General features: G+C 46.9%; 1 protein-coding gene and 1 non-coding gene across 2 annotated transcripts; one reads left to right on the top strand and one right to left on the bottom strand.

Moving 5' to 3' along the window:
- Positions 1-31,346: 31,346 nt before the first annotated feature.
- On the bottom strand, positions 31,347-31,420 carry Trnaa-cgc (transfer RNA alanine (anticodon CGC)). The gene has a single exon. It is a non-coding gene; the product is annotated as a tRNA-Ala (tRNA).
- Positions 31,421-50,381: 18,961 nt separating this feature from the next.
- LOC119382549 (transcription factor LBX2) lies at positions 50,382-114,934 on the top strand. The gene is made up of 2 exons (XM_037650300.2): positions 50,382-50,874; positions 110,510-114,934. Exons 1-2 carry the CDS (start codon positions 50,394-50,396, stop codon positions 110,863-110,865), a joined length of 837 nt encoding a protein of 278 aa, XP_037506228.1. The 5' UTR covers positions 50,382-50,393; the 3' UTR covers positions 110,866-114,934.
- The last annotated feature ends 29,245 nt before the right edge of the window (positions 114,935-144,179 follow it).

Here is a 144,179-nt window from a genome sequence, read left to right as displayed (position 1 = left end):
AGCACTCGAACTGAAACGGTATGTACCACTATCACGTTGCTACGGCCAGCGCTTTGTTAACTCCGAGAGCGCGACCTAATGCCGTTAACTAAGCTTTTCTTAACTGGTTGACGATCGGTGAGCATTTGTTAACGTAGCGAGCATATGTGAGTGCATTGTTTCATCGGGATGAAGGCAAAGTTGTGTGACATTAGGCGCGGGCAGGCTTTGCTTTGTTTGGTGTTGAAAGCAGTGTGCGCATGCGCGGCTGTGATTCGGAGGGGGATTTGAACGCAGTTGTGGCGGTGCCCGCCTGTCGGCGGTGGTGTTGGAAGGGGGCCCCGCTCTCGATGAACCACTATTTTGATTTAAGAATAGTTGGGTTGTGACGGCGCCTGTTACCTCTCAGCGTCAAGCGTGTCTAAGGCGCGTATGCTTCGGCCTGTTGGTAATTCAAGTGCATTTTTTGTCGCACAAGAAAAAAAAAAAAAAGAAACAGGACAGAAAACAACGACGTGGTGTCCGCGTCGTTCTTTTTCGTCCGTGTACGTTTTGTGCGCTAAAACTACCGTGATGCTCGGGTTGATGCGTGTGGGTCATTTTAACGCAGCATGTTGCTTCGTTTTAGGTACGCCGCGCGAAGCTCGCCTAAGTACTAATACATTCCGTTTCGTTAAATTCGTACCGATGTTTTAATTCATCCGTAACATAGGTTTCCTGATAATGCCGGCACCCGTGCACGGGGAGCCGTTCGTTAAACTTGACTTGTGTTCGAATGAATTTTTCATGTCTATGTGTGGCCGAATCGCCTTAAATACCTGAACTGTGCTCGAGCATCAGTGTGCACTCAGACGTGCGCAGGGTTCCTCATCAGGGGGGAGGGAAGTAGGAAGGTTAATCGCTGCCCCCCTCCCCCCGCCTTACTAAAAAGTCAATGTATGGGGGCAGACATTGCGCCCCCCCCCTCTGTCTGAATTGACTAGGGGGGGCGCACCCTCCCCCCTTCGTGCGTACGCCTGAGTGCCCGCGTTCGAGCACAATTTATTTTATTCTGTTTGTTTCCATTATGTCTAGCTTTCATTATTTTGTTGTGGTTATTAAGAGTTATATGCGCCTCGCCTCGCTTTGGCGTTGTAACTTCGCTAAATACTTTTACGTGTACAAACATTAAAAAACGCAATTTGCACGACCAACTCCAATGATATTATTTGGTAAAAGACAAGCCTAATGATTTGTAAGAGATTTTAAATTCTCCAATCATCTTCAAGGCTGCAACTTGCAGCCTTGAAGAGAAGTCCTTGTGCATAGTTTTGTTTTATATGCTTTTTATCGATGTGCAGGAATCCTTCGTACCACTAAAGAATGCTCCTTTTTCTTTAAAAATGCGGATGATATTTGTCAAATAGTACTTTCTCTTTCCCAAACAAGCTAATTGCACGTAGAAAAGTTGTTAATTCTCTCCAGTTCCATATGGAGCATCTTGTGAGCTTCATATTTGGATGGTACTATCGTGAGCAATATGAGCTCGAACATGCGAGCGCGTGGCGAACAGCCTTGAACCTTACGTCGGCTGATTCGCAGCGGCGGCTGTCGGAAACAAAGCGGAAAGGGCGCCGCGCTTCCACTAGCTGTTGACCCTCCCGCTTCGATATTGTTGATGATGCGAAACAGCATCTTAGAGAGTGTCAGAGGCCGCTAGCGGTGATATGAATTCCCATCAACGCGAACAGCCACATCAGACTAGGTAGCTGCTGAGATATCGGCTGTGACGTAGCCTGCCACGATGCGCAGGCCATGCTTGCGCATCGTTATCTCGGTGGTGTCGGCTGAGGATTTTGCCGCGCCTCATTTATTTATTTTGTTATCATTGCTAGCGGTCATTGGCACGCAATCAGCCGACATCTCGCAGCAACGCTAGCGAGGCGGGAGTACCAAGAGTCAGCGGAACAGCGCCCCCCCACTCCCCTCCAGTTTCGGCAACGCCATCCACATATCACCTTATCTCAGTTTTAAGGCTATTTTCCACGTGCTCGCATGTTCGAGCTCATATTACTCACGATAGTACACGGTACAGAAACTGTTATTTACTGAAACAAATAATTGAAGTCTGCGTAGCGCTTTCCAGACAATGATCTTTTTATTTTTTATCATGCAGGGAGAGAGCGTTCCAATAACACCTTGCATTGTGTACGATGGCCCCGATCTTCCCTATGCAAGCAAGCTTTTCCTCCCTGTGGACAAAGAATTGCTCTTCAGTGTATCCAATGCCGAAGAATGAGTAGCTGCACTCATGGCAGCACATTGGCTGTTAAATATCGACTGCCATCGCAAGGTGTTCAACGTTCTCGTCGCTGTTGAATGGCTCCTTCTTGGCCAGTGGGTAATGACTCCGAGGACACAAGTAGTAAAGCTCCTGAACATTTTCAAGAAAGCCTAGAAAATAGGCCTTAGCTTCTGCTTAAAGTATGTCGCCACCTGTGATTAACTCGAGCTTAAGCCATAAAGTTATATTTTCATATGGTAACGAGTAGTTATTTGTTTTACATTATACAGAAACGAATACTATGGCGGGACTAGTATTTCATTTCAATTTCTTGCTCATTTTCTTGTGACATTTTAATACAAGCCATTTTGCCTGCCGATTTCAACATGTTCTCGCAGGTCATTCCACTTTGTGGTTATTGGCTTAGTTTTTATATTCAAAGGATTTCGTGACTTTTTTGGAGTAGTTTTAATAATTGAGATCTTTTGCTATTGAAACTTTAGCTTAACAAAACTGCCAGTACTTGTCAGTGAAATCAGTGCATCGAATATTGTTTTAAAATTTATTTTTGAGCTATATGACAAGCTTTAAGTTTTGTCAATATTTTTTTAAAGAAATAAATACTCGTTTTATTCAATTACCAATGATTCTGTTGTCTTTGCTTGGAAAGGGATAATCTTTAAATTTCTCTGAACATGCCCGTGTAAAATTTGATTCCACTTTTGTTATGTAGGTAATGCTTCTGCAGTGCTGTCGTTGTCATACCGTCCCTATTCCCATGTATTTCCTGCATATTACCGCATTTAGCATGCGCTGCGACGTGCGCGTCATGGCCCGATTGCTCACTTTTTTGTGTTGGAGCCACAATCTATTGCTCTTGAGAAAGTGGGAAATATTTCATAATTCCAGCAATGTGCACAGTTTTCTACTTCACTCATGTACTTTCCCAGAAAAGAGATAATATGGAGGCCTGCTGTGGAAAACGACATTCTGAGTCCTTAAAATGTTGCGTGAGTTGTCACGGAGCATTGATACCCTGCTCGTGTATCAGCTACAGCTGTGTGATGACAGTATTTACCCTACTACAGTGATTCCACTCCTGCGCCAACTGCGCCAAAGTGCGCCAAATTGTATTTACTGCGCCATCCTGATAATATCGACGAAATTTGCGCCAAACTGCGCCAAAGTCTCGGGTTTGGGGGCGTCTATCACCGGCAATCGCACCGCCGGCGCGTCAGAACATGTGCAGCTCGATCTTGGGGCTGCCAATAAAGTCGCAATCATGGACCAAGAATTATTCCGCTGAATAAATGGCGCTCGCGCGTGCATTCCGAGTAAGCCACGATGCCATGCACGGTGCCGACGCAGCTTCTGTTGTGCAAGTCGGCTCGACAGCAAAACGCGCTCTCCGCAGAGGCTCGTGACGTCTAGGCCTATCGGTAACGAGAAAGTGCGACGGCGATTCATTGGCGGACGTCGTCTGTTCCAGAAGCGCTGCTGATATAGCTCGTTTCAAGCGTCGCACGGCACATAAGGAAAGCAATGTTCAGTAATAACTACATGAGTGCCGCTAAAATGTCTGTCACTTCTGTTTCCGGACATCGCGGAATGAAATCTGGGATCGCTCGCAGTTTATATATGGGACAATATTGAATTTTCCTTGCTTCGCGTTTATGGAAGAGCACGCGAGCGGTGGAAACGCGTTGACACTTTTCCTCAGATATACTTTATCCATGGATCTTCATCCAGAACAGCTTTTTCGTAATTCCTTCCGCCAGCACGTCCGAGTTTGTAATCACTCTGCGGTAAATACCCCCTAAAAGGCCCTGCCCTTTCGAGCTCACGTGCTAGGGTTCCAATTCGAATTTTTTGCTTGCTTTTTTGAAAATGCCATCTCATTAGTAAAATCATATCTCCTGGTCGGAGCAGCCGCAAATGCGCAGCTGTCAGTAGCGGGCCCGTCGCTGACGGCCCACAGTGAAGCGGCTACGCCATGTCACACGTCCGCCCCTCGCTTTCGGAGGTCAATAGCTAACGGTTAAAAAAACTCAGTTTCGCTTAAGAGCGAAGCAATGAATGCGATACCAAAAAATTGTATTGTGAAACGAAGTAACATTAGCAGCTAACTCTTTTGGATCCGATCTCGCGTAACTCAACAAAACGCTAGTTTAAGGGAATATGGCACCTCCAGGAACTGAAGCGTTTTCTGGCTCTGAGTTCTCTAAACGCAAAGTAAGCGTTGAGAGCACAGCAACTTTACGAGCCGTCTCCTGATGCCTCGAGATAGCGCGCGCGCGCAAGCGACTGCGCCCTTCAAACGATGCGCCCCTCCCCCCCTTCCGCTCCCCTGGCGTCCCTTCATGCTCCTTACGAAAGACGGGGGGGGGGGGCGTTTCCTCTCTGTTTGATGAGCAATCGACGGCAGGCCCGCACGCGGGAAGATGTTATCTCATGCGCTGTCCGTGCGACGGAGACAGATGGCCGGCTAGTTTAATCTCCGCTTCAGCCGCGTTCGTCGCCAGCGCTCGCGAGCTTTTACCCGCGGCTAGAATGCGCGTGGTGATGTTATTAATTTGGACTTTATACGGAAAATTATGGCAACGGCGACGGCAAAAATCGGCCGAGTGTCCATATAATTGCTATCGCAAGGGTCAATGTACGGGGCAGATTTCGCCCCCCTCCCCCCCTGTGCGCACGCCTATGCTCCTGAGATGATTGTTTTCCATGAGATTTGCAATGAATCGAAATATTTCTAGCCTTCATAAGAGCCCCATAATAATACTGAGGTGCTTGAATGTTAATGCAATATGCTTCTGTATTGCACTCCAGGATGTAAAATTCGCTGCTCCAAAGTGCTCCCAGATGCAAAATTATCTGCTACAAAGTGCTCCAAGATGAAAATATTGCTGCTCCAAAGTGCTCCAAAACGGAAATTTTGCTGCTCCAAAAATTGCTCCAAATCAGAAGTCCTCGGTAGCATCACTGCTACTAAGAAAGTCGACAACAGGCACAATGGTGTGGGCACTGCTGGAATTTTGAAACTTTATCAATCCACTTTCTCATCAAGGGATTGCACATTTCTGAACTATCTCCTTAACAGGAAACGACCAGACCGTACCTTGTGTGTTCCAGTTGATTTCAAACACATACACTGATGTTATGCAGCCCATTTAAGACGATGGCACCTTATTTTATCAACAGCATGAGTGCAGGTATAAGAAGTGGCACCAATATTTCCCTTCTTGGGAAGGGCAACTACAGTGGGAAATTCATTCTGGGGTGTGCCCAAGGGACCAAGTGTCTGTAGTGCCCCAAGGGGACTGACAGAGAAGGTTCGTTTGTGCTTCTCCCTGTAACTGCTATCCTTTCGAGGGCGGTTTCATCTATTACACCCCACTCGCACGGGTGTAGCTTGTTCTAAGACCCATACTGCACTATACGGCTGTGTTACAATGAAGCATGTTAAATTGAATTCCTCATTATGAAGTGGAAATAACGCCCTTGCTTCATATTTTGACACAAACGCCTTGGTCATTTGTGCTCCGTCATTCGTGCTCCTTGTTTGGCGGCATACGCGATGCCGCTCCGCACACTCGAGAAAGGTCATTGAATACCGTAGAATTTGTCTCGAATGTACGAGCTCTCTGTTTATTAAAGCTTGACTTTATTTTGTACTATTGGATAACTGTGTGAAGATCTTGCAATATGTGTCAACACATTTTAGGTAATAACTTTGTATTCAGTCACGATTGCGCTGTATATGTAAGGGCCATATATGCCGTGCTTCATATGCACCATAAAAATTTGGGGGACGCTTAAGCTTCGCCTTTAAGAGTTGAACGCGATAGCAATATCCTGCCTATAGCGCGCACTTCGAACACTACGAGTGTTTAACAGAATGCGCGCAATAAGGTGTGTGCCTTATGTAATGGGAAGCATGCTTTAAACCAGGAGCAATTATGCGCGAGAACCTTTTTCGAAGCTGCGATGCACCCACTACGTGGTCTTAAGGGAATACGCGCAGTAATGCGTGTGCCTTTTGTAATGGGTGGCTGAGTCGTTATGATATTGACGTGGTGTGACGCCCGATGGCAATGTACGCTTGTACCACGCAATATTACTGCCATATTACATCTCGTACTCGGACACCTGTATACAGGACGCGTAGTTTTGGGTAGCATGAAAGTTCTTTTCAGTGCAGCTCCAAGCAGTGGCGTGGCTGTGTGGTAGAACACTTGCTTGCCACGCTGACGGCCTGGGTTCGATTCTCACACGGACCGAACATTTTTATTATTTATTTTATTTGCAGCTTTTTCGATTTTTCGGTCACGTACAAGATGATGATTTTTCGATCACAACCAACGGCCCCGACGCCGACGGCGGAATTTCTGTGATACGAGCTCTTTAACGCTATCGCGTTAAAATCAGTGCTGCTGCCAGCATTTTGCTTCTGTGGCAGGAGCCACTATAATAGGTCATGCGCCCTTGAAAGGACTGGCTAAAGGGTAAGCTTTCTAGCGTTTCAATGGGAGCCAACTGGGAGGGGGGAACCACTCGAATTATGGAAATTTTAAAGACGATAGTCTTTCTTGGGGAACTTAAACGCAGAAATTTTGGTCTGTCTTTCTGTCTGTCTGTCTTTCTGTTTGTCGGCACGTCCCTCGATTCAGCCACTCGGCCAAAGTTGAACCACTTGCCCAAGGGCCAGCCGTCTTGAACTGGTATGGCTGTTCATACTTGTGAACGTTGTCGATCAAAAAGTAAATATCATGCATATCTGAGGTGCAACATCACTAGGTAAGTATTAGGTGGCGTGTTCCTTTAATCGAAAATGCATACATACGTAATTTTAAGGACCCTAGTTTCTTAAGCTGCGCTGAAAATGCATAAGAATGGAAGCTTGAGCGAGTTGGTATGCGTTCATCTTTGTTGAAACAGCGCTCACTAGACGACGACGAAGTAAAAGAAGGCACAGGACAGGCGCTGCCTGTCCTGTGCCTTCTTTACTTCGTCGTCGTCTAGTGAGCGCTGTTTCAACAAAGCTGAAAATGCGACTGCGCTGAAATTTGCCTTCCTCCGTGCCCTTCGCACGAGCTCATTGTTGTGTTTCGGTTTCGGTTCTGTATTGCACTGTACGAATGCCATGGGTTGGTGTTGAAAAAACTAGTTTTGAGAAGGCCAAGAAGGTGAAAAAAATATTTAAAAAATGAAAAAGCAGCGTCGTGGGCGGCCATCAGGCTGCCGGTTGTGGGCGCCGCTCTGGCGTTCCTGTTTTACCCAGGCGACGTGTAAATAAAAGAGTGTGTGGAGAGTACTCGTTGAGTGCGGACGTTTCTCTGCTTCAGCGCTTCGCGCCAAACCGCGTTTTCGGGCTGGCTGGCGTCCCCGCCGGTCGCGTTGGTCACCGCCGGTCTTCGCCTGCTGCTGCGCCGGGACTACCAGCACGCAACACAGCACTCATGTTTCCCGACGTATTGCCAGATGGCGTCCATATCTCACACAGCGCCTCTTCTATCGTCTTTACACGACATTTGCAGCGAAGCACGCAGATACGCGGCCAATTTTTGCCTGGGTGTTTGGGTGTAATTGTGCATAAACACCCTAACGCCCTTTTTCTCGTTTGGGTGTAATGTGCTTTTACACCCTACACCCTTTTTTTCATTTGGGTGTAATATGCTCTTACACCCATTGGGGTGAAAGTTTGAAATTACACCCATTGTATAGGTGTAATCCTGCTTGGTACACCTATTTTTTGGGGTGTAGGGGTGTGAGTTATAGACACCAAGTTACACCCATACGGGTGTAAAGTGGTTTACAGTGTAGACAGAGAATTGGGAGTGGTAGGGTGTGTACTAAGCTATAAATAAAGAAAGAGACCATTCCGGCGCGCACTACCACATTAGCAGTTGAATGACTATGCCACATAGTGTCGAACATTTAATAGTACGCTGTCACTCCGACGGTGGAATAGACTGGATTATTTTGCTGTCGAACTCGCGTTTAGAGCTGTCATATATAATGTTGATCTGGTTATCAGCTGTTGCCGCGGCCAGAGGAGGAACTGAGGGTCTGTTGACGCAAATGCGGATAGTGAGCGAATATTGATGACACGCACGCGATAAGCACAGGCCTGACGCTATCGGGGTAGTTTGTTCCACCTGACCCGAAGCCCCCCGCAAAAGATATCTGCCCCCTACAAGCGATAAAAATCTCGTAAACGACTTGACTATGGCCTAGTAAAAAGATTCAAAAGCGTTCATTCATAAAAGCGTTAGATAGGCTCGTAGGCCAGTGACTAATGCTACTCACGCATTCAGCGAACGCATCTGCTTGAGAAGTACAGAGCATGGAGAAACGCAAGACCAAAAAAAAATTAATAATAAAAGATGACAACAGTGCACCATAAATATCGCTAAGGGACATAATTTTTCGCTAAAGAACCAGCCTGCTAAATTAGCTACATTATATTGTTCCTCTGATTATGAGCAATTAAATATAGCTTATACCTATTCCGGCGAAAGCTGTGCAAAGAAGGTCATATACAGGGTGTTTTATTTTGAGGTAATACAGATTTTTCATTAAAAAACCTGTGACAGTTGGGTTCCTGTCGTCTTCGCACATGAATTCTAAGTTGCAGCGGAATTATTTGCTGCAGGCGAAATGACGTAGACGTGACTAATTAACAAAACAAGTTACTTATGTTTTTAATTATTGTCTGAGGGCAGTTGTTTACACAGTTCGTGGCATAACCACTTATTAGAAATCATAAAAGTTGCATGTTTTGAGATAGTCATCATCGAATTTTAATGGCGATTTCGAAATTGGCCGTTCCCGGCGCGCAGCAAGCGCGGCAACTCTGTCACGTCGGACTGGAACTTCCCGTGACAAGGAAATGACGAAATTTGGATGAAGGCGCACAAGTCATTTCACTTGTACCAGTGGCTTGCCTTACATTTGCGTATGACATTTGGGGCTTATGTTTCTTACGGGCTGTGGGCAGAAAACCGCAACACGTTTCTCTGCACGACACAAAACTCAGGGGCATCTACTGCGGCGCTCCTTTTTGCAGACAGGCGAAAGAGTTGTTTGCACTTGTTTATAGTTTAAGTAGTACATTCCAGTTTAAGAAAGAAGCAGGCAAGCCCCGCACATTGCAAACAAAGAGTAAGCGGTCCACTACGTATTTCTGAATGCTTGACGTTTTTCCTGACCAGATTCTTTTTCGACGAGCCTCGGCTCAAATTTTGTCACTTCCTTGTCAAGGGAAGTGCCGGTCACATGTAACAGAGTGGCCGCGTTTCCCGCGCGCCGGGCGTGATCAGTTTCGATATCGCCACTATAATTCGATAATGACTATATTAATATACGTGCCACTTTTGTCATTTCTAAAAAAAGTGAGTATGCCGTAAATTTTCGCGTTCCACGTCTTTTTCATATAAATGAGTGCCCTCAATACAAAATTAAAAAGTTGATTATCGAGTTCTTTACTAATTAGTCATTTCAGTGTCATTTTCACTGCGGCAAAGTATTTCCTTCACGACGTAGCGTTCGTGTGCCGAAACGACAGAAGCCTGACTGTCGTGGGTTTTTTTACAATGAAATCTGTATTGTCTAAAAAGAAAAAAAAGAAACACCTGTGTACTATCCTGCTGAATCGAATTGTGCACAAACGCCTTTCCCGCTTCCCTCCTCCTCTCCAGTCTCCTTCCTTATGTTGAGTATAGTATGCAGGTGGAATTTTCTGTTATTCAATATCATAGTCCCATCCGATAGCTGCAGTAGCAAGCCAGGCGATAAACCAGGCTAACATCTCCGGGAATATCATTGAAGATTGCTCTCTCTCTTTCTCGGTTGCTTATGTTTCTATCTCTGTTTATTTTTTTAGCGCCAGTTGATTCATTTGTGGGAGACCTAAGCTCCCAAATCAAGCTCGCGTTATCAAGGCATCACCCAAACTGCTAAAGAAACTATTATGCAAGGCGAAATAACGTTACGCAACTGAACGGTCCCTTCGTCACGCAACACTTCCCGCTCCAGTGATATCGCGACTGAGAACAAACTAAATCGCAAACTTGACCTAGTTTTCGGTTCGCTTATTCCTATATAACTAATGCGACGGAGATGGGCTGGCGGTGTTATACCTGCAGCCCCAGTGGAAAATTCATTTTGATCGCTAATAACCTGACGCAAGTGCTTGGAACGGCTGTAGAGGTTAAGTATACATAGCTAAGAAGACCAAAAGAAGAACATTTTAAGAAATAATAAATGGAGATTGATTTCGCGTCGTACTCTTTATTCCTTCCGCCTTGCGCGTCCTCGTCAGCGTTTCCTGATTATTAAAACAGCACTGAAAATAGAGCGAACCGAGTCGCGGCGAAAGTATGGAGCCGGTGCCTTGTTTTCTATATGGCTCTCGAATGAAGAACGCTCTCGGGCAGAAAGAGGGCTCTTTGTTCCGCGGGCGGAGAAATTAGCCGGCGATCATCCAGCGCTCGCATGACATTCTGCCGGGGTAAGGAGTGCACGGGTGTAGGATAGAACGAGAGAAGGGACAAGAAGAACGACAGGAACGGGTCGGGCTATTCTAAGGCACAAAGAAGCCGGAGAACCCTTTGAAGCATTCATAGACAGAGCGTATCAGGGGACACGTGCCCTTATAACGTTATCAAGAAAGACGGTGTATTAGGCTGCGGGCGAAGGGGGAGTACAAGAGTTGCTACAGTTTTTTTTTTTTTTTACTGGCACTTTCTGAAACAAGTGGTATTTAAGTAGCGGCGCTGGAAATTAATGTGTAACGTTTATACACCCTACTCATTTTGTGAGCTAAGCGCTGTTCTTTTAATTAATTACGAATGTGCGTGCGCGTGTGTTTTTTATGTGCTCGCCCTACTTGTCTTGCAGGTTTTAGTTGTACGGACGTTGGAAAGGAGACCTTCAATTACCTCGCTTAATTCAGCGTACTGCTTTTTAACACTTGCCTACTTAGCCAAGCATGCCGCTATACAGGGCGCTAACTATGTGCACCGAAATCCTTATTTGGCGTGTAATCAGACATGTTTCCGTCTATTCAAAAATACGTATCCGTAATAATGCGTAAGGATGCAAGGGATCGAAGAGTTAAGGCTAGTGTAAAAGTCAAGGAAAAAATTTGTTGAGGAATCAGAGTCACGACGTTCGGTTTACTACCCTACACAGTAAAAAGACGATTAATTAAGCAACAAAAAAGAAAGATGAGACGGCACTGACCGTGCTGCTTCATGCGGAGAAACACCTCGTGGCTATCATTAAAGGTGGCCTGTCAAAAACAGGAATTACAGCCATGAGCTTAATTAATTTGAAGCCCATGTGGCTACGGCCCAATTGCCGACGAGAATGGTCTGAAATGCAAGTCTCATAACGTGCTCAAAGAATTAAGGATTTTTCTGCAGGTGTATCACATAACGAAGTTGTGAGAGTCAGTAGCAGTGAAATTTGTTCTCTTGGCTGCAAACAAGGAGACTCATTTGCCACTTCTTTCTCATTTTGTCTTCGCATGCCCAGAAGTTTTGGACATTGCCCCTTCCATCATATAATGAAGTTCACCGCAATACCCCATCTTTAACTCAATGACCAGAATTTTCAAACAGGTATATCTAAGAAGAAAAGGCTTCATTCTAATAACACACGCATTTACGGCACCTATAGTCGTAACTTGCCTTCTGCGTTACAAGAGTGTTTTGGTCCTGACCAAAACGTTATACTTTATCGCAGCATGGAACCTAACGCTGCAAGGAAGTGATTCCCTGCTCTAGCTCCTGCATTTTCTTTGGGGATTTCGTATGCAGCAGGTATGTACCAAAATGACTGCTATATGCATTCCTTAGTGACGTAAGTGTAGTTTGATAATCATTGTAAGAAATCAATTTTTAGGTCTGTGTACTGATGGTATGAAGTCGTCGCCGAACTGTGCGTTATACCTCATTTTCGTTTGACCGCTAACTTGAACAAATATAAACGGATTACCCTTGATCGTCAAAATATGACAGCAGGCCGTAACGAAGCTGACGCATCAAATGTTTATGCGGCTTCTTGCCGAACGTGAATACCTTACTATACGTATACGCTAGTGCGATGGGCGTGACGCCTTCGGGCGCCGCACGAGTTGCCTCACGGTAAGCAACAATGTCCCCGTGCCTTTAATGCTTCATTCTTGGGGCCCGCGGGGGCCGACGCAACTTATACTTGACACAATTCCTCGCCTTTCAAAAGCACCTCCCAGACCGGCCTGCCCGCCAAGGGGAAAAAAAGAGCGCGCCTGTAGAGGCATCCGCGGCGTGTACGCGCTTCAAGAGCACACACACACACGCACGCACACGGTGCCATCCTTACGTCGTCGCCGAACAGTCACCGCTGCAGTACGTGCGTGCGTGTGTTTGTACACTGTCGCAACCGTGAACGTCCTGCCTCGCTATTTACTTAATCGGCCGAGAAGCCACGCTTGCCTGCGGCCTTGATGAGCGGCGCTGCAAGTGCGACGTCATCGCCAGAGGCGTCGTCCTCGCGGGTACTCCGTTTCCCGAAACAAAAGCCGCGGCGCCGAAAAGGCGTCGACAGCGCGTCTTACCTAAAAACGCGCCTCGGCTGGTGTGCAGCCGTTCCTGCGTGATGGGCGAGAACGGAGGCACGTCTCGGTGATTTCGGAGGTTCTTGATGTCGCCCCCATTGGTACAGCACGGAGGGTGATCAGCGTGACGCTCCCCCGGGATGGGGACATCAGCGATTAGGTAATTTACGCTTGGGAAGCATGAAAATCACAAACATCTCAGAATCAGTCACAAAAACAAGGTATTTCAGGTCAGCCCGGATTAGTATAACGGCTCGAAACATGCTGGTTGCCGCGATTTTAGACTTCGGAAAGTGAGGTACGGGATTCTGTGTTTACTGCCGGGTCGAGTTCCGCAGTGCTCTTGCTTATGCTGGCTCAATCACGATTTCACGCGCATACCACGTCTAGCAGCTGCTGATATGTTGCCTGAAAAAGCTATAGGAACGCACTGTAAACACTTTGTCGACTTGAAATGACAGTGCTGTCATTTTCTCCGCAAGTTTTAAAAAAAAATCACAGCATATCCACGGAGTGAATGATGATGAGTGGGCGAAGCTGCGGAGGTTCATCGGTAAACCGTGAATCTTCCGTGAATTCTGCCCAGTACATCATCACCGACGTGAGATCGGGCGCGTTTATACTAAAGGTTCGATGAGTTATGATGACTTGCAGCTCACTTTAATTTTACATGTACGCTGTGAATTTTCATTGTTTAGAAAACCATTGCTTTAGAAAACATCTGGCGTCTTTCGTTAAGCAGCTGGCGTCTTTTCGTTTTGCTTTAGAAACATCTGGCGTTCTTTCGTTTTGCTTTTACAAAACATCTGGCGTCTTTCGTTGGTTTATTTCATCAATCAACGGCGTTTTGAACAAAATTTTTATTGTTTAATCACGCACAGGAGAAATCTCACCAGGCACTACCTTGGAGGTAAAGAATGGCTGCTAATGGGAATGAGAGACAGAAGAAGTCGGCTTTTAGCTAACGCTGCGAATTTTTTATTGTTCAACAACGCACAGGAAAAATCTCCCACCGGCAGGTCAAAGCGTAAGACTGGTTACGCACTACGACTACTACGACTACGACTACGACTACGAGGGACGAACGGGTGCCGCCTTAAGGACCTTCGCCCCTAAAACTGCTGAGCAGCAGTTTTTTTGAAAGCTTGCGGAGGAAGCATCTGCGCAAGTGCTGGGAAGCGAGGAGTTTCCAGTGAGGAGACAATTCGCAACTGATATCCCTTATGTATATTGACCAATCGAGAGCTTATTTCCTCATGACGTCACGTGAACAGACTGCTGGCGTCACGAATGGTGCCGAAAAGGCGGGAAACGCCAGGAGAGAATAACGCACTCGTTCTTTGTATCTTCAGAGGTTATTTAGGGCCCCTTTAAGTTGGCAGGAATGTTTATTGTCCAGTATCGCTTATCCTGCACTGTAAACCACTTTACACCCATATAGGTGTAACTCGGTGTCTATAACTCACACCCCTACACCCCAAAAAATAGGTGTACCAAGCAGGATTACACCTATACAATGGGTGTAATTTCAAACTTTCACCCAATGGGTGTGGTTGGGTGTAAAAGCATATTACACCCAAACGAGAAAAAGGGCGTTGGGATGTTTATGCACAATTACACCCAAACACCCAGGCAAAAATTTCCATAATTCGAGTGCTTCCCCCTCCCAGTTGGCTCCCATTGAAACGCTAGAAAGCTTACCCTTTAGCTAGTCTTTTCAAGGGCGCATGACCTATTGTAGTGGCTCCTGCCACAGAGGGAAAATCCTGGCAGCAGCACTGATTTTATGGTGCATATGAAGCACGGCATATATGGCCCTTACATATACAGTGCAATCGTGACTGAATACAAAGTCATTACTTAAAATGTGTTGACACATATTGCAAGGTGTTCACACAATTATCCAAAAGTACAAAATAAAGTCAGGCTTTAATAAACACAGAGCTCGTACATCCGAGACAAATTCTATGGTATTCAATGACCTTTCTCGAGTGTGCAGAACGGCATCGCGTATGCCGCCAAACAAGGAGCACAAATGACATGGAGCACGAATGACCAAGGCGTTTGTGTCAAAATATGAAGCAAAGGCATTATTTCCACTTCATAAAGAGGAATTCAATTTAACATTGCTTCATTGTAACACAGCCGTTTAGTGCAGTATGGGTCTTAGAACAAGCAACACCCGTGCGAGTGGGTTGTAATATATAAAAACGCCCTCGAAAAGGTAGCAGTTACAGGGAGAAGCACAAATGAACCTTCTTCCCTGTCAGCCCTCTTGGGGCACTACAGACACCTGGTCCCTTTGGGCGCACCCCAGAATGAATTTTCCCGCTGTAGTTGCCCTTCCCAAGAAGGGAAATATTGGTGCTACTTCTTATACCTGCACTTATGCAGTTGATAAAATAAGGTGCCATCATCTTAAATGGGCTGCATAACATCAGTGTATGTGTTTGGAATCAAATGGAACACACAAGGTAAGGTCTGATCGTTCTCCTGTTAAGGAGATAGTTCAGAAATGTGCAATCCCTTGATGAGAAAGTGGATTGATAAAGTTTCAAAATTCCAGCAGTTCCCACACCACTGTGCCTGTTGTCGACTTTCTTAGTAGGGTAAACACTGCCATCACACAGCTGTAGCTGATACACAAGCAGGGTATCAATGCTCCGTGACAACTCACGCAACATTATAAGGACTCAGAATGTCGTTTTCCACAGCAGGCCTCCATATCTCTTTTCTGGGAAAGTACATGAGTGAAGTAGAAAACTGTGCACATTGCTGGAATTATGAAATCTTTCCCACTTTCTCAAAAGCAATGGATTGTGGCTCCAACACAAAAAAGTGAGCAATCGGGCCATGACGCGCACGTTGCAGCGCATGCTGAATGCGGTAATATGCAGGAAATGCATGGGAATAGGGACGTTATGACCACGACAGCACTGCAGAAGCATTACCTACATAACAACAGTAGAATCAAATTTTACACGGGCATGTTCAGAGAAATATAAAGATTATCCCTTTCCAAGCAATGACAACAGAATCATTCGTAATTGAATAAAACGAGCATTTATTTCTTTTAAAAAATATTGACAAAACTTAAAGCTTGTCATATAGCTCAAAAATAAATTTTAAAACAATACTCGATGCACTGATTTCACTGACAAGTACTGGCAGTTTTGTTAAGCTAAAGTTTCAATAGTAAGAGATCTCAATTATTAAAACTACTGCAAAAAAAGTCACAAAGTCCTTTGAATATAAAAACTAAGCCAATAACCACAAAGTGGAATGACCTGCGAGAACATGTTGAAATCGGCAGAGACAAAATGGCTTGTATTAAAATGTCACAAAAAATGAGCAAGAAATTGAAATGAAATACTAGTACCGCCATAGTATTCGTTTCGGTATAATGTAAAACAAATAACTACTCGTTACCATATGAAAATTAACTTTATCGCTTAAGCTCTAATTAATCACAGGTGGCGACATACTTTAAGCAGAAGATAAGGCCTATTTTCTAGGATTTTTTGAAAATGTTCAGGAGCTTTACTACTTGTGTCCTCGGAGTCATTACCTACTGGCCAAGAAGGAGCCATTCAACAGCGACGAGAACGTTGAACGCCTTGTGATGGCAGTCGATATTTAACAGCCAATGTGCTGCCGTGAGTGCAGCTACTCATTCTTCGGCATTGGACACACTGAAGAGCAGTTCTTTGTCCACATGGAGGAAAAGCTTGCTTGCATAGGGAAGATCGGGGCCATCGTACACAATGCAAGGTGTTATTGGAACACTCTCTCCCTGCATGATAAAAAATAAAAAAATCATTGTCTGGAAAGCACTACGCAGACTTCAATTATTTGTTTCAGTAAATAACAGTTTCTGTGCCGTGTACTATCGTAAGTAATATGAGCTCGAATATGCGAGCACGTGGAAAATAGCCTTAAAACTGAGATAGGGTGATACGTGGATGGCGCTGCCGAAACTGGAGGGGAGAGGGGGGGCGCTGTTCCGCTGACTGTTGGTACTCCCGCCTCGCTAGCGTTGCTGCGAGATGTCGGCTGATTGCGTGTCAATGACCGCTAGCAATGATAACAAAATAAATAAATGAGGCGCAGCAAAATCCTCAGCCGACACTACCGAGATACCGATGCGCAAGCATGGCCTGCGCATCGTGGCAGGCTACGTCACAGCCGATATCTCAGCAGCTACCTAGTCTGATGTGGCTGTTCGCGTTGATGGGAATTCATATCACCGCTAGCGGCCACTGACACTTTCTAAGATGCTCTTTCGCATCAACAATATCGAAGCAGGAGGGTCAACAGCTAGTGGAAACGCGGCGCCCTTTCCACTTTGTTTCCGACAGCCGCTGCTGCGAATCAACTGACGTAAGGTTCAAGGCTGTTCGCCACGCGCTCGCTTGTTCGAGCTCATATTGCTCACGATAGTACCATCCAAATATGAAGCTCATGACATGCCCCATATGTAACTGGAGAGAATTAACAGCTTTTCTACGTGCAATTAGCTTGTTTGGGAAATAGAAAGTACTATTTGACAAGTATCATCCGCATTTTTAAAGAAAAAGGAGCATTCTTTCGTGGCATGAAGGATTCCTGCACATCGATAAAAAGCATATGAAACAAAACTATGCACAAGGACTTCTCTTCAAGGCTGTGCAGCCTTGAAGATGATTGGAGAATTTAAAATATCTGTTAAATCGTTAGGCTTGTCTTTTACCAAATAATATCATTGGAGATGGTCGTACAAACTGCGTTTTTTAATGTTTGTACACGTAAAAGTATTTACCGAAGTTACAACGCCAAAGCGCGACGAGGCGCATGTAACTCTTATAACCACAACAAAATAATGAAAGCTAGACATAATGGAAACAAACAGAATAAAATAAATGGTGCTCGGGCACTCAGGCATACGCACGAAGGGGGAGGGGGGTGCCCCCCATGTCAATTCAGACATAGGGGGGGAGGGGGGCGCAAAGTCTGCCCCCATACTTTGACTTTTTAGTAAGGCGGGGGGAGGGGGCGGCGATTAACCTTCCTACTCCCCTACCCCCTGATGGGGAACCCTGCGCACGTCTAAGCTCGAACGCTTGAACTAGCGCCTGCACAGTTCAGGTAGGTAAGGCGATTCGGCCACACATAGACATGAAAAATTCATTCGAACACAAGTCAAGTTTAACGAACGGCTCCCCATGCACGGGTGCCGGCATTATCAGGCAACCTATGTTACGGATGAATTAAAACATCGGTACGAATTTAACGAAACGGAATGTATTAGCACATAGGCGAGCTTCGCGAGGCGTACCTAAAACGAAGCAACATGCTGCGTTAAAATGACCCACACGCATCAACCCGAGCATCACGGTAGTTTTAGCGCACAAAACGAACAAGGACGGAAAAGAACGACGCGGTCACCACGTCGTTGCTTTCTGTCCTTTTTTTTTTGTTTGTTTTTTCTTGTGCGAAAAAAAATGCACTTGGATTACCAACAGGCCGAAGCATACGCGCCTTAGACACGCTTGACGCTTAGAGGTAACAGGCGCCGTCACAACCCAATTATTCTTAAATCAAAATAGTGGTTCATCGAGAGCGGGGCCCCCTTCCAACACCACCGCCGACAGGAGGGCACCGCCATGACCGCCACAACTGCGTTCAAATCCCCCTCCGAATCACAGCCGCGCATGCGCACACTGCTTTCAACACCAAACAAAGCAAAGCTTGCCCGCGCCTAATGTCACACAACTTTGCCTTCATCCCGATGAAACAGTACACTCACATATGCTCGCTACGTTAACAAATGCTCACCGATCGTCAACCAGTTAAGAAAAGCTTAGTTAACGGCATTAGATCGCGCTCTCGGAGTTAACAAAGCGCTGGCCGCAGCAACGTGTTAGTGGTACATACCGTTTCAGTTCGAGTGCTCCACGATATGAAGCTGCAGGTCTCCCTTTGAGTATAGTGCATCTTCGTAATAAGCAGCACTTGCAGAAGGTAAAGGACGAGCACACAGCGCGGGCACACTTCAAACAACCAAAACACCGACTGCAAAACTCGACCGATCGGGAGGCGACGCACAACACACGCAGAAAACGCGGAAAACGGTCGAGTCCGGCGGCGTGTCTGAGCGCGTTGCATAAGTCACGTGGTGATAGAGCTGTTCCGCGCGCTGCGCACGCGCGGCGGCGGCGGCTCCGCCGGCCGAGGAGGTGGCGCCCCGGCCGTTGTTTTGTCGCGTGGGCGCAGCTTTCTTTCTGCGGCAGTGTTATGTTTTGTAATGCTTTACACAGTGTATTCGAATCGCACTAAGCATTGCGACGACACAGTAAGGGCTGCATGACTGCAAGCAGGGCTTAAAGTCCCGCTTCACTGGAGGGGGGCCCTCACAAAGCGGCAATATATATGTATATATATAATCTCAAAGAAAAGATCGCCTAGCAACGATCTTTTCGCCGCTAAACTGATGCTGCTGTGGCCTCAGCCGGCTCTGCTACGCGCAGATCGTGGGTTGTTGGAACGCGGTGGGAGCTGGCATAGCGAAGAATAAACGCAGGATTTCTCGATATATCGGTCAAGATCCACTTTCGCGGTCGTATTATCCAGTTTTGGCAAAAATGTGATGGTATTAAACGCATGAAAATGCATTATTTTCAAGGGATGTTGGCAGGGAATAAAAACGAAAACGTATTAGGCTGAAAACCGTATTATGCAGAATCGTATCAACGAGATTTCACTGTATATATATGCTATAGATTAAGCGTTAGGAGAGGTGTTTGCGATGATCACAGTGCAGTGAAGCCAACTGTCTGTAAACTGAACAAATGTTTTGAATGCTAAACAAATACATATATTATTCCGAATGTATTTTGGGCATTCATTCAACGTGTCAATCCAATCAAGCAATAAATGAAATTATTTTAGAAACGATCGCTCAAAAATAAATCGGGATGTAAAGGCTTAAATATATGTGAGCTCAAAATAAGTAACATCAGTTGACTCACTGCATTCAGAACCTCAGGCACGACAATGCTATATTTTATTTTCACTACCACTTGCCTAATAAAGTAGGCAAAATACATGCGTCTTTGCAATTACAGCAGACTTGTGATGCACAACTAAAAGAATGAAAATTGAGTGGCAAGCTTAGCAGACCAAGGTGAACCATTACTGATTCACGAGCAGGTAGCTTCACACTCAGGTGCCTCGTGAAACAGTATCCTGTGTCAAGACGCTCTGTCGAACAGGGTGGTGACCCGTGGTTTCAGGAGGCGTTGCCCATGGTGTTCAGTGTCTCAGTTAATCGCATTCAGCAGTACAACGATACCTGTTTACACCTATTGGTCAATTCACTGCGTGAATTTACCTATAGGTGTAAAATTCAAAGAACACCCATGGGTGTTTAACAGAACATACACCCATTGTACACCCAAAAACAAAAAAGGGTGTGCGAAGGGTGTGCAATGAAGACATTACACCCTTTCGGATAATATTGACAGAAAAAAAGGGTGTACGATAGGTGTTTTATGGCAAATACACCTATAAGGGTGTGAAACGGTTTGCAGTGTGTTCGCTTCATATTGTGTGTTTGTCTCACCCGAAGCACAAGTTGTTCCAATGAGCCCCTCCACATTGTTCTGTACAGCTGGGGAACGATCGGTGCGGGTGAGGCAACTGATGCCGGTCTACATAAAGCCTAGTTAGCAGATCCAATGAATCCGACTCGGCACCAGAACCAGGGACGCATCTGTATTCCAGCAATGACGACGTTGACTATACGAGTCCTTGAAAAATATTTTTTGCGAGCGATTTTCACGTGTTGTGACGTTGCACATGAGTGTAGAAAGATACGCGGACCAAAAACGTGCTGTTGAGGTAAAGTGCTTAAAAAGCGGCATTTGGCAGCATTCGATTAGTGTTTTTTTTTTTGTATAGGTGTTTTTACGGCTATAAGTGACACTTCCAAATTCGATAGATTTTAATACGCATAAACGCACGTTTTTGTTTGGTTGTGTTTTGATTTTGCCTTTAGAAGGACGTGCAAGCAATCGTGAATTTTTTTTATAAGTGAAGAGCCGCGAAATGCATGTCTATCCTGCTCATACATGTCTTCTAAAAATTGTGTACGTTTTCTTATTGCTATGCAGACTTGCCTTTAGGGCATAGCCGTGTGCCTGAGAGCTTTTAACGCGAATAATATGCATCTTCCGAATGAAATAAGCGCTGAATGTCGAGAACACCTTTACATTACTATGAATGATCTGCCAACAAATTGGGTGGAAAAACCGCCGAAGAAAAGAGTGTGTGTGCTTTTATTTTTGTTTTCTGCCTAGCTTGCTAATGGTGCTTTTACAGTTCTTTTTTTTTTTTTATGCAAGCGTTACATGGGCTTCCGTGGTAACCGTGGCAGACATGAGCGGTGAGAAAGAAATACGTGGCGGGCACGGAAATCCTTCTCCAGGCCATGCGCAGTATCTCACGTGCCGCGACAGTGGTGGGCTCGGCGGGCGGCGGGGCCAGTCACGCCGAGCACGCCGGCAATTCCGGTGGGAGGAACATGCACGAGGTTCCTTCAAGAGGAACAACGCTCGAGGCCTCTGTTATTGCCAACCTCTCCTCGCGATTCCGTTCACTCGAGGACTTCCGGCTGTTCCGCCAGACCCAGAAATTCAGTCGGAACCGTCAAAGGCAACAATTTTCCTTAGAAAAGTAACCACGTAACGTGAAGTAACTGATTTAACGACCCGACGAGTTTCACTTGGGCATTGGAACGCAAGAACACTTGTGTATGCTTAGGTTTAGGTGTGCGCTGAAGGACTCCAGATGGCCAAAATTATTCCGGTGTCCCCGAGATCGGCGTGCCTCATAATGACATTGTTGTTGAACGGCCCTCAACACACAAGAACTTCATTCACTTAGGGACGTTCAAATCAATCACCAATTTTGTCAAATAATAAAGTGTCGCCAACCAACCAAGCAATTTTGTCAATGTTCAATTCGTTAAACCTATTGCTGCTACCTCAGGAGAGACACCACGTATAGCATATGTATACTACGAAGAGTGGAAACATGCGCATGTTGGTATGACATAATAAATGTAATAGCACCGCAACAGACAAGGCCTAGCTAAGAACACACCCACACACAGCGATGTGTGTGTGTTCTTCGCTAGTCCTTGTCTGTTGCGCTGCTATTACATTTATTGTGGCATATGCGTACAACACGCAAGCTGTGCAGCGACGCTATAATATATATATATATATATATATATATATATATATATATATATATATATATATATATATATATATATATATATATATATATATATATATATATAAAATACCTATGAAGAGCTTCTTTCATAGCCTTAACGAATGACCTCATCGAGCAGTTTCTTGCGAGCACGTGGTGTCTGCTGATCGCTTTGCAACACATAACAATTGTAGCGATAAAGACGAGCATCGCATTTTTACAGCAAAATGTAGATAGATGCCGTCACCTCAGTCGTATTAAATGGCAACGTCGTGATACAAAGATTCCTCTTAATCTGGCGCACCTGAGGAGGTGGGGGAAGGTGAGAAAAATGAGAGGAGGGGGAGGGTCAGAACTGACAATTTGTTGGTACAAACTGTGCAGAACATAGAGAGGATTAATAAAGAGCTTGGCGGCACTAGCTGTCCCCCCATTTAAGGATATCCTAACATCCATCGACCTTTTTAGCATTTTCCCATTTTCTTGCTTTGCGAGGGCCTTTCTGTGTTTGCGTAGCTGTGTCAATCACATGGGCAGTAAAGACAGTTTCATAACCAGGCATCATCTCTCTCTCTCTCTTTCATATCACAGTGCTGTCGTAATACTCAACTGCGCATTGACAGCTGCGGCGGTGCATGGCCGTACGTTGAGAGGGCATTTCAAGGAGAATGCATCCTGACGACCTCGGTCATTCATGCGTCGACTCCTTTGGGCGATCTGGTATAGCAAGGGCCACAAAAAAAAGCAAGAATTCGTCAACTATATGCGGATGTAGTACATGCACGAAAACGTGTCGGCGTAAGCCCTCAACAGGCCGGTTACCTTGGACAACAAAGAAAAAGATCTTAAGGAAAAAGGCTGAACAAATCAGTGCAATTTTGAACGCCTCTCCCTGCATCGTTTTCCTCAACGTATAAACTTGCGCACTCAACGCACTTGACATTTATTATTAAAACAAACGAATTGGTACCTCTAGCGGATCCGCGTCAAACCAAGGAACCAACACCTCGCGCAAGGTACATGGTGGCCGAGCTGCCTTACGCAGACCACACTCTTGTTCGCCAAGTTTTCATACAATACATAATTTCGACCTCTTCTCATTTTGATTTAAATCACCAATAGGAGACGTTGCCGCCTTTAGAACGGCACCAGCTGCTCCTCGTCGCTTATAAAGCAAAAAAAAAAATGCAAATGGCACAAAATATGGCACACAGTATCACACCACATGCATAAAACAATACAGACAGTAAATAAAACAAAACGTTTAGTACATGGGTTCATATAAGACAAAAAATACATGTTTTCTTCCATGGTTGATATGTGCCCCAAAGCGGCGCCCGAGAACAAATGGTGGAGTGAGTGAATAAACAAATTTCCTGTTGAAGACCAAGCTGTAGCACCGGATTATTTTCACCATGCGCTTGGCATTTTTGCGTAACTGCTTGTCCTTTGTTTTCTGTTTTTATCACTCTCCCATGCATTATTGGCGCAGCTACCCGATATCGGCGCTTAGCAGAACGCTAGCATATGTGTATTGCCGATGTATACTGCAGCTGGTGGACTTATTATTATTATTATTTTTTTTCATTTTTAGTTCTAAGACAGGTTTTGCAGCCTCACGGTGAACGCTGAAGAGCACGTATTTAGTTCTATACCTTCTCCGTCTCTCGTCACCTCATGTATTCCGCAATGCCTTACCTATAGGGAAACTCATTAAAACTTGCTCATTTAATTCATTCTTTCATTATTTCTGCGTCATTCTTGAAGTCAATAAATTCATTTTTACATCTTACCCCTGACAGATAGCCGCTATTTTGTTAATGAGGACACGGTGTAAGTAGATCACCTCAACGAACTGTTCTGGACCAGTCCTCTTATTAGACTATACGTATAGCGTCGGCGTAAAATAAGCCGCTATACATTCAGCATAGATTAGTGGGGCTCGTACGTTTAACCCTCACAATATTCATCCCTTTCTGACGGCTGATTTATATACGAAGGTGCAGTTCTTTGCAAGGGAGTACTTGCCCAAGTCTCGCCTCGCCCACGGCACTGCATCTGAGGGAAGCTGCGAAGCGTGTACAGCCGTTAACCGCGCAAGTTAGAAAGCTGCGTGCGCCGTACACGCACGCGCACACACAGATAACACGCAAAGAAGAGCCGCCGTCTTCATGAAGGGCAGACTCCTTTGAGGCCGCGCCGTGTAAGCCGAGTCTGATGAGATGGCATCCCCCCCTTCCCACGCGGCCAACGCCGAGGCCCGCGCTTTATGCGGCGGGTTAGGAGAGAGACCAGCGTGGCCGTTTGGTGCGAGGGTGCGCCGCAGATATATGGCCGCGGCAAATGGCTGCCAGATGAACCGCGGCTGGACGCCCGGCTCGAGGAACAATGCCCCTTGACAAATAGCGCTGCAGCCGGCCGTCCGACACGCGCGCACGGCCCCGTGGCGCAGCCGTCGACGGGGCAATTTCTGGGGCCAGGAAGTGCTGAATTTGGTCGAAGCCAGACCCGGGATTCAGGGATCCCCGAGGAGTCCGGCTCGCGGGCGGCCGTCAACCTGTTTACTCTCTGCGCGCGCGTCTCTTCCTTGACCCCCTAATTAAGTGCCGCACCAAAGGAGGTGCAATTTCGGCCGCACGTCTCTCCGACTGGGCCGCCGGCGTGCTTGATTAAAAGAAATGCTGACTCATCTAAAAGAAACGAATGTATGTCTTTCCCGGTAGCCGGATATTGCGCCGCTTTTTCAACGCACCGGGCGCGAAGCACGGTGCGCGAGCCCCGAGCACGAAAGCGGCGGGAACTCCGCGTAACGACCGTCCGGCACATTGCTGCCAGATGACCCGCGGGGGACCCCGGTCAGTCGGCGTCCCATCATTGCCATTGGGATAAATTGTGCCCGACGCGCTGCTCAGCACTCGTTATTGGGCCGTTGCGGTGCGCTTACGCGGAGGCCAATTTCACGGCGGCCATGCCGACCCCAAACTGCCTTGTCTGGTCTGGCGAGGAGACGGTTCTTCTATAGGGCTGAATACTGCTGCGTCGCTTACCTGGTTTCTTTGCAGCTAATCTAAAGACGGGGAATCTTGTGTGCTTGCCATGCGTGGGCGTATGATATGAGCCGACTGATCTGAAGAAATGTGCGCTCAGCGTTTGAGGTAAGTATAATGGCGAGGATCAGGCCTTTCTCTCGAATTAGCAAAATCTGGAAATCTGCTAAGTGTACTTATTGGCCCGTGCAGTATGCGTATTATGTAACACACACACACACACATACACACACACACACACACGCGCGCGCGCGCGCGCGCACGTTGCGTCGCTACACTTAATGTCGCGACACTATTGCATGCACCGCCAAAACGCGCCCAAGTGGCATGCATGAAAGGGACCGTGAAAGATTACAGCCAAACGCACAGATGGTCATACCGGAAACCGGGGAGAGTTCTCAAAGAATGATAATCGTATTAACAATGCTCTCCTTCCATATTCTGCGCATATAGAGCCTTATGTATTTACAGAGCAACGCGAAGAGTATGGAATTTGGTAAGAATTCCGTGTGTGGCTCCATACGGTCAGGGCAACGAGCTATACGAGCTGAAATACTGTACATGCATCCATGTACAGATCAAAATGAACTATACGCTGAATGCACATTTGCTAAGAGCACTAATGGGGCGTGACCTATATCTAAAATGTAATAATAAATGAGTTTATAGCTTGCTTAGGACAAACGAGACTTCCGTGGCTTGCAAACGGGGTGTTGGTTTCCGTAGAAATGTGGCTTACCTCAGTCTGAGCATCGGAGGGGCACACAGATTTTAATTTCGGGCCAAACCCTACCAGAGACACGGTGTTCAGAAAGTAATCGTTCACGAAGACCCCCACTCTGCTACTATATATACAGCGAATCCTCACTTAACTGCCGCGAGCGTTGTGTGCCATGCATGCACGGACCATCTGATAGAGTCGCGCTTTGAGAGCACGCGCGAGGCTTCTGGTGACTTGACCAAGGTTAGAGCGCACAGATGGGCTGCCTGCGAGCCGGGGCCAAATGGCTGCGATGCCTTGGGCGCAGCGCGCGCAGCGGCGGATTAATAACCCTAACTGTGGACAATTAAAGCGACGCGACTCGGCCCCGGCAACAGCTTTGGTTGGCACGCCGCAGAGAAAGGCGCCCAGTCACAGATGAATCTGCATAGCAGAGCCGCTGGTCATTTACAAAGCATATTCCTCGCACCGAGAAGAGGTTATAATTAATCCAACGAGCCGAGGCGGAGGAGATTGCGGTCGTGGAATGCGACAAGCTGCGCGCACTGCCACCGTGGGTTAACTGCGCTGAAGCGATGGCAATTAGGCTGGTCGTACGCGTGTCCGGCGCCGCGAATTGGGTTATATCCGTGCGCTGGCCGGCGCGGGCTCCTCACGCTATTTATGACCGGAGCCGTATACTCTTTCAATTAATACCGCCCCCTCGCGGAGTCCGCGGGATTCCTGCGACGCGCGCGGGGCTACGGCACCGCGAGCGCTCGCTCTCGCAATTTGAAGGAGCGCGAACCTCGCCGCGCTGTGGGATAATTCAAGCCGGCGGTGCAGGCATTGGAGAGTAACGCTAATTGCGTCTCGCGTGCATGGCGACCGCGCCTATCTGGGGTCTGCCTGCGTCAAGATGGCGTGCGGCCGGCATTCCCATACTTTGCCGCCACTTTCAGCAGCACCCGCCCCTCCTCCCAGGTTTTTGCGCAGCGTTATAAGCGCACCGATCATGAGTACGCGGTGCGAGCATATCCTCCCTCTCAAGCGATCCATACGCGCATTCATTCGGACCGCTCTCCTTTGCGATATGGGAGAGCTTTTCAGCGAAGCAAGTAACAGAGTAGAATTATTCAAATGCTCGTCTTTGTAATCAGGTATACTTCCTCCATGGCTAACGTCTTCAGATCATGCACATCGGCAAGTAGTTTAGTAAATGAGCCTGAAAAGTTTCCTTGTTATTGCGGTTGGTTTGCTAACCCGTCCCTGTTTTTATGTTGTTTCTTAAAGTAAACGCCTTATACAGTTTATTAATATCGTGACGTATCTCCATTAGTGTACTCGCAAGATTGTCGAGTTGAAGCTCTCGGAAGACATTATCTTGCGCTCACGCAAGACCGTATAGAAAGAAACCAATCAGATCGCCAGAGACCGCAAAATTGGGCTAGCTATACAGTGAAATTATATGATGTATACAGGGTGTTTCAGCTAAAAAGCACCAAGTATTAAAAAAAAAATAAATATAGGGTCCACGCGTCTCCAATTAGCGCAGTATTGTTCTGAGTCATATAGAGCACGCCAGAATATTTTTTTTCCAATCCGCCAAACTCGGCAATTAACAAAGATTGCTTAATGAACTTTTCAAATAGTAACTCTAGAGAAAAATCTTCAATACAGAAGTTGTAGCGCTTGTTCACAAACATCGAATTTTTCAATCTGAGGTAAAATAACTCCCCTGCTTCATTTTTTCCGGCCTTTCTTTAAAGCGCTTGAATTTTAAAAAATAGCACGTGATTGCCGCCTTAAGCGCGGCGCTTTTAGTGCCCTCAAATGTAAGTTGAAGGAATTGTCAAAGGCTGCTCTGCGCAAGAAGGTCGATTGAGCAGTTCCAGTGACTTGAGTGGTAGCCGTTGTGCAGCGCACCTAGCGTCGTTTTGCAATTGTTTTCAACATTTCATGTTTAAAAACAGAAACCATTTTGTATCTGAGGAAGTATAAAGAGTGCCTTTATAATTTTTAGCGAACGATGGTGTGGCCTAGCTGGGACCATATGAATATTACACGCGACTTGACACGTCAAACCAATCAAAACGCCCGGCCTATAGGTCGTCACTCCCACGTGATGAGGCGTCAGTTCCAATCACAAAAATAGCCGTTGTGTGTCGCTCTAGTCCGCAACCAACGGGGTTTCTCCGTTGAAATAAAATCATAACAGCTTTGTTTTTCGGGTGGCCACTTACGCAACGATATCGGTGCATTCCACGGTTCCACAAGAAGCGATGAAAACGGCACGCTTAATTTGTGTCGCAGGGCACCTTTAACGAAAAACTCACAGGGTCCCTTGTGTATTCGCCTAAGACGACTCGAAGGCGAAAGCCACCTTATTCTTCTTTCCCCTTTCAGTCGATGTATTGATCCTAGCTCCTCTGCCCCCCTCGGAAATCTTTCCGCACATAACGTGGATTCGCACTGCCTCCCGGATCAGAGGCATTGCAAGCTTTCTGCACCTCACCAAGTTTTGCGCTGCCTCCGTGATCGGCCCACCTTTATGCAAGCGACAATGTCATGTGATGACGTCATCATGTGACGTCACGTTAAGTGACGTCATCATGACGGCATACGGTGACGTCACCACGTGATGATTATTTTTCGCATCACTCGTGTTGATGCCGCCGACACCTACGCTGACGCCGGCGGTAAGTTTTCGCGTTTGATGAGGCATCTAAGGCTTTCGCCTTAAAGAAAGACTGGCCGTGAAAAGTAATACACCGGCGATTAGTAGAAACCGGATTTTAGGCAAATGTCTGTTTTGTTCCTTTCGCTCCTATCGCCCCACTTTGATATATGAGCATGAATTAGACATTAAGAAGGACTTTCATAGTGTTTTTATAGTGCCTATAAATGCTCGTTTTTGGCGTTTGTGCCTGAATGCCTATAAGTGCCTATAAATGCCAATTTTCAAAATCGGGGCGTTTATGAACACTATGTAGCCTCAAGTTTTGCTCTCGAGTGCAGTGAGGAAGTTATTCATGTTACCGGTCAAAACTGACTGTCCGGAACTCTGTCGGGTTCAAACTAGTCCTCTGGTTCAGCCAACTTCCGGAAAGCAACTGCCAGCAGCAGTGAAATGGCACGCGCCGGCCAGCATACGCCGCCGCGTTGACATGGCGCGAGTGGTTGGCGAATGCGAAACCGCAGAGAGCAAAGAAATAAAGAAAAATGTGGTGTGCGCACGGCTTTCGTTTTGCTTGCAATTTACTTTTTAAGGTGTTTACCGACAGGGGAGAAATCATCCCTGCGCAATTCGACATAGCCAATACGAGGCATCCCTCCATTCTGGTCTTTTAGTGGTCTGGCTATCTGCCCCTGCTCTGCCCTTCCTAGCCAAGCCTAAAAGGAAGAGACCCAAGAGTGTGTTGTGATTCGACAGTGGACACTTGACTCACCAATGTCACCATGCTATAGAATAAAAGGGGAGACCGTGTTCTGCGAACCACGCGGAAAAAAGGACAGTTGCCCGGCTATGTTCAACTGTTGGCTCCTTTGTGCCATCATAAACAATAACATTTGTTGCTTTCCTGTTGTAGATAGAGGTCGCACACGTTTTTGTTTTGAAGTTATTTGCATTGATGTAAAGATTTATTGTGCCTATATTAACGACTTTGGGTGCCTAAAAGGTTGTTTTGCCTGCCTATTTTTGGCGCCTAAAACACACATTCTAATGCCTAAAAATCCGTCCTGTAGTGATTAGTTTCAATATCAGATTGAGTTCGAAAGCAGAAAAAAAGATATTTTGCGTGGCAAATTGTGTAAAACTTCTTTTTGAAGAAGATTTTATAATGTATAGAAAATGAGGGGGGGGGGGCGGTGGAATAGAAAAAGGCATCCCGTTTCCGGAACTCAACTTCACGCTCGAAATGTGGAGTTTTTTTGGCTAAATCAGAAGATACAAAAGTATTGCTACCGAGTGTCTTTCAGTCTTTATGGCGTTTATTCAACAACGCAGACCAGATATAATATGAGAGATATAATGGGCGACATGTAACCGACAAAATTAACGGCCAGTTTGTTGCTTATTCGTCAATAACCAAGTTTATACGGGGAAAAGAACCAACCCACTTTCTTGGTTAGCCTCCAAAGTAAACATGTCAGGCTGCTAAGCAATACGCATATGAGTGGACAGAACGCTTGAGTCGCGCGTCAAGAGAACTTTCGCAGAGACAGCTTCGTCAAGGCAGCTTTTTCAGACATATAACGCGGCGTCAAGACAGCTTTCTTCGGCCTTGACGCGGAGTTCTGGGGTTATATACATGCACTTCTTACCACTTCGCTGAAAGACGTATGCATCCGCATTGCACCTACAGGCTTGGCTCCGGTTGCAATCATTCACCGACCAGCCGGCCGCTGACAGAACAAAGGAGGAAGTGTGAACTCGTCGCGCTGACTGAACGGCTAGCGCGCATTGCTATACGGATGTTGGAGGTCGCCATATATATATATATATATAGGTGCTTCCTTTGAGTTGTTCTTTCGGCTCGAGAAGAGTTTTCTTGGTGCTGTACATATGGGTCATCAGAATATTTTCGCGAAAATTACGTAAATACGTGTTGTATGTGAGGTACGCGGCGTAAACGCGTAGTACGCAACATACGCGCGCCGACGGAAAAATCAGTTTGAAGTGAAAGTAGAAAAAAAACTAAAATCGGAGCTTATACAAGTTGGCTCTGTTCAGCTCTTTGTCAGTATCATCGAAGAGGACAACCGACGACAATTAGCACACTCTTGTACAGGAATTCCGAACCTTGCCCTTTCCGCCATCTGTTGAACTTCACCGTAACACACCAATCTAAATCAAAGGGCAGCAATTAAAAAAATATATGTTTCAGGACATCGCCTGGGTCTCAACGTGTTTCAGTGGCAACAGGGGTGCATCCACAAATTTTTTTCAGGGGGAGGGGGGTCCGACACCCTCTTTATGTATATTAGAGCGTGTGTTTGTGCGTGTATATACACGCATACAAAATGCAAAAAGATGGATGAAAGGGGGGGGGGGGGTTGAACTCTCCAAACGACCCCCCTGGCTATGCCACTGGTTGGCAACGTTGAGATGGTATACTTCCTCCTACTACCGTGTGCACTTAAGACCTTTGGTCACAACTTGCTTGCTGAGCTAAGTCACTGTCTCAGTCAGGACCAGAAGACTGCTTCAATGCAGGGGATCAGTTGGGAATAAGTTCCACAGATTGGTGCGTTATGAAGAAAGTACTCCGTCGATCACCGTTGCCAATCGAAACTTGTCGAAGTACCGTTGTTCTTTTGAAATATATATCCATTTTTTTTCTAATGCGCCGGTGTATTACGGTAATGAAAACCAGCAGATAATGAAAGCCAAGCAAAGTAGGGGGGGGGGGGGGCGTTAATTGTACTGTTTTGAGTGTAGTGTAGTAATTGTGATGTAGATGTGAAGAAAGTAAAGTGGAGCAAAAGACAACTTGCCGCCGACAGGGACCGAACCTGCAACCTTCGGATTGCGCGCCCGATGCTCTTGCCAATTGAGCTACGGCGGCGGTCGTCCCCTCGTCCACTTTGTGGGGTATTTAAGAGCATGCTAACCCTGGGAGCGTTAGGCAGCGCCGCTCGCAGCCATGACGGCGAGTTTAAACGGTGATATATACATCGCTGACTAGTTTCAATATCAGATTGAGCTTGAAAGTAGAAAGAAATATTTTGCGTGGCAAAGTGTGTAAACTTCCTAGCTTTTGAAGAACACGTTATAATGTACGGTGAAGTAGAACAGATGACAATGTTCGACAAGGGGCCATGTTCAAATTTCCGGGCATGCGGCGCTTTTGAGCAACGGCGCAGCCGTATGATTCGGCCCAGATGATGGGACACCGGCGAACGAGGTCTGTGTGACCTCGAAAGAACAGAGGTGATAGGAGGAGTTAGCCGAATTCATTCAACGAATGGAGTGTACTTTTTTGGTTCTATGCCCACTTTAGAGTCAACGTACGATGTCTTTTAAGAAGTCTGCGCGCTGGAAACGTTAAGAAGACGTTTGCAGAACCTAATGAAGAAAAAACTTAGATCAGGCGTGCTAGTGTCGTAAAAAAAAAAAAAAGGCTGCAATTTTGTAATTCGAGGTTAGGTCACAGCGTTTCCTGTGATTCCACTATTTCACCGCTGCTCTATATATCCACGCATTCTCATTATTCTACAGGCGGACATGCACTCGGAAGGCCATAAGTTACACAATAAGCATGAAGGTGCACGATGAGCATCAAGAAATTGGAGGAGCTGGATAAGTGTCGCACCTTGCTCACCATGCGCAGACTGTGGGTTCGGCTTGCATCAGCGGCAAGTTGTATACATCTTCCACTAATCCCTACCTTCAAATAACTACAGCTGTTATGATTTTGTGATTTCTTAAATAAATTCATTCATGCTACATGCTTTTCTTACCTTCGGGGTTCCTTACCTTTGGGGTAAGTTGGCGTCCAAATGTTTATTACGAAAATCAAACCCCTCATTATACCAGCCGTTTATTTTTGAAGGATAGAACTTTCAAAAATATTTCTTGCAACAGATAACATAACCGTGGTCCTTGAGCTCGAGTCTTACACGGCCGCTGCAGTCCTTTTCGCGCCTCAATGCACAAAACGGCTGTCAGTATAACTGGAGCAACTGCCAATCTTCACCGCAAGTTTGATGGCGCAAATGGGGGAATCTACGCCATCCTCAGATTGCATTCTGCCTTGCAAGCTCACCGACCATAGGATTCGCCAATTGCAATGTGCACCGCGAATTAAGTAACCGCAATGTCAAATTAGCGGATTGTAGTGATTGGTAGATTACGTATTTCGATTTTCCGTGCAAACAATGTCCGCCGCTGCGAGTAATCGAGCTCAAGGACTGAAGCATTGCTAATGACACCAGTATAGTGACATTTCATATCGAATTAAGTGAATAATCGGGCCCGTTCTGCTAATAAGCGGGACTTGCATGTCCGAGGAATAATTAGGTCCATTTTTTTTACAGCGAGACTGTTAAGCTCTTCTTATGCCGTGTGGCAATACCAGAAAGGTATCATCATCATGAACCGGCGCGCGCTCTCTTCGTCCTCTTCTCCGTCTTCTGCTTCGCTCCCATAACACGTGCGCCGAATTGTCCGGCGTGAGATGCAATAACTCTGATGGCCGAGAGAATGACTACAGAGAGAGAGGGGGAGAGAGAAGGAAAAAAGATAGAAAAAGATAGAAGGTAAGAGAACGAGTGAGGGAGAGAGAAAAAAAGAAAAGAGAAAGAGAGAAATAGAGTGTGAAAGAAAAAGAAGAACGAGATAAAAAAGATAGAAAGACCGAGAAAGAAATAGACATAGAGAGAAAGAGACACAAGAAAGAGATATAACAAAGAGACAGCAAGCATTGGTATAGTATAGCAAGGGATGGGAAAGGGATGTGGGGAGTGAGGAGGAGGAAAAGGAGGAGGGCAACGCCACCAGCTCGGCTGCTTCCTAAGTCATCGCGTCACTAGTGCGTAGCTGCTCCAATTTCTTCGCTCGAATACTCACTGAGTGTTTACCACTGGACGGTCGTGTACGTGCACTTATATACATCTTCAATCTTTGCGATCATCGGTTTTTACCGCTTAAGTCCTACGTATTTGCATAAGTAAACATAGGTATAAAAACCTGCATTTGCATAACATGCGTTTCACGCATGCACCAGCTGGTAACACATTACGATTTACAAAAATTAATGATAGAAAATTAATTGCTAAATGTTCATTATTAAGACCGCCACTAAGCACCATAATAAGTTGTGGTAGGTCGAGGTGCTAAGGGGCTAACCTTACACTATACGTGCGTGCACCCGCGAATTCTTTTCGCGTTTGTAGCTATATATAGCTAGTAAAATGGTTAGGAACTGTCTGTGTACTTACTAAGTATGGATTTTGATAGGTATAGTAACCAGCTAGTGGAGCTAGGATATAAAGTTAGTATTTTTACCCCTTGTATACAACCTCTTGACTATATTTTTTAAAAACAACATTGCGTTCGGTGACCATCGTTGTTCTATCCCTGTGATTCACTTCAAGGCTATCTCTTCATGTGCATTTGGTTCTTTTGATTTTGATCGCCGCATCAAGATAACTAATTTTGATCAACCCATGTCACACTCTTCCACTTTTGCGCCGAAAACGAACCAGTTTTGGCATTTGTACAGGCTCTGTTAAGTTCCCGCATGTTCGGGGAACATTTATGTTGCACCCGGCCACTAAAATTCACAATCTTTTCAAGTGTCTCAGTATGCAACAGTGGCACGAATCCACAAAAAAAATATTAATAAATCTTTCTTACCTCTTGTGATTTACTCATACAACTGCTTGCCTGATTACGTCAGCGAAAGACTTAAAAGTTTATAAACTCGTTGATAAAACATGTCACGTATTAACACTTGACACCACCTTTCTTATCGTTGATTATGTTGTTCGCTTAAAATTATGTATATATATATCCTAATGTTCCCTTGTTTTGTTTTCGTCTGTTTTGACTTCTCCTTTTTAGTTAGTCTGTCATACACTGTTTATTCAATGTATCATTTATGCGAGAGCTTACTAGCGCAATGAATCTCAATATCTTCAAACGTTGTTTGCCCCTTAAAGGTCCTCAAGTTACTGATTAACGAAGATGATGATGAGCGTTTTTCTCTTTATCGCGAGTTCGATTGCCGCCTCGGCGGCCACTCCTGGGCGAAACGCTAAAGTGAACCCTACAGGTGATCACAGTTGATCCGAAGGCCTTCACTGCTGAATATTTCGTAACCAACAGTGCAATGTCGGGGCGTTAAACCCAATGTTAAATTAGAGACACTCCGTCATTCACTATGGCGAGAGGTGTGTGGCTAACGTCAGTGGCCGCGCATGTCGCGTAGTTTTCCAGCACAAAAGAGCGGCGCTGTCAACAAGCGCAAGCAGTCTTCTGGTGCGCTGCACCGCGGAACATCATACCGACACAAACGCCCTATTTCGATGCCGCTCACAAAAAAAATAAAAAAAAGAAAGAAAGAGGTGTGCGTTTGCAAAGATGACACTTCGGCGCCGCGATTCATGCGCAAGTGCCGGGCGAAGGAGAAAAGAGCGAGGGCGCGCGCCAAGTGACCGCAACCGAGTCGCGGCGCGCTCAAAAGAAACGCGCCGCTCAGAGTCGGGCCACATAACGGCCGCGACGTGTCCACGCCTCTTCGCAAAGCGCCGAAGACCGGGCTCCCGCAGCTCAATTGAAAAGCGCCCAACAAAAGCCCTTCGCGGCCATTGAGTCCGTCCGGCGAGCCGGCGCGCTTCGATTTTCAATTGCCGATCTTCAAGGCGGGTGGCGCAGGTTTGGATCAAATGGCCGATCAGCAGCGGCGACGACGACAGGCGCGAGGAGCACAGCTATTGACGCCCGTCTCCCCCTCAGCCTGACTTTCTTTCTCTCATTCTGTCTGTCGCAGTTCTTTCAGAATCCCGCTTCATTTTCTGTCTGTCACTTGTTTTCTTCTTGAGGCACTAAACTGTATATGGTCTCGCTTGAGCGGACTCTTCTGCCTTTTGGAAGCTCGAGCATATGCGAGAGCGAAAAAAAAAAAAAACCGAAGCTCGCTCCTCGAGTCATGCGGGCGTGTCATTGTTTGCGCAGTTTCCTGTCCCCTAACGTGCCTCTCGTGCATCGACTGCTCCTTGCACACGGAGCCCCGGTATACGAAGAAGTCGTGAGTGAATCACGCGAGCGAGCGACAGGAAAAGAAAAAAGGTGGTTTTTCTGTCCGCGGCTGTAGATTGGCGAAGCCTGCGGGCGCACGAAGATCTGCGAAACATGGAGCTTTCAGGCATTAGTAAACAGTCGCAATACATCTTCTGGTCGCTGCTATTCCCGCTTCCCTTACTGTGCTTCTTTTATTCCTCCGATCAAATGTGCCGTTTGCTACGAAACGTGCGCGCAAGTCAGCCAGCGACCATTCTGTACGCGAAAGCCGACACGCCGAAGGAAAGGACGTAGTGAAGAAGCAGCCGCGAAGCTTGCACTGAACTGATCGTGTCTGTTTGGTTCTTCAACAGAAGGCAAAAAAGAGAGGCATGCATTTGCAAATATACGATCCATGCCCCCCCCCCCCCCCTCCCTTTCTTCCGGGTTTGATGGCGACCGTCACGACTATGCACGTTTCGTGTCTAACGCGTGTGTCGCGGAGTATTTGAGTGGCGATCTGCAGTAAGTGCTTTGCGAACTATCAACGCGGTGAATGTGCTATTTCTGCTCTTGCGGACGGCTTCATCGTGCTGAGGTGCACCAGCGTGAGTGAGAAAACAACCGACCCGCTCACGTCTTCCTCGTGCATACAAGACGAAGGCGACGCTTGAGGCTTGCGCATTGTATATGTATATAGGTTGTTCTTTGGGGCACCATATTCACAAAGCTATGCAACCATCTGCGACAACAGTTGGTGAGAGCGTGAACTGATCAAACGCCATAGCCAGCGAGCGTATCATTGCAAAGGCGCAGATTGGGACGAAAGACGGGGTTTTCTAAACAAACACTTTTGTGTATCTACCCCCAGATATAGGAAGCTGTCCTGCCTTTGTCCATGCGCACGTAAAACATACGTTGGACAGTCATTAAATTGAATGACAAAGACATCGTCCTTCAGTTGAACTTGCATTCAGTTGTTTGTCAGTGAAGTTTCTGGTGCTGCAAACGAAAAATGCAGCTCGTAATCACGCACCGAAGCAGCACGTCCACCGGACATGACGAAGTAAAGAGCGGAAAGAAGACTTGTTTCCCACTTAACCATCTTAACGAATGCAAGAAGTTCGATAGATTATACAACGATAGCTAATACAAATGACACTGTTTATAACAGAGTGGCAAGGCAGATCAGCCTCTCATTATACAGTTTATTTTTTTTTTGTCAACTTGATGTTCATTCTGGAATTGTTGTATTCTGAACTCCTTGCGTGTGAACCACCATCCCCCCTCCTCCCACCCCACCCTCCTCAACTCGTCACTGCTGTTTGTGTTGCACAAGAGAGCATTTGTATACAGGACAGTCGAGTGCCAAAGAAATTGCAATTACTCGCGAGTGTACAGATCGCACAGATTATACAGGTTACAAGACCGCACAGATCGCATACAATCTTTGCGGTTTGTAAAGTGGCTTGACACTTTTGCGTCAACTATCCTTGCGAACTGCACAAGTTCTAACCTGCCCAAAGTTCTCCAGACGCACACATCGCACCGGGGGTGCAGAAACATAAATATTTGTTTTCACAACTGCGAAAAATAGCAAAAGAAAGGGGTGATAATAGCCTGGCGAAATGTCGACAGATGAGCGCGCGCCCATCGGTCGACACTTTATCAAAACACATTATCCTACATACTTTATCTGCACACTTACCTGCAAACTTTATCTTCTTAAAGTCATAAACACATGGAAAAATCCCACTGTTATTCACTTTCCCTTAGGCGCATTGTTCTCAGCTACAGTCCCAATACCTCGCCATCCACGATAACTAGGGCTATTGCCTTTTTGACTCTTAACAATCCCACGGATATTCTCAAGCCTTTAAGAAAATAAAAAAAGTAGGGCAGATCTGAAGCACAGTATATAGGCGGAACGAAGCTCGCCGAATTCATCGACGTTGAAAACAAACTGGGCCACCGCTTCCAAGGGCAGCAAACCCGAAATACCAACAAAGAAATGTGGTGAGCTTTCGCGTTTAAGCCTTCCTTTATTAAACACTTCGCATGCTGTTCAATATGCGAATAATGAGGAATGAAATAAAACGAACAGCGAACACCAGAGACACATTTCGGCACGTGCAAAACTAAAGGTGTTTTCACAGTTCATGTCCCAAGTATATGTCTCGCAAATTTAGGCGTAATCGCTGAGCTTTATATATATTTGTTCAATCCAAATATTATGCAGTTCCTTTGTAATGCGAAAAGGCTGTCGGAGCAGAATAATAAGCTATGTCTTGCATGCAGTACAGCACAAGCGCATACGACACAGAGACAATCCTCTACGTATACATTGTCTATCGGCTTGATTTTAAACAGCTATAGAAACTGCATTTGCAAGGTTCAGATGTATACGGTGTTGACATGCTGGATTGGTCCCTTCGAAATCAAACACTAGGAGACAACTCACAGATACACACGCACAAAAATTAGTGCGGGCAGATCCGCACTGCTGGTCCGAATCTGTCCACATAGCAAGGTGGGAGCGCCGCACGAGAGAAGACAAGAATGGTTCCGCAACGCCTATGGAAAACGGTATTGCAAGTTGCCCTAAACAGTTGCCGTGTGTTGAACTAGCATGTGCAATCTCAGTAAGTCTCAGTAAGAGTTGTCAGAGCTGTGCAACGATGTACAGAATCGTATACATGGTGTCGTATGTCGTTGGCAAGCTCATTATTACGTGAAGAATCCGGTATACAGGCAGCACCTACCCTTTCACCGTAGTTTACGAAATCGCTGTCTGCATTAAGACTTATGCGAAACCTACACGCGGTTGGGCAAGCATCACAGCAGGTGTGTGCATGAATGGCTCTGCTTCTCTTAAACATATAACAGTTAACATCATTATATTGAACCCACACAGTTACGGCTGATGAATGGGGTGTTATACGAGCCGTCGCTCATTGCATAGTTCTTCCTTCACTTCACCTTTTTCTTCTTCTTCTTCTTCTTTCTTTTCCTTTTTTGGTGCAACGCCGTGTGTGTTCTAGAGGAAAGTATTTTAATGAAAGCTCAGCGTATTAAAGACGGTTAGTGCCCAAACTATGCAACCGTGCACTTTCACGCAATGAACGAATAACAGTTGCACAGTTATAAGTTCGTGTGAGTTTTTATCTAATTTCATGATGAGAAATCACGAATTATGTCTATGGCCCCGAAAAAGCACAATAGACATAACGAACCCTGTGTCTTCAATGTGACAATGCTATTTAATTAAGACATCGCTTTATGCGTCAGTCAGACATCGAAAGAAATCACGGATGAGAATGTGCCATGCGACCGAACCACTCAGAGAGTAATGCAGTAATTAAGGAATAATGCTGCAGCGAAAACATAGATAATATCCCGGAAAAAAAAAACGAAGAAGTTTGTGACATAATTTTCTTTAGTTTGTCATACAATGTATAGCTTCGGATTCATCCTAGCATGTAGGATAACTCAGGTCACACATTTAAATTAATCGATAAATGATCGATAAGTGCATAACTTTATAACTACGAAAAATGTGCGTGTATAGGAGGCAAAACACCTCGTTACACGTATTTCTTGGTTGGATGTGCATATACCCTGTCAAACTGGCTTAATAAAGGTAAAGGTAAAAGGTAATAAAGGTAAAATAAAGGCGCTTTTCCAAAAGTATAAAAAGGAACACCCCTGCACGTTAAGTTGTAATTGGGATGTTATTAGAGTGAGAAAAATGCAATTAAAAAAATAGCGCAGTTTGAACTAAGTCGGGCAAGGCTGGTGGGCACCTAGCTGACCCTGGCTTGGCTAGGCTATTTTTTTACCCTCTCACCTCTCTCTTTCCCACATCGTGCTATTCTATACTATACATGGCTATGCGTGCTCTATATTATTTCATTTTTTTATCTGTTTCTTTCTCTCTCTGTCTATTTCTTTCTCGGTATTTCTATCTCTTTCTCTCTGTGTCTATTTCTTTCTCTGTCTTTCTATCTTTTTCTCTCTCTTTAAGTGCGTTGCACTTTAGGGGCCCGACTTGTCGTCCATCCGTAGATCTCCTGTGGCGTGATCACGCTCAAAATCAAGTGGTCAATACAGGCCATAACAAGGCTAGCAATGCTCAAAACCGGCTTAAAATAAACGAACATGGTCTAAAATAACATAGCTAACAGAAATAACCAAGAAGTAATTGCGATAATTAACGTAAAATTGCTAAAAACGCTTCGGAAACATGCGGCTCAGACCCGCGCCGCGCAAGAGAGGGCGCCACCGCCTCGCCAAGCGCGCGATTGCTCCTCCTCCCGGCGCTTCTTCGGCGCCTTCGTCGCTATACATCTGAAGGGGAAACAACCTGACGGAACTGGCTGCAGACGTCACGTATCTCAACTGCCGTAACAAGCAGGAAGTCGATAAAGCGCAGCAAAAAGTAGCGCGCATGTCGCGTATACTAAGTTTGCGAATCTCCCTAATAATATTCTACTCGTGCAGGGGAAACCCTACATGCTTGCCTCAAACATTGGCGTCACCGGCGGTTTGGTAAACGGAGCAGGGGGAACTCTACGAACGGAAATAGCTGTGTGCCCGTGCTACGCACCTCCTCAGGTTTAACAGTAGTGGAGCTGCATTTAGCGCAGGATTTATAACTACACCAATCGCTACACAAGAACGACATTATAGCGTTGGATTTGCACTACATTTAGCGCTATATGTGAACGACATAAGCGTTAGATTTGAGCGACATTTTTGTAGGAGACTCCCTCAAAGGAATAACTTTTTCCATTTCTTTCTGTCTATTTTTCTCTTCCTCTTTCTTTCTCTCTCTCTCTCTCTCTGAAGTAGTTCTCTCGCCGTCTATCTTTTTCTCTCTTTATTCCCTTTCTTTCTATCTGTTTATCTCCTTCTTTCTTTCTTTCTCTCTCTCTCTCTGTACTCGTTCTCTCCTCACCCTCACTTCCCTTTCACACCCCCTAGCTATAGTATACTATACTATACTACACAAAGCTATGCTATACTTTTCTAGCGTGTCTGGATAGCCGAGTGGTTAAGACGCTCGGATCGTGGGCACGCGGTTCGAATCTCGCCTCGCCAAGAAAAATTTTCCCCAAGAATTTCTCTTTCTCTACGTTTATTTTTCTTACTCTCTCTCTCTCTCTCTGTGCTCGTTCTCTCGCCCATCAGAGTTACTGCATCCCGCACCGGAGAAATCAGCGCATGCGTTCTGGGAGTGAAGAGGACGACGACGATGAAGAAGAGGACAAAGAAAGCGCATGCTGTTTAATGATGATGATGATAATTTCTGTTCGCTCTGCACGGGGTCGGACTAACGGTCGGCTTAAAGAGCTCCACTCTTAAAATAAACTTACGAACTAAAAAAAAATTGTAACACGTCCGCTTCAATAACCAAAAAATATGGTGGAGCAAAAAAAAAATAAAAATAAAACTAAGCGCATCTGCCTGTGCCGCTTCAAGAACCAGCGACCGGCCCTGCAGGCCGTAGTGGCTGGAGGGCGCAGCAAAGTGACACCTTCTGCATCCTCAAGCGGTCTAACCTAACCTTGTCGATTATATGGCCCCCTTCTACAACGCACTCTACTCTCGCTTCAACAACCAGCCGTCGCTTTATATCCGAATGCACAAAGTTTCGGCACGTAGCAATAAGCAAATCAGCATTTATAGTTTATTTTGCCCGCCTTGCCTAGGTATACGACAGTCATCACAACGGTGACTGCTGGCGCGGACCGAGCCACAGCCATGTAACATGTGCTGCGTTCCTCCAACACCTGCTGATTTGTGGCATTAAGTAAAGCTGCTGTCGTTGTCGTCGTTGTTGTTCTTGTTGTTGTTGTTGCTGATGATGATGGTGGTGGTGGTGGTGGTGGTGGTGTCGCCGTCGTCTAAAAATGGCTCACACCCACTTAGAGGTATTGGGAGATAATCGGGTAAGTTACAATAGAAACGTACAAGCTGTACCACCGATGAAAAAATTTGACTGTGGTCCTCCTCATTCTCATCTATCGTAGTGAAGTTATGGCCATTACTGGCGATTGGCCGAAAAATGGTTGCACTATATCAACATATACTAATTGATAGGCTAAAATTTCTGGACTAATAGATAACCAAACGAAACCAACAGACAGTGAAGCTAGGGGAAGTATAGGAGACGTTATTTGTACTCTTTTAACTGTATTGCAGTGATTATGACGTATATGGAAAGGAATTAAAGTGGATCAAAAATCAACTTGCCGCAGGTAGGTATCGAACCTACAACCTTCGGATAATGCATACGATGCTCAACCAATTCAGCTAAGGCGGCGGTCGCTTTGCCATCCACTTTACTGGGTATTTATGTTTTATGTAATCGAGGGAGCGTTAGCCAGCGCCGCTCGCAGCCATGACGGCGAGTGTGGAACACTCTTTTGTTGCCATCTGACGTCTCGTAGCAGGTGATCTTATTGCGAGCTATGTGGTACAGCATCCGACGCGTTATGGTTGTAGGTTCGACTGGTGCCTACCTGCGGCAAGTTAATTTTTCATCCACTTTAATGATTTCCATTTATGTCATAATTACTGTATTACAGTTAAAACACACAAGTAATGTCCCCTACACCTTCCTCAGCTTCACTGTCTGTTGGTTTCATAAGGTGATGTACAACACAACGACGCGAGCCCTCGATCAATCACCCCTTTTTTTGCATGTTTGCCTCTTATAATTTTTCAACCTGTTCAAAATTCGCTTTCCTGCCACATTATCTACGAGTTTTTGTAAATACATCACACGATTGTGGCAGATTTGTACCAATATTTTCTGTCATTGAGAATCAGTCATTGACTTAGATACAGTCTAGTACCTGTAGTGCTGGGTCGCGACATTCATTTTACCAAGTTTATCCTAATTATCTCTATATCCGCACTCCGTTGTTCATTGGTTTGAGCGGACAACCTCAGGTGGTCAAATTTCATCTCCCCCCCGCCCACCCCACTACGGCGTACACCTCCTAATCATAGCTGTACCTTATTACCTAAATGGGCCACTCGTGAGTGTAGGGACAAGACACAAAACAAATTTATCGTAATCAATCATGAACATTACATTATCCAGTGCTTATATGGGAGTGTTTCTTTTATTTTATCTGTGTGTGCGTGTTTAGAATGTACAATTGTGCTCGTAATGTGGACTATTATTACACGACTTAACGTATCGTGCTCGGACTATAGGCCTACAATGAAATTTTGTTATGTTGGAAGTGGGAGATATGTTTCACTCATGTGAGATTTTATTACTTCCATTTCTTGAAAAACTTTCTAAGCTTGATGATGTTGTTTACTGGCATTTTTTATACGCTGGGATGTTTTACGAAGGTAATCCTCATTTCTGCACAATACCGGCCCCTCGGCGGGCCTAATTCCTCATGTTCTTTTCATTAACAGCAATTCGATATAGGATTTTTTTTTAATGCAAAGCCTTTATTAGCGAACCTTTGGCACTTTGAGCATATCTATCTATCTATCTATCTATCTATCTATCTATCTATCTATCTATCTATCTATCTATCTATCTATCTATCTATCTATCTATCTATCTATCTATCTATCTATCTATCTATCTATCTATCTATCTATCTATCTATCTATCTATCTATCTATCTATCTATCTATCTATCTATCTATCTATCTATCTATCTATCTATCTATCTATCTATCTATCTATCTATCTAGCCGGTATACGTCTGGGTGCTCTCATGATCGCCTCCTTAACTTGGTGTAGACCAAAATTGGCATAGGAGGGTAAGATGTTTTTGACGAATATGTACACGACTGTTGGGTCATGACATGAATAACGTGAAAATCCTGTCACGTACGTCGTCAAATCCTTTCCTCCAGGCACGTGTGGCACATACCCGTTTACCACGGACCGCGATATGCGGCTAGGCGACACAGGTCGCTGACAGTTTATATCTACCCAGGAACGGCGAGAACAGACACTGGTAATTTAAATGTGAGAGCGTTAAGAAAAACCAACATCGGCAGCGTTGACCCGACGAATGGAAAGAATAAAGATTAGGATCCCAGCAGGAATCGAACTCAAGCATTCTGCGTGGCAATAAGGTATTCTACCACAGAGCCACGCCAGGTCTATAAACTTTTTTGGAAAAACAGCCTATGCAGGCGTAATGTCGGTGCAAAGTCAATTGTGGTTGTGGTGCCGGCTATTTAATTTTACAAGAAAGCAATAAACACTACATGATACTCCTGCGATACAGGCGTCGCATCATATTAACGTCTGTGGTTCCAGTGTTGGCTCCGCATGAAACCGATTCCCACAACGCGTGGGATCTGCTGAATTTTTCTTTACAATGTGTACAATAATAAAAAGATGTTCGAAGCTAAGGATCTGGCATTACAGGTATACTGGTAGCACCAGTAGACACAAGTATCTTTGATAAGACGCCTATAGTTGAAGTCCATATCCTAAGTGCTATTCAGAATAGTTTATATTCATGGAGGCTCGCCATAAACAAACGTTATTTTTATTCACTTGAAACCAACTGCTGATGTGACCATCGGTTTCAGGAGAATAAAACAGTTTCTTTGCGACATGACCAGACACGAGATATGCCGTCGCTTTCAGGGTCCATTTGCGGCAGAGGAGCACCTCACTAGATGTGGTGAGACTTTCTGAATTGCTTATCGATATCGGAGAAAAGTACACGCATGAATAGTATTTACATCGTGCGTGTCATTTGTGGAATAATATGCTCCTCGACAATTTCGTCCTTCACTGCAGTGACCCTTGTAGCCCGAGACATCGTTTCGGTGCATAACGCTTCCTTAGAACGTGTTCTCTTCCGTTACTTTTTTAAATGCGAAGCATTTCTTAGCGAACCTCTGGCACTTTGAGCGTTTCTATCTACGTATCTATCTATCTATCTATCTATCTATCTATCTATCTATCTATCTATCTATCTATCTATCTATCTATCTATCTATCTATCTAGCCGCCTACGTCTGGGTGCTCTCATGATCGCCTCCTTAACTTGGTGTAGACCAAAATTTGCATGGGAGGGTAAGAGGATTTGAGGAATATGACTGCCGGGTCATGACATGAATAACGTTAAAATCTTTTCGCGTACGTCGTCAAACCCTTTCCACTAGACACGTGTGGCACATACCCGTTTACCACGGACCGCGGTGTACGGGTATGCGCCACAGGTGATTGACAGTTTATATCTACCCAGGAACGGCGAGAACATACATTGTTAACTTAAATGCTAGAGCGTTAAGGAAAACCAACATCAGCAGTGTTGACTAAGCAAATGGAAAGAATGAAAATTAGGATCCCAGCAGGAATCGAACCCAAGCACTCTGCGTGGCAATCAGGTATCCTGCCACTGAGCCACGCCAGGTCTATAAATTGGTTTAGAAAAACAGCCTACGCAGGCGTAATATCGGTGCAACGTCAATTGTGGTTGTGGTGCTGGCTATCTAATTTTACAAGAAAGCAATAAACACATGATACTCCTACGATACAGGCGTCATATCAGATTAACGTCTGTGGTTCTAGAGCTGGGTCCGCTTTTATAGCAGTCTAATAAACATTATGTTTTTATTCCTATGATTCAGCAAGCTATATTGAAGCATTGCTCGACCCCGGAGGAATACATTAACGAAAGTTACATATGATATCCACATCACCGCACCGTAAGGTCCACTTCGTCCACCAGAACGCCGCAGTGTCCTCTTCATTTCTCACGACGCTGGGCGATGGCCTCATAATGACCGAGGATGATGCCAGATTGATTGACAGCCGCTTTGTAGACTACGCTACGTAGGCCACATACGCCCAGGTAGTCTACGAATACGACAAACACCATCCACTGATGTTGGTCTACGTAGCACTATCCAGGCCTACCAGCCTCGACGGCCTATACCTCACCAACGCGAAGGGTGGCTTCAGGTTCCGACATGTCGCCGACTCTGTCGACAGACAATTTGTCGACGAAATGACCGAGGAATCCACGAATTCCAACAGCTCTCCTACACCACATACTTCACTACACATGAACCCCTTGTCACCACGATCACGACCGGATCCTATAACAAGTCGTGACCAGCTGCTGGTGCTCACTGATCACGGTGATGATGCCCTTGTTCAAGAACTGTCAAGAACTTCTTGCACACATGCACACGGGTTCGTGAAACATGCGTGCGTTCTCGGGACACGTATAAGCACTACATATGAGCTTACCGCTTCTGGTGTTGGTAATACCCACGTTGCCATTGGCAGCGTTACCCAAGCGTAAACAACTGGTTATATAACACATATGCGGCTCTTCAACATATATAAGCGTGCGTATAAAATTTATACAAACATTTAGCGTCATTCTGTAACGTGCCGCTCAGTAAAAAAAGGTTACGCCATAGTCACCTACCCGCCGTATGCTTCGCATAACATCGTCTCCCACGGTACGTGGGATCTGCCGAATTTTTTTCTTTATCATAACGTCATCGCTGCTTCTTTCCTCAATTGTTAACAAGAACATGGGGATCTATGTATATAAGAATGAACATCCCTGATAGACCGACCGAATCATTCGTTGCGCATATGTTTGCTTTCCAGCACGCACAGAAGCTCAGCAGTGAAGCTGGCCTTGCACAAAACCACGGTTTTTTTTTCTTTCTTTTTTTAAAAATAACATTCAACTCGGTTCTATCCATGTCTGCACCTAAATTTACGACTCCAACAAGCAAGAACGATAACCTTGAACCTATTGAAACCTACTCGGTAGTTTTATGTGGTGTTTATTAACCGCTCCGCAGAACGTTTATTTTCGTGCTGTTTGTTTTGCCACTTTTATGTATAATAGTGCATCAATAACACTTGGTCAACACAGCACTATTGCGCAAAATAATTGGGTTAACTTTGAAATAGCAGCATAAGTGTATGCAAGCACTGGTCTCTTTCACAGAGACCTCAGGAACAGCATCACACGTTCTTGTTCTTCGTAGGCCTCCCTGCATTGATGATTTCATCTCTCCAACTCTGTAGAATCACTTTTTTTTTTTTCGTAGGCTTCCCTGCATTGATGACTTCATCTCTCCAACTAGCTTAAAGCTTCCGTTAGGGCTAGTTGGAATAACTTAATTGTACTTAAAGAGCAGCGTTTAAGAGACACAAGCACGGAACCAAACAAACAGAGCTCAATTTCAGCATCAGTTTTTGTTGCCGTCTGTTAGCAACGTCGAACAAGCTCAAAAAAAAGTCTAAAGTAAAGAGAGAATAACGATAAGGACGAAGTGAGAAATCTTTTCATTCATGGCCTAAAAGTCAGTCGCGTCTCCTTTTCCTGGCTGACAGCTAGTTCTGCCTTCGGGCATCTATATATACACCCCTGTGTGCTTGAACGTGTTGAAAAACTATAATCACTGCACCAGTTTTTACCGTTCAGCTTGAAAACATGGCCGGCATGTATGCGTAGCCTTTCTGTTTTTTTCTATATAACCTTATTTTTTTGCTGTTTCTCTCGCATATTTTTTTTTCACACACACGAGGTGCCTTCTTCTATTGTGCCCCTCTTTCTTTCTTCTATTCATTATTTCATAAACATACCGCTAGACGATTTCGGTCTGTCTAAGCAATGTGCCATCGCCAACCGCGAACGTAACGCTACTTTGACGGCAAGAATATTCACTTTGTTACCGGCATGAGCTAAAAAATGCGATATATTAGAGCTCTATACTTAAGTGGACCTAGCAGAGTGACACAGTTAGCATTTTTCCTCTACAATGACTTCCCTTTCTCTTGAACATTTCGAAAATGCTTGAGGCTCGTGTACTTAGCTTTAGGTGCACGTTAAAGAACCCCAGGTGGTCGAAATTTCCGGAGCCCTCCACTACGGCGTCTCTCATAATCATATCGTGGTTTTGGGACGTTAAACCCCAGATATTATTATATTATATTTCTCTTGAACATTTATATATTTCGGCTTCCCCGCAAGAGCTTAAGGCAATGTGCACTGCGATTACGTAGCAACCTAAGCTGTAATCACAACGCTGGGAACCTTTACTGAAGGAAGACAATATGGAAGTGATCCATTTGATAAACTGGCGCTACTAAGAACTTGGAAAACGACATAGTGCTCGAGTCACGGCACCACATTCTGGGCAAACCTTTTGCGAGATAAACAAGAGGTCCATGTATATAATTAAGTGCTTCTTAGGTACGTCATGGAGTGAGTGGTATGGATTGAAGTACGTAAAAAAAAAATTTAGGTACGACTTTATGTTGAACTACACGATTAGTTACTCCGCTGCTGAACGGTACGTTCTCGAGTGAAGTGCGTAATTCACTATGTGGTGCAAAGAAAACGTACGCAACCATGCATGACAGCAAGATCTCAGAGCAAGTAAAAATGCTGAAAAACGCCGTGAGAAGAAAGCAGTTCAGCTATATAAGTTCGGAATAATATATAGGTAAAATGGCACCACTTCTTCAGGCATAAAAACAAGTGCGCCACGGTCGAAATTGCCGATCCAACTCAATCTTCCTTTGTCGCTTCCAGCAGTTTTCTACTTACATTATGAAGCCGTATCAATGGTCATACGTTAAAGGCGAAGATTTGCGCATTCAGTATGCCATGCTCATTCACTGATATAATATTAAATTGCAAATCGGCTGTTACATGTGCTCAATATGCTCCTCCTTTTCTTCCGTATATTTCAGTCGCTCTTTAGATGTTACACCAATATGTACATGTATCTGTGATGTCACGGCTAATGAATCCAAGGGAAAATAAAGCCGAGGAAAACTTTTATTTCGTCTATTCTTTGTTATCCTTCACGCAGGTAACTGTTTAAAAATTTGTGTCCTTCAGTACCGCTTTCTCTTCACCCATTTCTTTCATTGTTAGACTAAACAGACAGCCTGTGGGGATGTTCGAAAAATGCACACCTCTCTATGATTGCGCTAGTTGCCACGAAGGCACAAGAAATAAAAAAAAGGGGGGGGGGGGGCATAAATTTATTAGCTTGAAACGTCGGTTCATTATATTATTTATTATATCATTGAAACATCGATTAGGCGGCACTGACTGTTTATATTTTTTTATTGCAGAAAAGCTAGAGGCGTCTACAAAGATACGTTCGCAGTTCGCATCAGTTGTCCGAAGATTATAGGATACGGAACCTGCAAGACAGACAAACTTTTCCGCATCCAAGCGTGTTGGACATGAATGTCACGTTTTCAAGAAAATGAAATGCAACCTTGTGATAGGACTGTTTCTCTGTAAAAGGAGCCGAGACACCGACTACAAGCATTCCATAGTGTTATTTCTGGAAGTGTACACTACATTGAGTAGATGCAACATTTACTTGCTATAACGAAATAATACGAAAAGAAACAAAGTTTGTAGGAAAGTAATCGCTATCACTCCTTGCTTCAGGCAATGAAATTACTGGCATATGCTTGGTTTCAGTGAATGCGTGAGCCCTTTTAAATGTACACTTTCTCTTTCTCGTCGAAGTTCCTGTGTTTTCATCTGCTATTACGCCAGTTGGTCAAAAAAAAATGAAAATAAAAAGGAAATCTTATACCTCGCACAATGATTCACACCGATCTCCAAGGAAAGCCATAAGCGTTAAACACAATATAGGTAAAGTTTATTGTTATTTTCATGTTTCTTTATCTGGCCCTTTACATCCTATCCAACGAAACAAAACTAATAGTCATCGCTCGAAGCAGTTAAATACGCTCCGCGCGATGTATTTAAGCATCAGGGCGGATACATTTGAGTATTCTGCCGTTCTTGTGCTGTTGGTGTTGTCATGCCGCCGCCATCGTGTTGTCATTAGTGACAATATGTAGTTGGGGGAGTCGCAAATGGATCGCTAAATTTTCCACAAAGCTGAGACCTTAGAAAAGTCGGAAGAGGAACTGGTGACGCGACACTAAAGAACTTCAAAGCCAGATGAACAATAGAACAATAGAAGCCAGATCAACAATAGAAAGAGAAAAAATCAATATTTTATTGTACCAGAATGATAGCTTCTTTCATTCAATGAAATTGAATGAAAGAAGCCAAATGAAATTTTTCATTAAACGTGTATGATCTACACAAAGTTCCTGCCAATTTAGTTTCACAGTTTATCCTGTCAAGTAGTTACAATGGCTTCTAGACACGTAGTAAAGGTTAAAAGTGTACGTGATACGATGATTGTGGTACAAACGGCATTTGCACGGAGCCTGACAAGGAGCGCCGGTAGGGAGAGAGTACTTAGAACACCACATCAGGCGAGCAGTGACAGGAAATAATTCGAGTAACCCGACCTGTGCGATGTACGCATTTCTTTTTCTCTCCATGCGCGTCAGTCCCACGCACAGCAGGCCGCTGTGTATGGGAGGAAGCGAAGAAGGAGGGAACATGCGGTCCATTCAAGTTAAAGAGACAAAGTTAGAGCGCCATGCCGGCCCACGCACGTTCAATGTGTTGTCCACCGGCGAAACGGGGCCGCACATTCGCGCGGCGGCAGCCGCCCTTGGGAGCCGCATCGTGACGGCGTGATCCGCGGCCTGTCATCGGCCGCGCGCGCGCATAATCCGCGCCAGGCGCGCCGGCCGAGCCGGTCCAGCCCGCGCGCCGCGAAGCCCCGCCTCCGTGCGCGCGCCATTGGATGCCGTGCGGGCGACGGGCGCGGCCCCCTCGCCGGGCGCCGACAGGGCTGCTTGCGCGGCATGAGTGACCGCGTTGGCGTGTGATGGACTGGCCGCGGGGCAGGCAACGCGACTGAGCCAGAGAGCGTCGCACAGCATGGCGGACGGTGCGGGCCAGCAGCCCGACGAGCCGGCGGCGTCGCCTGCTCACGAGGCCGGCTCGCCGCTGCAGCCGGCACGCGACGACGAAGAGCTGCTCGACGTGGTGAGCACGGCATCGCTGGACGGCGCTGACTTCTCCGAGGACGAAGAGTACTTTCGTCCCATCAAGCGGCTCTGCATGCTCGAGGCGCCGGCGAACCCGTCGCCCAAGCCGCTCACCTCCTTCTTTATCAAGGACATCCTGAGCCACAAGCCCGCGCGCCGTGCGTCCGGCATTGTGAGGCCCTGGGACCTCGAGTCGGCGAGCCCCGGCCGCCGACGGCCGCGCTCTACCGACGAGGACTCGCGCTCCGAGAGCGACTCGGCCGACAGCCCGGCGGCGCCGCAGCAGCACAGCTCCACGTCGCCGCTGGATGCACTCTTCGAGATGACGAGCAAGGCCTTCGAGGGGCTCGAGTCTGGAGACCGCACAGCAGGTACGTCAGTCCACTTTATACTTACTATGGAACGATGCGCTGCCGCTGAGAGTGTCACGTGCCGCCGCCCCAAGCGGCACGTGGCACGAGACCCGTTCGTTGCATGTGTCAGTCGCTACCTCTCTGCAGCTCTTTATCGCCTTGTCCTCACGGTTCACGACCCTGACGGCTGATGGACAGTGCTTACAGGTGTCATTCGGGGTTGGTGACACAAAAACACAAACTGCCGTGACCATTGTAGTCTGCACTGTAAACTATCGATACCTTCAAGTGACATAAGAAGACATCGTTACTCTTGTACCATGATAATCGACCTTTAAAGGGAACTGAATGTGTGACTGCTTTGACGCATGCCGTTCTTTGTGCATCTTCAAAACAGTCACTGCTTCAGAGCATTCCGAATTCCGCCACCATTATTCACTGCTTAACAACATGTTTGTGCACCGTTTGTGCAAAGAGCGTATACACCCATATATAAAGAAAATATGCTTATACTACAAACAATTCGACAACATTCACATTGTTACAGCACTGAGTTCACAAACGGGTTTAGTGTTGCTCGGATCATTCATTCTCTGGGCTCAACGTCTAAACACTGACACGGGTCAGTGTTTAGACGGTCAGGAAGGCTGTAGTGGAGGGTCCTTTTTTGAATTTCCTTTTTACTATACAGGGACCTGAAGCTCAGTCCAGTAGCGTTTGTGCATTTAATATCGTTTCGAAATTATATTTATCCGTGACATGAGCCACAGTGGAAAGTATGCGTGCATCAACTAAAGCCTGAATCGGTTGCAACATTCGTTGCTTCTGAGCAGACTGACAACAATTTAAGCATCGCAAGTTGTACATGCTGTACGGGATGTTGTTCACTGAGGATGTGGTGGCTTAACCTACAAGCTCAACTTCACACTATTGTACAGCACTTTCACTAGTAACATTCTATCTGAAGTGATAGTATATCACGAAATTAACGTTATGAACCGAAACCCTCATTATGTCCCGTAAACGCTAAGTGACGACGAGTAAACACTAAGTGACGTGACGACTTCCAAGGTATGCCAATCTTTACATAACAAGTGCGTAAATAATAGTCAACCCGCAGAGCACACCGAGTACCGAAATATTGAGAAACGTGTCTTCCAGCTATCAGTAGGTGTATGTATGGATGATCACAATGGAAAATTCCGCTTTTCTTTGAAGAGGTTTCATTGTCCTCTAATCAGCAATATGAAAGCCATATTATCAGACACGAGAAAATACCACACATGCCATCCTTGCTTGAGGGCAGAATACGTAAATACAAACTATACTTCCGCACCACCCATTCTTTTCACGTGCACAAGACTTTGCAGCAAGCAAAATTTGAGCTATGCGTATGTGCAATGGTTTCATAACGTCACAGACAAGTTATATTATAAACTATGGAAAATCTGAATACATTTAGGCGCTGTAACAATCCACTCGAATAGGCCCTTGGTCTGGTTCAGTATGCAGTCCATCGTTGCCAATTTCAGCGCACACATTCATTTTTGGAAACTTAAATATTGTGCAATTAGCGCATTGTCATTTTGTACCTTGTTTTATTTTTTTGCGTTTGTACAGAGCCTTGATAATGCATTTCGAGCCTTATATGATCTTCGGTAAACAAGTGAAACATACATGTACATTTACATCGACAAAGGGTATACTGTCTCTTAAATGACGTGAAAAGACATCTTGAGACCACATGTCCACATACCTCAATACGTCACTTCATTAAGGAACTATCAATACGCTCAGGAACAGCTACATAGAATATGTGCTTAATGTATACTGTACCTACCGCAAAACGATGCAAAGAGTACACTAAGCACGTCTTCTAACGGAGGTTTAATATATATCAATAGATCTATAGACACGCAGTATATGCATCTTGTATAGTGGTGAATTAATCCGCAGATATATAGCTCTGCGAATCCATCTTTTTATTCTTCACAGCTAGTATACGGCATGCTCGCTGCACTGTCGGGTGTTATATAACAATATTGTGACTTGAGAGTCTAGCACCAACAGTCAACTTACGTTGTCTGCATAAACACTTACGCGCTAACAATTTACATGGAGGGCAGCGATCGTGAGCTTTTCGGCGCAGTTTTGTTGGCTCCTACAAACGTGCACTTCGCTCGCTTACCACGGTTCATAATACCGCTTTATTTGGGAATTCACTGATGCATAACTTAGTTCCAAGAACCTGCCTTATTCTTCGATCGTCAATGTGACTGCAGTGATTGACGCAAGTTTCGTTTTTCAAACGTCCTGAGCAGGACATACAAAATAACGTCTTGAGTGCGTTATATGGTCGGAAACACAAGTTGGGGACATTTGCATCATGCTCGCGTACCGCCTTTATACACATTTCACTGCACAGATATTGAAACCACTGCACGCCTATTCAACGCTGGAGGACAGTGCTACTACGTACTTCCGTGATTCACAGCATATGTATGAATATAACGCTTGCAGCTATAAACGCGTAACAACATAAGTGTATAGTTTGACTTGCATGTCGTGCGCATATGCCTTCACATGCAATAAACCATTACTGGGGCGTAATAGAGGCCGAAATTTTGAGTATACACCGATTATGTTTCTTGAAGCTAAAATAAGGAAGTTGCTTCATCTTCTTGTACGTCACCAAACAGTTCCTACAAATCTGCAAATCTAGCAAACTTGCGTAGCTGAAGCATATGTGCCTCCTTTTAAGGAGGTTACACTATGCGACGATGCTTATATGTAAAGCATACCGAAGATCTCGTCAACCCCACGGGACTAATGTCTCCGACGTCCCTCTTACATCCGAACTCGCGTATATAACGAGCAAGATGAAGAAGGTTTGTCCCAAAAATGGTCAAAGTTCAATGAATAAATGCGCACACAGCCCACTCTGCTGGTTTCATCTGATTCAGGAAAACAATGCTGACATTGCGTCGACAGGGGCAAGTCATTAAGTATATAACTGCAGATCATATCTTAGGCTGAAGTGCACCTCTGCAGCTGCCCAACAAAGTCTGAATAAAAGCATCCTAACCTGCAACTCCCATGCAATTTCCTTATTGTATGGAGATGTCGCAAATGTGAACGTACTCATCTGTTCCACTTACATGAAGACTTCTCGTGTTCTCACATGCATGCGTTACCTGAACGATACCTGTTTTGGGGTATAGTGCGTTCGATATTATGCAAAAGCAAGCTTACAGAGTCCGATAGCAGAGCAGATGTTCCTCGATCAGCCCCTTGAAAACACGAGAGGCCGCCAGACGCGGCGTACCACATCATAATGTAATACCAAAACCACAGTATATTCGCTTTAATAAATTCATATAACACGATGAGGTGTAAATTGCTGGAAGCGAGCCTCCGTTATACCATTACGTTCTCGAATTTCGTTTGTTCTGTTATGACACGCTCGAGTGGTTTATAATATTAGCACATTACGCATGAACGCACACGCTATACACGCGTTGCTGCAGATTTTTCGCCTCGGTCGACGTATTCATGCATGTATAACACACTTGTGCGCCTCCGAGCGCTGAATATGAGCTTGAGAAAAATAATGTCAAGAGGTTACTTGACATTCTATTTTTTACACGTCTTCTATAGCATCGAGCCAAATACTTAAGAAGTTGATACAGCTTGCCGGCTTCTTCCATGTAGTCGAAACTGTCCCTCATGCCGATTATGAATTTCATGATCTGTATACCTTACACGCCAATTTTAGGTCTGCCACAATGTAAAGCTTTGTGCTGTACAAACTCATTGTCACAGGCTGCTGTTTCACGCTTAGAATGCTTTTATGAGTGCAGTTTTTTTTTTTAATTTGAATGTAAAATAGGTGCCTTGAACTCCTCATCACAGAAAGAAAAGAAGAGAGAGACAGAGCGAGAACTACATCGAAAAACACAGGAAAACGCCCAAGAACACGAACACGCATACAAAGTTCCATATACGAGTGAAAAGAAAAACATATTAGAAGTATTGTTTCTTGTGCTTGAAATGTTTATCACAGCATATTTCTAGACCTCTTTTACTCTGGACAGAAAATGCGAAAACATCTTCAGAAAGAGATCAAATATGTGAAATCTTTCCACAGAGCGAAAATTGACGAACCTGTAAGACGTGCCCGCGAAAAATGAACTCAAGATATTTCGCATTATGGTGCACCATAGCAGAGAAGCACCTTTACATATGAATAGGCGTAGATGCATGGGAAAATGGGGAAGCTTGTTGGCTGTAAGGTCTTGTTGCGTATTAACTCATGAAAACGCAGCTTAACAAGTAACTATATATACGGAGAGCAAATAGCCAGCCAGGAAAAAGAAGCCGAATTTCTTGGCCGCGTATAACCATGCAGACATAAACATATAAGGCTGAAACCAGCACCTGCGTGAGGATACAAGCTATACATAATTGTGTGCTTAGCGAAGGTGCGCATATAGCCAAGCACAGGATATACATAAACTTCGGTACGGTAGACGTACATGACGCACTCCCCTCTCTGTTGCTTCTTTATGTAAATAATAATCTCCTACAGGAAGCATTTAATATCACGACCAACGCAATGTTCTGGCTTCAGACGAAAATAATATCTTTTAATGTTTTTCTTATTCAACGTGACTGCATCGACAAATTCATTTATTCGCGTCTATGGCACTTTGACCATGCAGACCAAGTGACAGTCACCGTCGCCACATCTTTGTAGCGTCTTGCTTTGCATATTATCTACACGACCTAGTTCAGAGTGTACAATTCCAGGCAGGGCTGTACAGATTACGTGGCAATTCATTCTTTTCGTTGCTTGCCTTTTTCTGAACCAGCGTGAGCGGCAGTGTTTGCACTTGTCAAGGGGAAGAGACCCGTTGGCTACGCTTTAACTTCTACATCACCATACATAATTACAAAGGAGCAGCTCAGAGAAGTCTGTGCATGCATGTCGCTGCACGCAGAAACTGCATGCATGGTTGCATGTAGCTGTTATGCAGCTTTAAACAAGTTGTTCCCAGCGAAACGGCGTGTATACAAACTATATTTATAGCTACCTATGTATACCTTGGCAACATTCAGACAACGAAGAAAACGCATGCAATGAAATAAACAAGAAACATGCGAAGCTTTCCCAGCGTTTAAAGTACGCCCATCAAAATAAAAAAATAATCAGCATCATTCGTAAAACGCGAAAAATTTAGTTTTCTATGAAAAACTCGGTTGCTGTGACGGTTATAACCGTCCCTGCGTGGACTTGCATCGATCATATACCACCCGTTCTCGTGAGGGCGGCACTTCTACTGGCGGATAGCCTTAAATGACTGCTCTTTTCAAGTATATTTGGTACTATAGCTATACACAGCGGGAGGAAGCTATTCTTTTCAGTCAGAACCACCTCGAAATAAGCAAAGCAATGAAACTGATTATGCTTAAAACATTTTGCAAGCTTGTTTAGAACTTCTGACAGGATGCGTCCGCTACAAAAGCGGTTGCGTCGAATTCGTTCGAGGAAATAGTAAGGAAAACAGATGTCCGTGTTCGTGTCGTCACGCAGCGTATTCCGTTATTTCGCAGTGGCTTCAAAAGGGTGGTTTACGTCAGAAATACTTCCGAAGTTACGGGATGTTTTCCTGGGACAGCGCGGAAAAAAATCGATTTCGTCCTTGAACATGCAGAAATACATATATTTTCAAGAGCGGAGGCACGTAGTTTACGTTTGTGGAAGCAACAAAGCTCTTGAAAACTTCAAAGTCCATAATTTTCATCCTAGGAGTCACAATTCAGAAGACACTACCACTAATGTCAGAGTGCTTCTTCCATCGCCTGTTTTCCGGAAGCTGCCTTCTCATATGTGACAAGAACGATAACGAAACCAATCGCAAACGGGGTTAACGAAAGAGAGGCTGTTGAAAATGCGACACGAAGTTCACAGAAACTGAATCACTGTTCCTACACTGTTAGTTTTCATGGGAACAGATAATTCGAGCGTGACAGGACTATGTTTCCATTGTGGAGAAACCACACCCGCGAACTTAAACTCGTGAACGTCAAACATAGGTTTAAGCGCTTTGACGAGAGCTGCATTCATAATGGAGCGTCTAGCACGGATGACACGCAAGATAAGAAATTTTGAAATCTGTGCTCTGTTATATATAGGAGCTCCATCTCGACGATAGCTTCGTGAAACGACATTTTATCTGCACATTCACGTCACTACAAGCCACGTGACAATCTTTCGACTGTGACATGTTGCCCCCTAAATTTCTAAAGGTGTCTAAAGAACAGTAATTCTACGAATACTGCATACATGCTACATCGTCCTGGCCTCGACAGCGAAATTTCCACTTTTTATTTTATTGAATGTACTGTTACCTCGAAAAACAGCCCTTCCAAGTCGCAATTTGATAATCGTGTCCTATATTAAATGACCATCGCATCGTTACGTGCGCCTTACACAAGCCGTACAAAATTTGGTAAGCCCAAATCCTTCGCCGTTGTCATATGGTTGCTTGTAATTCGCAATATATGCATGCTTCTAGTCAGTGGCACGTATAGTTTTGGTATGATGATGTTTGGCTTCTGTAAATGGTTAAAAATATTTAGCGAGATAACAAACACTCAGTTTAGTTTTATCACTTAATGGCGCAAGCGGTTGGTAGGCCTATATACTGCAGCTGTACATTAAGTGAATGTTAAATTTGTACACCGGCGCAATTTGTGGCGAAAATTAAAGGCGAGAGAAAAGGAATCGCTGGAGAGGCTGTTTTATTAATTTGTTAAAAGGTATACGCGATGCAGCAAAGATGTTCAGCACAAAAGAAAACAAATATCTCAACTACTTCGGTCCGCTTATTCGCTGCTATGCCACAATTGAGGACTGCACATTTAAGTATAATTTTTTCTTGTTTTATATGAACTACTATGGAAAATAATTAATATCTGGCTGTTCCACTGTTCTTTAGTGGTCGCAAACAACTATATATATAATAAACAGGCGAAAAATTGGGCACTTCACAGCCAAACATAAGGACTACGGGTACATCAGAATGTTTTCCCAGGTGTACAAGGATTCGTGGATGGTATTTTGATAAACACATAGTACAAAGGCTTCTGTGACAAACATTTTGTATATAGCCCAACCGGGGTTCTTACACGCTAACTATTACTACATGTTCCAAGGTCATTACAACCTAGTTTTCTTCTCTAATCGAAGCACAGATACTTTGAGTAACGTAAGAGCACTTGAAAAGGTTACTACAAATATTATGTCCGATATTATTAGGAAAGTTCTGATTATGAGAATGGTACTCTTGCAGTTCAAGAGGCAGTTGTTAAACATTAAGGGGCTGAATTCACGAAACTTCTCGTTCGTAATAACTTTTTTTTTTTTTGGATAGTCACATTCTCTAATAATGTATTCGCTATTGTGATTCGCGGTCGCCTATTCTTCCGAACTAATCTGGCTAGTGAACTTTTTTCATGAATCTGAACGGATCCTCTATTCACAAAAGTCACGATACGCTAAAATTGTTCGTAAGTTCGGATGTAACCGAATCGTGCTGTTGAGATATATTACTCATAGCAGTTTCAGAAAAGCTACGCAAAGCTTTCCGTTAGCGTTTGTCGCCACAACGCATGCGCTGTACGCTATACTCTTGGGTACCCACTTTAAGTGACGAAAATAGTGTATCGCACCCAACGAACGCTATCTCTGCGCACCCTATTCTAAAACTGCCTAATCAAGGCGGTAGGTCAATCGTAAATATCACCTAGGAACAAAAAGGCTGGCAAATTCGGCCCAGGGTATCCTGGACAAGTAATCGCCGCTTTTAGTATAGGCTAGAACGGTTCTCAAGAAAAGGCAATGGCCAATAATTATGGCGAACATGCATGATGATATGAAAGGATTGCTGTCTGTTAAAAAATGTGTCTTACGAACGAAATCTTTTACGGATTCGACGCTAGGTGGCAAATGATTTTGCTTCTTAGGACCGACTCCATATCGTCGAGCCTCTCACTATTGGCTGGCTCTCGTTTCTATAAGCACCATTGTGCTCTACGGACAGGAACACGCTTCCTCATTTCTGGCACAAAAAACACTGTGCACACATCTATGTGCTCGTTATATGTGGAATCTTACACTCAGATAACTGAAAGAGGTTGATGGTAGGGTAAGAAACAGAATTTTATCTTTACTTTTAGAGGCAGCGCACCCGGGACTAAATTTAAGTTTTTGGTTCATATGTGCTTGTTGCAATTGGTCAGCGCTTCAAAGGTTATGTCCGGTATCATGGATTCACGTAATTTTCTTCTACGAGTAATGCCAGCGCAAGAGCGTTTTCGTGAATATGGTTTTCGTGGTTTAACCTATATGTATAAGCATTACGAGTGCGCAGCAGGAAAGCAGAGTATATGCTTCTGGGACTGGACAAGTTGTTAACCACATGTTTTGTTTCTTTCTTGTTGCCTAAGTTTGTTCGTTGGCTGGTTTGTTTGTTCTCTGGATAACTTCTTTCTCTCTTTTGCTCAATTAACAAAGCTCGAACAGGAAATGTCGCCTCGAGGAGGAGCCTGCATATATATATGATAAGGTCGAGTTCTCTTGCCGAAATGTTGTTGCCTCCACAGACATCTCTTTTTCGGCCACCGTAGATCACCCCAAACTTTCATATTCTCGCGAAAATTTGTAAAGCTTTGGGAATTTCGCCCATGTAGGACACATTTCAGAAGGCTTTTCTTTAGGAACTGATGTTTTGCTATTGACTATTCTCTTCTAACTTGTCCAACAACGCCCATGGACTATATACAGTCAATTCGCAGGAACATACACTCTACTTTCGTGAGAACATATACTGTAGTGTATATTACACTCACTCAGCCTTCCTCAGAGAACATTAGCGCGGTTGGAATCCTTCTGGACGATAAGATTCAGTTTTAACGCGATAGCATTAGAGAGCTCGTTTCGCAGAAATTCCGCCGTCGGTGTCGGCGTCGCTTGTGAGCGAAAAATCGTTCGTGACCGAAAAATAGAGAAAGATGCAAGTAAAATAAACAATAAAAATCTTCGGTCCCTTTGAGAACCGAACCCGCGCCGTTCGCGTGGCAAACAGGTGTACTACCACAAAGCCACGATGTTACTTGCAACTGCTTCTGAAAAAAACACTACATAAATGCCATGCAGTGGAAGGAGCCTACTTAACGCATTTTGTTCGGCAGGTGTTACGACGAAAGTGAGCCGATTCGGCGATTTGTAGGCGCACTGGCGAGGCCATCAAACTACGTTTTTTTTTTTTTTTTTTTTTTGCGCGACGCCATGCTTCGAAAAAAGTCTGGATAGTGCACCCATCGCCACTAAAAACACACAAACTTGCAAACAGCTCCAAAACTGGACAACTATGTCCATCTAGCGGAAAACATATCAAGCCAACGCCTCCTTTCTAGAGGAGGCGTTGATCAAGCAAACAGCAAACATTAGTAATGTGCTGCCATCTGTGAGGCATTGTGAGAAATATGTCTCGACTCTAGCACAGGGAAGTGCTTTAGATCGAAAACCTGTACCATTACTATAGATACATCGCGCGCGCGCGTGTGTGTGTATGTATGCGTGTGCGTGTAACAATACACATTGATAAGTATGCACTTAGTGGTTGAAGTGCGCACTAGGGGCCGGATTTCGCTATCGCGTTCAACTCTTAAAGGCGAAGCTTAAGGGTCCCCCAATTTTTTATTTTTGTTTTTGTGCATCCTACGGTTAGTCATTCCACGTGGTTACTGCATACGTGACCGAGACGGGACAGCTGCTGTAATTGTTTTTGAAGCAACGAACGGTAACACAATTTAGCAGTATTGATATTACAATACTGATTACTTTCGTAGCAATATAACATTACTGTGCGTGCTTCAGGGAATCTTCAGAACTCTTCGTGAGAACATATAGCATATGTTCTCACGAAGAGTTCTTACATAACAGCATTGTCATACACGCTTGTACGCAGTGCCGCGCGCGATTCTCCATCGTCAGAGTGGTCATCGTCTTATCGCGGTGATAGACGCGTGCGCCTGAACGTCAGCGGCGTGCGCCTGAACGTCGACCGATGTGGAGACGCTCTTATAGACGAGGGGAGTTTAGTCCATGCATGGATACACCTCGGTGTTTGCCGAAGCTCGTGAATGGGGCGGCACGCATGTATATACGGTGGACTGCCTCGGAGACCCCGTTTGAGAGTGCTGCCAATAGCGAAAGTGCGTCTAAATTCACGGCGTTCGCGCCGCTTTTCAGCCTTGACGGAGGAAGCTCACGCCGCGCACTCTTCCACCCTGAGACCACAGGAAAAAAAAAAAAAGAAAGGGGGGGGGGGGGGGGGGAATTTACACTCGCACCTCGCGGCGCGCGAAGAAACATTACGAAAAGACACGAATCTCGCCTAATGCGAGAGGGCCTTCCATATAAGCTGCATGCGAGGCGGTCAAGGTGAGGAAGACGCGTGGTTTTTTGTCCACGGGGAAATATGGGGAAATCTACGCATGCAGCAGACCGGCCGCCGTGTCCATATACGCTCACGCCTAACTCGACGAGGACGATGCCGCGCTGGGTGCGTTTATTTTTGTTTGCTTATTTCCCACCCTCCGCTTCTGGAATGTGTTTTTTTTTTTCTTCTTCCCTTCATTTCTCGTCAAGAGATCGTGAAGTTCTTATGCACACACTCGCATACCCGGGAAAGAAAAAGAAAATAGCGCCTCGCGTGCGTGACACTCTGTTTGCAGCGCTTAGTTTCCACGCTGATGACGCTGTGTATGAGGCGCATTGCACAACGATGTAGCATTTACACGTGCGAAGTTCAAAGCGCTGTATACATTCAGCTTATAGCTTTCCTCACATTTAGTTTGCATCCCGCTTTCCGTGAGCCGCGTGCTGTTCGCTTCACTTTCTTTCCTTTATTTTTCTTTCGTATTTTCTACAAACAGTCTGTCTGTCTTGGTGCGGCTGTAATGTGTTATTTATTTGATGAAGAATTAGTAAATAAACTAAGGAAAGTGAGGGAAAAAAAGCGTATCGCCGGTGATTAGCGCGTCGGCGCGGCGCAAGGTGTGCCACTATGAACGGTGTTTTTCCTGTCGCCTAAATGGCGTTGCCTTCTTGCTTGATGGCGTGCCTTGACCATTTCAAGAGGTGCATTAAATACTTCTTCACACATTGCCCCTCGGAAGATGCTTACACGGCGTCCTGGGTGGTGACACCCACTTTTATTTTAACAATTCTCTGCGTCGCTGCAGCTCAAACGTCGGCTTGTGTCGATATTAAAGCGCCTCGTAAACGACACGCACACCCTCTGATGATAACCTGTCCTTGGAAAGTCTTTGTGCCTATTCTCTGCACCAACGTGTTCTTTCGGCTTTGAAATATACGTTTATGAACACTCGCCAAGTATATCGTGCTGCCTACAAAAAGGGGCTCGCAGTTAGGTGAAACATTCATTTAACCACAATACGCCTGCGTAAGCATAACGTCATATGCGTGGACAGGATTACCGCTCATGCCTCGAATATCTCGTTCACAGTGGCAAGCATGCCAATATCTACGTAAGAATCAGGAAATCCGCGGGAAAAACAATATATATGATTTTAAAACTTGTCTGGCGGTTCACGTAAAGACGCTATCTGTGCCGTATACGCAACACTGGGAAACCGAAGGAAAAAAAGAAAGATTAATTGCTTGATATGATTTATTTCATCGGCTTAAAATAGCATACAGAGAGATTTAGCTACATTTTCCCTCTTCAAAACTGATAAAAAAAGACATTTCAAGTATGTATAGTTATATTGGCACGCCAAAGGAAAGTTTCTTTATGACTCTCTGTCAAAAAAGTTTGGGCACAAACGGACAAGTACTCCCCCAATATTGAGTAGTATATATATATATATATATATATATATATATATATATAATTACTGTAAGCGAGAGATGCAAATTAAAGCTTGCTGTAATATGTCTCGTCACTTCTGGCGCTTGCACATGCACCACATGCACCATAAGCACATGCACCATTTTCTCCCGGCAAACCACCGATATGCCGGCGCGTGCAAAACGTCTAGGGCCCGCATTCACGGAACTCATTTTGCATATAAGAGTGCTTCCTCAATATCGGCGTCCACGCATCCTTTGCTCATTAATGTTGCGCGTATAATAACGAGACAAAAGGCGCGGCGACGGTCAGTCGTGAACGGCACCTGCGTAAGAGAAGTTTTGCGAACATGGGCCCAGCTGATAATCGCTGTTTGCGTGAATCCTAACGCGTGTATTTATACTGATGATGATGGATAATAATAGTATCTGGAATTTTACTCGCTGGAAACCACGATATGATTACGAGACACGCCGTAGTCGAGGGCTCCGGAAATTTAAGACCATCTGGTGTTTTTGAAAGGGCCTCTCGCCACCACGCGTTCAAAGACGAGGGAGTGATTTCCTCCTCGCCTTCGCTACCCTTCCTACAGGCCATATCCCCCCCTCGCCACTTATTTCTTAAAATCACGTGTACCATGTCAGCACTAAGCTTTGATCCTAGAGTTCGCGCTTGTCGGCTATACACGCTGTTATCTCCGTTTGCGCAGTCGCAAACACAGAAAATGAAGTGAAATCAGTTGATCGCGCACGATGGTCATGCGAGGCCAGGAAGAACGGATGGGCGGCTGCATGGAAAAGCAGTGCAGGAAACAATTCACATCTGATATTTCGTGTATATGGAACAATCGAGAGTATGTACTATATAGACGTCACGGGAATCACTGTTCTGCGTCACGAAGTGCGCCAAAAAGACGAGAAACTCCAGGAGAGAATATTGCGCTCGTTTTTTTGTTTTTTTTTATTTTCAGAGTCTGGGGAGGGGACTTTTAAAGGGACACTAAAGAGCAAAACGATTTTTCTTATATTAGAAAAATACTCTTTCACGATACCAAAAACACCACGCTTGCTGCGAGAAAACGCTTAGTAAGCGAGAAAATGCGCAAAAGCAAAATGTGGGTTTCTGCACCATTCGCCGTGACGTCACATGTTTTGACGGCGCCTACTAGGGACTACGTAGTTCCTAATCTGTAAAAATGAAGTACATTGTCTTCTTAGGGGGCCATAGACTTAGCATATCGAGTTTGGGGCAATTTTGTTGAGCCAATGGCGGCAAAATACGATAAATACACTTTGAAATTCGTGACGTCACGCGGGGAGATTTCGGCGCGAAATTTAAAAATGAAACTTTGAACTTCATTTTCTCCTCTATTAATAAACCTATGGTGGCGAAATTAACGACATTAGAGTTCTCAGAGCACAATTTATCGATCTAAACCGATTCATTGTTTCTCTTTAGTGTCCCTTTAAAGGGACACTAAAGTGAAACAATAAGCAGTTTAGACTGATAAATTATACTTTGAAAACTTTATTGTCGTTGATTTCACCATCATAGGCTCATTAATAGCAGAGAAAATCAAGGTCAAGTTTCGTTTTGATTTTCGCGCCGGAACCTCCGCACGTGACGTCATGGATTTCAAGTTCTTTTTTATTCGTATTTCGGCCACACTGGCTCAACGAATTTTTCTGAAACTTGGTATGCTAACACTCTATAGCCCCCTCAGAGGACGATGTAATTCATATTTACCGATTAGGAACTACGTAGGCCCTTTAGTAGACGCCGTCAAAATCTATGACGTCACGACGATTGGTGCGGGAACTTCAAGGTAGTGTCGCCACCCGCATTTTCTTTTTTCGCGTTTTCTCACTTACCAAGGGTCTTCTCGAAGTGAAGAGATAATTTACTAATACGAGAAACATCGTTTTTCTCCTTATATAGTGTCCGTTGAACGTGCGCTGGCACCGCACGGGCCTGTATAGCATTTCGCCTCCATCGAATGTGACCGTCGCGGCCGTTATCGAACACGCGAAATGATGGTTATGGAATCAATTTACCCGGTCGCCTAGTTTATACCGCGACGGTGCACCTGAAAAGCCATGCACGCACTCAAACTAGCGTGGTTGCCAACTTCAATGCATACGTAACAGATGGCAACGCTTTGTTTGTTTTTAGAGTGCTTTCTTTTGATTGGTCTTCCTTATCATATAAAAGTAGTCGGGACAAAGTTACGAGAACACGGCAAGTTTCACCAGGGCCGTAAGAAACCTACATCTTGGACAATATATAGTGAAAATGATCTCGCTAAAGCAATATTTTGCTAAAATACGCAAGTTGAGAAAATACTAATGCGTGAAATGGTTTCTTTCTAAAGATATAACATCATAATTGTTGGGGTTTTACATCCCAAAACCACGATATGATTATGATAGACGCCGTAGTGGAGTGCTCCGGAAATTTCGGCCACCTGGAGTTCTTTAACGTGCACCTAAATCTGAGTACACGGGTGTTCTTTTAGATTTCGTTCCCACGGAAATGCGGCCACCGTGCTTCTCAAGGTATGCGGTTCACTTTTTTTTTTTTACTTTATTAAACTGCATAGGTGCGAAACAAGAGTTTCAAGTCACGATACACCATATATGCTACACTCCTGTGACATTTCCCACTCGACGACTTCTCATCATAGCTACTTTATGTTTCGTATCGCGTTATTCCTCTTCAAGAGGTTTGCGGTCGGTATAGAGATAGTCTAATCTCAAAATTCCTACGTGTACCTTTAACAGCAGCATGAGATCAGCATATACCTTGGTGGTGGCTTTGGGAAGATTACAGCTCATCATATAAGTGCGTGCACGCAACTCCAACCACCACCCGGAATGGACACTGCACGGTCATTTCACAGTATGTAATCATGTAATAAGCGCTTCGTCGGGTCAACGTTAAATAAATGTAATAAAAGCAAAATAAACCTTGTCTGAAAAAAATCACGTTGCTCTTTTCGAAACTTGTTGCGTCATGATACACCTTTCGAAATCCAGCAAGTATTTCGTTTTCTTGAAAGGCTAATGCATGTACTAAACATCTCAAAACGTAAAAGGCGATAACAGCAAAAGCCTGCAGGCAGCTGTATATATAGTGTTGTCTCAAATCGATCTTTCCCACGCACCCATATCATCTGAAACTGGATTGCTTATTTTTTTTTTCTTAGTCGCGCAGTTTTTACGTAATGGATATTTACAGATAGAGGCACTGCATTTTTGCACGCAACCAGCACGTGCGAAGGCGTATGGAGCAAAAGTACCGTTTTAAAATGATGCGACTCTGCCTCATCGAAGCATGCAGTTAGAAGAATTGTAATCGATGTAACGCCAGAAGTGCTAAATAGAGTTGGCGTTATTTGCTTGAATAACAATTACTGCCGGTTCCTCGTCTCGGTCACGTATATCGAGTAACCACATGCAGTGGCTAACTGCAAGATGCACATAAAAATAAAACTGCATCACATCGCATTGGCCATAACGATCGCAAGTGCAGTAATGTTCTCTGAGGAAGGCTGAATGAGTTTGTTTTGGGCGTATATTCTATACAGTTTGCAACGCCGTCTTTTACGGTCTGTTTTTCACGATGGCTTTGTACGGAAATAGTCGGGATATTTTCTCTTCACACAGCACGTGACAATCGAGTCACATGTTCTGCGTCTCCGTCAAGCTGATGCGCGGATTAGAAGGGAACGAGAAGAACACGGGGTCCGGTCCTTCCGTAAACACGCCACGGCGTGATGAACGAGCGGGCCGTGCTTTTGCGGCCTGCACGAAGCACTGAAGAGAAATCTTTCATTCCTTGTCACAGTAGACATATCGCCGTGTTGTAGCAATATTATTTCCATTGGATATACAAGGAAGCAGAACTATTCGCAACTGTAACGGGATCTGCAGGCCTTTTATTATCGCTACAGCTCCTGTAAAATCTGCTGCCTGTGCTGCCTGTTGCAGCGAAGACTTATAGTTTCAAAACAGCGGTCGCGTTTTCACATTTTAGTTACGGATGGAGTTTCGAATGAAGCAGTTTAAACATTGAGACAAACGCGATATTTTGAGATACGTTTACTGCACCTCTAAACCAAGCGCACTACATAACGTAAAGGGGGTCTTGTTGCGGTTTCTTGTTTTCCATTTTCACGTACAATTTATTTGCCACTTAACGCGCCTAATTCTGCACACCTACAGCTGGTAATCAATAGCAAATAATGCTAACTATAGCAAAAGGGAGAGTTGGGCTAGTTGGTTTGCGTTCATATTGAAACAGCGCAAAAGACGTAGGACACAGAAAGACTTGACAACACAAGCGCTGAACTGACAACTGAATGCTTTATTCAAGCGAAACATAGAAAGAGAGAAGAAGAAAGAACAAAAAAATGCGCACGCAACCTATGCACATGACAACGGACTACACTTGTAACATCATTATGCCTTCTCCTAGTTCGTCAACTCGCAATCAAGTAATGAAATCGACAGTGCGCTGACACACGTGTCACCGTTTTTGCAGATAGCGAAGGCTATCTGCAAAAAGATAGTTGTCAGTTCAACGCTTGTGTTGTCAAGTCTTTCTGTGTCCTACGTCTTTTGCGTTGTTTCAATATGAATGCTAACTATACTCTTGTTGCGAGTGCGTTAGTGAATAATAACATAACGTTGGCTCTCTCGCTCTCTCTCTCACACACACACACACACACGTTAAATATTTATATAAAGTGACAGTTTATTTAGAAGTTCAGATGTTCCTGTATTTCCGGCACTCTTTGTTCAATCTGTACATAGGCGTGCGCACAGGGGGGGCAGGGGGCGCGGCCGCCCCCCCTAATCACCTAAGAGGGGAGCGCAAAATCTGCCCCGTACATTGACCCTTCTAGTCACCTAAGAAGGAAGGGTGGGGGGGGCGCTGCGACGAACCTTTGCCCCCCCCCCCCTAACGGGGAACCCTGCGCACGCCTATGGATCTGTACGTAAGAAATACACGGAAGACATCGTCCCGTCGTCTTTGTTACATTTTAACATCCTGCAGCGAGTCTAATCTTCACGTCAAGTTATGTTCCGCCGCAGACCCTCCTGCTAATACAAGGTTTACCACGGGCACGGCGTCGGAAAACATTGCGTAACTTTTTATTAAGGAATAAATCCACATTTAGTAGACGTCCGCCGATATACCGATGACAGAGAAATTAGAAGATCTCTTTCCCCCGTTGCTCGCGATCTATATATACGGCAGTGGGGAAGAGGCTCTCGATGTGCCAAACGCGCCTCGCCAACGCGGCGGCGGCCCAACGAGGAGCGATACACCACGCGGCCGCATATACTGCGCACACGCGGGGTCGCGCGACGTCATCTCCAGACCCGCGTCCTGCCATAAATCACTATTTACGCGCCGCGGCTTGTGACGCGGCGGCCGTCATTAGTGAGGTGTATAGTGTATAGCACGGCCTCGAGCAGGAGGCAGAAACAGAGACCGCGAACCGTGGGCACAAAGGAAGAAGAGGAGGTCGTCTCTCGGCGTGGACCTGCAATGCACACGCCGTCGGCTCTCTTTATCGTGCCATCCTCGCCGCCCCTTCTTTTTTTTCCTTTGCCACCGCCGCACTCTCGCCTCTCCTAAAACGACGCGCCAGAGACCTACCGTGCTCCGAACATTCCTGGGCCGGCTAAGGCTCGCGAAGTGCTGCTGCGGCACTGTTTTGCCCGGGCCGTAATGCGCCGCGCCATGGCCGCGGAGCCTGCGTACGGAGGCCGAGCGAACTCCCGTTCGCGCGTCCATCTGCAAAGCACATGGACGCGCAGAAAGCGAAACCGCCGCGTGGAGAGCCGCTCACAATAGACGGCTTTATTCGCCGCTCACAACGTTTCTAATTGGACCTAAGGAGGTCGCGCGAGGTTCACATGCAAGCTCTAACGCCCCCGCGGCCGTGCACCGTCTGCCGGAATTCCTGCGAAGAAATATAAATCTCGACCGTGCGCTCGGTGGTGCCTGCACGTTAGCCGAGCTCTCTTCTCGCGGGGAGCGGCAGTTAACGTGGCAGTCTCCTCGGCCGCATTCTAGGAGGAGCGTTGCGGGTCCACTATTTACTTTTCTTTCTTTCTCGCACTTCGTCGTATAGGACAACGTGAACCTATAGTGTTTTCTCCGGGGAAGTCCTGTTTATATGCGCTTTCCGGAGATGCGCGCGATAAAGGAAATGTGGGGACACCACAGAAATGACACGAAATGAAGTACGAACTAGGCTATATAGATGATGAATAATACCGATGACATTTTTTAGGACAACGACAGCAATTACATGCCATCGTCCCATTATTTATCCTAACATTACGGGTATGTTAACAAACCTCTCAAACGCATACGACCTACAGTGCTTTGTGAATACTGACATCCATAAACGCGCTTTACATAATTTAGCTTCCGGAAGACTTGCGACTCTCAGTGGTCAGGCGAACAAGCTTGCTTGTGCACTACTACAGACATCGATTATAGCTCTGATTGCTTGCATCTTACTATTTACTTCGCTCATCGGCTACGCACACACTCAAGGTATACTGCCCGCGCGCATGTATGTATAAATGCACGCGAGCAAGGATGAGTGCCTGAGCTTAAGGGCGCGTTTGTTGGTCAGTGTGTAAGCAATGCCCCTGTCTTTTATGTTACTATTTATTCATGTCTTTCTGATTCAGGATTGTGACATTTACGCTATTCTACTGTTACGACCCGGGTTTTTCTTGTTCATCTTTATCTCATCTTCTTTCAACCAATATTTATTACATTTGTCGCCTTCACCAAACTTTCGTTGCGCTTTCATCGTATGCGCAGACCGACAGCCACAGACTGTACAAGTATCGCAGACGGTGAATGCGTTTCTTTATCTCACTCTGCGTATATAGGCAAATTTTATGGCACCTTTAGGACATCGCTAATTGGTGTCCCACCAGTTTCAACCGTGTGTGCATAGACAAGAGAAAGAATGGCTCCGACTCTCCTATATAAAGGATGTGTGGCGCTGTGCCGTCGAGCCTATACTATACGCTATGCCCACGTATGGTGCGGAAAATCGATGCGGGGTATATGCGTGCTCGAGTCACACATGTGTCCATGGGCCATCCTATCACAGTCGCGGTCGAGAAGGGGTCTAGAGCTCGCGGGCTACGGGTCCACAGCCTCGGCAGCCCAGCTATCTAAACAGAGGCGGGCGCGCTCGTGAAGTCGGCCGCCGCCGCAGCCGCGTGCCGCGGTGTCACGTTCGCCACGCCGCCGACGCGTTACCGGGCGCTGGAGAAGCGCGCGCCGATTGCGAGGCCGAGGGAGCGCGGCGCGGATCGAAGCGCCGAGTTGACAGGCGCTGTTCATCACGGCCGCTTCAAAACAAAAGCAGGACAGGCTGCCTCGAGCCGACGCTATACGCCGGCCTCGCTATCTCGGCACCGTCCGCCGCTCCGGCGCATGCAGCAGAAACCATCAGACCCCTGAAAAATGGACTGTCCGCTGCTTGGGGACCGCTGTGTTGTTTCGCGGGAAGAGCCCGAGAAAGCTCTCATTTACAGAGCTCGCTTCTCCTATTCCCCTCGCCCGCTGGTCCTTTTAGCGTTTTAACTTCCGTCTTCACTCTCCACTGTTTTTTGCTTCAGCCGAGTCACTTTTGCGTTCCGTTCTTTGCAACTCCTCTCCGGCTCGCTGCGCCCGGGCGTTTACAGCGCGCACTGTTTTTCTGCTCCTCTGGGCAGCATCGATTCACGGGCACTATACAAGAGCCGTGATTTATCGCGACACCCGCCGCTTGTAATTTGCCGCCGATAAATATTTGAACGTCGTTTCGGCCTCGCTGCCCTGGGCATACCCTCGATCGACACCTCGCGAAAAGAGGAATACGAGGGAATGTGATGCCCTCCTCTTTGTTTTGTTTTTTCCCCCAAAGTATAACTTCATGTTCGGCACTGTAAGCCTCTAAGCCTGAAGGAGACTTTAAGCTCACATGGAATCTTTATATGTATTATTTACATTTCCAAGCATGCTCCCATTAGTGTACATACATAAGCACTGCTTTGACTTTTTCTGCGTTTTCGTTGCAGCATTCCGCTGAGATGAATAGAACGCTGATAACAAAATCCGATATTTCAAAATCAAAATCAAGAGGTCACATAAACATATATAGGTTCGTAAATGCTACTCTTGGGTTTCTGCAGCTGTAAACAGAGCTGCGTATAGAGGTCAAAGAGGTATGGTGTATGGAGCTGTCAATAATGCAGGCTAATTACTCACCTGGCTCTTAAAAGCGAGCCATCCACTGTGCAACAGGGATTCCTAGTGAAAATGAGAGTTCATTAGTAGATGTATACAATGACAATTTGTAAACGCCCTAAAGGCTAGACTATACGGTAGCCGCGGCTTGCGAGCTGCGTGATCGTCGATCGTCATCCCATTAGCTGAAATCACGTTATACCAGAAAACAATGCGCACGTGGGCTTTCCGGTTCCTTCCTTCCCCGTCTGGGCACTGAACGCCACCGCGCGTCCTTCCTGTCCTGTTCGATTCGTCTATGTTCCTGTCGCATACTCTTCTAAGCGCACTGAAGTGCCAAGGTGAGACGAAGAGGGCCGCAGTGTCAAAGGGCGCCAGCCGTGAGCGAGCACTCCAAGATTCGCCAGTGTTGAACACACCACGCGTGGCTCGAGGCGCCGCGCCGCGGGTCGTTAGTCATTTTCCGCTCCAATCAAGAACCGTTAGTCACGCGGAAAGGACGAAAAGGAAACACTCTCGCCCATCCGTCTCGCTCCTGTTCGCCGCTCGACGCGAGCCTGTCGCCTCAGCCCGCGACGTCAGCAGCGGCGCGAGGACGCGTCGGTAAACACGCCGCGGCCGGGGAAGCCGTTAATCACCAACGCGCACGTCGCACTCGGCTCCGCCATCGACACGCGGCCGCGACAACGGCGCTCATAACGCGCTGACGCGCGTTTTATGCTAATCGCACCGTTGCCGAAGCGACTGGCCATGAAGGAGTAAAACGCTTCAAGCCGCGAGAATCCGACATGCGTGGCGCACGTTGACAACGCGCGCGCGCGCAGTGCTGTTCGAAATCCCGACAGCAATCTCTGTTTGCCGAGCTCTATGGAGCGGACGACCGAGCGGCGCGACATGCGCCGAATTTCGATGAGACGCTGCCTCTCCCCTCACTTGGTTCGCGTCGAGCGAGCGGATAAACGGGGCTCTGCTGTGGCGGCAGCGGCCTCCTTGAACGGCGCACGTCGCTGTCGCCGCACTGCCACGCCGTTTCCTGTACACAGGCATACCGAGGCACCGGGAGAGGTACATACATTCGAAATGTTGCCCACTTAGAGTTATTTATACGGTGTTGTGACTGTAAGTTAAACGACAGGTGCAGTTACGGCGCTACGCAGCAACCAAACGGCAGGACAGCATGGAACAGAATCACTTTGCATATTGTGCCTACCAAGCTATATATAAACAGGTATTGCGCCCACGTGTGGCAGTACTCCGTGAATGAAACTGGCTCCGTTGCTTTTAAAGAAACCTCTCTGTTGCTTGTTTGTTTTGTCGTCGTCGTTTATTTATGGACAGCGCGTCGCATATTCTGTGGCTGACGTGAAAATGCCGTTAAGAACTGCGTAGGCTGGCTCTTGTACGGAACATTATTCAAAACCTTCGCCGCTCGTTTGAGACTGCGCTGGCCATATATTTACGACGTGTTTGGTTAACGCAATCGCCTTGCATTGCCTTTGTACCACGTTATAGCTGTGAGTTAAAGCGTACGCAATAAAAATCAAACAGGCTCTGAAAAAGTTAGGTCGCGATGCCTTCGCTTTATACATCGACGCTCTTTTATTATTATTATTATTATTATTATTATTATTATTATTATTATTATTATTATTATTATTATTATTTCTTTTTATTTACATGGGCAAAAGAGGGACGGAGCGAGCTCGTGCATATTACAAAAGTAATACTGATGACAGTACCCTTTCAGACGCGAGAGCAGGCGTACAAAAACACTTCGTAGCTTCGATGGACAAGGCCACGTCGTAATGATCTCGTTTAACGAGAACGACCCAGTAATAAGATTGCCTCGGAAAGAGACGAGCGCACGATAGCGCGTATAAACGAGGACACGTAGAGGCGGACAAGCCGCGGGATCCATGGCGTATGCGTCAAGAAATATGAGCGAACATGTACGAGTTGAACGAGCTTAGAGAGAGCGAATTTCATCTTCGACGAACGCAAGACGACGAGGCGGCAAAAATAAAAGACACGAAAATGACAGACCAAGGAGGAACTGGAAGCTTTAATTATAAAGTGACAACGAGCGCAAAACAAAACAAAAAAATAATAACTACAGAAAGCGCTCGCAAAGGCGCGCGACTCGAGTACGGCTTTCCTTCTCTTTTTCTTTATCCCCCTCTCTCCTTCTATTTAACATTCAACGTGCTGACTTACGCTAAGCCGTCCGCTATCATTACTTAGAAGCGCGCGTTCTCACTTTTATTTTTTTCGCGCCAAATGCTGGCTGCATCGTGCGAATGGGAACGTTCCCCCGTTCGAGTAAAGTAAGCGAAACCGAAGGAGAGAGAGAAAAAAAAAGAACGAGAGGAAGAACAGCGCGCATCTCGGGAGGACGATGGCGTTCCGGGCCTCGCGCGCAGCGAAGCCGCCGCTGGCGACAGAAGCGCGAGCGCGCGGGAGCGTGGCGCCGTGCGACGACTGGCTAATTGTAATTTCCGACGCTCTCTCTCTCTTGCCTCATGGCAGCCGTATGTATACTTGTCCGTGTTTTTGTCTCGCACGCCGGCAGGGGACCGCCCTCCCCGTTTTATTTCACGCACTTTAAAGCACAGAAAAAGGCGAGTCACGTGAGCTTGCCGGGGATAAGTGGCGGGAACAGCCGTGCCAAAAGAGCCCGAGTGCGCTTCTCCAACCCCCCCCCCCTCCCCCCAACTTTGTTGTGCTCGCACGCTACAACGTTGCTCCATGCATTATATATGCGCCAGCGCTGCTGCCGCGTCTCTGGTGTCGAGGCTCTCGTGAATTCTTCAGCAGCGATCTCATGCTTAGCGTCGTCTCCCTCTGCCAGTCCCTTGCGTTCTTATTTTTTTATCGATTATATGAATATTATTGCCTTCTTTGTGGTTGCGTGCGTGCAGCAGTTCGTTCACTTTTCGTAAAGCTCAATATTACATCGCTCTAACTTCCTCGAGCGCCTCCTTATCACTCTAGCTCTTTTTAACAGCGAAGCTGTTTAAACAGCAAATCGTTCCTTGTCAGTCAATCGCAGAAAATTATCATAATCTAAACGGGCATGTGCCACTGCGCGGCTACCTGAGTACGAGCACAGAGAGAGTGAGAAAGAAAGAAAAGAAAGAAAGAAAGAAAGAAAGAAAAATTCTACACGAGTCGGGATTCGAACCCGCGCACCCTAGACCCGAAGGCGAGCGACGTAACCACTCGGCCATCCAGCCACGCTATAGCGGGGCCTAGCGTAGCCATAGTGTAGCAAGGGGGTGGGAAAGGGACGTGAGCGTGAGAATGAGAGATGTGATTGTGAGGAGGAGGGAAAGGCGGAGGAAAGAGAGTAAAGCGTAGCACAGAAAGAATGAGAAAGAGAGAAATAGAGTGAAAGAAGACAGAGAGAACATCAATGAAAAAGAGAGAGAACGAATTAGAAAGAGAAAAAAAAGATAGAAAAAGGAAGCAAGCATCGCGTCGTCTAGCGACCAGATACCGCACCACCTGGCCAAGCCGCCCGTAGTGTGCTAGCCGGTGCGTATACACAGTCAAGCATCGATATAACAAATACGGGTAAGACAAATTATCGTATATAATTAATAAAATGTTAAATATTTTCTAACCCATATCAAGGTTAAAGGAATGCATGCCTATAACCAAGATCGCATACAACGTAGGCACCTTTGTGTCGGATGTGAACTCGTTCTATCGAACTTCTGTATCACAGACACCCCTCAATCGCAGCACGAAGTTCAATATCGGCCATTTTTTAGGCTCCTCGGCGCCCTATACGTGAGCAACCGAGGCGAGTCTTGTTTCGCGAGGCCCCGAAGGGCTTCCGTCCCTGCAGATCTTACCACGACTTCCGCTCGCCGGGCTTGAAACGCGTCGCCTGTCACTCTGACAGCTGTAAGTGCGAGGCGCGAAGGTGTCGCCCTGTTCCCGCCACTCGCGCGTCCTGTTCGTGGAGCTATAATAAGACACTGAGCTCGGAGAGCGCGCAATTTTGCCGTTGAATACGAACGTATATATGTTGCACGACTGCTTTTTTGTTATTGTCGTTTCTTTTGAGCATTTCTATCTCGTGTTCTGTGACCGGACAGAATATAACGGTTTTCTTTCTCCGAGTATCTTGGCGCGCTCACGGCAGCCTCGAGCAAATGAGAAAGCTGCTGCCCTACACTTGACCTGTTCTTTGAGCATGGAAAGGTCGCCTGCTGACATTTCACCGTTAGTTATCACCTACACTATGAATGGGACAGTCTCAGTTTTAATCGGCTTAGGTGGCCAGTTTCTGCATTGCGGCGATCTGCAGCGATCTTACATTTCATTGACAAACTGCAGTTAATGTTATAGTTGCTATTACATCCTTGACTTCTGCTGCATAACTGACGGTGCGTTGCCTTTTAGCAACTATATATGTATGGTAGTCCCTATACATTAAATAAAGCACAGATAAAGATCTCTCACTTCATTATCCTGTAACAGCATGAATACATTGCAATTAATTGCGTAACACTGTATGCGCGACCATTAGCGTACACAATCGCATGCAGTACGTCTTCAGTATGTATATACAGATAGCAAAATGTCAGAACTCTTGTCTCGTGGTTATGGTGCTCGCCCGCTAACCTGCAGGTCGCGGGATCGGATCCAGGCCGCGGCGGCCGCATTCTTGATGGAGGCGAAAATGTTCGAGGCCGGTGTGATTAGATTTAGGTGCACGTTAAAGAGCCCCAGGTGGTCGAAATTTCCGGAGCCCTCCACTACGGCGTCCCTCACAATCATATCGTGGTTTTGGGACGTTAAACCTCAACAATTATTATTATTCTTATCACACCAGAATTTACGCAGCCATCTTTCTCAAAACATGTATACATATATCTTACCGTGAGCTATTCCGGACGCTCATCGAAGAGCTGAATATCTGAAAGTTGCCGTTATTTTATTACTGTGCAGAGTGAAATGTTGAATTACACTGCTACATGTAGAAGTGCAGTAGCGGATATATTGCAAGATATTGAGGGAAAGAGAGTAAACGAGCAGTCATACTGAAAACAGAACGACTTAATAATATTGCAACAGGCTTTAATTCCGGTCCCGCTTCGATGTACAGAAATGATGCCCGTTTTTATTCCTGCGTCGTGCACCTACCTGTTGGTAAAGAGAAATCATTTACCGTTGCTGTAATACTTTGTGAGTTTGTTGGCCATGTCGCCAGATATATACAGATTGCAACACGTAATATTCAAAGGATCCCCCCCCCCGCCCTTAATTTTTCATACAGCTGTGTGTCGGAATCACGCATATGCCAAAAACTAAGTTTGCATTGGCAACAACCGCTTGTTTTCGTTCCATGAGCTGACCTGCACTCTTAATGAGCCATCTGATTTATGTCCTGTACGCTGGCGACGAAGCAACGGTGCGCGCAGGGCGGCCGACGCAGGCCTGCGCATTTCAGAAAGACCACGCTCGGAGCCGAAGGAGATTGGCGACGGTACATGCTTCAAAAGGAGGAGGGAGAGGGGGGAGGGTGCATGGCCGCGAGGCCGGCATTAATATCCCGGCTATTGAGCATTCTCGCGTAATGATAATTGGAGGATCAAACACAAGACGAGGAGGCGCGCTTTGGGGGTCAAGGCTTGGCTGAATGCGCTAGATCGTGTAAAAGGCTGGCAGGAGCAGCGGTGAGAGGGACGCCGAAACAAGCCCCGGCCAGAGGCAGACGCGCAACTTCATTATTCGGGGCCCATCGCGCGCCCGTCACTCTCGGCTAATTGATATGTAAAAATAAGATAACTTCGGCCCTGAAGCGCCACCCCGTAATTGGGCCTTGTTTCGAAGCGGACGCTTCGGGAAGCCGCCATGCGCTCGACTAACTTCTCTCTCTCTCTCTCGCTTTTTTTTTTCCGTTCGTGTGAGCCGCCCCGACCACCTCTGCTGCGCTCACCCTCGCCGTCTACATACGTTTTTCCTTTAGCGCCCGTCAAAGTGTTGCTGCTACCTGTCATACGTCAGATTTTTCTCACGTATTCAGTAAGGAAGAACGGCAGCGTCCCGCGGCTACACGTATTTCACGCGCGAGAAGAAAACAAGAAAACACGAGGGGTGAATGGCGCGTTCTGTGAGGTATGTGTCAGTCGCGTCATAGTTGCTGTCTGGCTACGGCTGCCACTGCACATATATATATATATATATATATATATATATATATATATATATATATATATATACACCGCATGAGGTGCAACTAGGCTACACGCTCTATAGCTATATAGCAGATGTGACCCCTACATATTCGTTCAGCAAGTGTTGGGAGGTCGCCTAGAGATTGGGGGGGGGGGGGGGGGGAATCAATGCGCACATGATTCGTCAGGGTGGACACGACACTCGTGCCTTAAAGAAGCGTATAATATATAATAAATGTTGGTGTATTTGGGTACATGTTTTGCTATCGATACATGCGACGCAGAAGTAATATCAGGAAAAAAAAGGCTGATCAGAAATATCGCTAAAGTTAAATATAGGAATGATGAACGTATACGAAGGCATACCGACGTGTGACGGCGGGTGCTGTGCAGTGATCACCTGATCACAGGCTTTCCTGCATGTTGTGTGCACGGGGCCAGAGTATAGGTTCGTCTCTCCTGCGCGCCTCTCGTTGAAAATGCGAATGTGGACGCTTTTCGGGTCACACAGAGAGATAGCTCAAAGTGCGTAAGGTTGCATGGCCCATGACGAGCGCGCCACGCCGTCGCGCACTTTCACGAGGCACGCTTTCCTGCGCATCCCCGGTGCCAGCCGTCGGCCCATCTCGTTTCATCGTTGCGATTCACGCAGACCGTCCAGTTTATCCTTTGAAGAAAATGCGCTGATAACGAAATTGCTCTGCATTTCGTCCGCCGGTTGCGGAGTCCTTTCGACGGGGACCGATATTCCTCCTTTCAACACGGTGCGGAGACGCAGGCTCGCCCGGCCTCGGAGAGGGACGTATCTCGACATAATAGAAAAACAGTGGGCAAAAAAGGAAAAAAAAATAAAATAAAATGGTTCGGGGCACTCAGCTCAGCGGCGCGTCAGCGTCGTCTGCGGCGGTCGCGCGGGCAGCGCGTTATCAGGCGGCTCCAGCGACGGCTCCTTTTGTATCGGCCGCTGAATGCTCTTCAGTCACACTTGTTCGGGAGCACACACGCGCGCGCGCGCGCGCTGTGCGTGTGACGAACGACTGCGCCTGGCCGCCGCCGGGCGTCGAGAGGCTGTGGAAATTGTACCCCGAATTACTCAGGAGATGTCCAATTTGCAGACACCTTTAAAGGGGGACGCGCACACCACTTCCTATATACGGCGCGGGCGAGGGAAGGGCGACGAAACTGACGCTGTAATGGGCCGTCGGTAGTGTTGACCGTGATTCTGACAGGTCTGACAGCTGCGCAATCATCGTCGTGGAAACCCAAGTCTGCAGCGAGTCCCGAGCGGCAACGGTTGACCTGGCTCTTCGGGGCGTCGTCGGGATGTATCTTCGGCGGCGGCGCTCTTTTTTGCGAGCCGCCGGCGCGTGCCTTTGCCAAATTCTTGCTCGCGGCTGCCTTCGCCCGGGTCGCCTTTTCGCGCCCAGCTTTCAGCTCTGCGGAGACCACAGGCGAAGGCGGAGAGGGAGGGACTCGTTAGGGCCGCAATGGCCGCGCAATTCGCCGTTGCCGAGCGACTGGCGCCGCGAACGGCATTTGCAAGCGCTATCACGGCCGCGCATACTCACGCGAGAAAGACTACACGGGGAAACACGCTGGTGCAGGTTTCTGTTGTATACGAGGCTATATGCGCAATGGAAGGGGTTGTCTAGAAATATGGCTTACGCTTCGTGGCTCGCAAAATAAAGGTGCAGCTGCAAATCAGAGTCCATATTTACAAAACAGAAAAGAAAGAGTTGTAGCCATAGAATTTTTCTTAAAAACAGATTCCAGCCAATCGTGATTTCGAACATATTAGCCAAGGCGAATAGCAAACATTATCTTCCGAAGTAAATCCATTGTAAATTCAGTTTCCTGAAAAGCATACATGCAGTGCTCTTTTCAGAACTTGATCGACTCTATATAAGCGAATAATTCGCTTCTGCCAACACCTATAGAAACATTCTCGTTTCACGCATCTGCCGGTATCGATAGTGGCTGAAAATGAGCACACACCACGCACTGGTTACTTAATCACATCTGTCTTAAACCGGAAACAAGGCTAACGATCATAACGCGCAGTGTATAGTTTCTTATTTTGTTAAGCGAACGCTGCCATTGATCAGGAGCAGTTAATGAATGAATGAATGAATGAATGAATGAATGAATGAATGAATGAATGAATGAATGAATGAATGAATGAACTTTATTACGTTCGTAGATAGCAGCTGTGCCTTGAAGGTGGAGTACAATAAAAAGTTGGGCGAGTTGGTTTTGATTCATGACGTAGGCGCGACTACCACGGCACACAAGAAAATAAGGACCGTAGGACGACGCGCATTTTTTTTTTTTTTCAGCGTTAAGCCATTCAGCTTTTTGACTTCGCTGCGCACTTTTCCCAAGTTCAACCGACGTAGGAGCGCGTCGTCCTGTGTCCCTCTTCTTGTGCGCCGGTTGTGTGCCTCCCTACATCTTGAAGGTGGAGCCCTCAGTCCTGGGCCCCATATATACAGAGCAGCCACCGCCTCGGCACGGTTTTCGTGCGCGCACACGACCAACCTTTGGAACGGTCGCATTCGAGCTATATTGCTGCGATTTGGGAAGCGCTCTTTTTATGCAGGTGACGTGTCACACAGCCTTAACGCCGTCAACGACATGCATGATTTGTTCTATTGCTGTTCCGATGACAACCATGCGGGAAGCGCGTTTCAATGAGGTTCCTCTGAATAATGACGCCGTTCGTGGCACTGTTTAGCACAGACATTTAATTAGCCGACTTAAGCTAATATGTTGACGGTTTACGAGGCATTCGCCTCAATAAATGTCCAACGCAAAATTCACCTTGTCACACTGTTTTCGAGATACAAAGAAATCATTCTCTGCATATTTTTTTTAGATAAAAATATACGTTTAGAGCTTTCCAAGTCGCTGCACGGGTCACATTGCAGTGACAGCAGTAATAAACTATAGTCGCTACGTCGTATATACTCGCACTACCTTTAATCGTGTACTTTCCGCTTGGTGTCAAGATCGAAGCACCGGTCGTTTCGCACCTTCGCGATTTTTCCCCCCACGGAGTTTTACAGTTGAGCTGTTTTGACACAGGCTATATAACTTCAACGAAGCTCGTTTCGAACGTGCCTTCAGGACGAATACCGTTTCCTCGGCCATTCCGTCTCTGCCTCGCCGCCCAACATACGACCGTCAGAAGATCCAAACGCACGTCTAATCATCTGCAAAACAAGCTATAACAGCGACCGCTTCCGCCCCCTCTTTTTTTTCTTTTCTTACTGTTGACGCCTATTTTATGGGAAAAAAGAGGTATATATCGCCCCAGCTAGTTTGCACCGAAGCAAGTTTGGATCACATAATAGCGCGAACGTGGTCTCGCCTGGCCCATATAATGCGCTCGTAAAACTGAGCCTGCTTTTTGCTTCTCTTTCTTTTCCCGGCGCACTTACGCATGCAGGCCGGTGCGCCCGCGACACTGTGCACGCGCTCGCAGCGGCTCACGATGCCGCCATCTAGCGCGCACGCCCACACAGAGCCGGGCGTCGTCGTTCCTTTCCAGCACGGAGAGGGGCTGACGTGACCGCGGCTGTCGCACTCGGACGACGTTCGATTTGACGCCGAAGTCGGCTCCCTGAGTGCAGCAGACTCGGACCGGTCGCGGGTGGGCGGTCGGTGTCAGCGCGGAGTGCTTATTCGGGGGACACGTACACAGTGCGCGCTTCTGCGGTCGTTTATTATTTTTCTTACATAGACGCCCGTGGCGCCTGCATGCGGTCTTTGCTGTTGCGATGGGGCCAGTTTGCGAAGAAAGAATACGGCGTGGCAAAATAAGGTGTGTATATACCCAGGAGACCGAATTCGTTAGAGGAGACACGGGGCTTCCGTAGAGGACAATCGGGGCAATTAGGCGCGATGTTATTGAGTGGCCCGCCCGTCACAGAGAACAGCACTATGAGGACACCGCTATGTTACATCAAAGAGCAGGAAGTGAAGTCTTATTAAGTACTCTCGCATACGCGAAAGCTAACTCGTGAAGTGTGCATGGTGCAATGCTCGCTATATTTCAATTAGTTATGGATGAATTATATTCACACTTCTTGGAAGGGAACCGACCCGCATAATCTCTCCCTGTATCTTTCTCTCTAGTTTTGAGAGTAGCATTTATTTTCACCAAAAAAATAAAGCCGCGGGGAACATGCGTGGGGATGTGCCAGGAGAAAAAAAAAAACAAGAAAAACTGAGTGGCATTTGGTGTTTGAGAGCTAAGTTGTACCAATGGCGATAGACGAGGAGAACATAAATTGATTTCCTCTTGTATAAATGCGTTTCCACAAGCATTTTACAATGCGCTTATGTCATTTACGATAGTGTCAATCCATTACAAAATGTAGATTCGCTTGTTACGGACATTTTTATTTGAGGAGTCGATCCAGTGCTTGCAACGTCATGATTATCTATCTATCTATCTATCTATCTATCTATCTATCTATCTATCTATCTATCTATCTATCTATCTATCTATCTATCTATCTATCTATCTATCTATCTATCTATCTATCTATCTATCTATCTATCTATCTATCTATCTATCTATCTATCTATCTATCTATCTATCTATCTATCTATCTATCTATTTGCGGTGTGCTTTCCCCTTTCGTATATATCTTTAACAGCGTTTATCCTCCTCTACAGTTCTATTGACGTGTCCTTCACGTGAAAGAATTACTGGCCCCATTTTCCTGTTCTAACGCGAACACCTCCTTATACTACTGCTACTACTACTACTACTACTACTACTACTACTACTACTAAACTAATACTACTTTGTCGTGATTCGTGGCGATTTGTTTCGTCGACTTCTCAAAGCTTATTAAATATAGTTCGTATTCTAAAATCACACCTAAAGAAGAAAAAAATCAGGAGCCAGGCTTTCTCAACTAGAATTTGCATCGCGTGCCTCAATATTTCGTGAGCAATAAAGCAACCTTGTATTCACGAATGAAGGTAGAGCTACCGATTTGTAACCTTCCGCGGCGTTATCTCTATAAGTACAGCGTTAATCTGGACCATCGTCGCCTCTGTTTACGGACACTTCGTGCTTTGGTGCTTGCGCGACTGGAACGTTCGCTACGCGGCTATAAATACGTATAATCTCATGAGCGTAACGACGCTCATTCTCTCTCTCTCTCTCTCTCTTTTTTTTTTTTTTTTTTGTTCCCGTTGCGCGGCCACTTTTGATGTGGCTAAAAGGCAGCGAGAAAAAGAAAAAGCGCTAAAATCAAAGAAGGGCAGACCCAGAAGCGTGTGAAGCAGAAAACAAGGCAGCCGCATGTCCGATAAAAATGAAAAAAATAAAAATTAAGATAAAACAGAAACAACGGAGCGAAACGCGGGGCACCTCGCCTCGTTCGTGAAGCAGCGGACCGGACTGCCCTCGGAAATAATTAATCAAGAGGCAAACGGCAAGACCGGTCTGCTCACGGTTCTGGTTAATCGCTCGCATCGAGTGCGTGTTGGTGTGGCCGCCGCTGCGAGCCCCTCGTCGCCTCACTTCCCTTCGGCCACCGGCGTTCGTGCCCAACGATTGGCAGAGCCATTGCTATGGCGACCGCGGTCGCTAGCGCTGACACCCACACCTTCTCCTCCCCGTGCCGCCATAATGGGACCCTGCCGTGGTCCGCGGGCTGCCTACTACCGTTTCAACGTGCGTCCGCACCCGGCGGCCACTGCACTCCGTTGTGTGTGTGTGCGTGTGTTTCCTGGGCTTTCGGTGATTTGTTAGATTTCAACTTTCTTTTAACGCGTCCCCTTGGGTCACGGCCTCGTTGTTCTCGTCCGCTGTCGGACGTCGATGCGCGAGCGCGGACGTGAGCGAGCGTCGTGGCGCGCATATACCAGCGCGGCCTTCCAAGTGCGTTTTTGTCACACCCGGTCATGTATGGAGTCGGCGCGCTTCATACCACCACCAATTCGGGTTTAGTTCTGGTCGAAACGGTACTCAGGCGTCAGACGTGCCGAGGATCTTTGTTCCGAGGACGTGGCAAACCGCGCCCTGCACAGAGCCTGTTGCCGAAGCGGGATGACCTGATAACTCTGGTAACTTGGAGTGAGGCATGCATGCTGTAAGTGGAATAATGCGATAACAACGATTGAATGCCCGCCAGCAGCCGTGACGATGATGATGATGTACGTGCAGGACAAGAGGCTGATGGGCTAAACGGGGCCAAAGAACGCAAAAATAAAATACAATTTGCTGGAACAAAACTTACTGAAACATTAACCAAAAAGCAAAGCATTAACAGCTTGCCATGCCGGTGTAAATGTCGACTCAAAGGAAAGGCCCTGCGGACAGCGTGATCAACCACCACTGTTAGTTTCAGTATATCTTACTTCAATATGCTAAGTGGCTATTGTACATATGCATCACCTGTTCCTGTCCCCATCATCACCTTTCATCGCTCTTTTTTTTCCCCCTTCTCCCCTGTGTAGAGCAGCATAGAGCGCATTAGCTCAGGCCAACCTCTCTGCCTTCCAATAAATTCTCATTGTCTCTCCCTTCATACTCCAGTATACAACGTGAATTATTCCCACACACACACACACACATACACACACACATACACACACACACACACATATATATATATATATATATATATATATATATATATATATATATATATATATATATATATATATATTCTTACTGCATAAGCACTTGCCCCACCTCTTGCTTCAAGCGAGCATGTTTTTCTTGTTTTTTTTTCCCTCTCTCAAAGCGAACGTGTATAAATACAGCGACTTTACCTGTCAACTCCACTCTTGAAAGAGACAGGTTCCCAGTCGAAACGTCGAATAAATGTAATTTTTATTTGTTTATTTTTGTTTTTGTATGTGCGCCTGCACTTCATATTACTTATTAATCACCGAATCCAAGTTAACTTTACACACACACGCACGAATATTTTATAGATAGATAGATAGATAGATAGATAGATAGATAGATAGATAGATAGATAGATAGATAGATAGATAGATAGATAGATAGATAGATAGATAGATAGATAGATAGATAGATAGATAGATAGATAGATAGATAGATAGATAGATAAACACGTACGCGCGTATATTTTCTTTTTTCAGTTATATTCGTTTATATACTCGTAGGCTTATTTTCTGGTTAGCTAGCTCTCTCGGCAAAAACAAAAAGTAAAAAATGTGGTACCACTTAAAGAGGCGCCACCACGAACAGCCTCGACAACATACCTAGCGCGTAATAACTGTACACAGAGAAAAAGAAGCATAGCGTACAGATGGACACAGTGTGTGGCCCAGTGATTTCTTGTTCCATTCATACCTGTCATTGAACAGAAAAAGCGAGTAAATTAAAAACAAGCCTGGCCACACTGAACAAGTACTACTACCGTACGGAGTTGCATAGTAACCACTCCTGCGGGCCTTCTCGATCGCAGTAATAACGCTTCGATACCGAGCACGTTTGTAATTAACAAGTTCCAGCGGCACGCAAATCACTTAAATCTGGCGCCCGGAACGCTAAATACTAGAATTAAGAGCTGCTTTGTGATGGGACCACAGGCACCGGACGAGGGTTACAACACAGGAATGTCGGCTGGAGAAAAAAAAAATGGGCTAACGACGAGCGACATCTTCCACGCGGACGCCAAGAGAAGTTCGGGGAGGAATGGACTCAGAAAGGACGGCGGTCAGTATATAGGGGGACTGGCTAAACGACGAAACTGCCGGAAATGCAGAACGCGTGTTCCACGGCGCCTACCGAGGAGCGTGAGCGGCCACCGCGACTGGGTCGCCGTGCGTCGCCGCGCCGCGTAGCTCCGTCGGTGGTTCAAAAGCAGGCCGCCCGCTCCCTTCCCCCTGCGCGCAGAGCGGCCAAGATCAAGAAACGCCGCCGCACTTGTCCAAATTGTTTCCAGCCGAGGGAGCTGTTGGCGAGCCCATCCCCTCCAATGGGCCAAGACAAGGAAACAAAAAGGGCCTAATGGTGGCGAAAACACCGGTATTAAGGCCCCGGTTGTTGCGCCGCGCATAATACAAGTGCGTGGCGCGCGCGCGCGCGCGCTGCCCATTGCCGATCAGATAAGGCGATGGCTATCGCCTCAGAGAGGAGCGCTCGATTCGACGGGCGGAGCGAGCTTCGCCTCACCGTCATGCGCGGCAGTCTTCTTTTGAATGAGAACGCGGATAATGACATACCATTTTTCAATGTTGCGCAGCAGCTTCTCCTTGAAAGAGCGCGCACGTCGTCAGTGTTTTACCTGAACGCTTTGTTGTTAAAGTCAATGGCTCTGTCGTGACGCGGTCGTTTCCGAGCGCCGGCCGAGCGAGAGTGGCCTGCTGGCGCGAATTCTTGAAAGGGGGCGGACACTACGTCGCGCCGAGATGGAGACGCCGAGTCACCCCCCCCCCCCCTTCCGCGCTCGGGATCCTGTTCGCGTACAATGCGCGGCGTGGGGGCGGCCCGAATCCGATTGGTCGCCGTCCGTGGACCCAGCGACCCGCACTTGTCGGTGCAAGAGAACCGCCCGAGGTTCCACCCGTCTGTCTAATGGCGTTGAGGAAGGCCATCAGAAGAGCTATAGCAATAACGAGGGAAGAAGCTGCACGCAATCCGCTCGTCCGCCTCTCAGCGAGACGCTGTCGGTGAGGTAACGATGTGACCGCTGACTAATTGGACGGCCACGTCTTTATTTCTGGGAGGGCGAAAGAGAAGCAGGACCAGCTTGCCTGCAGGATTATTTCCTCAACAGTTATATTCCTCAAAGTCACTGATGCGGCATAAATAACGATGTAATTGTGACAGAAGGTCCGATCTCGTGAGCGTAAATGTCTCTGAATTGAGAAGAGCGAGGTGGTTACCTCACAACTCAGACATGCTCAAACAGCGCAGCTTCGCTCAGTCTGGTTGAAGAATTGAGTACAAATTGCCCCAAATGTGCACTTGTGAGAAAGTAACGCGACATCATAGATTTGAAGTGCACCCTTAGTCGATGTGTTGGAAAGAAAGCCCGAGAAATATAAAATAAAACCACGTGACTGCGCTCATGCGCTGCCGTATTGAAGCGCTATCAACCGTGCTACGAGCGAAAGAGCCGTGCGCGCGGACCGTGGCAAAATGAGCGATCGTGGCTCAGGCATCGGCTTCACAGCGCGTCAGCATTTTGAACGGCGGCACACGGCAAGGAAGCGCCGTCGTCCCTTGTAGCGATAGGTTGCTGCTGCACGCGCACGGTTGTTTTGTTCGAACCACGGTTGAGCACGCTGCAATACGGTAGTGCATGAGCGCAGTCGCGTGGTTTTTATAATAATAATATCTGGGGTTTAACGTCCCAAAACCACGATATGATTATGAGAGACGCCGTAGTGGAGGGCTCCGGAAAATTTCGACCACCTGGGGTTCTTTAACGTGCACCTATATGTCTAAGTACACGGGCCTCAAATATTTTCCCCTCCATCGAAAATGCAGCCGCCGCGACCTTCGGGTCAGCAGTCGAGCGCCATAACCACTAGATCACCGTGGCAGGGCCACGTGGTTTTTATATATTTATATTAAAATTATATATTTTAAATTATATTTCGCAGGCTTGCTTTACACGCCGGAAAAAATCGCCACGCATCGTGAACGTTGCCACAAAAAGTTGGATCGGTCGTTTCGGAATGCCCTCTACAACGTAATGAAACGCACTTGGCCTAACGTGAATAATGAAAATTCTGCTTAATTGATCTTAGTTAACTAACTAATTGAGCGCAATATTAAAAGTCATCGCCCAAGCACTTCGCATATACATGATGGTAAATCAGCGAAGCGGAAACGTGCGGCCCCGGTTTTTATCACGAGCAGGGAACTGTCGAAGTGCCCCTCTTTTTTTTCTTTTTTTATTGAAATGATGAGTAGGAGAGGTTGGTGCCTTTATGGCGGCACCGGCTATTCCTTCTCGCTTAGCAGACCCAATATGGAATAAAACATAAGAGTAAGAAGGGCACAAAATCCCATAAGGTAGAACACAAGGTGTGCAAATACAATCGAACAGCACATGAGTCACAAGTAGTCGAGCACGAATTCTGGTATAGGTAAAACAAGTCCACGTGTACACGTCCAAACTCAGATATTCTGAAGGGCTTGACAGACACCGGGAAACGCACAAAAAACAAATAATTACAAATAAACACGAAACACATGATCACAACACTATACAATTCTGAACATATACCAAGATTAATGTTACGCATGTACTTCTGTTGTAGCTGTCGATTTCTCTAGCACCATATGCCGGAACACCAGATGTGTGCTTCAAACTTTGCGTTTCATGATGCTAGCTTAAGAATAGTAAAAAAGAGAGCCGAGTTCAGCTGCATGGAAAAATAGAGAGCCGAGGTCAGCTGCATGGGGTCTGTATGAGGCGTTTTCATAATTACATAGTTAAAAACAATGATAACAGCTATTTATATTCTTAGCAGTGGGATATCTTAGTTTTATCTCTCAGTAGCGTCAGTGAACAAATGAGCTACCCGCCGATAGAACCAGTCGGACACCGCAAGTAGGAGCACGAAAGAGAGAAAGAAACTGCGCGAGCAAATAACCTAAAGAGCGCCAAATTGACCCTCGTGGAAAGGAAGTAATCGTGCCGACATAACGCCTGGAGCAGCCGGCTGGCCACAAAAGCCGCGGCGTGTGTCAACAGGAAGGTGTGTTTCAATGGGGCCGCTTTGGAAGTCTTACGAGCTGCGCGTGATCAAACAGATGCTTTGTGCAATCCGTCGCGGCCGCGCCAGCAGTTCTCCGCTCGGCGAGTTTCCGGCCGCCGCGCTATATCAGAGGAGCGCCCTTTCCGCCTGTCTGCAGAGCGGCCACTTTTCCTACCGACAGTGTGCGCAGGGATTACGGAGGCCTTGTTTGGTTCCTATTTTGACTCTCTGTCCGCACAACCGTGACGACAAAAGACCCCTCGAACTGTTCGCGCGCATTTGCGCATGCCCCTGGGAAAGGAATTGCCATGCACTCGCGCGCCACAAGCGGCCGCTGAGTGATTGCCCAGTCAGCCGCGTGTAGCCAGCCGCAGAGCGGTCGAGACAAAGAAATCACTCAGCGGCCAGTCCTACAGCGCGGACCAAGTGCACACAGGCGCGCGCACACTTGCGTGTGGAGTGGGGGGATCCGCGTACGGCGCACTCGTGACTCACACTGGGTCAGCCGCAGGAATCGTCGCGCAGTTTACGGCGGCCGCCGCCAATAAAGTACGAGTTGACATGCAGCCGCAACTGGCGACACGCTCCGGTAACAAGATCGGGGGACAAAGGAAAACAGCGGGATTACGCGCTGACAGATGCCATCTTCCGGGGCTGCCGAGCTCTCCTGAAGGATACGGGCGAGAAAGAGACGGCCTCCCGCGGCGCCCGAGCCCAGCGCTGGCGCGAGCCGGGAGCGCGCTCGGCGCGTCGTTTGACAAGCTGGCCGAAGTCCTCTCAGCGGCGCACTTACGGATGGGCGCCGGCGCTGACAGACGGCCGAACGGCATCCGGCCACTCCCTTATCGGGCAGCAGCGATTGAAAGCAGGGACGACGAGACTGGCCCCAGGAAGCAAGTGCGCCCTGTCAGCGGCAGCCCCCACGGGGCGGCCTGGGCGCTCCAGGCGTAATGGGTCTCTAGCTCACCTAGGCGGCTGCGGCGCGTCAGCGAGCACGATTTGCGACCGCTGCCGTGTGAGTAAACACGCATACTGCTACGACTTCCTCCGCGACCTCGGAGGAGCTCCAGTCGCGCGTCGGGTTACGCTCCGTGGCTGCAATCGCCTCAGGCGCGGCTGTTGGAGCCCCCCCAGGAAGAGGCGTTGCACCCGTTACGCCGCCTTTCTCGCGCAAACGTTTCACGTGCTTACACAGCGCACAAACTGTCCCGCTCAGCTTACTCTGCCCATTTGGCGACTCACAAGGCATCAAACAGCAAACGGTAGAATGTTGTGAGGCCTGCGATGTCGTAGAAGAGCGAAAGAAAGAAAAAGAAGGGAGAGAAAGAAAAACGACATTCATTAAGCTTAAGACCAACAGGTTTAGTTAACGACTGATAGAACGGGGCGTGAGGAATCGGTAGAGAAGCCTGCTAGTCCGCTTTGGGAAGGAGGGGAAGGGGAGAAAATGAGTAATGAAGGATTACGATGAAGACACGCAGGACACCAATGATGGCGGCGGCGGTATGAGCCGCATGGAGAAGTCATGCGACTTTCTTAATGCCGCCAGTCCTGCTTTATGCAAAGCTGCGCAAGCTGCTCACTTGCATTGTTATTTGCGCGCAGCTTCGCTCCCTCTGCTTACGTGCTATAGACTATACCATAATTAGAGCAACGAACTCTCGCTCACAACACGCTGCTGTAGTATAATGTGTAGTATACACGCAGCCTATAAGGAGGACTCTGCGCGCTGCCATTATCTGGCGGAAATACTTTACGGAAATAACATTAGTATCATTAGCACTGTACGTGCTGTTGCTTAGGTCGACTTGTTTAACTTGTTTACATTTGTTTATATGTATGACATCTTCATACGCAATTTTTTTTACTTGGTTGCATGCTGAACAAACTATTGGCAATTAAAGGCCGAAGCAATATATCTCGGTGTGACAAGAGTAATAAAAAGTAAGCGTGCAGACACATTCAAGGGATTTGTAAGAACCGCGAGAAGAAGAACCTCTGGCGCAAAGTTAGGCCCAAAGTCTACTGCCCCCTGCTCCACATTCACAAATTTAGTTGAAATGCGTGTAATACTGCGAACGCATCGCAAGACAGCAGCAGCAGCTGTCACAGCAGTTGCCCCAGCAAACATCACTTTCTTCGCATGGTCGGCGCTCTTGCACGTTTCATTTAGGGCTAATGTTTGCAAGATCTCGCGAGATGAGCGTGACTTCCAGGTCAAGTGTTCCGCTCGCGTGGGCCAAGGCACACAGCAGAGCTGAGGGCCTTGGTTTACCCTGAAATCGATCACGGTGTTATTTCACAGGCGCTGAACCTGCATCGCCACGGAGGATATAGGCTCGGCTAAGAGTGGGTTGGAATGGCATAAATAAAAGCATCAAGACCCGCATTCACAAAGCTTTCCGTTCGTATACATGTTCTTTGTCATTGGCCGCGGCCACCTTCGCTATAATAGTGTGTCCAACAACACGATTTACTGGCAGCTGGTCCCATGCGGACAGCTATTGCGTGTAAGAACGTCTTTTTGTGAATACGCCCCCAGAATCCCGCGAAGGCTGTTCACATGGCGGCATCTGTGTTACATAACTTTCTAATTCTGTATACATATAACGCAAGTGCGCGGCTCATGAAAGCTCAGGGCCGTTCGAAGGAGAAGTTGATGCAAGCTTCGCGCCCTAACGATGCATGTTCTCACCGCGGCTATTGCAGAGGGGTCAAGCTCGATGGTAGTGTGCCACTCTGGCGCGGCGCAACATCTAAAGGCCACGAAGCCAGTTGGAGCGGTGCGGGCAAGCGCCACGCGCCGCAGGGGAAGTTCCCGCGTCGTGTGACCGAAGAGCATGCGCGATAGTTGTAGGCGAAATTACAGGTTACCTGCGCTGCTAATAAGCTCCTGATTAATGGTCAGCGAGCTATAGGAACGCCCCCTCCCTTCCTATTGCTGCTGAGGCGGCATGGTAAGGCGCGCCATCGACATAGTTCTCTTTTATACTCTTGTTTCGTCGCCACCTATAATATGCCATCTCCCGTTGGTTGTTGCTGTTTACTGTTGATACATAATGCTTACGGCGTTGTTCATGCACTTCGACCTCAGGTCGCCGAACATTGCCACGTGTGAAACGAGTAGGAAGAAGAAAAGGGAGCTTCGCAAAATCACTGAAGCTTCCATATACATGCAACGGGGAAGTGCAAGTGCGCAGCGGTGAACGTAAACGTAGGAATGACGCAGGAGAGAACCGATTTTTAATCGATGCGTTTCCTCTGGTGCTCTAAATACCAACAGTTAGGGTGCATGACCCAGTGACAGTTACAGTACAGAAGCAATGGCCAAATGGCGATATATACGGGGCCGACACGTTTATTATATACCCCAGAAATTTGGCGCGCAATTACTCGGACAAGACATGCGTACGTGAATATATCTGTATTTGAATGCGAGCGTTTAATGCGAAGCATATGCTTAAGTGATCAAGCTGGAGGATCACGTTATCACCTGAACGCTGTTAGGAATGCAACGTAATAATTGCGTGATTACATTAACCGAAATTGTATATGCTGGATATTGCGTTATAATAAGCCAAAAACACTTATGTCCGAATTTATAGGAAGCCGTGGCACTGCTCTGGAAAATACAGCACAGAAGACATATGCTGCGTGACGGCGGCTGCATACCCAAAGTTCAGATGGTGAAGCGATGACCACCTTCTCCTATAGATAGTGGTTTGTGAAGACACTGCGTTTTTATTTATAGATGCGTTCTAGGACATCAACGGTGTTTGTATAAAGAGCTCATACAATCAGCACTCGATTATTTACGCCAATAATAATATCTGGGGTTAACCGTCCCAAAACCACGATATGATTATGAGGGACGCCGTAGTAGAGGGCTCCGGAAATTTCGACCACCTGGGGTTCTTTAACGTGCACCTAAATCTAAGTACACGGACCTCAAACATTTTCAGATCGAAAATGCAGCCGTCGCGGCTGGGATTCGATCCCGCGACCTTCGATTATTTACGCTAAAAACCATGGGCAAGGCGATGTGCGGATAACACATGAATGTAGCACAATTTCTGTACTCACAAGAACTCATTAAGACTGTGAACCATATTATATATATATATATACTCTCTTAACGAAGCCAAAGTCATTTATATTGTGCCATTCTTATAAATTGTAAGTCCACATGTACTCCGCTTCTTTTTCTTTCTTTTTTTCTGGCTGGAAGACTCTGCGGCCGTCATCTTAAATATTGGATGGATGGATGGATGGATGGATGGATGGTGCGAATGTCCCCTGCAGTACCAAAACCATGTTCGCGATAACAGTTATCACGTACTTTTATGTCGCCCAATGTTTACAGATCGCCGCTTCGCGCTTCCGTCCATGAAGCAGGACAAGCTGTGTGTCATCGTGATCATATAGACTGTATACAGAACTATAGCAACCACGAACAGGACAAGATACCCAGAACTTTCTGAGATGGTCGTGAGAAAGGTCGCAATATCGCAGCAGGACGTAAATTATGCATACCTCTTTTTTAGATCCTCCAAATAAAATACATTGGCTGAAGAAGTGAGCGGATAAGCTAATCGCGCACGAGTGGGTAGTGTTGCCTATTGCTTCAGCCCAACCGATCGTCTAATATTACTTCTTCAAGAATGCAACCTGCGAATGTTAATACAGCTTCATCAAAGAAATGGTACCGCATGACTACATCACTTCGATTTAATTATACAACAAATAATTGCAGATCGCAGGTTAGACCATGCAGTTGTGTTTATTAAGTGAATTTCGTATACGGATCTATGCACTACTATGTGGTCAGCATGTAGTTAGTGACAGTTCAGAAGGCTTCATAAATTGATATCATTCTTGTTACGTACTCTTCAATGAGTGCAACTCAGTGTCCCTTTTAGAGGTCGGCGAAATTTGGAGCTGCTTCCGATATTCATGAAAGCCATACACATGCGCGAAAATCTACACAATAACAGCGCTTCTACTTTGTCGTTTTCAGCACAAATTCACAGAGCTTGTTCATAAGTGCTCTTTGGCTGAGTTCCTTCGCTAGTATTATGCCATTAATATGGCTACTTCATCACATGGTAAATATATCACAACAGCTGATTGTGTTGGTAAATTAAAACACATAAATCGAATAGATTTTTCTATGTGCATGTGTTTTCTTTTAAAGATCACAGTAAGTCGGAATAAAATCTTGAATGCTTCTTAGCTATCTTTTCTAGTTTTCCAAACTTTAGTCGCATACATTCAGAACTTCTTTTCTTTTCTTGCTTTTTTTTTAGCGGCAAAATAGGAAATGTATAGCGGTATAGCTGAAAACATAAAGGACCAGACATTAAATAATCGCAGTGATCATGTAATGACGATTTCGCTGACTAGCAACATCTATAATTAATGCCTTTGTTCAAAGTGTAGGCTCATAACTTACAAATTTGTTTCGGAGAAGGGATTTGTATTGCATGAAACAAGAAATAACGTTAAAAAAAAAAGTAAAAACAGACGCTGCACGCAGCGGACCAAACAGCGAGGTAACCGATGCTTCTCGTTTAGCGTGTAAGCAGCGCAGTAAAAGCAAACTTTCCGACAACTCGAAGGCCGCATTCCGTCGCGACTACAAGCGAATTGTTTTGCGTACAGCGCCTTCACGCAAACATATTTAACGCATAGCAGTCTACGACGTTGACAGAAATAATAAATTAATCCCAGCTTAGTTTTCAAGAACTGCATTGCTGTAGCTGTCACCTGGAGGAGCTGTGCATCATAGCTTCATGCGCCAGCAAGAGGAGATTTTTCATTTCGTGCCATCAAAATGCGGCCACACCGTGGCCGGGGAAATCGGAGAGGGTGGTTAGATTTGTGGGCGCTTTCAAAGCTCGTTTTCAGGAAGCAAGGATACGATATACGAGCAATGTATGCTTGTAAGTACATAGCGAATGCAGAGATACAAAATTAATATCGCTGCAACGTTTTCATGGCGGAGTTACATTGACGATGAATTCTCGGTCTGTGTTTAGCTTCATTCAGAAGAAATGGTTCCACTACGTGCCAAATAGGTGGAAGCCACCAGGTGTAAATTTCTAAGCAGCAACTTTTTAGTCGCAATGAAACTGAAGTCTTAAACGTTTCTACAATGTTTTCGCGCTAAATAAGCCCTGTGCGCAAAACTTTTATGAAATTGGCATAGGTTCTTATAACGAAGACTGACTGTATGACATTTCTGAGCATATGGGTAAACGCGATATAGTAAAGCACGAACATATTTTCTTTTTTTTTTCTTTTTTTCGTATCGACAATAGCGTGCAAATCAAATCATTACTTTTTTTTTCGGTAACGACTACAACACTGCTGTTGAGATACTAATCAGGGGCCTCACACTTGTCAAAAACTGCTTGCTATGCCTGTGTTCTATGCAGCAAACCAGTGAGGCAAACGTAAGGAGTTGTTTACCTTGAGAGCAGTACTTAGGCGGGGGAACGAAAGAATGAGTCCGTGTCTTTCTTTCCTGTAAGGCTCGCTTAAGTGTTATGGGCACAGAAAATGCATCAAATAAACTAGCCTAGAAGTCTCTTCTCCTGCAGTGCATATGGAGTCGGCCGGACTGCCTCTTCGCGGAGGCCCAGTGGTTAGGGAATGATTGCCATTTGCCCAAGAGGCTCAGAGGCCGGTTGACTTCTCGGTGTCGGAGCGTCTAAGTTGCTTCGTTCGCGTTTCTCCACATCTCTCGTGGCGCGTGAGCTACACTCTGAAACTTAGCTCCGCGTGTTCATGAGTGTTGTGCCGTGCCGTGGAACATGTGCATTTTTGTAAACTGCCCAAGGACACTTATGCATATGTGAACATTAGAATTGGTATCGACTTGTCCGATGTGATTTTTTTTTTCAAGAACTCGTGTCTTGTTTTTTCTTCGTTTCGAGCACGATCGTTCTCCTAGAGGCGTAGCCGATGCCCGCCTATGGCAAACCTTTAAATACAGCTAAGAAAGAAAGAAAGAAAGAAAGAAAAAAAGAAAGAAAGAAAGAAAGAAAGAAAGAAAGAAAGAAAGAAAGAAAGAAAGAAAGAAAGAAAGAAAGAAAGAAAGAAAGAAAGAATAATAATAATAATATCTGGGGTTTAACGTCCCAAAACCACCATATGATTATGAGAGACGCCGTAGTGGAGGGCTCCGGAAATTTCGACCACCTGGGGTTCTTTAACGTGCACCTAAATCTAAGTACACGGGGAGAAAGAAAGAAAGAAAGAAAGAAAGAAAGAAAGAAAGAAAGAAAGAAAGAAAGAAAGAAAGAGAAGTTATAGTAGTATGAACACTGGTAAGGAATGAAGATGTCTTTTAAGGGCTCGTTTTTTTTTTTTGTTAGACACAATATTATTGAGACTTCTCTGTTAGTTCTCATTAATATTATGAACACTGGTAAGAAGCATGATCATAACTTTATCGATTTTATACCGCGAAGGCCTGTGGCTCCGACTTTCTGTCCTATTCAAGTTCAAGGATCAGTCGTCCCGAACAGCCTGCAGCGTCATCATGCCAGTTTCTTCGCCGTAAGGCACGCTGCGCCCGAGCAAAGAGGAAAAAAAGTTGCACATATTTTTATTTCCCCGAAAAATTAAATGTTACCGAAAGAGTTGGGTGTTGGACGCATTTTGTGTACGCGTGCGCTGAACACATGTTTGGCGCGCACACGTGGCTGCCCCCTGTGCGCATGCAGCAGCATAAGTGAGCGGCATGACCGGGCCAGACATGCACCGCGTCTTGACCGCTCAATGAGAGGACGCTTGTTTCGGACTATCGCGTTGCCCAGCGATCGATCAACGGGCGACGTTGCTTTCATGCGTTTGCCGCGACAAGATAATAGCGAGCACGTTCTAACGCCCCGGGAACAGCTCCATGGAGCGTGCGCGGTGGATTATAATGAATCACTTGCGGGACCATTATTTTCTCGCGCTCGCGAAATGAGGCGCTGATGTGCAAGGTCTTCCTTGAAGCCAACAGAGACGTATACATGGCTCCGCGCCCTCTGGGTGTACACGCCCGCTGGGCGTTAAGCAAAAAAAAAAAATACGCGCTCATCCCACATATAGCCACACTCCAGAGGAAGGGGGAACGGTGTCGGATTCAAAACGAGAACAATAAAATGATGTAACGCCCCATCTGACGACGACCGCGTGCAAAACACAGGACCACAGCGCACGGAAGGCATCGTTTAAAAAACGGCCTCGGGCCAAACGCGACCAGAGAAGAGTCAGAGAAAGCTGGTGACGAAAAAGTCGCTGCGGCGCCCAATTTCCGGCACACACAGTGCAGTGGGAGAGAGGGCCGCAGCAGTGCGTTGATCAAAGAGACGCCGGGGCGAGCATCGATGGCGCTGCGGTCATTTCTTTTCCCCCAAAGCAGGCGAGCTTACGCAAGGAAGGGGAGCGCAGCCGGGCCGCCATAATTCGCACCTCAAGGTTTTAATTACATGTCTACGCTGTGGCAGCATCACGCCTGGGACCTTGGACGGCGGCTTCCTTTGATCCATCGTCGCAGTATCATTAGGATCGGCCCAGGAGGAGAGCCGGCGGGAGGGCAGCCCCTCGGAAACGTCTGGGCGCGCTCCTACTTAGGCGCAATAAAAATTTGTACTTTATACTCGCGGTTCCGGCCACCGCCGGGCGTGCGTCTGGGAGTGTGCGCGCAGACGAAAGGCGAGACCGCTGGCCCGCATTGTTCTTCCCCGACTCCTGGCCGGGAGAGGGCCGACGCTGGGTGCCGCTCTCGTCGTGAATGGCCTTCGAGGAGAAGACGGACCCGCGCGGTCATTCAAACGCCCGACATTCCCCGGGCGGGGATATACGTTCGTATAATGCGCTATTCACTCCCCTGTGATTTCTAGGGAATGCGACGAGCTGCCGCGGTATCGCAAAACTTGGCGCGTGCATACACACGCGGACGCTCAAAATTCCACAGCGGCCTCCTTTGTATTATTGTACGGCGGAAATTATTGCGAGATATTCAGGAGGAACCACAGCCCTGTCACGGTTCTTTTCCTGTCCAGAATGTTGTAAAAGCAACGCGCAAGCTCACTTCTTGTGCGAGCACCTCACGAGAAGAGCAGCATGGTCAGTCCACCTTGGAGTGAGGCATTGAGACATACAGGGACTGGGAGGCAAGGCGACGCGCTCAAGAAGCGTGTCTTCCTCCGTCATTTCGTGGACGGCCGCGCCCGGCGTTCATTGCGGGTGCGAGGCCCAAGGCGGGGTCGAGCCCAGGAGCAGCCAATCAAGCAATCAGCGGCGGAGACACCAGGCCTGTCAGGGTCCCGTTGCGAGCGGCCCAAGCAGCCGCTGACAAGGGCTCTCCGATACCTGTGAATGGATCCGTAATCGAAGAGGCCGACGAGGCCATTCCGTGGACCCCCCCGGCGCGGACCGGACGTTCCCCGTCGGCGGCCCCTCCGCGCGGCCGTCTCTATTTGTGCGCCTCTCCCCAATCAGTCTCCCTCTCCGCTCAGGTGAGGCTCTCGCGGAAATTAGCGGCGCGGCTGCGGAGCCCCCCCCCCCCTCCCCCCCCTTCGGATGTTTAGCGCCTTAAAGACGGTGCCAGGTTGAGGGTTCAGCCGGGTCACTCCTGTCGGCATCTTCAAAGCGGCGGCAGCTCCTTTTATGCCGCCGGCGAGGAGGGCCGCCGAGGGAGTCCCCCCTCCGGCGGCAATTTCGTGACATCGGCCGGAATCAACGCCTGCGCCGGACACCCGCGTCTCCGCCGCGGGAGTCGCGTCGCTTTTATAGACTCCCCCAAAGTTTGTTGGCCACTTGATGGAAAAAGTGGATGCGTGCCCGGTCTTTAGGCTTCGCTGCTGCGCGGCCCGCCGCAATGGTCGGCCGCCAAATGGCCGCGCTGCTGTTGCTGCTGCCGCCGTGCGCCAAGGGGTGGGTCGCTGGGCACTTCTCTCACTAAGCATGATATGCTTTGTTCGTTTTTTATTTTTGTAGCCACGTTTCCTTCATCGTCACTCTTATGCCCTCTGACAAAAAATCCCACTCTTAAGTCGAGGATCCATTGCGGCGTGTACCGTGTCGGACCTCGCTATGAAAGGAAACGCAAGAGCGAGTGGCTCACTTTTGGCGATTGATGTTCGCTATCCACGCTACCGGCAGTTGGTAATAATCTCGACAACGTGCCACCAGCGCTCAAGGTTTGCCCTTGAAAGAAGTTAACTACTGATACGCGTTCTAACAGAGCACCAGGCAGTGCACGTCTGACCTACAAATTGAAAATAATTATTCATGTAGTCATGGCGCAGTTATATCGATTGGTCATCATATTGCTCTGTACACGTTCTCTGGATACGTGCATGTGTGAGGTTATTGAACGGTACTGCAGACTATACATGGATTATGCATTTGCATTATTCTAATTGTTTACTTCCCTCCGGAATTCGAGGACAGTCAAGCAGGTGCAACACAAAAGAGTAATGAGGCGAAATCTGTTTTATTTAGTGTGTTACTGCATGCATGCTCTTTAGTAAGCATTTTGCATGTGAGCTCATATATATCGCGCTGCTACAGCAATTATGAAATTTTGGGCGGTACACCGGGGTGATTACATTTGCTTGTTTCTATTCCTTTCTTGTCATTCGCCTCTCATGACCACCTGATTTTATGCATGGCATTTGCGTTGTCTTGGTGGCCTGTAGAAGCGACGAGGCCAGCGAGACAGTCTTTGTGAAATTCGTTATTTAGATGTGATGGGTGTGAATGGCTAGATTGCCAGTCAATGATTGTGAAACATTTTCGCTTCTTATCTCTTACGGCGTGGAAGATATACCTCTCTCGCGATTCACTGAAATGGCGTAACGAGGACACGCTAACAACCGACCGGCTTATGTGCTGTATATCTCATATAAAAAAATGCCGCTTCATAACGGGCTAAAACATCGTTCTTTTATTGCGCTATACTAAAACACTAGGACAAAACGAGAAGACAGGACACTTATGTGCGCATAAGCAAAAAATGATAAAGCACCGTTTCCTGCCGGGATGTATAATGTTCAACGAAAAAAAGGGGGAAAAAAAAACGGCATCGCGGGTGCCAGAAACGGCTCGTTACAAGCGCCAACTCTGTTAGTCCAGCGCAAAATCGACTAAACTTGCGTCGTGAGACGTTGAAATAGATGGAGCCATTTGAAGAACATTATAGTAGCGAATGAATGCAGAAACAAACAAACCAAAAATACCCGTGCAACACAAGCATATACCGACATGAAAGGAGTCAGGCAGGACTCGAGCTAGGCTGCAGATGCGATATAAAAGAAATTGCAAAAAAAAAGAAAGAAAGCCGGTGCTTTCGGCGCGCTGCGGAATTTCGCGAAATCCATGCGAGTTATGCAGAATGGCTCGTAACGGCGGCTCGCTTATGGCGCTGGGAAATGGGAAGACAGAGACAGAACGCCGGCGCGCGAAAGGAAGCGGCAGCTTGAAAAGAGCCGCGGGAATGAAAGGAAAAGAAGGGCCGGCAGTCGCCGAGAGCAGCAATAAACAAGGAACTTCATGTGAGCGTGCACTGTTATATAGACCTCCAGTTGTGAGCGGACGCAGTTTTCGTTGGAGTTGGGCACGCTCATAAATCAAGCTAATGGGGTAAAGCCAACAGCGCTCGTGCTATTAGCCGTCCCAAGAATGCGCTGCCGAGGCGCCGCTCCCCGGCCGCGACGCCAGCGACGCGCGGGCCTCCGCGCGCTCCTGGCAGACTCGTTAACGTGGCGCGCGCGATGTGATTTGCGCAGATGCTTCTATATATATGTGAGCGCTCGCTCCGAGCGTCTTTGTTTGGCCACCTCGGTTGCGCCGCTGCACGGCCGGGCAAAATCAAAAAGCGCCGGGTGTGCTTATGACAGATGGCCGGCCAGCGCGCACACACACGCCATGTCACCGCAGCAGCCGCGTTGGGGCTGGAAATAGCTCTTGAACGCCGCAGGGCGGTCCCTGCGCTCTCTCGAGCGATTCGATTGGAGCTCCGGGGCCGGTTGCGCCCAAACTCTCCGCCGTGATGCTTGAGCAACCATCGCCCGGGCTCGTCTGCAGCATATGTAGACAACGCCCGCATCGTTTCCACTGAAGGCTGCTGGCGGGTTCCTTCGCTGACGTCTCTGACTTCACCGAATATGTTTGCTCTTATTCTCCGTCGTTCAGTTCGGGCGAAAGATGCCGCTGTTCGTAGCGACCCCTCTTTCCATGCTTCGCCTATACACCTGCGACCATATATATAATAGTATTCGGCTGTTCACTTCAATCCTTGTTTCCCAACACTTCGCAAGCAGAAGTCAAGGAGAGAACTTGTTGCTCTTTCAGGCGAGGTACTGTGAAATAAAGCGCGAACGTGTTGTCTGCCGAGACAAGAAGACCGAAATGATGACAGATAAAAGCTACATGAAATCAACCTCATCACACTGGGGTATCGTATAGCGGTCAAACTACAGGCGGCGACGTTAAGAGTATTTCAACAAAACTTGGATCAGTGCGAAGATGGAGACGTCTGACGCGCGGACATCGGCGAGAAACAAAGCGTGCGTGCGTGCCGAGGGCGATTGTGCGCCTCAGGGCGTCGGAGGAAATGGCTGTTCGTGAACCCTTCATCATCACCGGCAACGACTGTAGGACCGCCCCTTCCCTTGGGGGTTGCCCTCCTCCCCAATCAGACTTTTCAATTCCCACTCACCGCCCATTTGGCGCGCCATAAAGAGAGAACAAGTGGCGGAATCTCATGGGCGCCGGGGACCTTCTCCGGCGCGCCTCCATTATTAGCTTCTCGCACGCCGGAACATCTGGCCACGCGGGGAACGACAAAATCGGCGGGGCGTTTGCGCTGGGTCGCCTTCCTTCTCGGCTAATTAAGGTCAGGCGAGCGCTTGGCATCTGATTTTTTAAGGGCGCACCTGTTGAAGGCGCCGTGTCACTGCTGCCGCTTGCACGCATGACGGCCCCGTGGGTGCTTGACTCCTTCGCGCGCCCGGCCTCCGTGATTAGTGGCAATTAGGAGCGCCGGGCGATACCCCATGACAGGCCGCGACGAGCTCCTTTGTCTCAACTACGCGCTTCACTTTCCCAGGCGCCATTGTTTCTCCCGCGATGATCGGCAGCTCCGCACGCCCGCGGGTTGTTTGACGATTCGCCAAGCGGTGGCCGCTTCGTTCGCGCCAGAAAGAACTTAATCCCTCGCGTCGCCCGTCCGTCAAGGCCCCGTCTTGCGAGAAGCGCCGACCGCTTCACGAAGGGGGCCTCTTCGTGCCTGAGACCTAGCGGGCAGCGATAGGCTGCCTCGAACAGGTTCTCTCTGCAAACACGCCTCGAATGTGGGGATCTCGCGTCGGGCTCACCAGAAGATAGAGCGCGGTCATCAGAGGGTCTTCCTGCAAAAAAATGACCTTTGTGTCTCTGAGCCCGTCACGGTACTGCATGAGAACGCCGAAACGAGAAGTTTGAGAAAGTGATGACGAGGGGTGCCGGGGGCCCAAAATCGCCATGCTGGTGGTGTTACCGCGTCCCGCAGCAACGGTCGACCGGCAACGGCGTTGGCGTGACGTACCAGCTACTGTGTTAGACGCCATTTATCTCTGCCCGCAGCACGCAAACCGGAGCTCCCGAGGAGGGGGGCATGCATCGCGGAGGGCCGCAGTTGGGCGCAATAAAGCTGGGCCCCTAAACGGCCTCATTGCGTCGCCTCGCGTTGCTGCTGAAAAATGGTCGAGCGGCCCACAACGACGACGTGATTGGCGGACGCGGTCCGAGGGGGCCGGGCCGGCCGTTAATCGGCGACCCTCGAACACTGTGTGCGCGCGCCCGCAACGAGGCCGGCAGCAAATCGGGCCGCGCTCGGCCGCCCATCTGCACCCGCACGCGCATCATACTCCCCCCCCCCCCCCCTACTTCAACACTCGCTCGGGTGCCTCCTGCTTCACACCGCACACACAAACACAAAGGGCCCGCGACGCGCCACCATGCGAGCCTTTTCACGCCCAGCCTCTGATGTGCTGGGGCCCTTAAGCATCAGCATGTATTTCCCAGCAGGCCCTTCTGGTCGCAATATAAGTGCAAGTCGTACATAAAGTAGCCTTCATTTACTTCCACGAGCATAGTTTCGGAAATAGCGAACATGAGGCAGATGCTACCGGCTCTGAGCACGACGCTTGGTGCTCCAAGTTTTGGTGTTCTTTCCTGTTCCTTTACGTCCTTATTTGTTCACTTTAGTGATGTCGTGTTCACCAAGAGTGCTATTACCGCGAGCAACGTAATTTTTGTGTCACACACACTTCAACTTCTCTTTAATATGGGACTGCTGTCAGTAAATTACGCTTCTTTGTATATCTACGTTCGTTAAAGTACACTCGTGTGGTAATTAATCGCAATTGGCGAGATGCGCATAGCAGCGGAACAGCAGGCTTTCGAGAACTACCATCACGAAACTGTGATGCGCACATCGTCTCTGATGTTGTCGTCAATTTGGTGAAAATGCTCGAGCATACACCGAAATCCACGCAACGTTACAGAAATTATTGACCGTCAGTGATCTCTGACAAAATGCGCTAATCCATTGTTAATTAGAAATATAGTCGAGCGCCTTGATACCAGTTTGTACCTTCTCACGCGTTAGTCTGAGAACACTTTCCAGAGTCCTTTTAAGCTGCACCTATACTTCTTTATTTTTTGTTGTTGTTGTTTTTTCTGTAAGAATATAGAGGCAGAATTCGCTGACTCACGAATAAATTAATGAATGAATAAACTTTAATTAAGGTACACAAAATATTTACCGAGTGACATCTACGAATGAAGTCCAACGGGGCTTAGGAGCTTGAAGTCACGTGACAGTATTGGTGGCACCTTCACGTGCGCGTGCAACTTATATAATCTCAAAGTCTGCGTGTGTGCTCTGCCGCTCCACTTCTTCTGTCAAGCCTATGCATACACCGCCGCAGAGCGCTATGCCGCTGTTATTCGGCGCCTGCAGCTCACAGCCATTAATGCAGCCGAATACCATCTGCTCAAGAGACAAGGAGCAGCCTGCGCCGTATATTCTTCCGCTAACGGCTGATTTTATCTTGTGACAACAACGACGACAGAGATAATAATAATAAAAAGACACAATCGTCACACCATCGACAAACATAGGTATTCTGTACTATCGGCATAATTTAATAGGCGCACCAAGTCGGAAACAACTCGAACGCTTTGTTGCATTCGCATGCGTTTGTTATATATAGCTTGAATACGAGTTCTTGAGGCATGAATTTGTTGTATAGTGCTGTGATTCTAGTTCCAGAGAGTAGATTTTTTGGACAGTTAATCATGCTTAGAAACCGACAATGGAGCGATTACATGTCGCACTGTCACATAACTACGAGCGACAGGCGTCCTGGTCAACTATTTTATGTTCGTGATTAAAATTATGCTGAGAGTACACGGGGACCAAAATTCCATTTGGGCTTTGCCTATACCACTCATTTTGAATTGTAATTGCAACTAGAGTATACAGTGTCACAACATGCAAGAAGAACACTTAATTGAAAAGGTCATCTCTTTTCAATGAGAGACAGAGAGGGAAATCGTGCACTAGCGGTCTCACGGAACAGTGTACTAATATACAGCGTAACGTATTGTGTACGCTCGAGCAAATATGTTTACTTCTTTTTAACGGAGAGGAAACAGATGAGCACGCTTCGTTTCGCTTTCTTTGGGCCGCTGCTTTATTGCTCTAGGGACAAGGAAGAAACGCTCGAAACACCTACTGCGGCACTGAAAAAAAAAAAAAAAAAGATGCCGAGGCCCGCCATTTCCTTTCACCACCACAATACGCGAGCGCACGCAGCGGCGCGCACCAGAAGAAAACACGGGTAACAAAGTGCCATGTACACACCACAACTAACCCGCCAACAAACCTGCGGTTTGCAGGGCCATTCGCCTAGCGAGGCGTCGAGCCCCACAGCGAGAAATGACGCATGATCGGAGAGGTTCGGCTCCGGCGCGTACAGTGACCGCGGGGAGGCGGCGGCAGGAGGAGCCCCATTTGCAAGCGAGCGAGCGCTCCGGTACAAAGCGCACTTCCGCGAGCGAGGGCCCGCGGGCGGCCACCCATGGTCAGCGCCGCGCTTGTCGGCCCCTCGTTTCGGCGCACACAATTAGGGCCGACAACACTGCGGGCTGTCCCTTGTTCCCGGCCTTCCCCAGCCGCTGACAGTCGACTGCGCTGCAGTCTCCGGGAGGGAACTCCACGAATCCTCCCATGGGCAGCACGCCATTCGCACCTTAGCCGCTCCGCAACCATTCATTTCCGGTGAGCGCTTTACGACCCGCTGCCGAGACCAGGTGGCTCGCGCCGCTACCTCAGTTGAGCTCCGAGAGAAGCACGCGGTGCCTATATACCTCTGCCCGCCGAGGCCATTCGTCTCCTCATTAAGCCGACTCCGAGACGAGCGTCTTCTCGCACGCGGTACTGCTGCGGTGTGATGACACGTCAGGAGTGACGCAGCCTCACTATACTGGGACCGTAGTACATTCTAGAAACAACGCACAGGAAGGGATGTTCAGCGAGAGACCATATATGTATATGTTCGCTACGTCTCGCCAAGCTGGGGTCCGCTTCGAAAAAAACTTTCGTTAAAGTCGAAGAGCCTCCTGGTTGGGCGGCGCACAAGCGTCGTCTTGCCAATAGAGCCAGAGTGAAGACACCTACACCAGAGGGCCTATAGCCAGCGACGACCTACGTTATGTAATATTACGCTACGTCAGACTAGTAAACATGGGTCGGACCGGCATAAAGTGGCTAACAAAGCGATGCAATTAGCGAAAGATTGTGGTGTCGTCAAGCATTTACATGCGCGGGGCAGAAGTTTTCAGCTTCTGACTGCATGAATGGTTTGAATACAGCAACAGCGCATGCCTAGATACGAAATCAGGTAGAAGTTCAAGGAAAGATGGAATCTCTAAGCGATGAAAAATCCTTGGAACACGGGGTGTCGATGGAGCAAACGTTTGGACTTCCCTTCTTCAAGGTATATAGCCTTGAAGACAAGTCCGCTTGTCCAAACGTTGGCTCCTGCGACATCCCGTGCTCCAAGGATTTTTCATCGCCTGGATATGCGGTATGCCGCGGATATGCCGTGAATTCGAATTGCCGCGGCCAAAAAGTACCCTTTGCATATGTGCATATAGGCGCGCCTATATACCGGCCCGATACTCGCATTTTCTTTCTTTCTTCCTTCCTTTCTTTCATTCATTCTTTCTTTCTCTGTTTTTTTTTTTTCGGAGGTGATCTGTCCCGGGAAACGATCTCGTATTATGCGAACCCCATCGAAACATTGTGGCCACAAAACCTTTGTGACATTAACTAATACAGAGAAAAATCCCATGAGAGGAGCTGTACATTCTCATCGCGTGTTTGGCGCATTTGTTTTTGCGTGATTTCCTTCTTCTCAATAGCATGCGCTGAACTATGACCGAAATAAATTTATCAATCACTTGACGCAGGCACGTAGCCAGAATTTTTTTTCGGGGGGGGGGGGGGGGGGGGGCAAGGCCTAATTATTCGAAAGAAAGTCTTTTCATGGTAAAAAGAAAAAAAAGTTGCCCGGGAATATAAAAGGCTGGACGAATTTCGGGTGACACCCCCCCCCCCCCCCACCCCTTGCTTACGTGCCTGACTTGACGAGCTCGGGATAACGATAGAATTCTGCAGAGGGCATCAACCAATTTCTGGGAAATGTCGTTCAAGTTTTATGCTTTCTGTATACCAGTGAAAAAGACCGTGGAAAGAAAATAAGTGCGCTCGGTATATAGAAGCATTCGGGTTTACATATAGGCAGCGAGAACTATAGCTACGTGTATTTTTTTGCGTACTTTTTCAATATTCATGTTGTTTCGCAGGTATGCAGGCCGCCATCTGATCCGACCGTACTAACCTCCGCAACTTAGTACATAGTCCACTCAGTATATATACCGATGCATTCGACGCTTGCGTATACATATATGTAGTGCATGGATAGTTGTTTGTCGCGTTCTGAGCAAGCGCCATGACTCGTGCCTAAGTTCGCGAAAGTCTGCCGGATTTTACGAAATGTTAATGCTGACAGAGTTAAATAGCAAGTGTATTCAGAAACCGTTGCTGTCAGTGCTGCAAGAAAAACGAAGTGCGTTCGCATTAGTTGGGTGAAATCCTGCGCACGTCATATAAACGAGAGCCGGCGTCGAAATCGCACATTGTTGCGGCACAAGGTCGCCTACACGATTTACATTGAGCTGCCCGTTTGAAAGATAAATACAGCCTGTAAGAGAGCACTAAGACGCGTGCAGAAGGCTCCGTGCTCTCTGCCACACACTATAGCAACGCCGTTGCGGTCTCATACGCCGTGCTTTTCCTTGGCTGCTCGGGACGGCGGAAATAAGAAAAAGAAAACGCAGAGATTAACGCGGGGCCTAACGTCGAAGCGTGGAAGCGGCAAATTACCCGTCATTATTCTCGGTGCGTATACGGCGTCATCTCAGCTTGCGTCCCGAATCAAGGGACATTAGCTACCAGCAGGTCGGGTACACGCACGGCACCATAATCAACTCTCGAGTCGTCAACAATGCCTTCGCCCCGTGATGACACCGGATAACGAGGGCTACTCATCAAGGCGGAGCTGTATAAGCGGCCATGTCTACTAATGAGGCGCGAGTCAACAGAACTTGAGCACTTGGCTCCCGCGACGCTCGAGAATTGGTGGCCAAGGTGGGCTAACGTTGCATGCTGGTCATCTCTTTGATGGCATATACTCTGATCTATACACGCCCAAAAGCAGAAAGGACGAGGCAGCAAGATGTGCTTCCCCGTTTTCACGTGACGTGCTATTTCAGACAATACACGCATGTTGACGTCATTCATGTCTTCCGTCTCCTTATATGTAAACGAGAACGGAAGTACATGCTGGCTTCTGCAAGTGACGGCAGCAAAGCGTGTTGAATGAAACGTAACCGACTAATTTACACGTCTTCTCAAGCCTCTCAAGGTCGTCGACATGGTGTCACCTCTTTTGCTACTGCGGTAGACGTCGGCACGCTAAGTTCGTGGCAATTAACCGGGAAGAATGGCTTTCATTCCCACCGGAAAATAAACAAAGAAATCACTGTGACTGTGCGCCCAAAACAAACGATTATGTATGCTATACAAGCAGATAGCGGAGAAGGAGAGCACTGCACGGCATGACTCTCGGAGGGCCGCACTATATACTCTTGTGCGTTATTCCTTGGACTCGCATGCCGACGGCTCTTCAGGTCCGCTCACATCGGGCGGCTCCTTGGCGCCTCAGCGGAGCGCTGCGCTTGCTGTCATCCCGCGCGGGCGCTTGTCAGCGTGCAGCAAGCTGTTGGCCGCACGGTGCGCACCGTGCGGAGGTCTCGTTTCCGGGCAGGAAAGTAGATGCGCCTCGCAAGCATGGGAGGACGCTAAGAAGCCGAGGCAGCGCGGTCGGGCGAGATAATTAGTTCCAATGGGTGGAAATCCTCCCTGCGCGCGCTCGGCGAGCCACACCAGGCTGTCTCACGTCGCGGGCCGCGCCCGCCGACGCGTGCGCTGGCGAGAAATCTAACGCGCGCACGCGAAAATGTGCTACTGCGAGGATGAGTCATTTTGTGAACGTGCCCGCCCGTTCCCGCCATCCCATCTAACCCTCCTCCCACGATTCTGATGGCCCTACCGGGCAACCTAGCGCCAGTGGATAGACGAGCGCATGACGGTGGTGTATAGCAGCGTGAAACACGAGACGTGCAAGTCGAGCTTGCCGCCGAAATGCCTCTTGAGCTTGATAAGAAGCGCTGAGTTGTGCGCTCAAAACGTCGTAATTGTGCAGATTGGTTTTAGGAGGAAACCCTAGAAGAGAGAGCGAGAGAAGACAATAAGGGTATTTTTCAGTCATATTATCAAGCGTGCGGGCGGAGCCAAATTCTGACAACCTGGGATTTACGCGAGCGGATAATTTATTTGAAACGTGACGTTTGAAAGCGTAGAAGCTCTACGCAAAACGGTTGCTCATTTTTTCCTCTCAACGATTATGTGAAGGCTGAAGCTTGCCTGCTAAGTTGGTTTGCTATCGGAAATGAGGATTTGACAGACGTGACACAATTATTTCAGCGAAACGTACCAATGTTTTCAGCATTTTCGCGTTCAGAATTATGTGAATATCCTTCGGATCTAGCCATTTTCTGCTTCTTGCTGAATCGAATGCTTCAGCGGAGCATGATGTGCATCCTGTTGCGCCGTATATGCGATATACGGCCACGTTCACCCGAAAGCTGCACAGGTCGCCACTCATGTTGCGGGACTCACTGAAAAGCGGTGAATTTGTCACACTCCGTGTCCATTGAATGATGCGCAGCCGCGGGGTCGCATTCTGCCGCCTTACACTCGATGGACCCGGTCGAGTTCATAGAAACGCTGTTAAGGTGACGAGGTCCCCCGCCGTCATCGCCGGCTCCTGCACCGCTCGTTATTTTTCTCTCGCCGACCGCCTCCTCGTGTAGCAAATTGCCGTGCGGAAATCGGACTCTTTGAATAGGTGTCAAGTCGAAGCAGGAGGGGAACACCGCACAGGCGGCTCTGCAGGTTGAACGTCGGTCTCTCGCCCTTGCAAGGCCCACTACGGAGCCGCGAAGCCGATACATCACCGAACACGGCAGCGGCGCTCGTGGGATGGGGTACACAATAGCTGACCGGTGTGGGGGTCGCACCTCGGTCAAGAAAAGATATGCTCTCTTTCCCGGTGCTCGAAGCCGCCGCGAGATGAACAAGAGCTCTACTAATCGAGCTCTGATGCGCACTGCGGTCCCTGGACCAGAACGGGGCGGGGTGCCGCCGACGGGGCTCCTCGTGCCGGGGCACGTCATAAATCAAGCCTTCTTCCGAAAACCGCGATTGTCGGCGGCGTCTAGGGCAGCGCGGAGAGGACGTTGAATGGCGCGTGTCGTGCGGTCGCCACCCCGCCCCCCCTGTCGCTCCCTCCGTTCCGCCGGTGCAAACGCCTTCGACTTTTCTCGAACTCCATTAAGACGTCGCCACGGATTGTGCGCCACCACAGCTCGGGACCGTTGTCAATTGTGCGGAGTGTATCGGATGCCATGGGCCGGTGGTTACGCCATGTGCCACGGGAAGCACATTTTTCTCACTGCTTTTGGTGGAGTAGCCGCTACCGAAAGTGTCATAGTGCTGGCAGATTGACCTATACCTACGAATTCATAGCTGCGCTTGTAAGGTTCTCGCGCGTCCTACTTGTTTAGTTCGTACATACCACCTGGCATTCGACAGAACTCTGAGACTACTTTCGATTGCGCACTGAATACCGTCATGTGTGCGCGCGGGCCATTGTTCCTCCTTTTTCTGCTGACTTCTCCTCCCTCAGTGTAGGGTAGCAAACCAAGTGCCACAGGTTTAACCTCCGTGACTTTCTGTCTGCATATATCTTTCTTTTTCATTTGGCATACAAATGTCTCGGAGTTATGCTGCGAATAATCATATGCAAAGCGAGAAAAAAAAAAGCAATAGCCTTTCACGGAGAAGAAGGGGAAGAGCGGGGAGGGGATGATACAGAAAGAAGCTGGCGCTCAAGTATATATATGTATACGTGAGACGTCCGAAGACGAGATTAACCGCTCACTTTGTAATGTGGTCTCCATACCATCTAAACGTCGTAACGCAAGCATTCCGTCTACTATACCTGCATTGACGGATGCATGCATTATCAGTACTCTGGCAGTAAGGCAGATTATGCTGTTTGTTTCTGCTGCTGAAAAGCTCCACAAATGATAGAGCCTTGTTTTGTTGCTGTCATTTTCACTGTGTGCTTTTCTAGAAAACACTAGGAAATTGAAAAAAAAGGAAAGAAACAGAGAGAGAGAGAACAATTTTTAATGAACACCTCGGAGATGTTAGCCTGGTTCATCACCTGGCTTACTACTTCAGGTGTCTGGTGAGGACTATAATATATATGCAATGATCACATCTACACACATATAATACGTACAGCCACACACACACATATACACAAAAGAGTCATTCTTAAAGTGTCTTTAAGGTGTGTAGTCCTCAAAAACACGACCAACAGCGCTTTTGTATTGCGCATCGCACAGACGGTGCTTGGCCACGGGCCGAGAAGGTGCCGTGATTCCGGAGTGATTTGCATGGCTAAACCAATGCGTTTGTTGGCCTTTCAAATCTGCAAACAATGAGGCGGAGATGCGAACAAAATACATCGGGACTGTGAAAACTAGGCCATGACACTGTCCTTTTCTCATATTCAGTGTTTCAGTACCAGACATTACTGATACACAAGCTTAAACGCACAGGGCAGTTCGTCCGCCGAGTAAATGCAAGCTTTGTTGCTGTTTTTGTGATGTTTTAGTGAAAGTGAATGGTCAGATGTTTCGTGAAGTTCAGCAACTAGAAATGAGAGTGACGTATAAAGCGCCCAGAGACGTCGCTCATATATCATGTCCTTTTCTTTTTCTGTGCAGATGCCTCTCGGGAGAATGGCGGCTCTTTCAACGGTCGGCAGCCAGTAAAAAAGAAGCGGAAGTCGCGAACGGCGTTCACCAACCACCAGATCTTCGAGCTGGAGAAAAGGTTCCTCTACCAGAAATACCTGTCACCCGCCGATAGGGACGAGATCGCGCAGTCGCTGGGGCTCACAAACGCCCAAGTGATCACCTGGTTCCAGAACCGGCGCGCGAAGCTCAAGCGGGATATGGAAGAGCTCAAAAAGGACATGGATGCTGCCAAGATCCACACCATTCACAAGACCTTACTGGACAACATACAAGATCTCAGCAGTTTCAAGAAGGACATCCACAAGGCTGCGAGCGGACCGTGAACCCCTGGTGCCACGATCTTCTCGGAAAGTCCAAAAAAAAAAGTTCTCGCAAGAACTGTCGATACCTTCTATGGGTTCCATGTGCAGAGACAGCCTTTCTACGGGTAACTCGTCGGACAGTGCGTTGGCGACGCCGCCGTCGCCACTGCTTTGCCATCTTGTGCTATGGTCCGCTTCTTCGCGGCGGGCCGCAAGGTGCACACGACAACACAAACACACACGCATGCTACAAGCCACCACGCGAAACCGCGAACTGTGCGCTTGGTGTGCTCTTTTTCTCTGAATGCCATGTATGCCTCCCTTTCCTTCGCCGCTCTCCCTGGCATGGGGAGCTACTCTGTCGAGCTCCTCGTATATACGTAAGAGGCACTGGCCTGACGAAGTGGCCGAGGTCATGCAAAGTCCCGAAAGGAGAGTATTTATTTACCACGTAGTAGTTCCCTGTGAAGTACACTTTTCATTATGCATGATTGTGCTGGCCGGCTGCGAGGTAGCCTTCCACAACGAGCTGTTATTTGGTTTTTTTTTTTAATATTTATTACGGAACCAAGACGAAACTGGTCATATTGTTTCGCACCTTACGAAAATTCAATGCAGCTTGACGTCAAGTTACTTATTAAAAAGCGAACCGCCGATTTCCTAACTGTGGAAAGATCACCTAGTTTCTGTATTTTCCTTTATGCTGTTTAGTTGGGGTTCCGAAGAAATAGACGCCGTTATAAGAGCGAGCATTATCGCGCTAGATTAAGGCATCCCATGTGCGTAACAGTGCTTCGACTGGGGAGCTCGATCATAAAATGGATGTTCGATAAAGAGGGGGTGATTAAGTTATTTACAAACGCATTGGTCGAGTTCCCTAACATTCTTCTGTTACTCCGGTGAAATAGCACCAACCTTGTTTCGCTCGGAGTACTTTTTTTTTCTGTATAGCTTGCTACATTGCAAGAAGTCACAAACATCGCAGTGTATCAGTATTTTATTATGAGATGCGGAGGCGCTTAGGTTTTGTCATTTGATTCGATGCACGTACACATGCTCGTATACAGTGGGTAGCTAGATTGCCGCTATTGTCGGAGTGCTTGAGAGGCTGGAAGCCACAGTATACGCTCACATCCAGGCCTGAACTAGCGCATCAACACGTTTTCAGCGGTGGATAGCTCAACGCAGAATCTTATTTTGTATAATCAAAGTTTAGCCGGACAAACATGCGACTGTAAACGAGACAAATTTTTTAGAACTTTTCGGCGAACTTACAAGAAAGAAAATCAGGCCCTTTCATGGTCGGTCTTGAATTGGATTGCGAACTGTACAGAACAGTTTGCCTTAGTTGCGCAAAACAAGTGCAGGTATTATAAGTGAACCTATGGAACGATTGCCACAGCGGACATGACGTGACGACGACCTGTTCTTCATTGTCCTTGCTGTATCTCTCTGCTGCAATGCTTACCCAACAAGTGTCTTTTTGTTTTTATTCAGAGAAAAGGTGAATTAAATTTGTGTTCTAGGCGTTAAGAGCATATATGGCATTCGATAAATAGATACCATTGCCCAGCAGTTCACTATATTGTGCGAAAAAACGTCTCGGCAGCTCGGACAGCACGACAATCGCGCCGCCGCTTAGTGTGCAATCCACTCGGTCCTGCACTTGACGGCGAAGGAATCACACCCGTTCCCGCGCAGTGCTCTGGATTCACTGACTGCGTGTGACGATTTCAAGGAGAGTCGAATGAAGGTCCGGAGGACCCACCAGTCGGTCAGCGGTGACTTCAATGGCCTGGTCAACGGGGTCTTCTGCGAGGCAGAGGCCTACGCCCTGTATATATACGTACGCTTTCGGCAGTTGCTGCTATGTCCCATGTACATATGTTACGTCCCCGCCCAGAAATTTCTGTAAAACTCTACGGGCATCTTGCGCGAACACAGCCGCCGGCAGGCCTCGGCTATGTTGAACTGTACGCGAAACATTTGCTTCGTTCTGTGTCGTTTTTTTTTGTCTCACTTCCTTGGGCTTTGTTTACCTCGTTACATCAGCACAACGAAACAGAAATGCAACACCGCGCTTAGAGCAAGAACCATTGTATCTAAAGGTTTTTTTTTTTTTTTGCCTGGTCTGACTATTTAAAGTTTCTGAAAGCAATTATTAATGCAGTCATACTAAACAAGGTTTGTGGCACCCTTCGAGGTGCCAGTCGTCTTTGTCAGAAATTGCTTTAGGACGAGGATTGCTCCCGGTACACGCACAGCGCTTCTATTTTTATTCGAGTGCTCGAATCCGCCTTGTTGGCGCAATAAGAGCTGGAAACAACATTGTCAACGAAAATACACACGCACAAACACAGCTTCACGAAAGCGTCTCCAGCATACATGTACACACAATAGCAAATGTTCATTGCAAGACTGCAATTTACAAGCATGGAAGGACTGTCACCGCATCGGAGACCGCATGCAATGGCTGGCGAGGTTCATTTGCAGCCTTCGCATTTTTCAAGGTCATCACAGACCAGATTTATTTATACGGCATTGGTCCATTTCACCATTTTAGCCGTGCGAACGCGCGTAGGCTTCGCGTTCATGGCCTCCTATGTGTCGTTAATGTACGCCGTGGAACAGCAGCGAGAGTACTAACGAGTACAGTGAAAGCGTTCCACGGTGACCGACCACAATATGCATGTCCTCACCCCGCGAAATACAGCTCAGAACAGAGGAAATGGAAGCACACAGCCAGAGTCTGAAAGGCACAAAACATTAACGGAGAAGAAAGTGTTACGTGTCCCTTTTCTTTTTCCTTCGTTTTCATCCCCACCGACTCCATAAGTCTGTCACGATACAGAGGTGTGCACTGCCAGTGTTGCTTTTCTAAACACTTGATTTCCTTTGTCTTTCCGCAAGCATTACATTTTAGTTCTGACAGCGACAGTTTCGAACGCCTGCATGCCGTGATAAAACACTCCCGTTGGGTCAAGGCCTGACGGGAACGACTTTACAACAAAAGAAGAAAAAAAAAAACGGCAGCGAACAGACACAGCTTGCACATCGTCATCCACCGGTACCAAGCTTGCGACATACGCACAGCGCGAACGACTCCGAAAGTTTGCTCCCAAAGCGGCTTCGCTCATACAACAAGCCAGGTGAATTCGTCAAACCGAACAACTAACAGGCTTCTTCGAATACCCTCTTCCTCGAATGAGTTATTTTCCTCTCTCTCTCTCTTTCTTTTTTTCTTTTGTTTGTTTCTCAGCGAAGGAAACGTTGGCTCACACCAAATAAACCAGGCCTATACAGTACAGGTCTTGTAGCGACTGCTCCGTATACACTTTGCAACGCATTATACACATTGTACATAGCGAGCAGCCCGTCTTGTTGTGCAGAGTTTGCGTCTTTGCTGCGAGAGTAAACATTGTGTCGTGTTTTTGCGTGTTGTTACGTGTGAGATCCCAGCCTATGTCATCAAGTCCTTTCTGTCTCTCTTCTTCATTTTTTTTGTCTTTTCAATGAAGCCGTGCGGCAGTGGTGGTGAATGCGGTAATGAACAATCAGGGTGGGCTTGCTTGCCAAAAAAAGAAACAGAAAGAAATATTGCCACTTATTTTGTACTTTACTGTAGCTGAACACAGCTGACAACGCATACTTTGCTAGTGATGCGAGCGAGACAACGTCGAGTGATCGTTGGTCGTGTCCAGTTTTGGCCTCCATCCAGGATTTATTGCACTGGCTTTTAAGTCTGCTGATAATCATGACATGCCCACCGGCTGAACCAGGCGCGACATTTTATTGTCTTTTGGTTCATAATCGTGCTTCAGGCGAAGCATAAAACAACCTATACGTATGGGTCGCGTTGCAATTACGAAACCACTGTTGCTCGCGCTTCTTTTATATATTGTAAGTAGTTCCTATTTAAGTACACGGCAAAATCTAAATGTCTATTATTACTTGCGTATTCAATGTTTTGTTAAATATTGGTATCTGTACACATCACTGAACGATCCTGTGATAATTCTTATTGTTTCGAGAGACGTTGTAGCGTTCATGCCTGAATGAACAATGCGTATAACAATAAAATCTGAATTTATCCACCGCCTCTGATTTCTTCACCATCGGGAGTCTCGCCGAATCTGTGCTGAGTCATCGCATATGGTGACCGGTGGCTACGGCTTGAGACAACGGAACGCAACGAAAATCGATGATATAGGGTTTCTAGCAGTCGTCGAAGTTGACCTGGGAGCACGAATTTTACGACCGGGTCAAATAACGCCGCTAACTTCTCAAGAACAGCTTCGTCTTTTAGAGGCAGCAAACATCGTACGCTGCATTACTGCTTGCTGTGTCCTCAAAAAAAAAAAAAAAAAAAGAGAGAGAGAGAGAGAGAGAGAAAGCCGAAACAGACAACTCCTCTCTGACTGTGTGGTACACAAAAACCACGCGAACTTACGCAAGCCCGATTCCCGACACTCTAGCTCGACCATATAGAAGTGGAGACAAAGCATTACTTGAGTATGATTGCGCAACTAAAAAAGACACATCTGTGTCTTTTTGTTGCGTCTGTTTCTTTCGTCCGTGCCTTTTTTGTCGCGCAATCATACCCAAGTAAAGGATTACCAACTTGCTCAGAATGCTACTCTCATTGAGATAAAGCAGGAGTGCGCAAGGAGCCCCATCCTTTGCCTCACCACGTGCCAGATTACTTAAGCCTGGTCAATCACATTGTGAGCAGAACATTGTGTGGAGGTCGGCCATATTGCGTATAGGGCAACCGAAAGGTGGGAACCGAACTGAGCCTCATTCCATTAAAATTGGTACACCTACTATTGCGGCTGCGCGACAGCTTAGTACACGATTTATTTATTTATTCAGGATATGTGAATACATAGGGAGGAGACGGGCAAAATAAAATACAAAAAGCTTGATATAAATAAATCACGATGATGAAACACTGCATAATAAACAACACTTTTTGATGAAAACATGAGACAGAGTAGAAAGGCGAGATTTACGATGTTAATGAACATTGCGTAATGCATTTCTAGAGAGTACAGGGTCACTCACGAATACTAACTAATGATGCAAGCAATCCATTCCGCTCGTTAGGTGTTCGTGGAATGAATTATTGTGAGCTCGTGATCATTCATTAATAAGCACGTGTGCTGCTGCCTACTGCGCATAATAGCAGGGGCACGAATTCGATCCCGGTAATCTGAGGATGAGTAGGTGACCTGACGATGGAAGTATGTAAAACCCACTTTTGACCTCCTCACCGCGTTTTACGCTAAAAAAGAAGAATACAAAGAACTGCATCCACAATAATAATTGTTGCGGTTTTACGTCGCAAAAGCACGATATGCTTATGAGAGAAGCCGTAGTGGAAGGCTCCGGCAATTTCGACCACCTCGGGTTCTTCAACGTGCACCTAAATTTAGGCACACGGCACCTAGCACTTTGCCTCCATCGAAACACAGCCGCCATCGAAATTTGCCTCCATGGAAATTCGATCCCGCGACCTTCGGGTCAGCAGTCGAGCACCCTAACTACTACAGACCACCGCGGCGGGTCGAAATGAATCCATGTCTATCTCAACTTTGCTGGCGACGGCAGTGGCAGAAATAAAGCCATTTCAAATAATCACAGACATGAAATATCGGTGGGAATATACATGCAGCTACCTTTCATTATGAGTATATACCATGTTAGGCGATAAGTTTTCAATAAGGTTTCATAAGACACGCGCCTTATCGTTTCTAGAGCGCCACCTCGACAGGGATACCCTTGAGGATGAAGTGCCGATGACGCCTTTTGCGTTCGCTCCTCCTATACATGTTGATTTGGAAGAAGCGAAGGAGTTCATCCCATAACAAGCAGATAATCCATCGTGCGCTATATCATAGAAATCATATAGACACCTGGTTCCTTTGCACCTTCATCGTGGATTGTGTAGCGCTAAAAGGTAAGTGACTCGGAAGACAAAGGGCAAGAGATGACGCGCAAACGTCTTGATTGTAACGTTGAAAAACTATATAACTATGAGAGTGCTGAATTCTAGAGTATGACGGAAGGCCGTCTGGTCGGGATGAAACGTATTAAAACAAGCGGTCCGAACACCGACATAATTACTTATAAAAAAATGCATTAACGTTTCAGAGCTTTCACGGGAGCCTTGTTCTCAATGAAAACATCGGCACAGCTGTCCGCCTTAGCCATCTCATGCGCCGCAAATAAAAAGGCAGACCGCTGTGCCGATGTTTTTGTTGAGCACAAGGCTCCTGTGAAGGAGCCAGAACGTTAATACATTTGTTTTTTTTTTAAAGATATTTTGGTCATTGTTCAAATCTCTTGTTTTAACATGACAGTCCTAGAAATGGTGGTTGCCTTTAGTACACCTTGAGTGAACGCTTGCAGAACTCCGAATTAACGTGACTTCAATCAACAAATAGACATCTGTTAATTACATTATATACCCCAGTACATATACATATATAGTGGGATATATAATTTTGTGCGTTGATACACCAAGCACAGCGATATCTTCATTTATATATGTGTCAGATATGAGCGCTATATAAAGCTAAAGCTTCAATCTAAAAAACACAATTGTATTTTAAAATTGAGCCATGTGACCGAGTCGCTCCTCCTCGATCGAGCAGCTCTGCAATTACACAAAGTTGTGCGGTAGCTAGTTGTGCTCAACTCCACTCTGGTAAACGTGCCGCGCTGCACGTTTACCCGAGGATGTTAATATACCAACTCGCCCAGATCGCCGTATTAGTCCACCCTTTAATTTAATTTCCCAAAACTAAACACAGTGCTGTAGTGTATATTGCATCGGCATAATGTACAAGTTGATTTTTTGCTCTCTCTCTCTCTCCTAAAATTAACAAATAAACTGAACGACGTAAGCGCAATCGGCTCACATTTTGTTATACGTATAATGTCACCGTACGCTGCCTGTTTTGTGCACGTGTATTTTTTTCCTTTGTGCTATAGGCATTAAATGGGAGCAAAATTCCTGACTGCTATGACGCTAATAACTCGGGGGAAATGGATTCGCAGAGGCCGTGTTCTTGTCGACAGACTCGAGGCTGTACACATGTCGCCCAGTAATTAACTACTATATCTTTGTGCTTGATACATGAAAACAGACCGAGGAGAGGAGGAAGGAAAGAGCTATACAGCACCGCAAAAAACGTCCCGAAACACAGCGAGTCGACTGCCAGGGCCCTGTTCAAATATAGCGGACGTTGGACCATTAGCATGAGCCCCCGTGCAGGTAGAGAGGCCCGCTGCGTGGCGTTATTCATTCATATGACACCCGTCCCGACCAGCTAAGCGCCTCCATAATACAGTTTCCCATTTCTGCACTCGCCAGGAGGCAGGATGTGAAGCGTTTCATTAATCAAAAGGCTCAGCCAACTTTTAGCGGCTCGTCCTGCAGCTGCGATACCAGAGTCCTTTGACAAATCCAAGGCGCTTCGCACCGGTGTGCCTGATCATTTGGGCATCGATCTGCGCTTGGAGCCATTACCATCGATCAGGGCTCGGAGGGTCGTCTTTCCGCCGTGACAAGTAAGTACCCGATATCCATCACGGAAGCGTCGCGGTGGACGATTACAGCGCCTCGCAGCGCCTGGTGGCGAACGGGGGTGCTTCACGTCTTTCACCAGCGATGGAGTTAATTTCCACCGCGCGCCCCTGGCATAAATGATGACGGTGACGTTCAGCCTTTTTTTCATTTCGAAGTGGCTTACTCATGGACTAAAAATTATTTTTTAGTATCCCTGGCGGTGTTTAAGAAGGAGTAGTGGACGAGCCTGGCCGCACGATTATGAATATTACCGCGCACATCTCGAGTAGTTTGTGTATATGTACTACTACTAGCGCCACAAAACGTTTGAAAAATATTTAAAAGCAACTAAGTGACGTATCGACGGTGGGAAGAGCAGATCGCAGCTCAAGAAAAGCACTCGATCTCTGCGCAACTTCAACATGCTGCATTCGTTGTAATTGTCAAACCTTGTTACGCAGCATGTCGATGGTCGTTTATAGTTTGAATGCGCTGTTTTTAATAAAGGCGTTTAAAGAGAGGTTGGCGCCTATGTCTGGCTTCGGCTGCTCCACTTCTTTCGCATGCTTATTTTCCTCGCAAGGTTCCTAACAAACACAACAATTGAGGAAAGCACGCACGAACGCACAATCCCACACAGATTTGAGCAGAACAATATTTTTATTGTATTCATACTGAACGACACTCAGTCATTAGTTCGAGCAACATTTCTTGTAAGCTTTCTGAAGGGTCATCCAACGGAAATAGTAAAAATCTATCGCTTTTTTAATGGTATTATTTTAGATTGGCGCTTAATCTGGAATAACAATTGGAAGCTCTGGAAATGCAAGGTAAGAACTCTCAAATCATGTATTAAAAAAAATGAGTAAATAGCTATCTGGATTATGTGATATTGCTGAAGCTTGATGGGAAGCATGATAAGTAAGCCGTTGAATTTTATATTTTAGTTACATCGATCTTAGGATTTTCAATGGCATGTAATGCTCGGCAGTCGAGTCGCATCTTCCGAATTTATCGTGGCGCTTTGAAGGTGTCGTCGAGCTCAAATGTCATAAGAGAAGCATGAGAGCCTCCACTAACTGTGTTGTTGGAGAGGGAGAAAAATGCAGCATCTTTTTAATGGGAATATCATTCCTCGGCTAGGAAACCGAGCTTTCGTCCCTCATCGGGCAGCTTTCGCCACTTCTGAGTGGACGCGTTCTGTCGCACATCAAACCGTACGCCATCATATTAACCACTCAATTCCTTTGAAAACGACCGATCACGCTGTCCTCTACGCGCCTGTGAGAATGGAAAGAGCGCTAAGAAGTAGCTACATTGGTTTTAGTCTGTCACTCAAGCAGGCCGGCGTGGTGATAAAGCAGCAGCTCCTAGGTTTATTTTTGTTAACGATATTCTCTTATTTGTGGGCAGCCGAGTTGATATACACTGTCTGACTGATATATTCGGGTAGGTAGGTGAAGCTCTAGAAGTAAGATTTAGCGTAACAAGATACGGCTTGATCGTATTCAATGATGCAATGATCAGGCGGAATTAATACAGGGCCAGGAAATATATACCGTGGGCAAGGTAATACTAGTATCTTGGGGTATCGGTGAATGAGAGTGATGATGGAGGTACAGGAAAAAGTCACTGCAGCAAAGAGGAATGCTTCAATAATGAAGCACAAAGCATTACGGGTATACAATAGACACGAGGTGCTTTGAGGTTTGTGGAAAAATATGATGGCTCCAGGAATTACATTTGGGAACTCAGCGGTGTGCATGAAGTCAGAGATGAAATCAGGACTACAAGTGAATCAAAGGACTGTAGGACGCCTCGCATCGGGCGGTCACACGAAGACGACAAATGAGGCTGTAAAGGGCGATATGACATGGGCGGACTTTGAGGTGAGAGAAGCTCAGAGCAGAATTAGGTTCGAAGAGCAACAAAGGAATGTTAAAGACAGTAGATATGCAGAGAGAGTGTTCAGGTATTTGTATATGAAGAACGTTGACTCAGAGCGGAAAAAAAGAACAAGGATGCTCACCAGCAAGTACGCAGCTGGCAGTGCACGTAAGCGATATGGCAAGAAAGAGCGTTAAGCGAAAAATTAGAGGCAGAAAATATTTATTGGATAGCACCGATGGAAAAAAAAAACCGCTCTGCCTAACTACCGAAAAGGAAAACACGAAATGAGACTCGGAACGCTAACTGTTACAACTGTTCGAGACGCACATGCTGCGTGCCAACACTGTCCAAACAGCCTGCATCGGCTCAAACCTCAGATCCCCTGCGCGTGTTAGCGGCTCTGGTCTCTACAGCAATTGTAATATAAAAGAAAAGCTCTAGCACAGTAAGTACCTTGACTACGACAAATACGCGCCGCAACGTGCGCATTTGATTTATTTTAACGAACAGCTTTCTTGAAGCGTGCAGATATTTAGTGTGCGTATGGTTAATGCGCACGCACGCGCACGCGCACACACACACACGCACACACACACACACACACACACACACACACACACACACACACACACACACACACACACACACACACACACACACACACACACACACACACACACTCACACACACGCGCACACGCACACACACGCGCGCACACACACACACGCACGCGCGCACACACACACACACAATTGGGGCACCAGCAGAGTTCGTGGCGTTGCCCTCCTCCTTTCCCTGCTCGTCACCCTCACTTTCCTTTCCCACCCCTTGCTATACTACACAACACCATGCAATGCTTTATCCTCACACCTCCTCCTTTCCCTCCTCCTCGCATCACTTCCCTTTCCCACCCCTTGCTGTATATATACTACACATGGCTATGTTTGCCCTCTATGTCTTTTTTGTGTCTGTTTCTTTCTATCTCTTTCTCTCTGGGTCTATTTCTTTCTCTGTCTTTCTATCTTTCTCTCTCTCTCTCTATCTCTATGTACTCCTTCTCTCGCCCATCGGAGTTATTGCATCCCGCGCCGGTCAAATTGGCGCCCGTGTTTTAGGAGCCATGCACAAGGCGAAGAAGAGGACAAAGAGAGCGCGTGCCGGTTCATGATGATGGTTGTTTTCTGGCGTCGCCACACGGCATAACGAAAAGCTTAACAGCTCCGCCGTAAAAAAAATTCCGAATTTGTGTTAGAATCAAGTAAGCACGTTCTGTAGTGGGTACTAATCATTGCGTCACCGCAGGTCGCGGGATCAAATCCCGGCCGCGGCGGCATTTTCGATGGAGGTGAAAATGCTTGAGGCCCGTGCACTTAGATTTAGGTGCACGTTAAAAAACCCCCAGGTAGTCGAAAGTTCCGGAGCCCTCCACTACGGCGTCTCTCATAATCATATGCTGGTTTTGGGACGTTAAACCCCGACAATTATTATTATTACTAGTCATTGCTTCACTATAACGTAGTGTATTAAGGTTAAAAGTAAATAAAAACGTTGCCGTACAGGCCGACCCTCTGAAGTCACAGCATCGTTTAACGACTCACTTTAAACACAGTATCCGAAAAAGTAAGAGTCCTGCTTTCTTAGTTAAGATCAAGAGACAAGAGCAAGCCAAGCAGTCAAAACTCCAGCTTTGTGACTTGGTCCATCACGCAGAGAAAGCAAAAAGAAAAAAATGTTTCATTACTGCATTTTAACAGTGAGTAGCGCAAAAATATAAAATTTCTGCTGTACGTACATTAACCGTTAAAACTATGCAACGTCTGGGTAAGCAATGCAAAGCATATCTCGTCTTCTTCTCCCCTCCAATCATTGTTGGTCCACGATCGCATGACTTCAGACAGCGAGGCAAATTAATAAAGGCTCACCGTACATGGAATCTCACCCTTCTCAATCTGAGCCGTGCCCCCACGACGGGAGGCAGAAAATAGCGCCTTTTTTCATTTCTTTCACGAACCACTCTCTCTCTCCTTCTCAAAACTGCTCATAATATATGAAGTTATTTTGTATATTCAAATCACTTTTCTTCGGAAATATTCAATTTTCGTGAGAAATATTCACTAAGCGGCGCACGCATGGTGTACTCAGTTGCTGATAGTTGCTGAGCATTGCAAGCTGGCCTTCACGCGAAGATTAGTATCGAGCACAGCTTATGTTAACATTCGCTCGGTTGATACGACTTGGTTTACTAAGTTTTATCAGCAAATACAATGCAGCGTCATTAAAATACCTTCGGCGGGTTTACGTGCAACGCCATGACCTGGTTCCGAGGAACTTCTCATAGCGGGGGACCATGGATTGATTAGTTTTGACCACATGAGGGTCCTTAATGTACACGCAAATTTCGCCTCAATCGAAACATGGTCATCGCGGGGCCGCGATCCCAGCTATGACTTCAAGCTCAGCAGTGCAACGCGATCACCCACTAAGTTATGGCACTGCATGGGCTGGCCCAGCTTAACGCACTTATTGACTCGGGACAAATGATTCTCTGTTATGAAGCAAACACCGAGGGAATGAATTATAATAATATCTGCGGCTTTACGTACCAGGACCACGACATGATTACGAGGCACGCCGCAGTGGAGGGCTCCGGAAATTTCGAACATGTGGTGTTATTTAACGTGCACTGACATCGCGCAGTACACGGGCCTCTATAGCACTTCGCCTCTATCGAAATGCGACCGTCGTGGCCGGGATCGAACCCGTGACCTTCGGGTCAGCAGCCGAATACCGTAACCACTGTACCTCAGGGGCATACACCGAGGGAACAAAGAAAACGTCTGAAGTTCCATAAACCGTTCAGGTAAAATTAGTGACTTCTCATATGTACCTACCCAACCAGAATGCTATAGCGCTGAAGGTGTGTACATGCATTGCTCGTACACCAATGACAATTCTAAGTGCTTTTTAGATGGGAAGCATTTCCTGGAGAACTAAGAACGCTATCCATCCATCCATCCATCCATCCATCCATCCATCCATCCATCCATCCATCCATCCATCCATCCATCCATCCATCCATCCATCCATCCATCCATCCATCCATCCATCCATCCATCCATCCATCCATCCATCCATCCATCCATCCATCCATCCATCATCATCCATCCATCCATCCATCCATCCATCCATCATCCATCCATCCATCCATCCATCCATCCATCCATCCATCCATCCATCCATCCATCCATCCATCCATCCATCCATCCATCCATCCATCCATCCATCCATCCATCCATCCATCCATCCATCCATCCATCCATCCATCCATCCATCCATCTATCTATCCATCCATCCATCCATCCATCCATCCATCTCCATCTATCTCCATCTATCCATATCCATCCATCCATCCATCCATCCATCCATCCATCATCCATCCATCCATCCATCATCCATCCATCCATATCCATCCATCCATCCATCTCCATCCATCCATCCATCCATCCATCCATCCATCCATCATCATCTATCTATCCATATCCATCTATCCATCCATCCATCCATCCATCCATCCATCCATCCATCCATCCATCCATCTATCTACTAGCTATCTATCTATCTATCTATCTATCTATCTATCTATCTATCTATCTATCTATCTATCTATCATCATCTATCCATCTATCCATCTATCCTATCTATCTATCTATCTATCTATCTATCTATCTATCTATCTATCTATCTATCTATCTATCTATCTATCTATCTATCTATCTATCTATCTATCTATCTATCTTAAGCCTTGTTGTTCTGGTGGTCGTCTCCTTAACTTGGTATATAGCAAAATTGGCGTATATAAAGGCTGACGAACATGAATGATAGGTCTTCACATGGTTAATATGATATGCCTATCATGTACGTCATGATAAATATTAACCCTTTGTATCCTAGCGTCCAGATATGTGGACAAAACATTTCAGTGATGGGATCAGGCTAGCCAACGCATTGCCTTAAAAATCGATTTGAAATGTTGGCATTACCTCAGCATTTTATAAAAACATCTATATATGTGTCAACTTCTGTGAAGAAATAGTGGTAAGTGCGTACGGAATAATGGCGTTCTTCTCGAGTCGCCTGTATGTACATGCCTACATTTTTTTATAAGTTCACTCTAAGTTCGTAAGAGTTTTTAAATTATTTGGCTTGAGTCGAGAAAAGGAAGGGTTTATCTTGTTTTTTGTGGGAGTTTTGTTGCACTGTGAGCGACCAAAGTTTCGAAAGTTGAGTTGTCGCTGCGGCGCCCATGTTTGTGGACACCAGGTATACCAAGTTCGTACAAGAAGCCGATAGAACGTCGCATGGCAGTAGGGCCCGCTTCGTTGCCGTGCGGCTCTGCACAAAACATTATCTGTAATGTAGTTAAATACGCCTTTTAGAAATTATTTAGAATGTATTTGTTTTATCCGGGACGTGGATTAAGTGAAGACATACATGCCATAATTTTCGAGCTGACTAGCGGAAGCGAATGTTCCGATTTGGAGAGCACCGATAATTAGCTCGTTGAAGCAGAGTCATCAACAAGCAAAGGCCTCTTGAACAATACTACTCCTGATGATGTAAGCATTCAGTTTGAACGTAACCATGAACGCATTGGTAATGATCATCAATGACGATTTGTCACAAATTAGCGCGTAATAAAGCGCGCGTGAGGCCGCTTTCAAACGGCTGCGAGACAGGCGGCGCTAGCCGATCGCCCATGAAGCGCGAACGGCGAAGAAAACAAGCATCAAAAGACGCCGGCGCGCCGCATCCTCCTCACCCACTCGAGCCAGAAGAAGACAACGCGATCAGACGCCCAGCAATGCCTGGAAACATCTAGAACTAAAGGGTGACGCATCGCCGATCATGCCGCCGCGGTTCGAACATACGAGAAAGCTTTCGCCCTTTCTTTAGCCTTAGCTGTACTGCACGCCGAAGAACCCTCCCGACGCTTCTAGAAACCGGGGGAGAAGGGATAAAAGCGTGCGACGACGACCAGTCGGGGGTCGGAAAGCAGTGAAACAGTGAAGAAGTGAAGGAGTAAGCGAGTCAGTCGGCCCGGTGATGGTGAAGTTATGCTACGTGTGGCTCCGTTAGCCAAACAAGACGTATTTATGATGGTGTGCGGTCAGTCGATCGTCGATCTGGAAGAATCCGATGACGACGCCGTGTGAGCCGTGACAAGTCACAACGACGGTTGAGCTACGACAATCAACGCTGGAGCTGGCGTGAGTGTTTCCTTGAAGAGAAGCATTCGATTACCGTCCAAGTATTGTGGACTGGATACGCCATTGTTTATTCAGGACTTTAACAGTCGTTGAATAGTTGTAATGCATGCGATTGCATTCGTAGCGTGTGATCTGTTTGTTTAGCTCCCGTTGTGTAAACACCATCTGAGTTATACCGTGAAGTTGTAACTGGTACCAGCCAAGTGTGCATGTGTTTGTATTATTTGTACTGCCTTAACTGAGAATATATTTTGTTTTCGTTTGTGTTATCGACTCTCGGCTCTGACTCGGTCTTTGGACCACAACCGGCGTTCGCTGGCGCACCAAAGGACCAACTCTAAATTGTCCGCGCTTTCGTGGTGCGTTTTCGGAGGGCCGTGACGCCAGCCCTTAGAATCCGCCCGGCGATTGCCATCCCGATTAACGGGATTAGTGACACGATTAGATGATGACGAACACGTCGAAGTAGAGCTGTGGGTAAGCAAATGGGCCTTGAATGGCGATAGTGACGGTGATGATGAAAGCGTTGAACACGAGGATTAACGCCTTGATGATGGCGATAATGACTGATGATGATGAAAGTGTTATATCAGAGTCGTTCGCAAGCGGCCACGTGAACGTTGATGATGATTATGATGATATTAATAATGAACGCATCGAACTGATGATGAAGGCGTTGATTATGCCAAGTAGTGATGACGACAATGATTACTGCGTTGAAACATAGCCGCCGGCAAGTAAACTTCCCATGTACGGTGAAGAGGGATGATGTACCTAGTGTAACGTGTTCCCAGCGTCCACATATGTGGACACTTGTTTTATTCTATAACTAAAGCTAAATTTTCCAGGTTTTCAGCTTATTTGCACTTTTGTAAATAATAGAGTCTTTCCGCAAGTTACGGAAATACGGTACGCAAATACCGTAAGGCAGTACGGTAGCGTTCCTCCTTTCCGGCTGCTTGTGCTTTGGTCGCTCAACTACCGGGAAAGGAGGAGCGGTAGCGTACTGCCTTACCGTATTTGCGTACCGTATTTCCGTAACTTGCTAAAAGACTCTATTGTAATTGGATATACGCAAAAAAATATTTGCTTGCGCAACTGAATTGGCCGTGGGATACAACGGGTTAATGTTAGTGTTCGTGCGGGCTAAAGTGTTTATTATTATCATTATTTCATTGTATTTGATTCACTTCTTCAAGCAAACCTATATTTACCCTACATAAGTGAAATGAAGTAGCTACTATTTTCAACTTCTGCAGTTGGACTCCCTTTAATTCCACCTACTAACCTGTCAGACCTGATACGCATGGTCAGCTCTGGCGTATATGCTCATTTTCTAATGCAATATTGCGCTGATATATAGTTTTACAAGGCAGGAAAAATTTTATCTGAATAAAAATAAAAAATTGTATACCGTCAGGTATACCATACCTCGCCATACGCAGTATGTGTATAAGGAAGGTACTCAGCCTGGCGTGACCATGTTAGTTAACCTTCCTTCATTTTATTTTCTTCTCTCTGACACGTTTTCTTTCTTTCTTTCTTTTTCTTTTTTTTTTTTTTTGTCTTGATCGATGTACATCATGGCACTAGATATAAGCAATGACAATGATGCGTTTTTTTTGTTGTTGTTGTTGCTGTTGTTATTGTTGTGTAGTATACAGTGAGATTGCAGTGCTCATACTGCGGTGTTAGATATACCTTGCATTTTACAGGCGTTCAAACCACTAGATACAACGTCCATCTCTTTTAAGGTAAAACGTTTTGAGTAGTAATAATAATAATTATTGGTGTTTTACGTCCCAAAACCACGATATATGAGGGACGCCGTAGTGAACGGCTCCGGAAATTTCGACCACCTGTAGTTTTTTAACGTACACCTAAATCTAAGTACACGGGCCTCAAACATTTTCGCCTCCATCGAAAATGCAGCCGCCGCGGCCGGAATTCGATCCTGCGACCTTGGGGTCAGCAGTCGAACCATAACCACTAGACCACCGTGGCGGGTCGTTTTAAATAGTATCATTATAGTGAGAACAGGGTGCACTAAAGCAAATATGCAAAAGGTGTTGCAAAGTAACGAAAACAAATAAGGAGAAAAAAAAAACGTGTGCATACGCCCACGCGACCTTACTCCACTTATTTCAGCTTTCAACTCTGTATCTTGTGAGAGTAGGTCACTGCTCCCCAATCGTAAGAGGTCTGCTTGAGTTTGGTATTTATTTCTTTTTTTTTTGTACAAGTGTCGACTTGGCCGTACCTTTGTAAAAGCTGTTTACACTACGTATGCACAGAAGTGAGCAAATCCGCAAACGCGCAAACTCACGTTTGCGTAGTAATGGTCATCGCAAACAAGGAAAGGGCACCACAGGTGTGGTTACCTCTTCAGACAGCTCGCTTGAGGACCGTATAATTTGCAGTAGCTTTCTTGTCGTGTCTACACAGCAATCAAAGAGGGCCGGTGACACTTCTTCCTACGCCTTTCTCGAAGGCCGCGTTACGGAAATGCCGGTGTATTTATTGAGGCGTGACGGAGTTGAATCAGTGGATAAACTTCCGTCTACACTAAATTCTGAAGCAATGAGGAGGGTGGGCAAAATAAAAGGTATCTTTTGGACGAAATTCGTTATATAGAACCTACAGTTAGTCCTTACAGGACCAATTCTTGCCGTTTTATATGTCTGTAACTCTGGCATCCACGCAGCAACCTTTCCTTTCTATCGCTTTGGTTTCCAAGAAAGGAGAAGGATATACACGACAGACTTACGCGCTAATCGAGGAGGGTGCCGTCACTTAAACAGAGTCTATAGCGAAAGGGGAATTTTTTTCGAGGGGCTCGTCTCTTTGTTAGACATAACCAAATGATTGCAGCAGACAATTAGGCCAAGCAAAACATAGGAGACATTGATTGCTGTATTTAACTCTAGCGTAGAGATTATGACGCAAATTGAAATGAATTAAAGTAGACAAAAAATCTGAAAAATCATCCTTTCTGTCGGAGGGATCCGAACCGAGAAACTTTGAACTACGCGTACGATGTGCTACCAATACATGCCTTGCACCTACGTCATGGCCAGGAATTCTGGGATACCACTGCATCATCACAGTTTGCGGCGCCCACTTTGTATCAGGTGAGCTCGAAAACCTTTTGTGTCCCAGCATTTCGATTTTTTTGATAAATCGAAATGCTGGGACACCACGAAAGAACGGAACAAACTGCATTTGCAGGCAAGCTATCTAAGCTGTGGGACGAGACGAATCCCTATGATTCTACTCGGATACAGAGCGCGTCTTCAAGGCCCTGCGCGCTACGATCGCATGAAAAGACGGCGCCTACAAAAAGGTCGGGCTGATGCAACGGCGGCAGCCGTGGAGTCGATCGGCACCGGGATCGGCGACACAGGCCAACACCCGCGAGAAGACGAAAGCGACGAAAGCCGCACGGACGAAAACGAGCCTCGTCTGAAGCCTTCTGAAAATTTCGTGATCTTGGAACCTTCATTAACTTTGTTGAGTAGCGCGCTCCGCTTGTCAAAGAGGAGCAATGCTATTTATGAGGCATTCTTTCATAAAATGTGCTGCGACCTTTGCTTTGTTTTTTTCTGAGGAGTCGCTGCACAGACCGACCTAACTTTTGCGGACCTCCAAGCTTTGGAATCGCAGTGCCTTGCACACAACGATGGCCTGGACGCTGCTCGCAGCGAAAACGAACAGTTGCAGCTGTCAAAAGCAGCATTTCAAAGATGTGAGGCAAGGGTCGTTTTTAACAGCGAAGCTGTTTAGCAAATTGTTCTTGTCCGGCGAATCAAAAAAACTATCATTACCATAAATGGGTATGTGCCACAGAAATTAGGCACTACTCACCACTGGTCCACAGACAGACAGACAGAGAACTTTATTCAGGTCCTGAGGAACTGCGTTGTAGCACCCCCTTTTAGGGGGAATCCGTAGCAGTCGCGGGCCGCTCCCACGTATAGGGACCGGAAGACCGTGGCCATCCGCCCTCTCGCAGGTCCTCTGGACAGCACGAAGTTGAACCAAGAGGTCGCCGCTGTTAAGGGCTTCCTCCCAGTCCTCTTCTTTGTTGAACTCTGCGTCACGTAACGCAGGACATTGCCAGAGCATATGAGGTAATGAGCAATATACGCCTCTCCGCAGTCCGGACAATGCGGTTCGATGTTGGGCGAGAAGTGACTGAACCTGCCCCTCGAAGGGAAAGACCCCGTTTGGAGCATCCTGAAGGCCGATGATTGCGGTCGAGTAAGTTTACGATGAAGAAGTGGAAAAGCCCTCCGAGATAGATGATAATGAGTCATGATCTCGTGGAAAGTGAGTAGCGAGTCTCTGTATCTTCCGGCATCCCCGCCTGCGAATTCACCGGGACCGCCGCGGTGAGCGATACCTCGCGCACGGTCATGGGCAAACTCATTGGCGTTGGGGACATTGGGATGTACGTTGGCCCCCATGTGGGCCGGGAACCATGTTATGGTGTGAAACCCGACAGCTCCCTCACAGCCGAGGATGGCCGCTGCCTCACGCGAGATCGAGCCAGAGGCGAAAGCCCTAGCTGCCGAACGCGAGTCTGTAAAGACATTTGGACGCGATGGGTCCTTCATTGCTATGGCGATGGCGATTTGCTCAGCCACCGTTGCCGAAACCTTTCTAACCGAGGCAGAGCATAGGAGTGTGCCACTATGATCGACCGAGACCACTGCGAAGCGATCCGAACGCCCGTACTGGGCTGCATCGACAAAGGTCGCGAGATCCGGACTGTCTGCAACCGATTTTAATAAAGAACGAGCCCGAGCTATGCGGCGCCCTACATTGTATTGTGGGTGCACATTTCTTGGAAGTGGAGCTACCAGAAACGTGCCTCTGATCAAAGGTAGTGTCACATTACGCTGGGTAGTCTCCGTCGGACCGCAGCCTATGGACTCCAGGATGCGCCTACCAGCCCGCGAGGACGATAGTCGCACGACCTGAGCCATCTGCTGGGCCTCGATCACCTCCGAGAGGGAGTTATGTATGCCCAATTGTAGGAGCTTCTCGGTACTGGTGTGGATAGGCAAGCCTAGAACTCGCTTTATGCTTTTGCGCATTAGTGTATCAATTTTTGCCTCTTCCCTTTTGGACTAGTGCAACGCCGAAGCGACATAATTAATGTGGCTCATGAGAAATGCATGATATAGCCGAAGGAGATTGCTCTCGCTCAGCCCACCCCTGCGGTTCGAAACCCTGAGTTGAGCCTAAGCATGTTCTCCGTCTTGGAGGTGATGCGGGCTATAGTCCGTGAGTTGCCCCCCTTGGACTCTAGCAGGAGTCCGAGGACCCTGATGGAGTCCACCCTGGGTATTTTCTGCCCAGCCCGAGTGTGCAAAGCTATGGGAATCTGTTCTAAAGGAGTGAGGTTCCTCAGCCCTTGTCGGGTGGGTCTGTATAGTAATAACTCAGACTTGGCCGATGACAGGCTCAGGCCCGAACCGACTAAAAAGTTCTCTGTGATGTCTAGTGCTTCTTGAAGGGCCTGCTCTACCCTGGCGTCTGACCCTCCCATGCACACACGGTGATATCGTCCGCGTACAGAGCATGGTTAACTCCGCGCACCGTAGCGAGTCGCTCCGAGAGGCCCTTCATGGCAATATTGAAGAGTAGAGGAGAGATAACTGCCCCCTGTGGGGTGCCTCTCGCTCCCAAGGTAAATTCTGCGGATTGGATTTGACCGATTCTAATGGTAGCCCTGCGATCTCTGAGAAAGGAGCTAACGTATGCATGGAACCGTTGTCCTAGACCCATATCCGAAATTGCCTCAAGCACAAACTTGTGCGAGATATTATCAAAAGCTTTGGCCAGGTCTAGAGCTAGTATGCCTCTAGTATCCCTAGTGTTGTTGTCAATGATTTGTCTCTTTATAAGGAGCATGACGTCCTGTGTGGATAGCGCAGGTCTGAATCCTACCATATTCTGTGGAAATAGCTCTTTGCTTTCTATGTACTCGGATACCCGATGGTGGATTGCATGTTCGGCCACCTTGCCCACGCAGGACGTAAGCGAGATGGGTCGCATGTTCTCCAGCGCTAGAGGCTTGCCTGGCTTTGGGATGAGCGCTACCGAAGCTGTCTTCCAGGATTCGGGGACGTGCCCCGTCTCCCAGATTTTGTTGACTTCCTCGGTAAGCTTCTCGACGGATTTGCCATCCAAGTTACGTAAGAGCTTATTTGAGATTCCATCCGGGCCCGGTGCAGAGCGTCCGTTGAGCTCGTGGAGGACCGCCCAAATTTCTGCTTCAGTGAAAGGAGCGTCCAGCTCCTCCACCGTTCCACCCCTGTAATGCGGATAATCCGCACTGCCGGAAGGGCCCAGCGGAAGATAGCTGTCCGCTAACCTCTTCAGGAGGGCCTTTCGGACATTCCCTTTGCTTTTTGGTTGTGAACGATTCTGTCAATAGCCAATCTATGATTTCCCTTCGACTGTGACTCATCAAGTAAGTGTCTGAGGAGGTTCCATTTGGCCCCCCACTCTCATCTGTCCGTCAACCGAACAACATACTTCATTCTACTGCTGTTTGGAGAGTTCAGTAGAGTACGCCTCGATCTCGCGATTGAGTTCCGCAATTTTCTTTCGAAGTCTGCGATTCAGCCTTTGCGTCCTCCATCGGGATAGGATGGAATTCTTTGCCTCTAAGAGATGCGCGAGATGTGCATCCATCCGATCAACCCTCAGGTCCGTTTTGACAACCTTGGTCGCAGCATTAGCATCCTCCTTGAGCCTTGCAAAAAGGCTGTCTAAGCTGTCATATTCATCTTGGTCCTCCTTCCGCAATTTACGAAAGGCATCCCAGTCCGTTACTTTAAATTCCCTGGGGGAGCTGCATTGACTGCTAGGGTAATAGCCACTATGAAGTGGTCGCTACCTAGATTATCTTGCAAATTTTGCCACCCTGCTCCGGCGACGTTCTTGACGAACGCCAAGTCCAGAGTTGTGTCTCGGACAACCGATGTGCCAGTTCTCGTCGGGTATTGCGGATCCGTAATCAATTCCATAGAAGAGTTCGATACAGCCTTTAGGAGGTTGTTGCCCTTGGGGGATTGCCTAGGGTAGCCCCAAGCGTCGTGTGGAGCATTAAAGTCTCCCGCTACCACGATGGGGGCTCCCCTGGCCAGAGCCACCGCTTTTAATAATAATAATATCTGGGGTTTAACGTCCCAAAACCACGATATGATTATGAGAGACGCCGTAGTGGAGGGCTCCGGAAATTTCGACCACCTGGGGTTCTTTAACGTGCACCTAAATCTAAGTACACGGGCCTCGAACATTTTCGCCTCCATCGAAAATGCAGCCGTCGCGGCCGGGATTCGATCCCGCGACCTCCGGGTCAGCAGTCGAGCGCCATAACCACTAGACTACCGTGGCGGGGCAGAGCCACCACTTTTGCCATGATCGAAGCAAACGCCTGCCGCTTGTCCGACGGCGAGCTGTAAACATTCAGGAGGAATACGCTGTTCTTGAGCCAGTTGTTGGGGATTATTTCGAGGATAATGACCTCAGCCTTGCTGTTGCCAAGCTGTAGTTTGTGTTCATGAAAGGAGCATTTTTTTGCGACCAAGGTTGCCAAACCCCGCTTCCCTTGCTCGCGCACCTAGACGACTCGATAGCCCGGGAAAGTTAGCGCATCACCGAGAGTTTCCTGTAACATAATTACGTGCGGTTTGACCGCTTGAGAAGCAACGAAGTGCAGCAGTGGGGCCCTGCGCCTTTTGAAACTGGCACAGTTCCACTGCCACACGACCAATTCATTAGTGTTGCCCGCCATGATTACTGCTCTGAGTTAACCAATCTCTTGTCGGGTTGACTGTTACCGTGCCTGCAGGCGACTGTGCCCTGTTCGGGCCCTTTGGAGGCATGTGCCACAGTAATTGGGTAAACCGTAAATCCCACTACTCACCATTGGTCCACTAAAAATGAAGAAGGCAACAGTTAGCCCAACAAATGGCTGCGAAGCGACGGCGGCGAGCCGAAGACCCCGAGTACGTACGACCATACGCGTGCGCACAGGGGGGCAGGGGGGCGGCCGCCCCCCCTAATCACATAAGAGAGGCGGGCGCAATATCTCCCCCGTACACTGACCCTTCTAGTCACCTAAGAGAGGGGGGGGGGGCGCGAAATCTGCCCCATATGCATCTGCATTTGCCCCATACATTGACTTAGTAGGGTGGGGGGGCGCTGAGATGAACCTTTGCCCCCCCCTAATGGGGAACCCTGCGCACGCCTATGCGTACGACTAGAGAATACTATAAAGAATGGGAAAGGCAACGGCGGCTGCGAGAAGACCCCGAAGCGATGGAAGGCCTATGCCAACGACGACTTGCCCGAGATATATGAGAGGTGCAAACGCCTGGTTTAGCGCGAGGTTCTGTATCTGCAGTTTGGACATCCGTGTCGTGTCTGCGACTGTCTGTGGTTTAACTCAAACCACTGTGCGCTGAGAATCAACGTAGAAACAACCTAGCTAAAGCCCATATAGCAAGGACCTAGAAGCAACCTGCGCCACCTTGCGCTGCGAGAAGACCCCGACGCGATGGATGGCCTACGCCAACGACGACGTGCCCGTATATCTAAGAGAGATGCGATCGCTTGGTTTAAACGCGAGGTTCTGTCTCTGCAATTTGGATATCCGTGTCGTGTCTGTGACTGTCTGTGGTTTAACACGAACCTCATTGCGCTGAGAATCAACGTAGAAACAACCTAGCATTACCTAGCTAAACCCTAGCAACGACCCGGAAACAACCTAGAAATAACCTGCATCACCCACATAAGGCCTACGAGCAACCCAGAAGCAACCAGATTAGTCCTCATAATCGTTCTGTTTCGCTGTTTCAAGCCTTGCGCGGCTTAGTGCAAGCTTCGCATTTTTAAAGACGATAGTCTTTCTTGGGGAACTTAAACGCAGAAATTTTGGTCTTTCTGTTTGTCTGTCTGTCACCCGATTCAGCCAGCCGGCCAAAGTTGAACCACTTTCTGAACGCCCAGACATCTTGAACTAGCACGGCTGTTCATACTTGTGAACACTGTCGATCAAAAAGCAAATATTACGCATATCTGTGGCGTAACATCAATACATACGTATCAGGTGGTGTGTTCCTTTACTAGAAAATACATAGATAAGTAATTCTAAAGACCCTAATGTGTCTTAGGCTGCGCTGAAAATGCTACGCTATGAGCCAGATGCGGCGGTTCAAAGTAGACGAGGACGACTGATGTAGTACGGCCGGCACAAGACTATCGTCTTTCGGAGACATTTGCAGCGAAGCACGCAGATATGCGGCCAATTTTTTACACAGGAATTCCCAACTTTGCACAGTTAAACAGCTTGTTTGAGGTTCTTGAGACCTATGTGTCACACAGTGTAAATAATTCATTGTCGAAATTTCAGGAATTCATTTTGTTTTTAATGAAGCTGAAGATGAATCTGCACAATGTTGACTTGGGCTTCAGATTTATGGTCTCAGAAGCTACTGTGTCTAGAATTTTCGATAAGTGGCTGCACTGTGCTTACGGTCGACTGAAGGCACAAATCGTATGGCTTGACCGAACAGTACTGCATCGTACAATGCCACAGGCACTTTACGATGCATTTGGTAGTGATGTGGTAGTCATTAATTATTGATTTTTTTACGTAAGAATGGAGCGGCCATCGTCATTTCTGCCAAGCGAAACGCAGTCCCAGTACAAGGGTAGCAACAAAGCCAAATTATTAACTGGCATTGCACCAACAGATGGTGTTACCTTTATATCTGAAGGGTGGGGAGGAAGGGCCAGTGACAGGCACATCACTGAGCACTGCAGTCTGTTGGACAACTTGCTGCCTGGTGATGTGGTGCTCGATGATCGAGGGTTTAACATATCGGAAAGCGTTGGATTTCACTGTGCAAGGCTCCACATTCCAGCTTTTACCAGAGGTAAAAAGAAATGTTGCAGTGGCTTAGCTCGGCTATGCCAGGATATACGTAGCGTTAGCAAAGGTTCAGCTGATTATTCTTAGCTTTCCTGATCGTCTAGGATTAGCTGGATTATCATGCTTACTGCTGCTCCAATGACACACATACGGTATACGTATTATGTGGCACATGCATATTTATTTTGCCAGGCAACTACTTCGGGATCCGGTGAGTTAAGCTTCTCCGCTCTTCTGCGCCGTGTAACAGCATTTGCGCTCTCCTTCTCCATGGTTATACTACACTGGCAAACGCCAGTCAGAGGCGCTATCAAGCGGTTCCAGCGCAGTGTCAGATGGTGACTGCACAGCGAAGGCGAATAGCTGCCCGCGCCGGCGCCAGTACGTCTGCCACGGCTACGACGTCACTCCTCTGGAAAGCGCAGACCGGCGGCGGTGGCGGAGTGCGCGGGAGATGCCGGCTCCGGTGCGCCAGGTATGTGACAACACTGATCCTCGCGCATGCGCAGCACGGCTCTTGAGGAGGCACGCGGAGCTCGCTCGGCTAGGCCAGTGTAGCTAACGCTACAAAACAGCTTTCAGCTGAAGAGGTGGAAAGCACAAGAAAACTAGCCAATGTGCGGATCCATGTCGAGAGGGTCATCGGCCTAATTACAAACAAATTTGACATTCTGAAGTCTATACTGCCTATTAATTATGTTACCTGTCGCCCTGGAGACAAATTAGCACCGATAGATAAAATTGTCACAAGTGTGCTGTGCTCTTTCAAATCTCTGTCCATCCATTGTTTCAGAACTAAAGGAAGTCAATGACAGCCCTTAGAAGATTTTCAGGCCACTGTGCATGCTATTAGAGCAAAAGTGTTTCAAAACTGGCATGGCTGTCACTTGGAAACAAGCAGTCTCGGCTCAACCAACATGGCAATCATTGGTAGTACCTGGATTTGCATAAACTTTGTTCTTCTGGCTGCATACGTCACTGCAGCTTGTTAAATTGGTTCTTAGAAAGCAATTATTTACCCGTATGCGTGACAATACGCAAGAATATGTCGACAAGAAATCAAAGCCCCGCAACAGGCTCAGCAGTACGGCTTGCGTCTCTGTAATAAAATATATAGAACTCGAAAAAGCTTTTTACTGCTCACGATTCCCATAGTGGATCAGTGACAACTCATTTCACAGGTTACTTTTGTGGTATCTGTTTTGAGTTTTTAGCCTATCAGAGCTGGATTGTATTAAGAATTTGGCACATCTCCATGAGCTCACTTTATGTGAAGGCTTTTTCATTCCTTTTTGTTTTGTAATTTTGTGCATTCTATCGCAGCCACATATGGCTTGTGTAACATTACAGGCAAAGAAACCCTTGTTTGCTTTTCTTAGAAGTTGCTATGGAACAAGTATAACAAATGCTATTGTTTGGGCACATTGCTTCCCGTGTGACAAACTAGGCAGCTCTAGCTTTCGTATTGGCCTTAATATTGCTGCTTGTAAGTGACTCATGAATAGTAGCACATCAGGAGAGGGTGTAACATTGTCTCAACATGCATGCATATTCTTTGTGCTGGTGCTGAAGGTTCTGAACAAGGCGACCGAGTATACTCAGTGAACACATACTGGTTGAATAGCGACATTGCCATTCGTCAACTTTCCATCCGTTGTTTCACCCCATCCTTCCTTGTTCTCTAGTGGAACATGTTTTATTGCTCTGCAGCAAATGTTTAATAATATTTCGTAACGCACTAAACTCTCACTTCATCCAGGTTATATCAGAAACGTTATGTCAAGCTCTGTTTAGCCCTGGTCCGACCTATTCTGTTGTGATATATGTAAGGTAATTGTAATATATGTAAGGTAATTGTGAAGAAAGAAAAGTGGACGAAAAGATAGCTTGCCGCGGGCAGGGACCGAGCCTGCGGTCTTCGAATAACGCGTCCTATGCTCTACCAACTGAGCTACCGCGGCGGCCATCCCCCCGTCCACTTTATAGGGTATATATGTGAATTTAAACGTGGGAGCGTCAGTCAGCGCCGCCAGTAGCCATGACGGCGAGTGTGGAACACTCTTTTTCTGCCTTGTTGGCGTCACGTAGCACGTGAACTTATTACGAGCTGGCAGCTGACCAATAATCCCTCGCATACCACCTGAAAGCGTCAAGTCTGCCAGAACGAGACCCTCGCTATGAATGAAGGAAAGAAGTGTTAATTTCAAGGGCTCGTTTTCTTTGTTATACACAATATTAATGAGAACTAACAGACAATAACGCCAAGGAAAGTATAGGGGATGTTTTTAGTAATATATGTAAGGTAATTGTGAAGAAAGAAAAGTGGACGAAAAGATAGCTTGCCGCGGGCAGGGACCGAACCTGCGACCTTCGAATAACGCGTCCGATGCTGTACCAACTGAGCTACCGCGGCGGCCATCCCCCCGTCCACTTTATAGGGTATATGTGTGCATTTAAACGTGGGAGCGTCAGTCAGCGCCGCCAGTAGCCATGACGGCGAGTGTGAACACTCTTTTTCTGCCTTGTTGGCGTCACGTAGCACGTGAACTTATTACAAGCTGGCAGCTGACCAGTGAACTTATTACGAGCTGGCAGGTTCGGTCCCTGCCCGCGGCAAGCTATCTTTTCGTCCACTTTTCTTTCTTCACAATTACCTTACATATATTACTAAAAACATCCCCTATACTTTCCTGGGCGTTATTGTCTGTTAGTTCTCATTAATATTGACTTTAAGATGGGCCACTTTGTACCGGCCACCTCTGCTGTGAAACACGGAAAATTCCTGGCACTGCAGCTGTACACTGTTGATATGCTGGGGTCTGGGGAATAGCACAACATGTCGTGATTTTGCAGCTCCGGTCATCAGTGACTTGTGCTTATCTTGTTTGCTTCAAGCCATCACATTGAGAACTCTCTTTTTATCAGATTGTTATGTTGAAAAATAAACTGTGCAGTGCATGAAGCAGCAAGGTGCATGGTATCCATGCTGTATAAAGAAGCTGGCCCAAGCATAAGTCCTTAGCAAGGAAGATAACACAAATTACACAAGTGCTTGCTGTTGTACACTAACTTATTACTATGTTTTACATAGTGACATATTTCATAGTAACATATTACATTCTGCTACTTAATCACAGAACAGATTGCCAGTAAAGCTTTACAGGCTTAAAAATGCCCACCATCCGAGATTGCAGGGTACGAGAAAAAGAAAAGGAACACAACAGCAGTGAATAAGAAGCATATGTACATACATAAGAAATAAATAACTAAACATTCCAAAGAACAAATTTACAGCTACACATAGAAGTCGGTATTTAATAAGAAAACAGATGTACACTTTGCTATGATAGCGCTTAGGCAGGCGCATACTTTCTAATATGGGTATGTCCAGGTTTACAATCGGAACGCTGCCGCATGCTACTGCAAGCCAGCCTCTGCTAGAGTGTTGTGATCAGCAATGACTGCTGGATACACGATAACAAATTCCACAAAACCCTCTTCAATCCATGCACAACACAGGACTCGCAGCACACATATACAGTAAAAGCTCGTTAATTAGGATCTCACGGGACCGCAAGAAGAACGGAAACTTTATTGTCAAATCAATGAGATTTGAGTCCGGCGCCTTTTTAGTGGGCCTGGGCACCCACCGCGGACGCGGTTCCGAGACCTTGTCTCGAAGCGGCTTCCTCGGCACGCTGGACGGCCCAGAGTTGTGCTGTCAGGTTCGAGCTGAGCAGTGCGGTCTTCCAGCGCGAGCGGAGGCTGGCGGTGGAAGAGACGGATGAATCGGCACTGTTCGATTTGTCTATTAAGCCCTGACACTCCAAAAAAGTTCCAATTAACCGAATGCCAAATTATCGAAAGTATCAAGAAAAGAATTAACGAATGCCTGTTTCATCAATGCACTATCATTTTCTTAAGGAATACGTACCTCCAGTAATTATTTTGCATATGAGCAGTGCAAAAGCCGCACTCTTTGTCATTTGCGACTTCGTTCACAATGTGAACGCGATTCAAGACCCCGTGTCTTAACCGAAACGTGCTCTGAACCCATGCCTTTTTACGCACCAACAACGTGATTGTGGCTGGCGACCACGTCTTTCTGAAAACCCTCGACCGTTTCGGCTGTCCGCGAACGCCGGTTTCGCTGCTTTGTGTCGCATCTTTGCGGCGCTTTGTGCTTGGCGCTCTCTGAGGATCGTCCGATTTGAACGGTTTCCGGCCAAATATGGTTTAATTAACGAGAGTTTGGTGCCATTGAACAATGTATATGCTGGCTGGGACCAGAGAAAACGTCCGAATTATCGGATTTTCCGAATTAACGAGCGTCAAGTTAACGAGCTTTTACTGCAGTCAACGTATACACATAAACAATTATGCCTGAAGGGTAAGTCTACAACGACAAAAAAAAAATGAGAGTAATTTATGCATACGAAAAAAAGATCACTACCAATTAAAAACGCAAATTTTCAGATAAAGGTCTATTCGAACACGAATGCAAGCATCCTGCTTAAAACTAATATTTAAAATTACTTTCTTGCACATCGGGCAATACCACTTGTTGGTCTTTGGCGCACGAGTTAGTTGAACGCAAGAAAAATGGAACAATTTGCGCACACACTGCACATTGTCGCACGCAATCATTTTCCCAATTTCTGGCCCGTTGCAGAAGCAGAATGTATCTTGTGTATTATTCTTCTGTCGCGTAAAGTATTTGCTAAGTAGTTCTGGAAGCACTGCCTTGACAAAAAACTCCCTCCCACAGGAAAAGACCTCGTTGCAGAACTGTGTGTCCCGCCTTATTCGCTCCACGTGCAGCAGATGTGGTGCCAAAACAACCAATTAAGTCAGAGTAATCGACATCCCATATAGACATTTGTGCGTGAACCGGGTAGTAGTACGCATGAGATTTTTGCAGTTGCATTACACCGTTCACTTCAGTTAAACAGGTGTTAGCAGAATTCAAATCTTTGGTATTGCAAAGCAGGTATGGGCATTTGAATTCTGCCACTCCCTTACCACAACAAGTGCACGAAACAAGCGCTTCTGGCGCAGCTCCAACAAACGGGTACGAGGTGCACAGGTGTATCCCAGACCTTTGGCACGCGAAAGGCTTGTGCTTAGAACTCTGCTTAGCTTGATAAGCCTTGAGGGTGTCTTGTTCGTGGTTAATGCCCCACATTACAGCTGGCGTTTTGGGGCTTTGTTTTTCAGGGTAGCACACAGTTTTCAGCAAAGACACGCTGGGTCTGTCTACATTTGTGCGACATACCCTTTTCATGACTGAGGCAGTCACTCTGCCAGCCCTGTGCAGAAACCACTGCTGAGAACGGCTCTGCTGTTTTGTGGAAGCTTCTTCACATTTCAGTGTCGTCGATCAATACATATGTTGAGAGAAAGCTATCTGCCTTCTGTGTTATAGCATCTCATAAGTGCAGGCTGCATAGTTCTCGCTAAATAACCTTGTGAAATCTGCCTTCCAAGTTGCTTCTAGTTGTTTGAATGCCTCACAATACTCGGGTAACATAGAGAATATTGCAGGCACTGCTCATGCTTCCTTGATAGAAGAGCAGAGGTTGTGTAGCTCTTCTGGCGAGGGGGATAGGGATGTCCATTCTTTCCTTACTCTTCTGGGCATCAGCTCGTCTGCCATCTAGAAGCCTTTTTTCTCTCTCAAAAACGTAAAACCAATGTCTTTAAGGCGTTTAAACTGCACCTTTTCAACACGTGCAGGCACCCATGCATTCTCCTTTCCAGCACATGTAATATCATTCCTCATTTTCACAGCTGCATCCACGGCAAAGAAACATTCTCCAATGTGTGAGCATGCTTCGCCTTCCCCTGCCATGCAGGCGCAGTGGGCGGTGAGAACAATGCCATCTGCCTCGCACAGCACCCACATCTTCAGTGGATGATCTCCTAATCTCTGAGAATGGTTTACCTGCAATGATAGTAAGACTATTATCAAACAATTTCTACGTACACAGAGAACACACTTTGTATCAAGAAGTTAGCACACATTATTTGGGATAATGACCACTTTTAGGTCTGCTACATGGCACCTTAGGTACTACTAGTATGAGAGCAAGCAGGTTATTCTACGAGCCTCATTCACATTGTCATGTCAGTGCTCTCGCACAGAAGCAGTTAGTAATGGTACGTTGTCTTTCACATAAAGACATGATAACTCAGCAGTAGTGTGCGAAAGCACAAGTCATTCACCCGTTTACGAACAAAAAACACTTAACACGACTGCCACGAAGGGTCAAGAAGACAGTATCACAAGGTGTGATGACCGCAAGAAGGAGCACTAACAGTGGATGTTACAGAATTTTTGACAGGTAGTGTCCATCGCTGCAGTTGAAACTTTCTTTGATTTCAATGACTGATTCCGTTTAACAGCTCAAATCAACATTAAGGAGGTAGTGAAAAACGCTGACGGGGCCGGGGGGGGGGGGGGGGGGGGGGGGGGGGGGGGCTCTGGATCACGCTTGACGACACTGACTTCTTTAACGCGTACGCAAAATTCGAACATTCCAGCATTTTTGCGTTTCCGCCCCATCGAAACATAACACCAGAAGCAACAGAACACCAGAACCATCGAGCAATCGTGGCCGGTCACGCAACCTCTTGTAGCTTAGCATTTAGTATTGTTTGCACATAATGTGCAGGCGTTGCGCTTGCCTCCCCGAGCAGGACCACTTTTCCTTCCTGAAGCCGCTTCGTTGACAAGCTCTTCACCCAACTGCTCGTAAAATAATTGTGTGCCTCAAGGGACTTGAAGGCTTTCATTTCCTTAAGAGTCGCGAAGCTCGAGGAGTAGACTAGGTAGTTCACGATATCCCCCTCGCGTTACTTCAGGCAGCGTGTTGACGTCCGTCGTCGTGTCGGCGTGCGGTCGCAGCGTGTACGGATCGATGCCGTCGCACTTTTGCACATTTTCTTCGTATCTAATGGGCGCCGATACAATTAAGTCACTGTATACGACGACAGAAGTGGCTCTCCGCTTGCAGCGGACGGCATTGCGCCAAGAAAGTCACTATAGAACTACCAAAGAACTTCGATTTGACAAACGTGTTGACAGCACGGTGCAGAACGCGGCGACAGGAGGTCCCCCAAGATGGTCGCCGCTTCAACGGAGGGACGGAAGTGACGTCACGTGCAAGGCATGTATGGAGCTACGACGAAAGGCTCTTATACGCGTCCTCTTCGTTGGGTACTTCTGCACGTGTAGTGCCCGGGAGAGTTAGACAGCACCACTCGTAGCCAAGGTGGCGAGTGGCGCCGGCTACGAGTGACTTCCAAAGGGTTAAGCTTCTGCACTACACAAAACCCACAAGGCCCATGCTGTGGGTTGGTTGCTTGCATCCGCCGACTGGCAGAGTACCTTCAACACGACACGAAGCATTTGTTCATGCCACATAACCGCTGACGTGCAAGGCTACCTTCTTCCACGAGTACAATGCGAGTCACGTACCACCTGAGAAATTATGGACTCATTCAGAACAGAGCACAAAAGAAGGGAAACCAAACTTACGCGATAGCTGCCTCAGATCATGGTTAGTATCAGTGTGTTTCGTACTCTATCATAGTGACCCAAAAGCTGATCAATTGGCTATAGGGATAACGTACTCCACATTCGTAACCCCTTCCTGATCCAAGAAGGCCTCCCATAACTTATTTCTCAAGGCTGAAATAGTTCATGCGTAATAGGGATAATAAAACAATTGCAGTTACAAGCAGTTGACTATGGACACTACATACAATCAGCCATAACAGTGTAAAGACAAATGCTGTCGTCGCAAAAGCATGCCCGCTGCCGAAATCTGACTGCGCTATTATTATAGTATTATTGTGCTATAATAATTTCAACTATTACACCCACCGGCAATCGTAAGTCTTACATACTGGAATTGATACATTCCAGCGGCAAGAGCGGTGGCTTTTTCATTCTACAATGAGCTGTATGCTGCATGCATGTTGGGATCAAAAGAAATACCGCATGATACACATACAAACAAAGGCGGAAGAACTGACTTCGTTATGTTAGCTTGACGTAGCTTATATGGCTACCTGCGGGTGCCTTTGCTGTGCAGCGAAGACCCCCGATGCTCTCAGGCGGCGCTCGCTCTGAAGGCACAGAGAGCAATCTCTTTAATTTGACCTGAAGGTCGGGCTCGCCTCAGCAGCCTCCAGTAAGACGGGGAAATCCGCTTGGCGAGAGTTCCCATGCTTTAAACTGGGTGCGTTGAGCAAGCCAAACACATATGAAATGTGCAGAATTGCGAGAATTATAGGGGGGCACAGGGATGCAGCATCGTTACACTATACTAATGCTTCCACACGCGGTATCTGTGATTCGTGAAGACAGCTGAATTTGTTGCGGCAATGGCAAGTTCACTTGTAGAGGCGAAGTTTGCCGTTGTTCGACACCTGCTCCTCCAAATGCCAGCGGCACTCATCGTGTTCGCTTCGGCAGTTAGACTCATTGGCAAATGGCAACGGGCATATTGGTGCCGAGTCTTCGCTTGGATTTCCATCGCTCCAAACAACGAGCCGCGGCCGTGAGTGAAGGGAGAAAGGGAAAGGGCTGCCTCGTGCCAACTGGCCTGTCGGCCGGTTCGCCATCGCGGGGCGCCTCTATCGAAAG

Source organism: Rhipicephalus sanguineus, chromosome 1 (assembly GCF_013339695.2).
Source record: "Rhipicephalus sanguineus isolate Rsan-2018 chromosome 1, BIME_Rsan_1.4, whole genome shotgun sequence".
NCBI lineage: Eukaryota > Metazoa > Arthropoda > Arachnida > Ixodida > Ixodidae > Rhipicephalus > Rhipicephalus sanguineus.
Note: the sequence above shows the minus strand (reverse complement) of the source record. Positions and strands in the feature narration are given on the sequence as shown.

Bases quoted from the DNA above. Each gene is read 5' to 3' on its own strand.
- LOC119382549 (XM_037650300.2), top strand. From the start codon at position 50,394: ATGGCGGACGGTGCGGGCCAGCAGCCCGACGAGCCGGCGGCGTCGCCT. The intron at 50,875-110,509 runs GTACGTCAGTCC...TTTTCTGTGCAG, and splicing joins GTCTGGAGACCGCACAGCAG to ATGCCTCTCGGGAGAATGGC.